Source organism: Thamnophis elegans, chromosome 6 (genome assembly GCF_009769535.1).
Source record: "Thamnophis elegans isolate rThaEle1 chromosome 6, rThaEle1.pri, whole genome shotgun sequence".
NCBI lineage: Eukaryota > Metazoa > Chordata > Lepidosauria > Squamata > Colubridae > Thamnophis > Thamnophis elegans.
Genome location: NC_045546.1, coordinates 11,063,545 through 11,167,208, shown reverse-complemented (window position 1 = coordinate 11,167,208; position 103,664 = coordinate 11,063,545). Strand labels below are relative to the sequence as shown.

Sequence of the window (103,664 nt, the reverse complement as noted above, 5' to 3'; positions counted from 1 at the left end):
ACCTGCCTTTACTCGCATATGAACTTACTGTAAGTGACATCCCATTCCTAATCCATAGGGTTCAATATGACGTCGGTCCACCCTTTGCAGCTATAACAGCTTCAACTCTTCTGGGAAGGCTGTCCACAAGGTTCAGGAGTGTGTTTATGGGAATCTTTGACCATTCTTCCAGAAGCGCATTTATGAAGTCACACACTGATGTTGGACGAGTTTACGTGGCCTACCACTTCGTGGCTGAGTTGCTGTCATTCCCAAACACTTCCACGTTCTTATAATGCAGCTGACAGTCGACTGGAATATTTAGGGGCGAGGAAATTTCATGACTGGATTTGTTGCACAGGTGGCATCCTATCACAGTTCCACGCTGGGATTCACTGAGCTTCTGAGAGCGACCCATTCTTTCACAAATGTTTGTAAAAACAGTCTGCATGCCTAGGTACTTGATTTTATACACCTGTGGCCATGGAAGTGATTAGAACACCTGATCCTGATTATTTAAATGGGTGAGCGAATACTTTTGGCAATATAGTGTATGTTTGTTCTAGTAAAATTATAGGAATTTCGGACAGCATTAATGTTGATTTTTAAGTGTCTACACTTTTTAAAAAAGTCCTGAGTCCAGCATACTAAAACAACGGCTTACCACATGATGAAACACAAATACCGGAGCTATTAAATAGAGCCAAGGTGGCGCAGTGGTGAGAGCGCAGTACTGCAGGCTACTTCTGCTGACTGCCGCGTGCCTCCAATTTGGCATTTCGAATCTCACAAGGCTCAAGGTTGATTCATCCCTCCATCCTTCCAAGGTGGGTAAAATGAGGACCCCGATGGTTTGGGGGCAATATGCTGACTCTGTAAACTGCTTAGAGAGGGCTGTAAAGCACTGTGAAGTAGTATATAAGTGCTATTGATATTGATATTGTTATTTTTAATATAATTGACCAGAGGTCCCCAAACCCCAGGCTGTGGACTAGCACTGGGCTGCAGCATGCCAAAAACCAGGCCGCGCAAACAAGCGAAGCCCCATCCAGGGAATGCAGGCAGCAGGCAAAACAACACACCCTTCAGTCCACGGAAAAACCTCTTTCCACAGAAACGGTCCCAGGTGCCCAAAATGTTGGGGAAACTGCTATAATTTACTATATGGTGGGATCCAAATTTTGAGATACACTGCAATAATAAGGGAAGGAAACCCAGCTCTTTCATGTGCCTATAGTCAGAGGATGCCTAAAATAGGGTCTCCGAATCCTTAAAAGTAAATGTTCCCCTTGCACATATGTGCTAGTCATTCCTGACTCTAGGGGGCGGTGCTCATCTTCGTTTCAAAGCCAAAGAGCCAGCGCTGTCCAAAAACGTCTCTGTGGTCATGTGGCCGGCATGACTAAACACTGAAGATCCCTGTTTTTCTACTTGAATGTTTACATGCTTTTGAACTGCTAGGTTGGCAGAAGCTTGGACAAGTAACGGGAGCTCACTCCATTATATGGCACTAGGGATTCGAACCAGTGAACTGCCAACCATTTGATCGACAATCTCAGCGTCTTAGCCACTGAGCCACCACGTCCCAAAGTCAACCCCTAAATTTGGCTTGGCGCATTTTGGTGAAATTATGATATCTTAGCTCCTTGTCTGATGACATTATGAATTTTTTAAAAAGTAAAAGAGCGAAAGTTGAAGCAGAAATAATAATATTTCGCCTTTTCATTTAGACACAAGACCAATAGGAGCATTGAGTTCTTCCCATGATAAACTGTATTTTATTACATAAGCCCTATAGCTTGGTTCACAATGCTGTTAAGTATCCATAAAATTCACGGGCTGGTTGTAAACATCATACTAAGCTTTAATGCGGCATGCGCAATGTAGTATACTGAGCCTTAATGCGATTTTAGCTTCTGGAATTGTGTGACCTGTTTGCCCTTAACAAAAAAGAAAATCACATGAGGGGAATCGCTTTCATTAGTAGTGTTACGATTGATAAGCAATAAATAAACAGCGATAAAATAAATAAACATGAACCAGTTCAGCTGCCAAGCATCCAAATTTTGATCCCAGGACCATGGGGATGCTGCAACAGTCATAAGTGTGAAAACCAGTCATAAGTCACATTTTTCAGTGAGGTTGTAACTTTGGTCATTAGGATAGGATAGGACAGAACAGAATAGAATAAGAAGTGGAGGATAGGATAGGATAGGATAGGATAGAATAGAATAGAATAGAATAGAATAAGGTGGAGGATAGGGTAGAGTAGGACAGGATAGGACAGAACAGAATAGAATAGAATAAGAAGTAGAGAATGGGATAGGACAGAACAGAATAGGATAGAATAGCTAGAAGGGACCTTGGAGGTCTTCTAGTCCAACCCCCTGCTCAGGCAGGAAGCCCTAAACCACTTCAGACAAATGATTGTCCAATCTCTTCTTAAAAACCTCTGAAGCAGCCACAACTTCTGAAGGCAAGCTGTTCTACCAGTTGATTGTTCTCCCTGTTAGGACATTTCTCCTTAGTTCCAGATTGCTGTTCTCCTTGATTCTTTTTCATCCATTGCTCCTTGTTCCTGCCTTCAGGTGATTTGGAGAATAGGTTGACACCACCATGGGAACTATCATGTCTCCTCTAGTTAAAAAGTTGAGGAAAAAAATGAAAAAGAAAGTTCCTAACTTACAAGTCTGTAGACTAGAGATTCTCAGTCATCCAGGTCAGGATTGTCCCAAAGATGCTTTTTTCAGGAGGCAACTGGACTTTCTTGTTTTTTTATTTTGAAGACATTTTGCTTCTCATCCAAGAAGCTTCTTCCTGACTTAGCATTTAACAACATAAAAAAGGCAAAGCATTTCACCAGTAGAATTTTCAAGCCGTTTCTTTCTTAACATGAAGTGATGATAGGAGAAGGGAGTGATTTATTAGAATCATTTTAACAGAAAAATCTCATTGCAGGTTTTTTTTCCCTACCTCATCATACGATCAAGCTACCAAGAGTGGTTATTACCTGATAAAGCCATTTTACATATATTTCTAACCACCTTTTCCCTTTGCAGAAATCCATTTATAGCCAAGGTGTTATGGCTTGCAATGCAATCTTATCACATGAATCCTATCGTGACTCCAAGTATTTAAAAAGGCATTTTTTGGGGGTAATTTTATTATCATTCAGTTCAAGAATCTTAAAAGTGAAGATATGGGGAAATGGGCATTTTAGTTTTACATTCCTGAACATCTCTAAATCCAGGATTTATTTATTTCCTTCCTTTGTATTCATTTGCAACTGTCTAAAGATTCCTATGTATATCACTAAGGTCCCACAGAGTATTTGGCCTCAAAATGTAAACTGTGCCAATGGAGGCGCCCTCCTCAAAGGCATATAAAATATTTGCAAAGACAATGGAGAACAAAAAGTGGAAAAAATGGTGCCTTCTTAAGAATTGGGAATTAATAATACAAGGGTATTGCAACCAGGAACATCCCTACTATTTCTCATCTCACCTAAGTATCAGCATGATTTCTAAAGCTTCTAAAATAAGCTATATGTGTGTTGCAAGAGTTTTTAAAAGGAAGACTGAAATGTAATAATTATAGCAATGGAACAGGTGGTGCTCAACATATAACCGAGCCGAGGTGGCGCAGTGGTTAAATGCAGCACTGCAGGCTACTTCAGCTGACTGCAGTTCAGCAGTTCGGCTGTTCAAATCTCACCGGCTCAGGGTTGACTCAGCCTTCCATCCTTCCGAGGTGGGTAAAATGAGGACCCGGATTGTTGTTGGGGGCAATATGCTGACTCTGTAAACCGCTTAGAGAGGGCTGAAAGCCCAATGAAGCGGTATATAAGTCTAACTGCTATTGCTATTGCTATAACCACAATCGAGCTTAAAATTTCTGTTGCTAAGTGAGAAATTGCGCCCCACTTTACAACTTTTCTTGCTGTGTTTGTTAAGTGAATCACGGCAGCTGTTAATTTACTAACACAATTGTTAAGTGAATTTGGCTTCCACGTGGCCTTTGCTTGTCAGAAGGTCGCAAAAGGGGATCACATGACCCCAGGACACAGCACCTATCCTAAATATGTGGCCACTTGGTGGTCACTCTGCTTAACAACAGAGTTGTCGGTTCCCGTAGTGGTTGTTAAACGAGGACTACCTATACCAGAGGTGTCAAACTCGAATTCATTGAGGGCCTCATCAGGGACAGAGGTAGTATTCAGCCAGCTCTCTCTGGTTCAGGCGAACCGTTACCGGCAGCTGTGGGAGGCTCCGCCCACCCACCCCGATATAATCCACGACCTTCTGCGCATGCACAGAAGCCGGGACGCATGTACAGAAGGTCGCGCTCATATTTGCAAGCCGGTAGGGAAGGCAAGTGAATCCACTGCTGATCAGGGTTGTAGTTAACCTTGGGTGGCCAGTGTGGGCATGACCAACTTGATGTCACTTGGGTCATGGGCGCCCGTGGTGGCCGTCAGCGGAAACGGGTTCACAAGCTTCATTTTTGGCTGCGACAACCTCCTGCAACCTTCTGCCAGTGAAAACAGAGCTCGGGAGGACCACGGTCAACCCTCCCGAGCTCCGTTTTCGCTGGCAGAGGCACCATGGGCTGGTCCTTCACCATTTCCAGGGGGGCTCCACAGGCCAGATCTAAGCACCCCGCAGGTCGGATCCAGTCTTGAGTTTGACGCCCCTGAGCTATACGCTCAGGTAGCATTTCCAATCTGCAGCCCACTCCGTAGTCATTTGTTACTTCAAAGTGTCAGGAAAACATTTATGAAGGAGGGGAATTGAACTATAAAAGGATTCATAAGCAGAGCAGAGAGCCGTGAGACCAGACCTCAGAGAAATCTGCCTTGCTGGAAACCTACATGGAGCAGGATGAGAGGCCTGGGAGAGACGTAGCAGCTGTTTCTTGTTTCACCTTCTTCCCAAGCCATTTCTCAAAAATTAAAAACACAGGCAAACAACATTTGGTGTCAGGAATATACTTAGCTTTTTATGTGGGAGGGGGCGTGAGCTGAGTAGTGGGGGGAGGTGTAAAGAGGAGAGGAGAAAATTTTACTTGAACCTCCATTTGCAGAGGTTGAATTTTCTTTTCACTGTTAATCCCTGATCTATTTCTTAAAGAGTGTTTCATCCCAACTGTATTATTTTTTATAAATAACTCAGGGCAGCCAATATATATATATAACCAACTCCATTGTATTTATTTTGTACAATGACAATAAAGACTATGCTAATATATTGAATACTCCTTTCTCCTATTTTCCCAAGAACAACCATGTGACATGGGTTGAGTTGAGAGGGAGGGACTGGTCCAGTCAACCAGCTGGCTTCTGTGTCTAAGGCAGGACTACAAATTATAGTCTCTTGATGATTGGCCAAAGTCACCCAGCTTTCATGTCTAAGGAGGGACTAGAACTCACAGTCTCCTGGTGATTGGCCCAAAGTTACCCAGCTTTCGTGTCTAAGGAGAAACTAGAACTCACAGTCTCCTGGTGATTGGCCCAAAGTCACCCTGCTTTCATGTCTAAGGAGGGACTAGAACTCACAGTATCCTGGTGATTGGCCCAAAGTCACCCAGCTTTCGTGTCTAAGGAGGGACTACAACTCACAGTATCCTGGTGATTGGCCCAAAGTCACCCTGCTTTCATGTCTAAGGAGGGACTAGAACTCACAGTATCCTGGTGATTGGCCCAAAGTCACCCAGCTTTCGTGTCTAAAGGAGGGACTACAACTCACAGTATCCTGGTGATTGGCCCAAAGTCACCCAGCTTTCGTGTCTAAAGGAGGGACTACAACTCACAGTATCCTGGTGATTGGCCCAAAGTCACCCTGCTTTCATGTCTAAGGAGGGACTAGAACTCACAGTATCCTGGTGATTGGCCCAAAGTCACCCAGCTTTCGTGTCTAAAGGAGGGACTACAACTCACAGTATCCTGGTGATTGGCCCAAAGTCACCCTGCTTTCATGTCTAAGGAGGGACTAGAACTCACAGTATCCTGGTGATTGGCCCAAAGTCACCCTGCTTTCATGTCTAAGGAGGGACTAGAACTCACAGTATCCTGGTGATTGGCCCAAAGTCACCCTGCTTTCATGTCTAAGGAGGGACTAGAACTCACAGTCTCCTGGTGATTGGCCCAAAGTCACCCTGCTTTCATGTCTAAGGAGGGACTAGAACTCACAGTCTCCTGGTGATTGGCCCAAAGTTACCCAGCTTTCGTGTCTAAGGAGAAACTAGAACTCACAGTCTCCTGGTGATTGGCCCAAAGTCACCCTGCTTTCATGTCTAAGGAGGGACTAGAACTCACAGTATCCTGGTGATTGGCCCAAAGTCACCCAGCTTTCGTGTCTAAGGAGGGACTAGAACTCACAGTATCCTGGTGATTGGCCCAAAGTCACCCTGCTTTCATGTCTAAGGAGGGACTACAACTCACAGTATCCTGGTGATTGGCCCAAAGTCACCCTGCTTTCATGTCTAAGGAGGGACTAGAACTCACAGTATCCTGGTGATTGGCCCAAAGTCACCCAGCTTTCGTGTCTAAAGGAGGGACTACAACTCACAGTATCCTGGTGATTGGCCCAAAGTCACCCTGCTTTCATGTCTAAGGAGGGACTAGAACTCACAGTATCCTGGTGATTGGCCCAAAGTCACCCTGCTATCATGTCTAAGGAGGGACTAGAACTCACAGTCTCCTGGTGATTGGCCCAAAGTCACCCTGCTTTCATGTCTAAGGAGGGACTAGAACTCACAGTATCCTGGTGATTGGCCCAAAGTCACCCTGCTTTCATGTCTAAGGAGGGACTAGAACTCACAGTCTCCTGGTGATTGGCCCAAAGTCACCCTGCTTTCATGTCTAAGGAGGGACTAGAACTCACAGTCTCCTGGTGATTGGCCCAAAGTTACCCAGCTTTCGTGTCTAAGGAGAAACTAGAACTCACAGTCTCCTGGTGATTGGCCCAAAGTCACCCTGCTTTCCTGTCTAAGGAGGGACTAGAACTCACAGTATCCTGGTGATTGGCCCAAAGTCACCCTGCTTTCATGTCTAAGGAGGGACTAGAACTCACAGTATCCTGGTGATTGGCCCAAAGTCACCCAGCTTTCGTGTCTAAGGAGGGACTAGAACTCACAGTATCCTGGTGATTGGCCCAAAGTCACCCTGTTTTCATGTCTAAGGAGGGACTAGAACTCACAGTATCCTGGTGATTGGCCCAAAGTCACCCTGCTTTCGTGTCTAAGGAGGGACTACAACTCACAGTATCCTGGTGATTGGCCCAAAGTCACTCTGCTTTCGTGTCTAAGGAGGGACTAGAACTCACAGTATCCTGGTGATTGGCCCAAAGTCACCCTGCTTTCATGTCTAAGGAGGGACTACAACTCACAGTATCCTGGTGATTGGCCCAAAGTCACCCTGCTTTCATGTCTAAGGAGGGACTAGAACTCACAGTATCCTGGTGATTGGCCCAAAGTCACCCAGCTTTCGTGTCTAAAGGAGGGACTACAACTCACAGTATCCTGGTGATTGGCCCAAAGTCACCCTGCTTTCGTGTCTAAAGGAGGGACTAGAACTCACAGTATCCTGGTGATTGGCCCAAAGTCACCCAGCTTTCGTGTCTAAAGGAGGGACTAGAACTCACAGTATCCTGGTGATTGGCCCAAAGTCACCCTGCTTTCATGTCTAAGGCGGGACTAGAACTCACAGTATCCTGGTGATTGGCCCAAAGTCACCCTGCTTTCGTGTCTAAGGAGGGACTAGAACTCACAGTATCCTGGTGATTGGCCCAAAGTCACCCTGCTTTCATGTCTAAGGAGGGACTAGAACTCACAGTATCCTGGTGATTGGCCCAAAGTCACCCAGCTTTCGTGTCTAAAGGAGGGACTACAACTCACAGTATCCTGGTGATTGGCCCAAAGTCACCCTGCTTTCATGTCTAAGGAGGGACTAGAACTCACAGTATCCTGGTGATTGGCCCAAAGTCACTCTGCTTTCATGTCTAAGGAGGGACTAGAACTCATAGTATCCTGGTGATTGGCCCAAAGTCACCCTGCTTTCATGTCTAAAGGAGGGACTAGAACTCACAGTATCCTGGTGATTGGCCCAAAGTCACCCAGCTTTCATGTCTAAGTGGGGGACTAGAACTCACAGTCTCCTGGTTTGTAACCTGGTGCTTTCATCACTAGACCAAATGGGCTCTGTGGAATACACATGAATATGGATTTTATATTTTCTCCCTTCAACAAAGCAGCAGCGTAATCAAGAAAAGCTCTCAAGAGTTTCAAATGTAGTTTCAAAAATACCGGTTGAGCAAAGCCTGATTTCTTGGAAGTGCTTGTCATCAAGTACACCCAGAGTAGGTCTATACTGTCGCTTAGAGCAGTGGTCTCCAACCTTGGCAACTTTAAGACTTGTGGACTTCAACTCCCAGAGCTTTGCTGGCTGAGGAACTCTGGGAGTTGAAGTCCACAGGTCTTAAAATTGCCAAGGTTGGAGACCACTGGCTTAGAGATACTAATTCAGAGATGACTATAGGGGAGAACAGACACAACATGTCAAAATGGCAACTCCAGTTTTTTGTTTTTTTTTACATATGACACACATTAAAAAATGGCAGGGTTTTAATCTACCATTTTGACTTTTTTGACCTCCCTCTGTAGCCCCATGCTTAACAGAAGTTAAGCATGGGGCTGTTGGAAGAAATGTCCATCAGGGTTTAGTTCCAAGTGGGGAGAAAGGCACTGGAAACATGGAAGCTGCTTGGAAAGATGGTTTTTAATGGTAGACAGGACCACGTGGCTTGAGGTCCTGGGAGGAAAAAAGGGAAAGAGATGCTGAGAATGCCCTGGTTTTATGCCCTCTCTGGGCTTTTGAATTTGAGCTTGTATTCTGATTGACTGTCAGACTCCCATGGGGCCATGCAGGGGTAACTTTGCAGGTTGTACTTTTGAGTCCCAGGCTTGGTTGAGCCTTGCTGGGTGATGGTGTAATGAAGGGGCTCTCATGCCTGCAGCCATCTTTTCTTTTGAATATTTGGCCTGCCACACTTTCTATTATTCTACTATTTTCTATTATGGGAAAATGGGAGGGGGAATTGTACGGAGTCACATACTATGTAGCCATAACAATATTCTTTCAAGAAAGCCAAGGTCATCCTTTGTCTCTGCACCTCTGCACCTGACCGGAACTGGATGGGTGGAACTGCCAGCATGGCAGTGGAAGATTTGGACCATGCGATTAACTTGTGGGTGTAGGGACAAGATCTTGAACTTTCAACTGGGTGGGGAAAACCAGAAAGCTTTCAGATTCGGGTTTTCCCAAATGTCCCAACATGGTTCTCTTAATAAATTGGAACTTTGACCAATACTTTGCCTGGGACTCTGATTTAATTTTGGATGCTATGTGGAACCCTGACAGGGGTTTGGGCAATTTCTCCTATGGCTCTGCCTGAAGGAGGTGGATCTTTGTTATGTAGAATACACTGACTCAGGCCTTAATGGTCCATTGACAAAGGTGGGGGGGCTGAGTTTCTGCCTCCCTTTTAGGGGAAATATTCTGCCCTTTTAATATTTTCTCGGATATTTCATTTTTCTAGGAGAGGGGTGGGTGCTGACTTCCTATAGGCCTTATGGTTGCTGGTAGCCCAGGAAACTACATAACCTGTGAATAAATTGTCCTATTTAAGGTGATAGATGGGGGAAATGATGACATTCATGATCAGAGTCTAGTCCAATTACATTTAAATGAAAGGAAATTAAATTATTTTCAGTGCTAAGTCCATCCATTTCTTGTAATGCTCAGAGCCTAGTCTGAGTGCCCAAATGCCTGTTATTGAATAGATTCCTCCTAATTCATTGAAAAATCTCGATTTTTCTCTCTCTGCAACCCAACTTGTTTTTTGATCTGTTTTCACTCTGGCAATCTTTTCCATGCTTCACCTGCAAAATATCTCCTCCTCCAGCAATAAAAAAGCTCGGAGGTTGGGTCACATTTGATTACAAAGAAAATCACATTGATCTGCTATGCAAAATCTTGATGCCAGTCAAAACTTGTTTTCGATGTTTTAAATCACCTTGTCATCCGCCGGCAAAATTAAGCCTACCGGGCAGATTAAAACTATAAAACAAATAAGAAAATTTTGGCAGATAAAATCCAAGTTGATAAAATGACAAAGCAATCAAAGGAAAGAAGTAAAAAGGACAATTGTCCCAGGAAAGATATGCCTAGATTAAAATGGCACTTGGAGCCATGCGTTAATTTCTGTTCCAACCGAAGAAGAAAAATTATATACAGGGAGTCCTCCACTTACCACAATTCACTTACTGACCGTTCAAGGTTACAACGGCACTGGGGAAAGTGACTTATGACCACTTTTTCACACTTATGACCATTGTAGCATCACCGCCCCCGGTGACGTGATTTACATTCGGAGGGTTGACAACTAACTTGCTTTTATGACGGTTGCAGTGTTGTGGGGTGATCCCCTTTTGCAACCTTCTGACAAGTGAAAGCGTTGGGGAAAACAGATTCACTTAACAACCATGTTACTAATTTTAACAACTGCCGTGATTCACTTAACAAATTTGGCAAGAAAAGTCATAAAATGCAGCAAAAGTCACTTAACCAATTTCTCATTTAGCAACATACATTTTGGGCTCAATGGTGGCTGTACCTAAAATTCATAAAAGTTGTAGAATTGCGGAATCGAATAGGATTTCCAAGGATGAATTCTACATGGAATTAATCTTTAGGTGTCATAAACCAGAAGAACAGCTGTGCACATGCATGCGCCAGGAGGCTACCCTTCCAGTTTCCGGTGCATGCATGTGCACTGGTCAGTGACCTGGTCTTCCAGTTTCTGGCACGCATGCGCATGTCAAGACTAGCTGGCCGGCGCACCGGAACCCGGAAATTCAACGGGCACGCAAACCAAGAGATCGTTCTGCATCAGCACGTATGCCATAGGTTTGCCCTCAGGGGTTTATAGTGTCCACCCAAAAGTGATATGGCTATTAGACCTGCCACCACTTAAACCTCTAAATAAAAACAATCCTTGACTCTGATTTTTGAGAAAGGTATCGTTCATTAGAAGTCAAGTGCATTCAGGGGTGGGTTCCTGCCAGTTCTAACCTCTTCTATAGAAGAGGTTCCACAAATCTACAGTGCCATTTAGAACCGGTTCCAGCTCCCGCCCCCCCGCCCACCCGCACATCATCAAGATGAAGAGCGAGAGGAGGAATTCTGGGAGTTGAAGTCCACAAGTCTTAAAGCTGTCAACTTTGAACACCCCTGAGGTTTTTTTCCCCTAAAGGGTTAGGGTTGCAAGGGTCTTGTAACTTGACAGCTTTAAGACTTGCGTGCTTCAAATGCCAGAGTTTCTGAGCCAACATTTTGGTTGCTAAGCAAGAGCGTTGTTAAGTGAGTTTCACCACATTTTACAAGTTGGCCATGCCCACCCAGTCACATGGCTGCCACGCCACTCCCACCCAGTCACATGACCAGCAAGCCACTCCCACCTGGTCACATGGCCGGCAAGCCACTCTCACAAAGCTTGCCACACCTACAGAAGAGGTTCTAAAACATTTTGAAACCCACCACTGAGTGCATTGCAGTAATGCATAGCCAGATTCGAACATCGCAGGCCCAAATCCCTAAATTCAACTTTTCCCTCCCTTAACTACCACCCATTGCCCACCCCCATGTGGCCAGTTAGATTCAGGCAAGATGTTTTCCTAATGGTCTATCCAAGCACAGGATGATATGCAGCTGGTATGTCGGATGACCTTGAAGCAGCATCTCAAAGAAATACAGCCCTTACTTTCGCTTGCCTTCTTTCTTCCTCAGAGTTCATGGCAGAGGTGGGTTCCTACCAGTTAGCACCTACTTGGTAGAACCAGTTGAAATCTACCGAACTGGTTAGAAGAGGTTCCACCAGTGGACCCGGAAAGCAGGCCACACCTACAGAAGAGGTTCCAAAATTTTCTGAAACCCACCACTAGTCCTTGGATATGATTATTCTACACTATCATGCTCATATTTATAAAACTCAGTGCCTCTGTGAAAGGTAAGGATGACTACTGCGTTTGTGGTGCAATCAGAACATTGCGGGTGTTGAAGTTGTTTTAACGCAAACCAAAGATGCCTTTTAAAAAACAAGTTTACCTCATATTCTTATGCATGCCAGGGCTGCGTGTGAGGTAATTTAAGGTGGTTCTGACAAATGTCGGCGGCATCTTCATATCCGGTCACATGGGCGGCAAGCTACTCCCATCTGGTCACATGGGTGGCAAGCCACTCCCACAAAGGAGGCCACACCCACAGAGTAAGTTCGAACAATTTTTGAAACGCACCACTGGTTCATGGCAATCTGTCACCATAATGTAGCGAATGGCAAGCAAGAATAAGGTGGTAGCTGACAATGGGTAAGCCACGATCTGATGTGATGGGCCCTAGATCCTTCCATGCCTCATTTAATGCCAAAATTCAGTAGAGTTATTTGCCACTTACACTGTCAGGCCTCAGAGACGTAACGCTTGGAAAGGGTATCTAGCCATCCAAAAAGGAGAGTGTTATCCCTGGGAGCAAGACGCTTGCCAATGAAGGAAATATTCAGGATTGTGTATTATTCATGACCACTGGATGAATTTCAGATAAAGAAATCAGCAATACTTTGACCTACTTTAATGGCATTTTAAAATTCAAATATCCTTCCTTGATAACAGTAGGTTAACAGAGAGTGAGAAAAAGAGATACTTGGAAGAGTTTATCTTGGATGAAAAGAGAAAAAAAGACAGCTCTCTCAGCTTTTGGGCTTTCTCAGGGGCATCTATAAGTGATGGTGAAGATTCGTTCTCCAAGCTGGTGAATTGGTTTCCGAACATTTCATTACCTAGCCTACAGACCAGTAGTGGGATTCAGCCAGTTCGCACCTATTCGGGAGAACCGGTTGTTAACTTTCTAAGCAGTCCGGAGAACCAGTTGTTGGAAGAAATCTCCTTTTGTTTTCTTCCACTTTACAAGGCTAATCCTGTAAGGAAGACAGGAAGGAAACATTCTGGTGTTGTTTTTAGCCTGATTTTTATTGCTCTGCTTACAGAAACGGCCTCTCCAGTTAACCCTTATTGCATTGTCACAGCTAAGACGAAGTGCCGATCAACCTGAGTGACGTTGAGTTGGCCATACCCACCCAGTCACATGATAACTGAGCCCCGTCTACCCGTCTGGTCATTAGGGCAGAGAACCGGTTGTTAAATTATTTGAATCCCACCACTGCTACAGACAATCTCTCAAACCAGCATCCTGTTGCCCATATAATGATGATGTTATCCATTCAGTCATGTCCGACTCCTGATGATTCTATGGGCAGGTCTCTCCACATCTTCTAATCTTGCACTGCTTCTTTGAGTTACAATAATACAATACAATACAATAGCAGAGTTGGAAGGGACCTTGGAGGTCTTCTAGTCCAACCCCCTGCCTAGGCAGGAAACCCTATACCGTTTCAGACAAATGGTTATTCAACATCTTCTTCAAAATTTCCAGTGTTGGAGCATTCACAACTTCTGGAGGCAAGCTGTTCCACTGATTAATTGTTCTAACTGTCAGGAAATTTCTCCTCAGTTCTAAGTTGCTTCTCTCCTTGATTAGTTTCCACCCATTGCTTCTTGTCCTGCCCTCAGGTGCTTTGTGGAAGTCCCTTAGATATTGGGACACTGCTATCGTGCCATCCCTAGTCCTTCTTTTCATTAGATTAGACATAACTACTTCCTGCAACCGTTCCTCATATGTTTTAGCCTCCAGTCCCCTAATCCTCTTTGTTGCTCTTCTCTGCACTCTTTCTAGAGTCTCCACATCTTTCCTATAGTGTGGCGACCAAAACTGAATGCAGTATTCCAAGTGTGGCCTTTCCAAGGCCTTATAAAGTGGTATTAAGGCATTATATAGACATTATACAAGGCATTACATAGTGGTATTGTTCTATGCCAGGAGTGTCAAATTCAAGGCCTGCAGGCTGTATCCAGCCTGCGGGATGCTTAAATCTGGCCCACCGGACCAGCCTGGAAATAGCAAATGACTGGCCAACGGTGCCTCTGACAGCCAAAACGAAGTGAGGGGTGTGTGTGTGGCCCTCCCGTGCCCCATTTCAGCCTGGATGGCCTCCTGCAGCACCCTGCTGGCCAAAACGGGGAACGGGGCAAAACGGGGGCCCCCTCCATGACCCGTTTTAGGCTTAGATGGCCTCCTGCAGCACTTTGCCAGCCAAAATAGGGTGCAGGGGGCTTGCATGCCCCCCCTGTGCCCTATTGTGATTGGCTGGGTGCTGCAGGAGTCGTCGGTCCCATCTCTCCCCACACCCCACTGGCGACAGAGGAGAACTACAATGCTGATGCGGCCTTGATGAAATTGAGTTTGACACCCCTGCTCTATGATCTGGTTGGTGTTAGCTTTGCTGGTGTCCCACCATCTTTGGCAGGCTTTTTACCACTTTAACGACTAACCCTTCCAAGTATAATTGTCTTTTGCAATAAATTTCCCCACGCAACATTGCCAAAATAGGTGAGTTTTGCTCTCCAGTGACATGTCTGGTGTTATGCTCTCCAGGATGTGCTTGTGGGTCACTGTTTCTGTCCAAGGGAGATGCAGGAGCCTTCTCCAGCACCTCAGCTCAAATTATCTTCTTTCAACGACCCCATAATCCCTTGTGGGGTGGAGTCTGGGCAACTGAATGGCGCTAGCAGAGTGTTTACTAGCCGGGTGCCCTTCCTATCATCAATGCAGAGCACCATAGCTCAAATGAGTCGATTCTCTTCCTGTCTTGCTTTTTTAAGATCCAGCTTTCATATTTCATATCTTTGAACATTTCCCATATCTCGTCAATTAGAATGGACACTCATGTATTAAATTTATTTGTATTTAATTCTGGCTCCAGCCAGAATTCTTCTGAATCTCCACATCTCCTCTTTTCCCTGGACAAACCTCCTTTTGAGTGCAGATCCTGATAAACTCTGCACAAACTTGGATCCTTTCTGGGTACCAAAACCAGTTCACCGACAAAACCGCGAAGCCCTTATCCGTGCCGACATAAGCGCGGAGGGCAAATCCGCGCCGTCCGAAGCGCTAAGGAAAAAGGTGACCCTAGCGTGACGACATAAGCGCGGAGGGCAAATCTGCGCCTTCCGAAGCGCTCAGCACCCTAACCCTAACCCTAACCCTAAACCTAACCCTAACCCCTAAACCTACTCCTAACCCTTACCTTAATTTAAATCTGCTTTCTGTCGCCGCGCTGTTTTAAAGAGCCCTTCTGTCGCTGCGCTGTTGTCACTGCGGTGATGACATCGCAGTGATGACATCGCGGTTTTAGCGACGCGGTTTTGTCGCCGCTATTTTGACGAGCGCAGTTTTGTTGGGCCACGACCAAAACCATGTTTAAATATTTGACTCAAAGTTGTGAGGGTGGGTTGCTTCTGATCCTTTTGTCAGGATTGGATCCCAGCTGGGAAAAATCACCCTCGCGCTCTGAATAAGGGAATGGGTAGCTGAACTCTCTCATAAACCACAAGGCACAGGAACCTTCCCAATCAATTTTTCAGCTCAGCTCAATTGTTTTTAATATATTTATTCTCCCGGAGGCTGTGAATTAATGGCTGTTTTGGGAAACTGTGCACACAATCTTCCTCTTTCCCTCCACTTTATTAACTCAGACAGACAGATGTGCCCTAAGAAGCTGGCCATTACCAGTAGTTAATACCGCAGCAGTGCACATGGTTTTCTTAGGTAACCAAGTTTAAAAAAGAAACTTCTGATAATTACCTGCAAAAGATGCAACAGAGCGAGAGGCCCTGCAAAGCTCTTTCCAGAATCTATATGTATAAAAACAGCTTTGGTGTGTGTATGTTTCCAGCATAACTCTGGAACGCCTTGAGCAATTTCAACCAAACTTGGTACACAGATGACTTACTCTCTGGAAACAAATACTGTGGAGGTAAGACACTCCTAAAACTTCTTGGGGTATTCTGTTAAGACACAGCCTGTTGTGCCTTAAAATGGATTCTATTGTACTGCCGTAAAATGGCTTCTACTGTGCAGTGCAGATTTTCTCACTCCAGGGGAAGGATACAGCAAAATCTCTACTCCCCTGGAGTAGGGAGGGAATGGAGATTTTACAGAATCCTGCCCCTGGAGTAGGGAGGGAATGGAAATTTTACAGTATCCTTCCTCTGGAGCGGGGTGGGAATGGGGATTTTGCAGTATCCTTCCCCTCCCCACTCCAAGGGAAAGATACTGCAAAATTTCCATTCTCATCCCACGCCAGTGGAAGGATACTGCAAAATCTCCATTCCCCTGGAGTAGGGAGGGAATGGAGATTTTGCAGTATCCTTCCCCTGGAGTGGGGAAGGAATGGAGATTTTGCAGTATCCTTCCCCTGGAGTGGAGATTTTGCAGTTTCTTCCCTCTGGAGTGGGGAGGGAATTGGGACTTTGCAGTATCCTTCCCCTGGAGTGGGGTGGGAATGGAGATTTTGAAATATCCTTCCCCTGCCACACCCACCAAGCCACGCTCACAGAACCGGTAGTAAAAAAAAATGAATCACATCACTGATTGGAAGGGATCTTGGAGGTCTTCTAGTCCTACAACCTGTACAAGCAGGAGACCCTAAACCATTTCAGAAAAATGGTTGTCCAATCTCTTCTTAACCCCCCCTCCCCAGTGTTGGAACACCCACAGCTTCTGAAGGCAAGCTGTTCCACTGGTGAATTGTTCTCACTGTTAGGAAATTTCTCCTCGGTTCTAGGTTGCTTCTCTCCTTGATTAATTTCCATCCATTGTTTCTTGTCCTGCCTTCTGGTGCTTTGTAAAACTCGATGAAGGACATTGTATGCACCGGTAGCATTTGCGAGATGGATTTGTTCTTCTCCCCATTCACACAAAGTATCTTCTATAGGGAAGCTGTAAATGCAGCGTACAGATTAGAAATGAAAGTGACATGTTTGCCGGGGGAACAGGTGCTTTATAAATAAGTAAGATTAATAAAATGTGGTCTATAATTAGTACCACCTTGTACTTATCAAAGCCTGCCCCAACGTGTGAGTCAGGAAGTGCTTCAGGCTACAGCTGCTACCTTTCCAATTTCCAAATCCCCTTCTGAATAATACAATATTCAGCCTGTATTTTGGGGAGTTACCTTCAGATGCCTATTGAAGTTAGGTCACATCCTATTTTTGAAGGCCTGTTTCCTGCAGAGACTCATTATTTTTGTTGCTCAGATACTATTTCGGTCAAGTGTACATGTGTCCCACAAACCATTTTCTCGAGAGAGAGAGGCACTAACGGAACAGACGGTGTAAAATCTACCTGGCAGTTCTGGGCTGCATAATTTTTCTCTGCTCCACATAATTTCCGGACTTCGTCGCATCACTAAGGGAAACAATGGAATTCGATGATTTGCCGCAGACAGACGAGAATATGAGATTGCTTGTGTTCTTGTAGACGTTTCATTACCCAAACTAGGTAACGTCATCAGTGCAGTGCAGTGTCCCCAAATGGGAACAACCAAGACCTGGATGAATGAGAATCTCTACAGGCTTTTAGCTATACAGTTTAAGATGAACAGCCTTTGAATGGTGTAGGAGTAGGAATGGATTTCCAGGGGAAAAATGGCAGACTACAGAAACCAGGAACACCAGTGGTAGTATTCAGCCGGTTTGAACTGGTTTGAGCAAACTGTAGTGGCGACTTGCGGGAGGGCCCGCCTTGAGGCCGCCGCCCCCCTCCCCCAGTGCTAGGCACGTTTTCTAAGCCGTGTGTATGCGTGTAAGCCGTGTGTGCAAGCCAAGTAGATGCGTGGAAGGGCGCGTGTATGTGCAGAAGGCGCTTGCTCACATTTTCGGTGCACAGTGAACAGGTAGTAAAATTATGTGAAACCCACCTCTGAGGAGCACCACACACGTGACCCTAAGGACAGAGATAAACTTCCAAGTGCTTTAACGGCCCTCTAAAAAGGATGCCAATGACCAGCTGCTTGCTAGGAATATAAATCCTTCCATTCCCCACTATCCGGTCAGAGCTCCCGAAGCTTCTTGGATGAGAAGTGAACCGTCTTCAAAAGAAAAACCAAGGAAATCTAGTTGCCTCCTGAAGAAGCACCTTTGGGACAACCGTGACCTGGATGACCGAGAATCTCTACAGACATTTTGCTATCCAATTTGGGACGAACACCCTTTCAATGGTGTGGGAGTAGGAATGGATTTCCAGAGGAAAAATGACAGGCTGCAGGAACCAGGAGCATCACTCAGGTGACCCTGAGGACAGAGATAAACTTCCAAGAGCTTTAACGACCCTCTAATAAGGATGCAAATGACCAGCTGTTTGCAAAGAATATAAATCCTTCCATTCCCCACCATCTTGTCAGAGCTGAAGAAGCTTCTTGGATGAGAAGGGAAAGGTCTTCAAAGAAAAACCAAAAAGTCCAGTTGCCTCCTGAAAAAGCACCTTTGGATCATCAGGGCTTGAAAGGAGTGCGGTTTGATGTCAGTTTATATTCCGGTGTCTTGCCTGTCTGTATGGGTGAGAGTGGCCTTAGAGAGTGTCTTCTCCAAAATGTTAAGCGCGTTTCACTTTTTTGTAAATCCACCTTCCCAGCCAAGGTGGATCCGGGATACAGGGTGTAATCCGAAATGTCAAAATGGCAGCCATGATGGTCTGATTGAAGCTTCACACATTTTTTTGGTTTCTTTCATTATTGATAGGACATGTTCCTTGCAATTCTCCAATGAATTGTGTCTTCATGTGAAGATTTCTGGCATCGTATATTTTCTTCCCCTTGAACTTCTTTTCTGTGGCTTATAACGATTTCTGGACTCTCTCTTCGCAAGTTCCTTTGATACTTCCCTGAACCTCACTGGAGGTTTTTAAACAGAAGCTGGAGAATTAACTATTGGAGATGATGAAGGGCGTGGTTGTGTGAAGACCTCTGGAGGCTCCCTAGATCCTTTCAGAGGCCCGCAAAATCAATTTTATTTCACCAGATGTTGAAGATACTTGCAAAAAATTAAAACGATGACACCCTACTCATTATTATTTTTTAGGTGCTAATAATATAGAGGGTATTTTTTTAAGCTGCCCAGTGTTATTTTGATATGAGCTGGGTGGCAGATAAATTTAATAAGCAAATAAATATGTTATTTATGTCAATCTCTTATTAATTTTAATATTTTGGCTTTTACGGGATTCAACAACTCAATATTCTATCAATGCGTCCATTTTAATGTTGAACGCAGTAAATATTGATCAATATAATATCCTGACTTGCTCTCGAGTTGCCATAGGCAAGGGGATGGGAAAACCAAGCCTCACAGCTGCATTGATGAACTTCCATTTCAGTCAAATCAAAGAACATTCCTGTGGCAATGTCAAGGTCATCTCCAGGGGGACCCACAGTGGCCAGAGGGAGTGACTTCTACAACCTGTGAAATTGCTTCATTGGGGAATGTGACTTGTGGGGAAGGGGAAACAGGGTCAGAGCCAAGGCCCGGATTAAGTGAAGTCAGAGTTGGCTTCACTTGGTTGGTGCTGACATGAAGCTCCTAATAAATAACTGGATTTCTTTTGAAGCTTAGCTTGAGGCTTATGATTTAATTAGGGCATCAGTCGGAATCCTGACATAAACCATATAAAAAGGAAACACTATTCTGGCTTCCCACATAAGGTTTAAAAGTGGGACGGGGTTTCAAGAGGAAAGAATTTGAGAAACCTAGGTGTGAGTCCTGCACTGTACGGGTGTGTGTGTGTGTGTGAACTTCATGACCTCTTAGGTTCCTCTAGCTCTATGATTCCATGATGACAGTTCACTTTGTGCAAATCTACACCAATCCAGACAGCCAGTTTGGTCTTGTAGCTAAGGCATGAGGCTAGAAACCAGGGACCATGAGTTCAAGTCTGGCCATAGGCATGAAAACCAGCTGGGCAGGGGTGGGCTTCAAAAATTGGTTCTCTGCCCAGTTGCTGGGTGGGCATGGCCATGGTGGGTGTGGCCTAGTCTGCCTCCTGCACCACTGTGGGGGCGGGCATTTTTGCCCTCCCTGGGCTCCGGAGGCTTTCCTCTAGCCTCCAGGGGGCGAAAACGGCCTTCCCAGGTTCTGGAGGCCCATTTCCGGCCTACTTGAATTTCCGGTAGGCCGTTTTTTGCCCTCCCTGAACCTCCGTGCGCACCCTGCACTTATCTGCATCCAAAATGGGCCGCGTGGGGACTCCTGGGAGGGGAGGGGTGGACGGATCCAGCCAGGAGTGGGATTTGGGGGTTCTCCGAACTGCATAGAACAGTGTTTCTCAACCTTGGTGACTTTATTTCTGGGAGTTGAAGCCCACAGGACTTAAAGTCACCAAGGTTGAGAAACACTGGCATAGAATCTTAGCTAGAGGTTCTTCCAATCTCCCCCCCCCGAACCCCCATATGCCCACCCCTGCAGCTGGGTGACTTTGGGCCAGTCACTCTCTCAGCCCAACCCACCTCACAGGGTTGTTGTTGTGGGGGAAGATAGGATGAGGAAGGTGTGTTCACATATGTTCACCCCCTTGAATTATTTCTAAAAATAATAACTGTATAAATAAATCTCTCTTGGGAACTCTGGACTAATTGGTCAGTCAAAATTACATTGGCTTCATATTCCAAGTTGGCTAAAATTTTAACTTTTAACCGTATTTATCGGCGTATAACACGCAGTTTTAAAACTAAAATTGCAAGCTTAAACCCTGCCTGCGTGTTATACGCCGATACTGCGTGTTATACGCCGGGTCCCAAACTGCCTGCTCCAGCTGATTCACCGGCGCCCATGATACTCATAGAAGTGCAGCATCCATTTCATGGCAGCGTCGGCGGCTCTCCAGCTACCCTGCCTGATATAACCCCTACCTTGCAGCAGTGGCGGCAGCTCTCCAGCCACCTGCTGTTCGCTTTAACCCCATCATTGAACAAGCGGCGGCTGGAGAGCCGCCCGCTGCCTGATTTAACCCCATCCTAGCAGCAGCGGCTCGCAGCGGCCAGAGAGCCGCCCGCTGCCTGTATTTTTTCTCCATCATTGCGGGTGCTTACCTTCCCGCCCGCCTGCTCTCTGGTCCCAAGTGTACGCGCCGGCATTCTCCCAATCAGCTGTGAGTCCGCAGCCGCCCGCGCTGCTGTTTTAAAGGCTGCTCCTCAGGACCCTCCGAGGCCACCGTACTTCTGACGAGTGACGTCCCTGACGTTACGCTGAGGACGTTACTCGTCAGCGCAATTAAAGAGTAACCTGAGTCTGCTAGCGACATAGGCCAGGTACTGTGGTGAAAACAAAAACATATAGAAATAGGGGTTTATGTGGGGGGGGCTTGTTATGTGGCGCAGGGGGAAAGAGTATGTGATATGGGGGGTGGGGTTATATGGTACAGGTGGTATCAGGACTATGTGGTACAGGGGGATTAGGTTGTACAGGTGGATCTGGGGGGGGGATTAGGTGGTACAGGGGGATCAGAGGGGGGAAAATGATGTGACAGAAGAGGGTGGGGAAGTAATTCATGTTCTAATGTTATAAATTTTAATCCAACATTAAGTTCCGAGCTTCCAAGTCATTTATTTTTAATGAAAAAAATTTTTACTCAAATTTTTGTGTTAAAATGGGGGATGCGTGTTATACGCCGGTGCGTGTTATACGCCGATAAATACGGTACTTTTAGCCAACTCGGGTTAAAAATCTCTCTCTTCCCAAGACAGATTTATTTATTTGTATTCTACCGTTGTTATTATTTCTGTCTCTTGCAGTCAAGACACTCCTCATTTTATATATTGGAATGATTTTGGGATATTGAATTTGCAATGATCAGGACAGCAATTATCATCAATGTGATCTGTACTGTGGCTCATCTTAAAAAGATTTGCAGACATGTCCACGTATCAGGTTGACCTTGGTCTCTCTTGCCCAACGGAGCTGGAAGTTGGGCAGCAGCATGTACATTTAATAGATTATTATTTTTTAATTACTGTATTATTATTGACTCTGCCCTTTCTGGAGACTTGCCCTGAACTTTCACGTTTCTCTTCGGCTGAACTTAACAGTTCAGTTAATTTCAGCTCTCCTGCATTTTACTGCGTTGACTTGAAAGAACCAGACACCCTAAAATCGAAGGCAATTTCCCCTCCCCTCTAAAAGATCGCAATAAAGCACCCACAAAAATTCTTGTAGGAGGTGTGGCTTCTTTTTTCTTGCCAAATGCCAGCTCCCATTGAATCCAATCCATAAGAATGTGTCTGTGTGATACATTTAATTGTGGTTGTGTACATATACACACACAAACGCAGATAGAAGCCATACTGCTCCTTCTTTGAAAGGCAGACTAATCATTAACATAACGCTTGATTTATTTTTATCAATTAAGCCCGCTATGTTTATAAAATTAATAGTTCCTCTGTCTGCATTCATACTCACAGATTGTTCTTTAACAACCCTATTTCTCTTATGTACATATATATGTATGTATGTGTGTATGTATGTGTATACACACACACACACACACACACACACACACACGAAAACTTGGCCTCAGCAAATATAAACTTTTGCAATACATAGGCTGAAGTCCAAAACATTATTTAAAAAGGTAAATAAGTAACTAACTTAAGTTGTCATCCTACGTGTTTTTACATTACTTTTTCTTTTGTGATAAATTCTCTTTTCAGTCTATAGATTTACGGTAACTTCTTTGGATTTATCAGAGTCACAATGGCACAGTGGTTAGAGTGCAGTACTGCAGGCTACTTCTGCTGCCTGCTGGCTGCCTGCAATTTGGCAGTTCGAATCTCACCAGGCTCAAGGTTGACTCAGCCTTCCATCCTTCCACGTCAACAACATTTTGTCCTGCCAACATGAGCTCTTCCTCTGTACATAACAGAATAACAGAGTTGGAAGGAACCTTGGAGGTCTTCTAGTCCTACAAGCAGGAGACCCTATGCCATTTCAGACAAATGGTTGTCCAATCTCTTCTTAAAAACCTCCAGTGTTGGAGCATTCCAGAGCTGGAAGAGACATTAGAAGCAGTGGTGGGATTCAAGTAATTTAACAACCGGTTCTCTGCACTAATAATTTCTTATGCGCCTTATACTCTGAAAAATACGGTACTTAAGAAAAAATTTCTCTCTTAGCAATATAAATTTTGGGCTCAATTCTGGTTGTAAATCAAGGATTACCTGTATTAAGTTAGATTTTGCCAGGGAAAATTATCTGAATTAAAGGAAGGCTAAAGTTAACACTACCATATCTGGGTTGCAAAACTGCAGTCAATGGAGATTGTAAGCAACAAAATACCCTAACCCTAACCGTGATCCGTCAAAATCGCGCTCGACTAAGCCGCGCCCGATAAAACCGCGTCGCTGACGTCATCAACAGGGCGACAACAGCCAGCGCGGAGAAAGAAGGGCGCTTTAAATAGCGCTTTGAAAGCAAGCCGATTCAACTTAAGGTAAGGGTTAGGTTTAGGGTTAGCTTTAGGGTTAGGGTTAGGTTTAGGGTTAGGTTAAGGGTTAGGTTTAGGGTTAGGTTAAGGGTTAGGGTTAGGGTTAGGGTTAGGTTAAGAGTTAGGGTTAGGTTTAGGGTTAGGTTAAGGGTTAGGATTAGGTTTAGGGTTAGGGTTAGGTTTAGGGTTAAGTTAAGGGTTAGGTTTAGGGTTAGGTTTAGGGGGGTTAGGGTTAGGGGTTAATTTTAGGTTTAGCGTTTACAGCGTGCTTCTGTCTCCGCGCTGTTGTCGCCCTCTTGATGACGTCAGCTACGCGGTTTAGTCGAGCGCGGTTTAGTCGAACGCGGTTTTGTGGTGGAACCAACCCTAACCCTAACCCTAACCCTAACCTCAAGAGCTGAAATACTTGAAACTGTTTCTTGTTTTGATGAGACCCATAACAGTCACATTAGTGTGAATTTTGTTCCCAGCCTTGCAACCCACCTTGAATCAGTCTCCAAAATAACATTTTGGATGCAGCATTTTGAATATGAAAACAGAATTTTGGATCGCACTAAAAAAATTAAAAAATATATATTCACATTTAATTTCCAGACTTTCTTTTGAGACCTCTTGATACACAATCTTCCAAATTCATGTTGAAATGAACTCCACAGCGAAACGATATAAAAATCTCACATTACCAAAAAAAAATTCTTGGGCTAAAGTTTTTTTTTTTTTTTTAAATGGTAGCTGATGTTTGGTGCAGGGATTTATCTGTACAATTTAAGGTTTTTTGTTTTTTTTTAAAGCTTCATCTGCGGTGGATATGCTTGAGAGTGGCATGGTGCTTCAGGGTATTTGCTGACTGCCTTCGCAGTTCTTCAATGTGAGAGTTTAAAATCTGTTCGAAGTCCTGTGCTCTCCTCTCTTCCTCTTGTCGGAATTTCTCTGCTGCAGCGGCCGGGAACAAACTCTCTCGGGAAGGCTGAATGACACACAAAATTTTTTGACACAATGAACACACGTATAATTAAGGCTGCTTTCCTTATTAGCGCAGGGGCACTGCTGAAAGTATGCTTTAAATGTTTGAGACATGCAATCTTTACAGGTATCTTGCTGGGCCCTACAATCCCACCGGTGATATCCTAGAACAGAATAGAAATAGAACTCCACAAATAGAATAACAGAGTTGGAAGGGACCATGGAGGTCTTCTAGTCCAACCCCCTGCCTAGACAAGAAACCCTATACCGTTTCAGACAAATGGCTATACAGCATCTTCTTAAAGACTTCCAGTGTTGGGGTATTCACAACTTCTGGAGGCAAGTTGTTCCACTGATTAATTGTTCTAACTGTCAGGAAATTTCTCCTCAGTTCTAAGTTGCTTCTCTCCTTGATTAGTTTCCACCCATTGCTTCTTGTTTTACCCTCAGGTGCTTTGGAGAATTGACTTCACTCTTCTTTGTGGCAACCCCTGAGATATTGGAACACTGCTACCATGTCACCCCTGGTCCTTCTTTTCATTAAACTAGACATACCCAGTTCCTGCAACCATTCTTCATATGTTTTAGTCTCCAGTCCCCTAATCCTCTTTGTTGCTCTTCTCTGCACTCTTTCTAGAGTCTCTACATCTTTTCTACATCATGGCGACCAAAACTGAATGCCGTATTCCAAGTGTGGCCTTACCAAGGCATTACAAAATGGTGTTAACACTTCCCATGATCTTGATTCTATCCCTCTGTTTATGCAGCCTAGGCCTCTGTTGGCTTCTTGAGATCTTCTATAGCAGGGAGGTCAAATTGGATTTCATTGAGGGCCGCATCAGGGTTGTGTTGGACCTTGGGGGGCTGGAGTGGGCGTGGCCAGCTCAACATCACTCATGTCAGGAGCGCCTATGGGGGCCTAAGTGAAAACGGAGCTTGGGAGGATTACTCTGGAAACAGTGAAGGACTGGTCCATGGTGCTTCTGCCAGCAAAAATGGATCTCGGGAGGGCCCATGGGCCAGATCTAAGCATCCCCCGGGCCAGATCCTGCCCCCGGGCCTTGAGTTTGACCCCCCTGCTCTACAGGTACTCCTCAATGGACGATTACAATTGAGCCTAAAATTTAGGTTGCCGGGTGAGAAATTTGTTGAGTGAGTTTTGCCCCATTTTACGACTTTTCTTGGCACCGTTGTTAAGCGAATTGCTGCAGTTGTTAAATTAGTAACCCAGTTGTTAAGCTTACCCAATTGACTTAGCTTGCCAGAAGGTCGCAAAAGGGGATCGCGTGACCCTCTGGATGCTATAACCATCATAAATATGAACCAGTTACCAAGCGTCCGAATATAAATCATATGACCCTAAGGATGCTTGGTACCTGGTTCATGTTTATGACGGTCACAAATGTGAAAAATGGTCATATGTCACTTTTTTCAGTGCTGTTGTAACTTCAAACGGCTACTAAGCGAACTGTTGTAAGGGGAAAACTACCTGTACTGTATCTAGGCCATATAATGCAGAGGGCCACCAGATGGCAGCAGTGTGTATAAAATTTTCTCTTGTCTCTCTGCTGCCATCTAGTGGTTGTTAGAACTCTAGCAGCCGTAGTTGATAGTCTACTCCAGGGGTAGTCAACCTTTTTATACCTACCGCTCACTTTTGTATCTCTGTTAGTAGTAAAATTTTCTAACCGCCCACCGGTTCCACAGTAATGGTGATTTATAAAGTAGGGAAGTAACTTTACTTTATAAAATTTATAAAGCAGAGTTACAGCAAACCCCTACCGCCCACTAGTGGGCGGTAGGGACCAGGTTGACTACCACTGGTCTACTCTAACTGTTGAAGAAGGTGCAGAAAACAGTCTGCAAGATGGAAAGGAAAGGGTGTACCTAGAAACAGCCTCTCCTCCATTTTTCTAACTGTATCTTGCTACAATATACATATGTATGTATATATTTATTTTGGTTTGATGAAGTCAACAGTACATTAATCAGAGTGGTATTTTCAGCCAGTTTGGTGCAATGGTTAAGTTGGTTGGTCTAGAAAACAGGAAACTGAATTCTAAGTTTGTCGTAGGCATGAGAACTGGCTGGGTGACTTTGGACCAATCACCAGAACCGATTAATATTTGTCTCTCTTTAGACACGAAAGCCAACTGGGCCAGTAACTCTCACTTTAACCCACCTAATCCACCTATACCAAATATTAGGTATGTTTTGCCACTTCAACTTACAGCAATCCTTGACAACCTTCAGTTGCTTAACAACTATTGGAATTTTCTAAGGTCACAGAACCGGTGTTCTTTATGGTCCATAAAGCAGTACACTGGGTGTTGTAAATGCTAATCTACACACACACACACACACACACACACACACACACACACACACAAACACACACACACACATACACACACGGGATTCAAATAATTTAACAAGCGGTTCTCTGCCCTAATGATTTCTTCCAACAACCAGTTCACCAAACTGCTCAGAAAGTTAACAACTGGTTCTCCCGAAGTGGTGCGAATCCCACCACGGCACACCTACACCCACATCCAATGGGGACACAATAACAACATGTTGTGTGCTTGGCATCTGGTTGTCTTTATAATCACTTATAGCGTGTCACACAACAACAATTCGTGATATTTTTACTAGTTTTTGGCACAAAATGCCATTCAAATGAACGAATTTGCTTAATGACTGCAACGTTTGCTTAACGGCCACAGTGAAAGATTTTAGGAAAGCACTCCTGGCTACGCTGGCTGAGGAATTCTGGGAATTGAAGTCCACATATCTTAAAGTTGCCGGGGTTGAGAAACGCTGATCTATATTCAAGTTAGTTTCTTGCATATCCATTTTCTCCCTTTTTTTAAAATGCAGAATTAAGTGAGCTCATGTGCAGGAATGAGCCATTACAAATTAATCAGTAGATATAATTTTTATATTACTTTGGATATTATCACTAACGTGACATTTTTCGGCAGAGTAAATTTAATGCTTCCTGGAGCATCATCAAAATAGCACTGTGAGATTTCCACAATGCCAAAAGGATGCATAATATCTAAATCTGAAATAAGCGGGGAAGTAAAAGTAGCACATTTAAATACCTCTTTAAAAAAGCAATTTTAAAAAAATTCTACATCAGGCTTTAAATGTAGGGTGATTGCAAATTTAAGTATTTTCTTTTGCCTATCCATTTGACTCTTGATTGCTGGCAATGTGATGTCTCGGAGCATGAATGTGTTTGCAGTCACACACAATTGACTTGGTGAGAACCCTGCTAATCCAGACTATTTTTAACAGATTCACAGAGTTGGAAGGGACCTTGTAGGTCATCTAGTCCAACCACCTGCCCAAGCAGGAGACCCTACACCATTTCTGGCAGATGGCAGTCCAGTCTCTTCTTGAAAGCTTCCAGTGATGAAGCTCCCACAACTTCAGAAGGCAACTTCTGTCCCATTGGTTGATTGTTCTCACTGTCAGAAAATTTCTCCTCATTTCTAGGTTGAATCTCTCCTTGTTTGGTTTCCATCCATTATTCCTTGTCTGGCCTTCAGGTGCTTTGGAAAATAGCTTGACCTTCTCCTCTCTGTGGCAGCTCCTCAAATATTGGAAGACTGCTATCATGTCTCCCCTGGTCCTTCTCTTCACTAGACTAGCCATGCCCAGTTCCTGCAACCGTTCTTCGTATGTTTTAGTCTCCTAGTCATTCTGGTTGCTCTTCTCTGCACTCTTTCTAGAGTCTCAACATCTTTTTTATAGTGTGGTGACCAAAACTGGATGCAGTATTCTAGGTGTGACTTGAAGGTTTTAAATAAATACATGTGCAACCGGCATGTTACACAGTAGATTCCATAGGGCACTTCTTAGATAATAGGAAAGGTGAGCTAAATTCAGGTACTCCTTGAGTTACGACCGTAATAGAGCCTGCCCATCATGGTCTTAAGTCGTGATTGTTGTAAAACAGGTTGTGAGCAATCTGACATATGATCTTTTTTTATGGAAGTTGTTAAGCGAACGCTGTGATTGTTAAGCGAACCAATGGCTTACTGTGGGCCCAGTTTTGCCAAAAATTGAACATAAAGGCCAGTTTGGGAGAAAACTGTCCTAAATCGTGGTCACCTGACCAGAGGACACCGCAAACAGATGTGAATTGTGGCCCAGTACCAAGTGCTCGAATTGTGGTCATGTGACTGTGAGAGGAAGCGGCCCTCAGAACTTCTAATCTGGGTCGTAAGAACTCCTAAGGTCGGGCCAATGGTCCTAGCAAAGGGTCGCTAGGCCACCCCACCGGTCATAAGTTGAGGACTATCTGTATTGAGTTTGAAAGTGTGTGAACCTGCCGAGAAATAAAATTAAAAAGAACTTTTGAAGGTGAAGAACATCTTGGAGAACACGAGAAGGAGGAAACAATGCCATCAAATTAACATGTTGATAAATAGACCTAGTGGGACTGAGGTATCTACCACCACTGTCATTTGTGAATGCACAAGTTCCTGACAGCTGTCAGTTTGTAGGAAGGACCCACCTAAAAAGTTTATGTCGTGCCCACTCGCTGAAAACAGTTTCTCATCCCTCGGCTCGCCGAGAGAATATTGACCCCGCTCTTACGAAGCAAAATAATAAATTACCATCTGTCTTTCTTCCATAATGTAGACCTGGTTCAGCAATACGTCAGATTTATTCCGATGAGGAAAGGAAGTGGAGCAGTATGGTGGGAGCACCTCTAGGGGGGAGGGAGATCTACCATCTGCTACGGGTTCACGCTCTCGGCTCGATATTTCAGGAAGCGAAGGGCCATTGCTTTCAAGAGTAATCCTATCCCGCAGGCCATGCCAGTCAGGAACATGCGTTTGGCAGCATCCCAAATGTTCATATATTGCAGACTGGATTGAATCCTGCACAGGCCTAAAAGAGCAAAAATGTTTATAAGGTTATGACGATCAGTCGGAGCTTCAAAATGTTCCTAAAAAGCAAATTATAGCAATAGCAATAGCAGTTAGACTTATATACCACTTCATAGGGCTTTCAGCCCTCTCTAAGCGGTTTACAGAGTCAGCATATCGCCCCCAACAATCCGGGTCCTCATTTCACCCACCTCGGAAGGATGGAAGGCTGAGTCAACCTTGAGCCGGTGAGATTAGAACCGCTGAACTGCAGATAACAGTCAGCTGAAGTGGCCTGCAATACTGCACCCTAACCACTGCGCCACCTTGGCTCCTTATTCGGTAGGAAACTGTTCATCCAGCGTTCTTTTATGGAACACAACACAATATCCATGTGGCAAAAAAAAAAGGTCTAAGCTCTTAAAATACTGTATTTTTTGGAATATAAGATGCACCGGAGTATAAGATGCACCAAGATTTTGAAGAGGCAAATAAAAAAAAGGTTTTTGCACTCTGCAGACCTTGCAAAAATGGCCCCATTTTTTATCAAAAAAAAAGGGCATGCATAGCCTTTAGGAGGCTTATAGAGTGTTCCTGGGAGCTGGGGAGGTCAAAAAGGAGCAAAACCCGGCCTGTTTTTCGCTCAGTTTTGCCCTCCATGGCCCCCAGGAGCACTCTGGAAGCCTCCTAAAGGGTATGCATGGCCATTTTTGCAAAGGGAGCGAGATTTCGGGAGGCCAAAAATGCAGTATTCAGTGTATAAGACACACCCAGATTTTCACCCTCTTTTTTGAGGGAAAAAGGTGTGTCTTATACTCCGAAAAATACGGTATTAATTTTATGTAAAACATATCAAACCTAGGTAATCCCTGATTTACAACCATTCGTTTAGTGGCATTCAAAGTTGCAATGCTATGGAAAGTGAGTTATGATCAGTTTTTCACACTTATGGCCATCGGAGCATCCTGTGGTGGTATGATAAAAATTCGGGCTCTTGGCAACTGGCATGGATATGTAGTCCTCGGCTTATAACGGTTCATTTAGTCACCGTTTAAATTTACACCCAGAACTGAAAAAAGTGATCTGTGGCTCATGTTCATACTTACAACCTTTGCAGTATCCCCATGATTAGATGCTTGGCAACTGGTTCGTATTTACGACGGTTGCAGTGCCCCAGGGGTCATGCGATCCCCTTTGATGACCTTCTGACAATCAAAGTCAGTGGGGAAGCAAGACTCACTTAACGACTAGGTTACTCACTTAATAACTATAAGTTGTCAATGGAGAGCTACCAATAAAGACCAGCTCCTTCAACTGCACCTAAAAACATATTGACAGTCAGAGTAAATGAGACCTACCTATGATCACCGTTTGTGACCTTCCCAACTGGCTTGTAACAAGCAAAGTCAAGTGGGGGTGGGGGTGGGACGAGACACAATGGCGAGATTCAAATAATTTAACAACCGGTTCTCTGCCCTAATGACCAGCTGGGTAGGTGGGGCTTGGTGGTCATGTGACTGGGTGGGTGTGGCCAACTCAGTGTTACTCACGTCGATGGGCGCTTCACCTTAGCTGTTACCATGTAATAAGGGTTAACCGGAGAGGCAGTTTCTGTAAGCAGGGCAATAAAGATGAGGCTAGAAACAACACCAGAATGTTTCCTTCCTGCCTTCCTTGCAGGATTAGCCCTGAAAAAGTGGGAAAAAACCAAAAGATTTCTTCCAACAACTGGTTCTCCGAACTGCTTAGAGAGGTAACAACAGGTTCTCCCGAATAGATGCGAACTGGCTGAATCCCACCACTGGGGTGGGAGACAGATTCACTTAGTGACCACATACTTCACTTAACAACTGCAATGATTCACTTAATCATGATGGCAAAACATAATAACTCACAACACACTTAACAACTCTTGCTTAGCAATGGAGATTTTGGGGGCCCCTTCCGGTCGTAAGCTAAGGACTAGCTTTACACTTGAATGGAAAGTTGCTCAGAAAGTCCAGCTGAACAGCATCTTTACAAACAAAGACATCCTGGGACTTAACACAGGTAGTTCTCAACTCACAACATTTCATTTACTGACTGTTCAAAGTGACCACGGCGCTGAAAAAAAGTGACTTAGGACCATTTTTCACACTTAACGACCGTTGAATCATCCCTGTGGTCACGTGATCAAAAGATGTTTGGCAACTAGCTCATATTTATGATGGTGGCTGGGCCTGAGGGGGTGTGTGTCACATGATCAGCTTTTGTGATCTTCTGACAAGCAAAGCCAGAAGCAATGAGATGTGGTGGCGCAGTGGTTAGAGTGCAGTACTGCAGGCTCATTCTGCCGATTGCCAGCAGTTCAATTCTCACGAGGCTCAAGGTTGAGTCAGGCTTCCATCCTTCCAAGGTGGATAAAATGAGGAACCAAATTGTTGGGCGCAATAAGCTGGCTCTGTAAACCGCTTAGAGAGGGCTGTAAAGCACTGTATATAAAGCGGTATATAGCAATAGCAGTTAGACTTATATACCGCTTCATAGGGCTTTCAGCCCTCTCTAAGCGGTTTACAGAGTCAGCATATTGCCCCCAACAACAATCCGGGTCCTCATTTTACCCACCTCGGAAGGATGGAAGGCTGAGTCAACCCTGAGCCAGTGAGATTTGAACAGCCGAACTGCAGAACTGCAGTCAGCTGAAGTAGCCTGCAGTGCTGCATTTAACCACTGCGCCACCTCGTCTCTTATATAAACCTAAGTGCTATTAATATTGCTAAAGTCAAGGGGGAAACCAGATTCACTTAATCGCAATGTTATTAGCTTAACAAAGGGCAATGATCCCCTTAACAACTGTGGCAGGGAAGCTCGTAAAATATGGCATCCCTCACTAAACAAATGTTTCACTTAGCAACATAAATTTTGGGCTCAATTGTGGTCATAAATCGAGGACTATCTGTATTGTATTCCAGAAGTGGTCTTCTGTAGCTTTCAGGTCTCAGTTCCTTTTTAAGTTTGGACTCTGTCCAAATATCCAGCATAGCTACGATAAACATCTGAAGCAAATCGTTTCTGTTTATCACAGTGGAGCACTGCTGCATTTTGTCACAGTCTTGGCACTGTGACAACGAACAATGAAACAAGGCACATGTCCTTTGGCGCCTTTGGAGAAGTTGGCTGAAATACGGACGGATTAAATTAATACGTGATGATATGCCCAACGGCATCCGTTTGATGCGACCTCCTCGGGGTCCCTTTTAGGAGTTATGTCGGTGGATTAAAGCTCTGGGAAAGCACAGGGATGTCTGTTGGTGAGACTTTGTTTTGGATAATAATTTTGATGAGACCAGGGGCTCCCATGCAGCCCACCCACCCAGGCACGCAGAGTCCCACATGGTAACCCATCACATCGTCAGATGTCCTGTGGTTGGCCTACCAGAGACTTCACAGCACTAAGAGCTTTATGGACTTCCATGCGTTATTACTCACTACGCTCACTTGGTGGAGAGATAATACAGATATAGATAGGATGTGGTATAGGGCAGTGATGGCTAAGCTTTTTGTGGTTGAATGCTAAAAATGGGAGGGCACCCATAATGCAAAGTGGACCCCACATGAGCATGCATGCGCGCACACACATACGCTCCCCCCCCGCCCGCACACTGCACTACTCGCCTCCAAGCTGAGCTTGGTATTTCCTCCGGTAGGCCAGGGGAAGTGAAAAACAGTCCCAACGGGCCAGTGGTGGGTTTCAAATTTTTTTGAAACCTACTCTGGGTGTGGCCTCCTTTGTGGGAGTGGCTTGCCCGCCATGTGACCTGGTGGGAGTGGCTTGCCGGCCATGTGTTCTCTCTCTCTCTCTCTCTCTCTCTCTCTCTCTCTCTCTCTCTCCCCTTCCTTTTGTCTCTTTGTCCCTTTTTTCTTTTTTCATCTCTCACTCTTTTTCTTTCTTTCTTTTTAAATTTATTTATTTCTTCCTTTCTTTCTCTTTCTCTCTGTGTCAGTCTGTCTGTCTGTCTGTCTCTGTCTCTCTCTCTCTGTGTGTGTGTGTGTGTGTGTGTGTGTGTGTGTGTCAGTGGTGGGTTTCAAAATTTTTTGGAACCTCTTCTGTAGGTGTGGCCTGCTTTCCGGGTCCACTGATAGAACCTCTTCTAACCGGTTCAGTAGATTTGATGAACTGGTTCTACCGAATAGGTGCGAACTGGTAGGAACCCACCTCTGCAACGGGCTTACCAGAAGTTCAAACTTCCGGTTGGCCCGTTGGGCCTGTTTTTTGCCCTCCCCAGGTTCCGGAGACTTTCCTCCGGAAGATCAAAAATCAGGTGGCTGGCGCGCACCTGCGTGCTGGAGCTGACGGCTTGCATGCTGGCAGATATGGCTCCACATGCAACCTGTGGCACGCATGCCATAGATTCGCCATCACAGGTATAGGGTCTCCTGCTTGAGCAAGGGATTAGACTAGAAGACCTCTGAGGTTCCTTCCAATTATTCTATAGAATAATAGGGTTGCAAGGCACCTCAGAGGTCTTCTAGTCCAATCCCCTGCTCAAGCAGGAGACCCGCTACTCGTAATGGCTAACCTTTTTGTCGTTGCCTGCTGAAAGTGCACACACGAAGGATGGACCTTGAGAACTAACTGTATACTGCAGTCATTTTCAGCTCCATGTCCTCCAGATGTTAGAGGACTACATCTGCCCCCAGTTCCTCTGTCAGCTGGGAGTGTTAGATGGACCATTTACAACGTGGGCATGGCTGATATTCTCTCTAAAGCAGGCATGTCAAACTCAATTCCATTGAGGGCTGTATCAGGGTTGTGGTTGACCTTGTGGGGGCTGGTGGGCATAGCCAACTGGTTGGGCGTGGCCAAGTGGGTGGGCATGGCCAGCTTGATACTATTCCCCAAACTGCTGGCATGTTTCCTCTTTGCATTGGGTAGACCGGGCCGAAGCTACGCTGGCCTGATCTTTCCTCTTTGCATTGGGTAGACCGGAAGGAAGTGACACAGGAAGACTGGGCCCAAGTGACGCATGTAGACCGGGCCAAAGCAACAAGAGCCGACCCCTCACATTTTCCAGGACGGCCCCATGGGCCGGATCTGACCACATCGCGGGCCGGAACTGGCCTGCGGGCTTTGAGTTTGACATCCCTGCTCTAAAGCTTCACTATATTGTAAAAGGAATCTGACACATGAAAGTGAAGAATCTCTGCTTCAAATTCTAAATATCTATAATACAGATAAGAGAAGAAAAATTACTTATAACTGTTTGTTTTTGAGTTTTTTCTGTCCGCTGGACAAACATGATCAAGAAGAGTGACTATAAATAGCAGAAACACATTAGCGCGGCATCTGGAAATTGCCAATTATCTACCCCCATCTTCCCCCAAAGCTCAACACATTTTTATATTTGCTATCCCAAACTTACCCACTGCCATTTTTTGCTTGGTATAATTGCCATGGTAACGGAACAGCAAATTAAAATAGAAAAAAGTCGGGCTTTTACATTTATTAAAAAAATAAACGACACCCTGGAGTTAAAATAAGCTATCAATAATAGTTTGGTTCACCTACTTCTGTTTGATAATTTAACAGTAGCTTTTAAAGGGAAAACGATAATGGATTGTTTAAAAAAAAATTAAAAATCAAAAAGTCGAAGCGAAAGCCAGAATCACAGATGCACTTAATTTCCAGGATTTCAAGATTTATCGTTGCCAAATATGAGCTGCAAAATTCTGGATGACCACCAAACAAATGCAAAGAGATATAGAAAACTTTAGCTCATCTGGAGATTTGCAGAGTTGGAAAAAAAAACATTCGGGACTCCATGATTTATACATAACTGTATTTCCAGCCATTTAAATTAAAAAAAAAAAAAAAAAAGGCAAATAGCCTTTTCTTAAGCTACGGCACCAGGATGGGAAAATGGCAACAGCAGCCGTCCCAGTTAGATAAATACCAACTTCACATCTATACATGTCCTTCAAGCCAGCAACAGGAATTTCAGCAAGCTGGCGTGCACAACACAAGTGCTACAATAAATAAACAGGTTAGTTGTGCCATCTAGAAGAATTTAAGAAAGAATCCAGAAAGAAAATAATTCAATTTGCCACTGAGTGGAACTATTTAAGTGCCCTCAGATAGAAGTTAGAAATATACCGGTTTCTTTCTGAACGTAGGAAGACAGATGAAACGGTGGGGCTAATACATACTTTAAATCCTGCATTCCTTCCTTCGAAATGGCAATTTTTTAGTAAAACCATTGTAAAATGCAGTCACGTGACTGTGGAATGTTGCAAAGGGCCATAAATATGGTGCGGTGCTAAGTATTCAAAATGGGGTCACATTAGGGATGAAATTAACTTACCATCGCTATCGGTTTGCAAATGTGAGCGTGTGCAGGGCTTCTGTGCATGCACAGAGCGTCAAAAACAAGATGTGATGATGTCTGGGTGAGCCTCCCACCTCTGCCACTACCGGTTCGCCCGAACCGGGTAGAACCGGCTGAATTTCACCACTGGATTACATGACCCTGAGGGGGGGGGCATCTCCTTTTCAGATAGGTCATAAGTTTGACTAATCACTAAATGATCAATCATAAGTTAAGGCCTACTGATATATAAACAGGGAACAAATCAGTTGTGGGATTCAGCCGGTTCACACCTATCCAGGAGAACCGGTTGTTAACTTTCTAAGCAGTTCAGAGAACCGGTTGTTGGAAGAAATCTCCTTTTGTTTTTTCCCACTTTACAGAGCTAATCCTGCAAGGAAAGCAGGAAGGAAACATTCTGGTGTTGTTTCTAGCATAATCTTTATTGCCCTGCTTACAGAAACTGCCTCTCCGGTAAACCCTTAATACATGGTAACAGCTAAGGCGAAGTGCCCATCGATGTGAGTGACGTTGAGTTGGCCACGACTACAGAGCCACACCTACCCAGCTGGTCATTAGGGCAGAGAACCGGTTGTTAAATTATTTGAATCTCACCACTGGAACAAATCCCACACTCAACTCACCCTGGTGATGTTCCCTAGCTGGGTAACAAAACGTCTGTAAGAAAACAACCAAGCACAGGGAGCGTCAAAGACTCTACTGTTCAAGCCTGAGCTACAGATATCATCGTATTTTGTCCTCTTTTCCCTTCACGTTAAAATTTCATGTACTCTGCCTTCATTTGGTACTGCTTCAAATGACACAACTTTTCATGCTGTACCAGCACCGAAGTACTTTTAATGAAACTTCTCAAAATTGCATCTGGCATGAGAGAAAAAGAGCTGAGATGAAAGACATAATTCAGACTGCTTATTAAAATAATTTCCTACTGAGCCATTTACATCACATACTGGGTTTTTTTTGTTCCCTCCTCTTACCTTTTTATTACTTAGTATTAACACGTCCTATACGGCTTTTAAAATTAATATTGGGAGGAAAACCAGGGTGGCATATTAGGAAGGCTTCACAATATGATATTCCCTCACAAAGGAAATATCTTTCCAAGGTTTAGAAAAGCATAAGAGAGTATGATTTTCATACTTTTAAAAAAAAATCTCTTTAATGGGCCTCTGTTAAGTCAAAGGAAATTTTGAGCTTTGGCAAAATGAAGAAAAAATGTAATGGAGATGGGAAATAGGATGTTGGACATTTTGTGCTCTCCCAAGACTTGAAAAGGAAAACAAAATGAAAGAAAATTGAGAGACTAGCATTAAATTAAATTAAAAAAAAACCCAGCCTGTGACAAACCATGGCATTGGGTACTCAAGCCCAACTAGCTCCTAGCATTTTGCATTTTGTATATTGCCAGAGAAGGACCTCCGGGATTGGGCAGCCTATAAATTCAATAAATTAAATTAAATTAAATTAAGGACATACAACTTACTAAGGTAAAGGTAAAGTTTCCCCTCGCACATATGTGCTAGTCATTCCCGACTCTAGGGGACGGTGCTCATCTCCGTTTCAAAGCCGAAGAGCCAGCGCTGTCCGAAGAAGTCTCTGTGGTCATGTGGCCGGCATGACTAAACACCGAAGGCACACGGAACGCTGTTACCTTCCCACCAAAGGTGGTTCCTATTTTTCTACTTGCATTTTTACATGCTTTCAAACTGCTAGGTTGGCAGAAGCTGGGACAAGTAACGGGAGTTCACCCAGTTACGCGGCGCTAGAGATTCAAACCACTGAATTTTCTGATCGACAAGCTCAGCATCTTAGCCAGTGAGCCACCGCGTTCCCCTACAACTTAGTACGCTAATGGAACTATGTAGGGCACCAGAGGTGGTATTCAGCTGGTTTGGACCGATTAAGATGAACCGATAGTGGAAATTGTGGGTGCCTCCCCCTGACTCTATGCTGTTCTATGTAGGCACATTTTCAAGTCACGCAAGTCGCACACGCTCAAAATGCATGTGTTGAAGGCCAAGTGCATGCGTGGATGGGGTGCGCTCACATTTGTGAACCAGTAGGGGAAAGTAAGTGAATACCACCCCTCAGGGCACCTACTGTAGAAAAAACAATTCAGGAGAAACAATTTCAGCATCTAATTACTGAACGTTTGAACTTGTACCGTTTACAGGTAGCCACAATTCTGCCCAAATGTTCTGTTGTTAAGTGAGACATTTGTTAAGTGAGTTTTGTCCCATTTTAGACCTTTCTTGCCCCAGTAGTTAAGGAAACAACTTGCCTCCAGAAGTTGGGAATACCCTAACACTGGAAGTCTTTAAGAAGATGTTGGATAGCCATTTGTCTGAAACAGTATAGGGTTTCCTGCCTAGGCAAGGGGTTGGACTAGAAGACCTCCAAGTTCCCTTCCAACTCTGCTGTTGTATTATTGAATTGATGCAGTGGATAAGTTAGTAACATGGTTGTTAAGTGAATTTGGGTTGACTTTGCTTGTCAGGTCACTAAAGGTGATCACATGACTCCGGGACACAGCAACTGTTGTAAATAGGAACCAGTTTCTAAGTGTCTGGATTTTGATCATGTGACCATGGGGATGCTGCAAAGGTCGTGACTGTGAAAAACTGTGATGGTAAGTCACTTTTTTCACTGCCGCTGTAACTTTGAACAGTCACTAAACGAACTGTTTTAAGTCGGGGACTTCCTTCCTGTATAACCAATTATTTCCTGGAAGACAAAGAATTAGTCCTTGATTTCTCTGTATACAAACGAAAAAATACTATGTGAAAAAAGTCACCTAGGGGATTTGTGGTGAAACATTTTCAGCATCAAGAATGATGGCTTATGTTGTTGTGACCCACCAGCGGCCAGCAGAACTGGCAGCAGATTCGGACAGTGAGGAGGTTGGGGAGAAACATGGGCATCTGGGGAAGCCTCTGATGAGGGCTTTGTGTCGGAGGCAGATAGGGGGCCAGGGCAGTATGCCAGTTCTTAGGCTGTCTTCGGAGTCAGACATCAGTGAGGCAGACAAACAGCTGGAGCCTGTCCCCAGTGTGCGCATGCCCAGAGTTGCCAGACGAAGGGAACCGTTAAAGAACACTGGTCGACTTGGGAGTAAGGCCACAGGTGGACGATGAATGGCCCCTCCCAGAGGAAATAAAAGAGGAGCAAAAGGGGAGTGGAGTTTGCAGGAGACAATTAGTTCAATTAATTGGCTCGTGACTCTCTGAGACTTGTTGCCAAGTTTTGCAAATATCGGCCTGGCAGCTCTCCAAGCCAGATAAGGTCTGTGGCTGTAAATCCTCCCTTGAATGACTTTGCTGGATGTGAATGAGCAGAATTCACAGTAAATTAATAAAAGGGGTTTTTGTCGGGACCAGGAGTTTGATTCATGCTCTGGGGAAGCCTAGGTCAGAACACATGTGTCGTCTCAAGCCTTAAATCCAATTAACTCTTTAGAAAATTAAAGAGATGAAAATACCTTTCAAATGACTCTGGAAACAGTGGGAGGTTACACTGGTGTCTCTGAATAAAATATGGTGTATCTAGGTAAAATATTAGGCTGTTATTGAGATTTTTCTTATATAGTACAGTATATTCTTATACAAGGAGTCTTTAATTTATAGCCACAATTGGGACAGGAACGTCCATTGCTACGGGAGATAGTTCTTGAATATGTCACCCCTGATTTTACAAGCTTTTTTTGTCCTGGTTGTTAAGCGAATCACCAAGGTTGTTAAGTGAAGCCTGAAGTCATTCAGTGAACCCAGCTTTCCCCACTGATGTTGCTTGTTGAAAGCCAGCTGAGAAAGTACAAATGGCAATCACGTGAGCCCAGGAGGCTGCAACCATCTAAATAAATGCCAGCTGCATTTATTTGCAACGGTTGTAAGGGCGAGGACTGATGACACGTCACTTTTTTCCCAGGGCCTCATAACTTCAAACAGTACCTGTAATCTACCTGTAATCCTAGCTGAATGTCAATGTCAATAGCAAGTGTTTACGGACACAAAAACAGCTTCGTGCAAATAAATGGATGGAAACTAATCGGGGAGAGAAAGCAACCTGGAATTAAGGAGAAACTTCCGAACAGTGAGGACAATGAACCAGTGCAAGAGTCGGCAACCTTAAACACTCAAAGAGCCACTTGGACCCATTTCCCACAGAAAAGAAAACACCGGGAGCCACAAAACCCTTCCAGTGTCTGACTATTTCCTGAGCGGCTAAAAAACTAGCATATATAGTTGAATTAAATGTTGTTTTCTTCTGAAACTTTTCATTTCTTGGACTTATCCATGGTTGGCGTATTGGGGGTTGAAAAGCTCTATCAATCACATGCCAGCGAGTGTTGCACATTGGTGGTTGTGAAGCATATTTTGAGTGACAGGGAGCTGCAGCAGAGAGATGAAAGAGCCACATGCGGCTCCAGAGCCGCAGGTTGCTTCCCCCTGAACCAGTGGAATGGCTTCTGTAGGTGCTTCATCACTTAAGAAAAGACTGGATGGCCACCTGTCTGAAATGGTATAAGGTGTCCTGCTTGAGCAGAAGGTTGGACTAGATCTCCAGGGTCCCTTCCAGCTCTGTTCTGATTGATAGATTAAACATAGGTTCCATTGAGTTTTATCGCAAGGTATCAGTGGAATTTCAGAGCCGGTTTTGTGACTGTCATCTTCTGAAAATCTCATCTATAATTTCATGCCTGGCGTTTCAGAGGTTGTGCATCCTCTCCCATTGTTAACTATTTATATTTTATGCGCTGATGAAGCAGGGAAGGCGATAACAAGGAGGCAGAGACTTCAGGAAACTGTTGTAAAATTCCAAGTTTTTACAACTGTTTGTGCTCTTTCTGCTTTGGATAACACAAAACCTCCCCAAAATCACCCCCATTGCTGGAGACAATGCCTCCCTTTTTTGCCACTTGACAGAACTCCAGTCTTGAAAAAGTCCCATCAAATCTGATTTTTTTTCTTTTGGGGGCTTCAAAGACCATTATGATCACATCGTAATTGTTCTCTGACTATTATGGAATGGCCTGTCCCCTTAGTTAACACATGACAAATGGCAGCACGCACGGCGTCATTGGTTTGCCCTCCGCTATAATTGCTGTAATTGCAATGGCTTTGTCAAGAGAGAACCTCTAATAAACTACAGTGACCTAAAGTGTCATTAGAAAGGAGCAAGCAGGGGCCAGGTTCGTTTTCAAAACTCTGCCAGCAGCCAAACAACAGGGATGAAAAGAGGTTGGGAAGATCAAAGGTGCCCAGTGCTGACTGGAGCCTCTTGTCAATGTGTGCTGTCAAACAGTTGCCATGGATTGAGCCCAATTATGTTGAGGCTGTTTCGCTCTCCTGTCCTCTTAAAAAGCGTTAAAAGCTGGCATAGCCTTCTTCAAATCCAGCAGACAGGCCCTAAAAAGCTTGACCAAAACGCAACTCTAAATCACAACTCATTTTTCACAGCCAAACACAGTATCTATAATTGAGCCCACAACTAGCACTTAAGACTTACATATTGTTTTGCAGTGCTTTATAGCCCCCTCTAAGCAGTTTACAGAGTCAGCATATGCCTCCCAACAATCTGGGTCCTCATTTTATCAGAAGGACGGAAGGCTGAGTCAACCTTGAGCGGGTCAGAATCAAATCCCCGGCAGTGGGCAGAGTCAGCTTGCAATACTGCATTCTAACCACTGCACTACTATGCTGATTTTTACAAAAGTAGGGTATACGGCTTATAATACCTCCCCACTGCCGAATTTCCTAATTCCTTTAAAACTGGAAGAGATCCCAAAATGTTTAAAAATAAAAATAAGTGCGGCTTTCTATGGGCTGTGGGTGGAAAGAGAAATAGACTACCAAATAGATAAAGATAAAGGTAAATAAAGGTAAAGGTTCCCGCTATCCAGTTGTGTCAGACTCTAGGGGGAAATGCTCACCTCTGTTTCTTAACTGAGAGAGCCAACCAGAGGTGGTATTCAGCAGGTTCTGACCAGTTCTGGAGAACCAGTAGCGGAAATTGTGAGTAGTTCGGAGAACCAGTAAATGCCACCTCTGGCTGGCCCCGCCCCCATCTATTCTCTGCCTCCCGAGTCCCAGCTGATTGGGAGGGAATGGGGATTTTGCAGTATCCTTCCCCTGTCACACCCACCAAGCCATGCCATGCCCACCATGCCACACCCACAGAACCGGTAGTAAAAAAAATTGAATCCCACCACTGGAGCCAACGTTGTCCAAGGACATTTCTGTGGCCAATATGACTATACCTTTCCACCAAAGTGGCATCTATTTATCTACTCGCATTTGCATGCTTTTGAACAGTTAAATTGGCAGGAGCTGGGGCAAGGATGGGAGGTCGCTGTCAGCTTTTCAGGTAACAACTCATGTTCTTTAACTTATCTATCATCTATCTATCTATCTGTCTGTCTGTCTGTCTGTCTGTCTATCTATCATCTATCTATCTATCTATCTATCTATCTATCTATCTATCTATCTATCTATCTATCTATCATCTATCTATCTGTCTATCTATCTATCTATCTATCTATCTATCATCTATCTATCTATCTATCATCTATCTATCTATTTTCTCTCTGTCTACTCTCTTGTCTGTCTGTCTGTATGTGTGTATACATATATGCCTAATTAAAATAATCCAAGTAAAATTGTACATTTACTCTGAGGTAAATTATGTTGCCCTTTCCTTTAATCCTCACTACCCTATTCAGTGCTTCAGCAGTTGGTCATAGTTAGTTAATCTTGTTTGGGCTCTAGATGGAGACCATGAGGAAATGAGCCAGACTGGCTGGGAAATTAAGAAAGCTGTCCCAGAGGAGCAGCTACCAATCACTTCTACATGGTTGAGAAGAAAACCAGATGAACATATCCTTGGAGTCAACAACAGAAGTCATCAACTTCAACTTGCGGTTGACTTCCACTTTTTATCCAATCAATTTATTACTGACTCAGGGGACCTGGAAGGCCTGGCTGTGATCTCCAGGCAGACTGGAAGAGGAGAAGAGAAGGAGAGACACATTGGGAGGGTGTCTGCACTAGCCTATTCTTCCCTTTTACTGCTGATATCATTACCGAAGTCCCAAATCTTCACTTCAGCTAGTGCAATTCTCATGTCTTCCAGCTTTCTGTGAAGTATATTTGTCATATCAGTTGCTCCAGGATCCTCAGTGTCAATAAATTCCAGGAAATGCAGCCTAGCAATCACCATCGCAAGGACATTTTTATTAGATTCTCTTGCTACAAAAAAGCCGTTTGTTCTACACGGCTGATCTCAGGGGGCCTGTCCAGAATAGCAAGATACAGTAATGGCCGACTGATTTCTTCCGTTGGACATTTGTCGCCATTAATGTGGTGTGGTCGCATTTTGTTAGCCCTGCAAGGTGGCCTTCACAAGCAGCACAACCAGGAGTACTAGTTCTATTTTTATTGTGAGGTTACGTTAAGCAGAGTCCTGCTTGAGTAGGGAAGGAAACCCCCAAGTCCGTTCCAGTTCTGTTATTCTGAATTCTTACAAAACTGAAAGTATTTCTCTCCTCCTTTCCTTCTCCCCCCCCTCCAGATGTTCTCATTCCATCCCTCCTTCTGTGAGCTGAGACATCTTTCACAAGATGTCATTGTCCCATTTGCAGCTCTCCATTCTGTCTCCCAAGGCTATTCCCAAATACTATTATACATGATAAAAGTTCTCCCCCACCCCCAAGTAGTTGAGTGTATAGATTTCTTGAGCAGTGATTCTTCTTAGATGCTCCTAGAGTAAAGTTATCAAGCTCAGAAATTTTAAGAAACCTTCAATCACTTGTTCTATACATTTAAAACGATTTAAAATACCATTTATGCTAGATTTTGGATTGTAAACGTTTGTTACAATAACCACCAGCCTTTCAGAATGTTTAGCCAGCAAAGAAACCCTGATGCAATCTGGGTTTGGACACCATCTCCTCTCCTCTCCCCTCTTCTCCTTTCCTCTCCCCTCCCCTCCTCTCCTTTCCTCTCCCCTCTCCCCTCTCCTCCCTCCTTCCCTCTCCTTTCCCCTCCTCTCCCTTCCTGTCCTCTCCTTTCCTCTCCTCTCCTCCCCTCTCTCCTTTCTTCTCTTCTCCCCTCCCCTCCTCTCCTTTCCTCTCTGTGATTTTGTTCCCTTCTCATGGCATAGAACAGTGTTGGCGAAGTTTCTTGGCACCAAGTGCCAAAATGGGAGCATGCGGGCAGGGGAGCACCGGAAACCGGAAGAGCAGTTCCCCGGCACCATGGTACATTGGGCTTCCGGATTCCAGTGTGCACATACGGGCCGGTCACCTGGTCTTTCACTTTCTGGCGTACATGCATGTGCAAAGAGCAGCTGGCTGGTGTGCATGCATGTGCCGGAAACCAGAAACTCAACTTCCTGACAGATGCATGCGTGCCAGGGAGCTGCTCTTCCGATTTCCGGTGCTTCTCCATGTGCAAAGACTAGCTGGCCAGTGCGTATGTGCATGCCGGAACCCGGAAGAGCAATGGGTGATGGCTGGTGTCCCTGGAAAGATGGCTCTGCGTGCCACTTCTGGCACGCGTGCCATAGGTGCGCCATCATGGGCATAGAAGATTTGTAGGAAGAATCTCCCTCTTCTTTGTTTCTTGTAGAACCTAATGTAGCTGGAACATAAGGTTGGAAAAATAAGTGAGGGAAGACCCCTCTCCTAGAAGAATGAAATATTTTGAGAAATATTAAAAAGGCAGAATATTATATTTCCCTAAAGGAGGAATGGAGAAACATGCTCCTGAAGGCAGAAAGACACACCCTCCACCTTTCTTAACAGCCCCCACCAGATATTTGGTGCCCATTGAGAAAGACTGGGCCAGCCTATCTACAAAACAAAAGACCTTCATCTCCAGGGTGAAGGGATTAAGATATGACCCTTCTGGACATAGTAGGATTAACTCACTACCATTTAGCAGCAGAGCTCACTGCATTGCACAATCTCCTAAGGGCATTGCATCAAAGTCCAAAGTTCAATCAAACTTGAGAGCTCAACAGCCAATAGAATACATGTTCTTGCACAGGAAACAGGAAGCTCACGTGCAAAGCCCAAGAGAATATATAAATACCCCTCACTCTCAACTCCATGTGGTCAGCTGCCCAGAACCACCCATGTGCTTCTGCTTCATCAATAAATAGATCTCTTTCCAATCAGCCTCCAGCCTCCATTTTGTCTCCATTGCCTTTCTCCCGGCTTGGAACTGAACCTGATGGCTATTTCTCCCAACAATTGTAAATAAATCAGTAGGTAACGTTCTAGATTTTTGAGCTCATAAGCCACGACCACTTCAGTTGTCACCATCTGGACCAGAAGAACCTTGAGGAGCAGGAGGAATAGCCACAAACAAGACACCGGTTAGATAAGGGAAATCTTGAGTCCAAAATAGAAATGCAATTTGAGAAAACTTCTCAGATCTGACATTCTCCAGGTCTCTTGTAAATAAAGGCCGGGATGGAAGAAGCATTCTCAGGTTTGCAAGATCCTGTTACTCTAACCTTAGAGTAACAGTAGCATTCGCATTCATAACTTTGGTTTCCTAGTCTGGTCTACTTCAAAGGCTCTGACACCTTTAGGGATTTCATGCCGTAAAGTATCAGACAGAAACTTCTGTTTTCTTTCTCTTTTGAGAGAATGAAAATTTGTCACTTGTTGTGGTCCAGGCCATGCCAAGAAAGTACTCTGGTGTGTCCACGACCCATCTAGATGTTAGGTACTACAGCAGCTCCTTGTTCTGCCTCCATCACCACTTTTCTTCATTCTTGGCTTTTCCGCAGGAAACGAGCATGGTCACATCCACTTGAGAAGGAGATCTGGATGCTTGCAGTTTAGCCAGGGGTGGGATTCAGCCGGTTCGGAACCGGTTCAGGCGAACTGGTAGTTGTAGTGAGCATTTGGCCCCGCCCACTCCCCGGGCTTTCCTGTCCTATATTTCCCTGGTTTTTAGCTCAGCTGATTCACGTGGCACAAGTGGATTGCGGCGCGTCAGCTGTTTTACTCACAGGCGCTGACATAGAAGGTAAGTTTTGAAGCTTAGAAAGGTTGTTTTTTGAATGCTACACGTAAGGCACATGTGAGCGTGAAGCATGAGCATACAGGCAAAGCGCGCGCTCATCGATTGTTAAACCGGTTGCATCCCACCACTGAGTGTAGCTATAAAGTCACCTGGAAGATCAGTCATCTCACCATCACTCGCACGCTTGCAGGGGCTGGGAACCTGGCGGTGAATATTGTTCCTGTGTTTCTGACAGAAGCTTGTTCCTGGTTCGATAGAAAAGCTTTCTTTTTCTAAACGTTGCACTAAGAGAGATGCTTCCTTCCCCCAGCTCCCCGCCCCACTCATGGCTGCTATACTGTGCCAGCTGGAGTGGCGCTCAAGGCGTACCTGAAGAGGATAAATAAGCAGGTTGGTAGCAGGGCTTGGCTGAAGGAAGATGGGACTTAAGAGGCCTAATTGGTCCACGTTGCTACCTCCTCCCTGTTCTCTTCATGTGAGTCAGAGGAGCATCCAGTAACTATTCCTTGGCCCCTTTCACTGCATTCTTGGCCATGATTTCCTCTTACACACATTATACAGTATTTTTTCCCCCCTTTCATCCTCATTTTGTGCAGCAATCATTCTCTTAAGGCTGGGTTTTTTTTTTCCTCATCTGCATCGTCTTTCACTTCATTGTTCTTCCAAGCATCCTTTTTCATATTTCCCATTAGCATAACTCCACGTTCGGCGGCAACGCAATTCTTTTCATTTTGCTCCGAGCTGCTTCGGCATTCTCCTTCCTCGCGGCCGTTTCCATTCGTTCGGCCGCAAGATTAATCTGCCTCCTAATACTTTTTCTTTTAATACAGGCTCGTATTTTCCATTCTGGCTGTCATTTTACTTTCCCTCTCCTTTCTTTCAGTCCCTCCCAGTCAACACCTCTCACCACCCTTGTGGACTCATTAATTCTCTCGATCTTTCATCAGAAACAAACAAATCAATCAATCCTGCTTTTAGATTAATTCCTTTGCCCATGTGTATGTGTGTGGAGAGGCTAATGCTTAAGGTGCTTATATGAAATAAAGAGGAACTATTAAGCAGATACCCACCAAACCATAATCATGACTATTCACTGCAGGATCCAATCTGGGTCGATTACCGGGACTAGAGATCTAGTCTTCCAAGCTTTTGGATTTTTGCTGCAGCAACAGTGGTGGGTTCTGGATCCTGTTGCAACAGGTACAGTGCAACGGAACCCAGAGTCCATCACATGAACACGCGCAGCGCGCACACATCCTTACCTCCTGCGACGCCTCTGCAACGCCTCCGCGATGCTTCAGCTGCTCAGCAGAGCATCACAGAGGCGCCGTACACTCCATGCGCAGAAGCGCTGAAGACTCAAATACAGGTAAGGAGTACAGGTAAGGGCGGGCAGGCTGGTGGGCCCTCCAGAGAACCAAACCAGAATGGTACCCGGTGCTCCCAGCAGGCACCGGTATACCTGTACCAGGGCATACCGGTCGTAACCCATCACTATGCAGCCGTGGCACGACAAAAACGCGCTCGACTAAAGCGCGCCCGATTAAACCGCGTCGCTGACATCATCAACAGGGCGACAACAGCGAGCGCGGAGAAAGAAGGGCGCTTTAAATAGCGCTTTGAAAGCAAGCCAATTCAAGTTAAGGTAAGGGTTAGGTTTAGGATTAGGTTTAGGGTTAGGTTAAGGGTTAGGGTTAAGATAAGGGTTAGGGTTAGGTTTAGGGTTAGGTTAAGGGTTAGGATTAGGTTTAGGGTTAGGTTAAGGGTTAGGTTTAGGGTTAGGTTTAGGGTTAGGTTAAGGGTTAGGTTTAGGTTTAGGGTTAGGGTTAGGTTTAGGGGGGTTAGGTTTAGGTGTTAATTTTAGGTTTAGCATTTACAGCGTGCTTCTGTCTCCACGCTGTTGTCGCCCTGTGATGACGTCAGCTACGCGGTTTCATCGAGCGCCCTTTAGTCGAACACGGTTTTGTGGTGGAACCCTATGCAGCAACCCATCCTCAGGGAACTTCTCTCTCATCAGAATCAGTGGTGGGTTTTGGGTGGTGCGGCCCAGTACAACCATACCGGTAGTAGCCGGGAGCAGAGACCACCGTACCGGTACGGTGGCTCATTTCGCCCACTTAGCCACATTCCTTACCTGTTTTTGAAGCAACCGGACCAACTGCACATGCGTGTACAGCGTGCGGTGCTTGCGCGACCTCCGCCAAGCAGCTGGGTGTCGCAGGGCAGTGGCGTGCGCATGCGTACGTGCCAGATGAGGACGCCCAGCCTCATGCGCAGCATACCGGTTGCGACAGGAGCCAAAACCCACCACTGATCAGAATCTATGGTGAGAGAGAAGTTCCCTGAGGATGGGCTCCAGCATGAGTCCAAAAACCTGAAAGTCTACATCTCTGGTCCCATTGACCAATCCAGATTTGGTCCTGGGACATTATTCTGGGACATGTACTGTATATGTAGCTTTCATTCATGACTATTCATTCTTGGGCTTCCTAACAGCTCAATTACTTTTTCTGTGGTTCCTGCCAGCCCAGAAATGAACCCTGAGGCTTCAGGGCTGCCAATAGATGGGAGGGGGAGGGAAATAGTTAGCTGGTGTTTTGTAGTCAAAATAAAAAGTGTTCCTGTGGGAACCAAGGTCATTCCAACAGGAGGCTGGGAGAAGAGGAGCAAAGTAACCAAGCAACTTTCCAGCACCTCGATTGAACCATGTGACTGATGACTTGGCGAAAGGGGAAACCATTTTCTTTTAACTAGGTGAAAAACATGGGAACTTTCCGAGTCAGTTTTCATCAGTTGTGCCAATATGATGTATCCAATAAAATTGTTCTTTTGAGGAATCTACCTGCCATGGAGTTCTGCTTTCTATGGGTGCATTACTTGTAAGGCTGACAGATTCATTTTATTCCTGCTGACCCATCTGCAATCATATTCATGTTTCTTATCAGAAACATTCTTCTCCTGGATGGCTTTCATTCAGAACATCCTACAATGTTGCATCAACCTACACATTTTTATTTTAATAAGCACTAATCTAATTTGTAATTGCTGACACCTATTTTAACACTTTCATTTATAGTTAAACCTGTATCTTTATTCATCAACTTCACTCCACGAGACCAGACTACCTTCATTCCAATCTACTACGTCATTCTGGTTTCTCCGAGTTTTACAAATAGACATCTTCTTGCACTACTCTAAACTTTCACACTTTTAGAAAGATAAAGAAAGTATATTTCAAGTTAATAAGCTTTTTATAGTCCCTCGCCTCCCATGCAAAAAAACTCTGCTAAAGGCAAGGACAATGCAGGTAGTGCTCAGGTTGCAACGGCAGTTGGTATACTGGGATTGCCATCTCTGAGAGTGAGTTTCACCCTAAAGTGTGATGTCACTGCTTAATGATAGCAAACCTGTGGAGTCCCAGTTGCTGTGGAAACCCCAAGATGTGCAGGTGGTTAAGTGGGGGGTTCAAATCTCACCAGACACAACGTCGACTCAGCCTTCCATCCCTCCGAGGTGGGTAAAAACGAGGACCCGGATTGTTGAGGGCAATGGGCTGACTCTGTAAAACCACTTAGAGAGGGCTATAAAGCACTGTACAGCGGTATATAAGTCTAAGTATATAAGTCTCTTTCTCTGTAGCTGCCCCGGCCCTGTGGAATGATCTACCCGCAGAGATCCGGACCCTTCCCACTCTCTCGACCTTCCGGAAAGCCATTAAAACCTGGCTGTTCTGGCAGGCCTGGGGCTGTTGACCCCAAAATACGGTCCAGCCCCATTCAGAATGGAGTGCATGATGTATTGTATTTTATATCTATTTTTCTTCTCTGTATTTTATTTTATTTTCTTTTTTGATTATTTTTGTATTGTAAGCCACCCGGAGTCCTACGGGATCGGGTGGCATATAAATGTTATTAAATTTTAAACTTTAAGTGCTATTGCTGTCTGTGCCCACAGGGTCACCTGAATCAGAGGTATGGAATCTCCTTGGAACAGAAATCAAAGGATTTGGATTATATAATGAAAAAGCTGGCGTCAAAAACTGAACTAAGAATGAAGACAACGCAGTTGACCGCACCACCCATCTCTTTCCTTTTCCGACGAGGACGAAAGAAAAAAACCAAAGAAAATAAAAATAAAAAATATATGTTAAAAGCTAAAGTAGAATGATTTGTGCATGGTCATGTACCTACTTCTCTTCCTTTGCCGGCATTTTCAGAGAGGCTGGCTTGGCATGATTCGTTCCAAAGTAGGCGAAGGCATTTGCCAAGGAAGGCATGTCTGGGTCCCTCGGCAATTTAAGAAGTTCTTTGCGTAACCTTCCATTTTTACACTCCAGCATACCAGCAGGATCGAAACAGGTTCTGTGCTCTTTCGTTGATAAATCCATTGTCTGCATAGGTAGAAGGTAGGAGGGGAAAATCGCTTATTTATAATGCTGGTATAATTGAATTGATGCAATTCTACAAAGGAACAGGCACAAGGTAACATACACACAAACACACACACACATACACACACCACTTGTAATCATACAGCGTTTATTGTAAATAATAATAGCAATAGAATTGCCTCTAGAAGCGGCAAGCAAGACAAATCGGTAGAAAAGATAATAGCCTAGAGAACACAAAAACAACATATTATACGTGTTCAATGAACCTTGCATTCAAGGCTGTATCTGGTTTTTTTTTTTAAAAAAAGCACTCCATGTTTTTTTTAAAATCGCTCGCCTTCAAGGCCTTAAAGCAGCACACGAAAAAAAGCTCGAAGGCTGTCGGAGCTGTAAATATTTTCATTAAAATGCTACCTCGAGTTACGCCTTCACCAGAGGCAAACGCAAAATGGTCCTTTCAAAATTTCTATAGGGCTAAATGTTAACAAACAATGAAATAAAGATAAAAATGCAACAGAGTAGTGTTATGGGTCTTTTTGAAAAAAACAAAGTCCTGCCATAGTTCTATAGAAAAAAATAAAAATAAAATCCTGCCATACTACTGATGAAAATGAATGACGAAGTAGCATATTTTAAGAGGCAAAGCGAGGACTTGGGGAAAAAAAAACAATTAGATTTTACCAGTTTCAAAAATAGGGACCAAAGCAACATTTCCTCTCTTGGTTGAAAATCGGTGAGACTTGAAAAGGCTTCATTTTGGCTGGATTATGCATACATTTCTCTGTCCCAGCATTAAAAAAATGCATACAGCTGTGGATAATGTGGTGGAACATCTGGGCCAGATGGTCCCAATCTCTAGACTAAGCTCTCTATGTGTTTTTATGCTCAGTCAATATTTTTATAAATAAACTAGCTGATAATCCGGCGTTGCCCGGGTATTTATTTATCCTAATCCATACATTTGTCCTCAAAAATAATCCCGGACAAAATGTAATTTCTAATGTTGGCTTTTACCCCTTACCAGAGGGACCCCCCTTGTGCAGTACTGTGACGCTGTTACCATGGCAACTCCACTGAGCTGTACAGTAGAAGCCATTTCACGGCAGTATGGTAGAAACCATTTTAAGGCACAACAGGCTGTATCTTAACAGAATACACATCCCGAGAGGTGTTAGGGGTGTCTTACCCCCACAGTATTTGTTTCCAGAGTGTAAATCATCTGTGTACCAAGTTTGGTTGAAATTGCTCAATTCCAGAATTATGCTAGAACACACACACACACACACACACACACACTGTCTGTCTGTCTGTCTGTCTGTCTGTCTGTCTGTCTGTCTGTCTGTCTGTCTGTCTGTCTGTCTATCTATCTATCTATCTATCTATCTATCTATCTATCTATCTATCTATCTATCTATCTATCTATCTATCTGTTCAGAAACTCACTAAACTTCCCCTTATTCTCCATAAACCCAGGAAAAACTTGATGTTCAAAGCTATCTCCCCCTTGCAGAAATGGAGCAATATAACGTATGTTGCCTTGAATTATTTACAAAAATAATAAAGGCAGGGATTAAAACAAACAAAGAAACCAACCAGTTGAATGTTTGGAAGACGATGGAAAAAGTCAGAAAACAGCAAAAGCAAACAGCGGAAAAGCTATTATTATGGTGAGTTGCACAGTCAGCTAGACATTTAAGCTGTTGTTTTTAATATTATAGAGAATAAATAATATATAACATATATAATATATTAATATTATATATTAAGAAGCTGTGGTGCTTCATCACTGGAGGTTTTTAAGAGACTGGGCAGTCAGTTGTCTGACTGGACTAGAAGACCTCAAAGGTCCCTTCCAACTCTATTATTCTGTTTTGTACAGAGAAAGATCTCATACTGGCCGGACAAAATGGTGTGGACATGGCCAGATACTAAAAAAATGTCATTTAATTTTAATCATTATTCTACATACTTTTACACATGCTATATTTCGATGACCTATTTTATACTTAGTTTTTTTAGAAGAGGCTGGACAGTCACTTGTTTGAAATGGTATAGGGCCATGATGGCGAAACTCTGTGCCCCAGCTCAGCTCCACTGCGCATGCGTACGCGCCTCCCACCAGCCAGCTGATTTTCTGGTCTCTGCTGCACATGCCTGGGTGCAAGGAGCATTTGGGACGTGGATGTGCATGCACGGGGGCTGCACGTGCATGTGTGGGAGGGACAGGGGCTGTGCGCGCATACCCGGGGGTTGCATGTGTATGCACGGGGGTGGGGTGTCACACATACATGCACAGGGAGCGGGGTGGAGCATAGGGGGGGTGTTTTTGGTCCCAGGAGGCTGCAGGAAGGCCTACTAGACCCAAAATGGGGCATGGGGGGAGTGGAGGGTAACTCATATGCAAGAGGGGGGAGCGCTGGGAGGGTCATGTTGCATGTGCACTGCATTATGGGTGTGGGTGCACTTTCGGCATGCGACAACAACAAGGTTAGCCATCACTGGTGTAGGGTCTCCTTCTTGAGCTGGGGGCTGGACTAGAAGACCACCAAGGTCCCTTCCAGCTCTATTCTCTATTCTAAGTCCTTCCCAAGGAACTGGGAGACGCCAATGTTTGGCGGCGTTAAAGGGTATTGTTGTAGGATGTAGGCTCTTCCAAATACTGAATGCCACACTTGGAATACGGCATTCAGTTTTGGTCGCCACGATGTAGAAAAGATGTCGAGACTCTAGAAAGAGTGCAGAGAAGAGCAACAAAGAGGATTAGGGGACTGGAGGCTAAAACATATGAGGAACGGTTGCAGGAACTGGGTATGTCTAGTTCAGGGGTAGTCAACCTTTTTATACCTAGCGCCCACTTTTGTATTTCTAGTAGTAGTAAAATTTTCTAACTGCCCACCGGTTCCACAGTAATGGTGATTTATAAAGTAGGGAAGTAACTTTACTTTATAGAATTTATAAAGCAGAGTTACAGCAAACCCCTACCGCCCACCATGAAAGCTGGAACGCCCACTAGTGGGCGGTAGGGACCAGGTTGACTACCACTGGTCTAGTTTAATAGAAAGAAGGACTAGTGGAGACATGATAGCAGTGTTCCAATATCTCGGGGCCTGCCACAAAGAAGGGGGAGTCAAGTTATTCTTCAAAGCATCTGAGGATAGAACAAGAAGCAATGGGTAGAAACTAATCCAGGAGAGAAGCAACCTAGAACTAAGGAGGAATTTCCTGATAGTTAGAACAATTAATCAGTGAAATAATTTGCCTCCAGAAGTTGTGAATGCCCCAACACTGGAAGTCTTTAAGAAGATGTTGGATAGCCATTTGTTTGAAACCGTATAGGGTTTGTGTGTTTGCGTGGCCTGATTTCCAGCATGCTGCAGCCCAGTGCCGGACCACAAACCAGGGGTTAGGGACCCCTGCTTTAAAGCTCTTATTCTGGAATAATATAAAGTCCAGATTTTTATGATCCTGTACGTTTTTGCTCTTGACATCAACGGATCACATATTTTGGTTTCAAAGCAGCAGCTTTTCAGATGCCAATAGGTGTTAATCTCCCCAATGACTAAATGACCTCAGCCATGTTTTATTCCCGCCGCATACCTGTTTTGCTAATATTTTCTCTTTTATCTCTAGCTCTGTTTGTACCTGCTTTTCCAGCACAGCGGCATTTCCCACAATAGTTGCTATAGTAATTTCCTTCTGATGAAGCTCCTCTGTCAAGCTAGAGTTTTCCATCCTCAGTCTCTCCACCTCGGAGCGATGGGCTTGCGCTTCCCGAGAAAGCTGGGCGCTTATCTGCAGCCAACGTGACCCAAAAAGGAACAATGAGAGTTGGCTTTTCATAGGGTATCATTTGTCACCCGCTAGTGACTTTTGGAGCGGTCTATTCTTAAAAAATCAACCGTACAGAGGAAGCGCACAGGAATTTAAAATGACTTGATTCAGAACAGCCAAGTTTTCCTACTCCTTTGAGCATGTTTATGGGTTTTTCTATGTCGCTCCCAAAGTCTACCCCACGGTAAAGAGATATTGAGCATAAAACATGATCTAGAAGGAATTATCTCTTTCTCCCAATAGTCCCAAAGGTGCTTTTTTAGGAGACAACTGGATTTTCTTGGTTTTTCCCCCCCTTTTGAAGACCTTTCCCTTCTCATCCAAAGAAGCTTCTTCAGCTCTGACTGGATGATGGGGAATGGAAGGGTTTATAGTCCTTGCAGGCAGCTGGTCATGGGCATCCTTTTTAGAGGGTCGTTGAAGCACTTGGAGGTTTATCTGTGTCCTCAGGGTCACTTGAGTGGTACAAATGGTTCCTTTAGTCTGTGGTTTTTCTTCCCCTGGAAATCCACTCCTACTCCCACACCATTCAAATGCTGTTCATCCCCAATTGTACAGCTAAAAGTCTGTAGAGATTCACAGTCATCCAGGTCATGGTTGTCCCAAAGGGGCTTGGGATCTTTGCCTCCTGAAAAAGCACCTTTGGGACAACCATGACCTGGATGGCTGAGAATCTCTACAGACTTTTTGCCACCAACAGATTCAGGGTTCCGACCAGAGATGGGTTCCTATCGGTTCGGACTGGTTTGGCTGAACTGGTAATGGTTTGGTGGTCTGGGTCGCTGGAACTGGCAGCAACTCAGGCCTGCCACACGCCTGAACCAGTTCCTGGGCCCGCGAACCGGAGCCCAGAACAATAAAATCTGTCATTACCTCCATTTCCTCCCCATTTACCATATTTTTCGGAGTATAAGACACACCTTTTTCCCCCCTAAAAGAGGGCGAAAATTTGGGTGTGTCTTATACACTGAATGTAGCCCCACCCACCCACCAGCCCCAACTCTTTGGCCTCTGCCTCCCAGCAATTTACCTCTTTGCAGCAAATGGGGGCTTGCGGAGGCTTCAATAAGCTATAGCAATCCCTGCAGCCTGTAACAGCTGATGATCGGGAGAAATTGAAAGTGAAACTAGCTGTTTGCTCTACATGGCAAATTGCTGGGAGGCAGATTTTTTTCCTTGTGCTAATCAGGCTGTTTGCTGCAAGGAGGTAAGTCAACAACTATAAATGCCTATAGAACGTTCAAATTATTAGACTTATTTTTTAAAGAGTGCTTTATTATTATTCTAGACAATTTAACAAAATGATGAAGCTTTTTAAAATAAATGCTTGATCTGAAGAGGCCCCGTGCTATTGTTTTAAAAAGTGCTATTCTTTAACTAGCAGAGAATAACTATACTTCTAGAAAGCACATTGATTTTAACAGCATCTGTGCAAATATAGTCTGAAATATAATACTACAAACAGTATATATTATCTGTACTGTTTGTTGCAAGGAGGCAGATTGATGAGAGGCAAAGGCAGATATTTTTCCCTTGTTTTCCTCCCCAAAATCTAAGTGCGTCTTATACTTTGGAGCGTCTTATACTCTGAAAAATATGGTATTTGCCAGGAATTGAGAAGACCGGATGCCATGATCTTAGTTTTTAAATTAAAAGTCAGTATCAAGGAAACCACCAAATGTGGCTACCATGTTCATTCCAACACTTTCAAGCTAGAATGCTTCTCAGTTTGAGGCAGTTATTTGGCCTTAACTACATCATCCTCTTTTAAGGACCCCATAATCCCTTGTGAGGTGTAGTCTGGGCAACCGAATGGAGCTGAGGGTTTACTGGCCAGATGCCTTTCCTGTCGCCAATGCAGAGTTTTCCCCCCAGCAGATATATTCTCAGTGTGCCCAGAGAAAGAAATATCTGCCTCTACCTAGGATGAAACCTGGCTATAACTACATCATCCCAAATAATACTGATTACAAGACCTTTTGAGGTACATCTTCAAAATAAATAAATAAATAAATAATAAAAAATAATAATAATAATACCTCATTTAGCTCTTTTTGTAGATTGTCCTGCTGCCTTTCCAGAATAAGTATCTGAGTTTTCTTTATTTCCAGATCCTTGATGCATTGTGCATAAGCTGACTGGAGCCTATTAAAATATATATACATTTCAAGCTCCTCGCCCAAAGCATTTGTCTTTACAGAAAAAAAAAATATTTAAATAAAAACCAGAGAAGATATGGAGAATGTCTCTCGGGAATATCTGATTATTTCCAGTGTCTGAGCAAGTCAGAGGATTTCTCCCCCTCCTACAATGAATGTGATTCATCAATTTTCTTCTCAAGGGTTTCCCCCTCCCCATGTATTCATATATCACAGGAATATATTTACAATAAAAATACATTTTTGTAAGTATAAAAGGATACAAGACCTGATGTTACAAAAATGATTGCTAAAAGGCAACATCAATTATATTGTACAAAGTACATTTTCTTCACTTATTTTCCTGTTGTATTTTTTTAGTATACAGAACACATTTTAAGTCTCTGTACAATATTTATAGCTAGGACAGTAATCGTTTAATATTTTCATAAAATCTGGCGATATATCCCTGATGACGCCTATAAGAATTAAAACAGTCACATACTGCCTCCTGATGATCAATGTAACTAAAACCTCAACACAGGATATACATACACACACACACACACACGTGTATATATGGCTCTGTGTGTGTATGTGTGTGTGTGTGTGTATGTGTTCCAGCATAACTCTGGAATGCCTCAAACAATTTCAACCAAACTTAGTTTAATTTAATTTAATTTAATTTAAACCATTCTAGTTTACTTGATTTACCCTCTGGAGAAAAAAACTGTGGGGATAAGACATCCCTAACACCCTCGGTGTGTGTGTTCTGTTAAGATGCAGTCTGTTGTGCCTTAAACTGGCTTCTACTGTACTGCCATAAAATGGCTTCTACTGTGCAGTGGAGTCGCCATGGTATCAGCTTCACAGTACTCCACAAGAGGGCTTCCTCTGGTAAGGGGGGGAAATCCAACATTAGAAATCATGTTTGCTCTGGACATCCCCCCTATAAATAAATACCGGGGCAACACCGGGCTATTGGCTAATATACTATAAAAATAGAGAAATTTGCTCCTCGTTCCAGACTGGTGGTAGATGTGGAAATTACTTAATGCAGTGGTCCCCAATCTTTTGGGGGGATGGGACGGTTGCGCATGCACAAAACCTGATCACCTTTAGGAGCAAATAAAGCTTCACTATAATAAAGAGCTGTGGTGGTGCAGTGCAATAGCAATAGCAATAGCAGTAGACTTATATACCGCTTCATAGGCCTTTCAGGCCTCTCTAAGCGGTTTACAGAGAGTCAGCATATTGCCCCCAACAATCTGGGTCCTCATTTTACCCACCTCGGAAGGATGGAAGGCTGAGTCAACCCTGAGCCGGTGAGATTTGAACCGCTGACCTGCTGATCTAGCAGTAGCCTGCAGTGCTGCATTTAACCACTGCGCCACCTTGGCTCTCCAGTGATTAGAATGTAGTACTGCAGGCTACTTCTGCTAACTGCTAGCTGCCTGCAATTTGGCAGTTCGAATCTCACCAGGCTCAAGGTTCCAAGGTGGGTAAAATGAGAAGCCAGATTGTTGGGGACAATAGGCTGACTCTCTAAACCACTTAGAGAGGGCTGTGAAGCACTGTGAAGCGGTATGTAAGTCTAAGTGTTAATGCTATTGACACGGAACCGGTCCCTGGTCCCGAAAAGGTTGGGGGCCGCTGGTATAAACCATTCTAATTGACACTGAAAAAAATGCAATTTGCTTTTATTTGTATTGGGCACTTCAAATATAGCTTGATCACAACTAGAAACCTCTGCCTCCTTACTTAAAAGTAAGCGCCCTTTAAGCTACTGAGACTTACTTCCCAGCCGGCCTAGAGAAGATCATGCCTCTACTGCCATGTAGAAAGCATGGAACCAGTTTTTGAAGTATAGGGGTACAGTTTCAACACCTACTTCACTTGATTTTCTTCTTTGTTTTTATATTCTTCGATTTTCGCCACTTCCTTTCGCAACTGCTGGCATTCCAGTTCCACCATATTTAGGAGGTCTTCACGAGACTGCAGTTCATTCCTCACTTCCAGGAGCCTGACTTCAGTGTTCTAAATAAATGCAAACACCGCACTCAATTTATTTGTTCGCTGACAACTTGCCGTTACCACTCTGTAACATTCAGAGCACTTTTGCATGGCGTTTAATGCTAATATTCCATGGAACCAAAGACTCTTTTTCATTTGGAAAGTAGGTTTCATTTTTTTTTATCACCCCTATAAAATTTTGAGTTGCCAGGTTCTCTCTGCAGGAAGATCGCTTAGAAATAAAGCAAGCAAGCTGAAAGTGTCAGGCCTGCAGTCATATTCCTTTTAGGATCTTTGTCCTGCCACACTTTCTATTATTTGACTATGCTGTTTCATTAGTGGGGTAATTGGGAGGGGGAATAGTAAGGCGTAGAATTGCAGAAAGTGTTGTGGTCAAAATAAAACATTCCTTTCTAGAAGCCCAAGGTTATTCTTTGTCTCTGCACCTCTGCACCTGACTGGAACTAGATTCGGGTTAATGTCAGCGTTCCAAATATCATCCGGAATTAAACCAGAGTTCAAGGCAGATCTTTCACTGAGCCGAGGTGGCGCAGTGGTTAGGGTGCAGTACTGCAGGCCACTTTAGCTGACTGTTATCTGCAGTTCAGCGGTTCTAATCTCACCAGCTCAAGGTTGACTCAGCCTTCCATCCTTCCGAGGTGGGTGAAATGAGGACCCAGACTGTGGGGGCGATATGCTGACCTCTGTAAACTCTCGCCCCTCCCGAATGTTGAATGAATGTTGTGTTTTTACCGCTAATTATTTTTACTCACATTTTCTTTTTGTGTTTTGTCCTGCACTCCCCTCCCCTATTATTGTAAGCCGTCCTGAGTCCCCTCAGGGAAAAGGGCGGCCTATAAATGTTTAATAAACTAAACTAAACTAAACTAATTAGAGAGGGCTGAAAGCCCTATGAAGCGGTATATAAGTCTAACTGCTATTGCTATTGCTAACTGCTTTCCTCAAAGTTCCAATTTATTAAGAGAGACATGTTGGTACATCTGTGGAAACGCCGAATCTGAAAGCTTCCGGGGTTTTCCACCCAATTGAAAATTCATGATCTTGCCCCCACACCCACAAGTCCATCACATGGTCCAATCTCCCACTGCCATGCTGGCATTTCCACCCAGGTGCACAGGTGCAGAGACAAAGAATGAACTTTCAACTGGGTGGGAACCCCAGGAAGCTTTCAAATTTGGGGTTTCCACAGATGTACCAACATGTCTCTCTTATTAAATTGAAACTTTGAGGAAAGCTCTGCCTTGAACTCTGATTTAATTCTGGATGATATTTGGAACGCTGACAGCAAGCCTTTGTGCATTCGGAAATAAAATGGGCTTTTTTTTTTTTAGATATTTCCTTCTAAGGAAGCTGGCACTGGTTCAGTACACATGAAAAACTCCTGTCCCGGTTACAACAATATGGTTAACATGAAGGATATGCACAGGTATATCAGTCGTAATAGACGATGGGGCTGGATAGTCTGAAAAGCATTGTTGTGGCCCATTAGACTCGGATGAGGAGGAGGGTGAAGAGGAACTTGGGCCAGTGCTGGGGCCTCGGGAAGGTTCTGATGGATGCTCAGCGTTGGATGCAGAGATAGAGTCAGGGCCATCTGGCATTTCCCAGCCACCGGAGAGGCAGCTGCCTTTGGAGGCTGAGATGAGTGAAGAAGAAGAATAGCTTCGGCCTGTTCCACATGCACGTATGCACAGAGCAGTTAGGAGAGGTGAACAACGGAGGACAAGGAGTCGACTCGGGAAGCAAAGGAAATGTGGACACTGAATGCCACCCCCTGCCTGGGGAATAAATAGAAGGAAAGGGGAGTGGTTGTCGTAGGAGACAACAGTTCGTATTTCTGGAGATTTTGCTCATTGTGTTTCATGCCACAAAGACTGCTTGTCAGAACTTAATTTTCAGCCTTTCAGCTAGGAGCTCACTGCCTTGCAATTATCGCAAGGAACTGATAAGGTCTGTACTGCAGTTAATTCCTTGAAGGACTATTGCCTGGACTTTTCGGTGTGTGAATGCAATTTATTCACAAGAGATAGATAAAGAGGGTTTTTTTTCTTGTGACGAGGAGTCTGTTTCTTGTTTCTGCTAAGGCTGAGTCACAACAAGCACTTCAGAATATTACATTCAATAACTCAATCACATATTGATCCACACAACAGACTGCATATATGTTTTCTACCACTTTACTCACATTGCTCCCCTAAAGGTACCTTATGAACTGAGATTTGAAGAGATGCGGAGAATAGTTGGGCAGAGAACTTTATTTTTTCCCCTCACCCAGATATAATCTGCAAGATTTTCTGGTGAGTGGCAATGACTGGTAACAGAGGCAATGAGAACAAATTTGAAAATAGGGATTGCCAATTTCATGATGGAGACATGTTTTTATTGATCCCAGTATATGTGGTGGCATTTTAACTCAGTTAGGAGACATCCCTAGAAGAGGGAAGTCTGTAGAGATTCTCAGTCACCCAGGTCATGGTTTTCCCAACGGGGCTTTTTCAGGAGGCAACTGGACTTCCTTGTTTTTTATTTGAAGATGTTTCACTTCTCATCCAAGATGCTTCTTCAGCTCTGACTGGATGGTGGAGAATGGAAGGATTTATACTCCTTGCAGAAAGCTGGTCATTTGCATTCTTTTTAGAGAGTCTTTGAGCCCACTTGGAGATTTATCTGTGTCCTCGGAGGTCACCTGAGTAGTGCAAATTGGTGTGGAGCAATTTGCGCCATCATTCCCCACCATCCAATCAGAGCTGAAGAAGCTTCTTGGATGAGAAGCGAAACATCTTCAAAGAAAAAACAAGAAAGTCCAGTTGCCTCCTGAAAAAGCACCTTCGGAAGAAGGAAGCCACACATTTGGAACTCCTGTTTATTACCTATTCCTATACAATATTAACCTATCATTAAAAACTTATATCAGCTTTATGTGTATTCCCCCCTCTCTCCCACTCTTCCTCTCTCTCCCTCTCCCTTTCTTAATTATCTCTCCTAATATCAAAAACACATTAAAAGCTCATATAAAATTGGGATATCCGGGCTTTGCTACACTCTGTCTTTCTAAAGTATGAAATGAAAAAACGTCAATTCCTGAACTTTCTCTGGATTAAAAGTTGGGTAGAAAGCCTTTGTCTTGTTGGGTTGTGAATGGAGTCCCTCATGCATTCATACAGTGCATTCAGACCCCCTTCACTTCTGTCAATTTTGTAATGCTGCAGCCCAATTCTACAGTTGTACAATCAAGGTGTAGAAACTTGTCAGCAAGAAAAATGGGAGGTATCTGAGCTAAATTTCAAGCGTTGTTTCAAAGGGTCTGAATCTGTGAAATTCAAATATTTTTACTACCGGTTCTGTAGGCATGGCTTGGTGGGCATGGCAGGGGAAGGATACTGTAAAATCTCCATTCCCACCACCCTCTGGGGCCAGCCAGCTATGGCATTTGCCAGTTCTCCGAACTAACTCAAAATTTTTGCTACCGGTTCACCAGAACCTGCCAGAACCTGCTGGATTTCACCCCTAGTCTGAATACTTATGCCAGTTAAATTTGAGGCCTTTTTTGCCTCTTTTTAATAAATTTACAGACATTTCTAAAATCCTGTTTTCATTTTGTCACTGAGCACTGAGTGTCAATTAATGAAGAGGGGGGAATGAATTTCAACAACTGTAGAATCAGGCTGCAGCGTAACAAAATCGAAAACAGTGAAGGGGGTCTCAATACTTTTTGAATGCACTTTAAATCGCAATACTTCAGGTTACTTGCCAGCTGCAGAGAGGTTTGCATTCTCATGAGTAATTGCTTTCTACTGTGTACATAAAGAGATACCCCTTTATTCTGGGGTAGAAAATGTTGGTCCTTTGGAGGAAAAAACCCCCAAAAACCTAAGGGTGAAGTTGTGAACTGAGATCCTGGGAAAAGCATGGATTTAATATCCTTCTAAGCAGCCTCTAATTAAAATGTGGAACTTTCTAAGAATCTGAGAAAAGTCCAGATCATTCAGAGGGAACATCTGTTTTCCATTCAGAGAGAACATCTGTTTTCCAGAGAATTCCTGATTTGTGGAAAGAAAGCGATCTTTCTAAACGTTGAGAGAATATTGGAAAAGTTGTCTTAATTGGGTTATTAGGAAGAGAAGCTTCATCCCTTGAGGCTGGAATAAACTGTTGCAGCAGTCAGGGAGATGCTGTTAGCAGCTTTGCCTCTTGATTAAAAAAAAAGACAATCTCTCCACATTTCCAGTAGTAATCAATAAAGTGAAATGATAATGTGCAAGTTTATGTCCCTAGTAGAGGTTCCTGGAAAAGCAGTAAAGCTACAGTTATTTTTGGCAGAGGCCTTGAGTTGCCTTGATGCCAAATGCCAGCGTGGGCATGAAGAGTGATGATCCCTAGAATAGCTGAGCATCAGACCTGACTGAATGGTTGACTATGACTGTAATATTTTGCACATCTCCTGCTTTCTTCTGTTTCTTAATGGATCGAAATCAGAGGTGGTATTCAGCCGGTTCGCACCGGTTCACCTGAACCAGTGGCAGAAATTTTGCCCAGTTTGGAGAACTGGTAACAATGGCCGCCCCTCCTGTCACCAGTTGCTCACCCCGCCCATCTGGTTGCTGCTTCCTTGCGCTACCTCTTCACATACTGGCTCTCAAAGAAGTCGGCGGTCGGCAGCTGGCCACTGAAAAGTCCTCTGGTCTTGGCATGTGCGCATCCCCTTGCCTTGAAAGTCCACTTAGAGGCAGTGGCTGGGAGGCTTCTTTGCTAGTCAGCCGCTTCCCAAAAGCGGTGGCTGGCTGGGGGGCTGCCGAAAACTCATCAGCTTGCCTTCTGGAGTGGATCAGCCACCGCGGAAGGTAATCAACCAAAGAGGCGGTGGTGGGGGAGAAAGCGGGGAAACGGGGGCTACTAGCGAAGGGAGGGTGGGGGTGGATAGGGGAAAATCCTAAAAATTGTCCTACCTTTTCCTATGGGCGTGGCTAGGTGGGGGAGAATGTGATTGAATGGGTGTGGGCGTGAGTAATGTTATGTTGCCCTCCCCCAACCTAGCCATGCCCACCGAACCGATAGCGAATATTTTTGAATCCCACCACTGATTGAAATGGACAAAAACCCAGGCACTGTTCTTGTAAATTGAACAGGTGCGTGCTGTGATGCTTGATGGGGTTTGTATTTGGGTTGCAGGACAGAGAGGAGAAAAGACTGCTCAAGTCAGAAATATTGCAACAGTAATGAGGGACAAAATGTTGGAGGGGGAAAAAACCCCCACAACACAACTTAGCTATAACTAGAGGCATTCTTCATCTGGCGACAGCTGTAACTCTTCTATTTTCCATCACAGGAAAATATATACATGAGGGGTATTTTTTTATTAAAAAAATTACATTATAAACATTCCTGGCTCCAAAGGAGTAATCTGTAGGATTTAAATAGACCAGCTTCCTGGTTCCACCTGCTCACAGATTCTTCTTTTGAATTCTGAATACGCTTTACTGTTTTCCCAATTCTTTCTTATTTCATAGTTAAGACTTTGGGAAGGGGAAAATTGTTGCGTACAAGAGGTGACATCCATCCATGCATGCATGCATGCATCCATCCATCCATCCATTGAAAGCTTGATTATTATTTTTTTCCACAATTTTTTTTCATTTTCATTTTCATATACTCACATGTATACTGTACATAGCCAACGCCATACAGCATTAAACAATAATTGCATCAATTCCTCTTGTCAACAATGCCCCAGAAAATAGAAACCCAATATAACTCTTCCGCTCTCCATACACCTCTTTCTTCCACCATCCTCCAACTTTCTATCTTCCCTCCATCATCCCCCTCTACCCTACTTCCCCTCCCCCTCTACCACTCCTCTCTCCACATCCACTCCCCCCTTCCTTCTCACCTTTCCCTCCCACCCTCTCTCCCATCCCTCTCTGCCCATCTTTCTTCTTTCCCACTCCTCCTCTCCTTGGTGTATTTCCGCTACATGTCAATATACTTGGCCTATCCTATTTTTAAAGAAAAGTTTTTTAAAAAAGAGCAGTATACATGTGGAATCACATTACATTGAAATCTAACAGATCTTATCTAAGCTTGATTATTGACAACTTACATCGATCTACCTATGCAATCCAAAAGATTCTAAACTCCTTTTCTTTGGGGAAAGCTGGTTACATCCTTAGTACATAGCTGTGACCATTTATATGTCCTATCAGCATTCATGGGCTCACAACTCTTTCTAGATTGGTAGCAGCACCCAATATCATTTGCATAAAATATTAGAAAGCTACTGTTTAGAAACAATATACGAGCAAATAGCTTGGTCTTTACCTGGCATTTCCTTTGGTACATTTTTACTTCCTTTTGGAGCTTTAAGTTTTCCTCTTGTAGTTTGTTTCTGCTCACCGCGATTTCACTCACGGTTGATTCAAGTTTTTCCATAAAGAATTTGTTCCTATCAGCGGGCTCGGTAAAAGCACCGTTCTGGAGCCCAAGCTGCTCGTTTCTGTACTGGCTGCAAGGACCCCCATCATTTTGCTTCAGCTTTTGACAGTGTATTTGGATTTTACAATTTTGAGCTTGTTGCTGAAGGAAAAAGAAAAAAAACAACCAAGAAAAGAGTTGCATGAAATTCATTGCTTTGGGAAGAACGATATTTCTCTTCTACACTGAAATTTATGCCACTATAGAAAGCTGGCACTTGAGAACTGTAAGTCTATTTATTTAAAGCAAATTTCAGTTCGGAGATTTATAGGAGATGTCCTTGTAGTACCAATCATTTCTCAGTCCTGGACTAGCCTAAACTTCTAACAGAGCAAATGTATCCATGTGTGTCCAATGACCTCCAGAAATGAGACCACATGGGGATGGGGGTGGGAACCTTTGGTTATGATGAATACACCAACAACTAATTTTTCACCAAATGAGGAAGAAATGCAGATTTAATGCAGAGTGTAATGCTGCCATCTTTGACTTATGACTTAGAAGCAACACCTGGTTTGTTGGAAGCCACTGGTTGAGGATGGTTGTACTGCTTCATTAGTGTGCTTGTAGCCCCGGTTCTAAAAAAAGGGAAGAAGAGAATGTAGAAACATCCCCCCATCTCCATTATTTGTATGAGTTATAGGGACATTCCTTAGTGGAAAAAGCATTTGAAGGGATTCTGGCTATTAAAAATGTAATTTGTCTGCTTGTATATATATAAATTTCCGTAGCACCACAAAACCGCGCTCGTCAAAATAGCGGTGACAAAACTGCATCGCTAAAGCCGCAACGTCATCACTGCGCGTCATCACCGCCGCGACAACAGCGCGGCGACAGAAGGGCACTTTAAAACAGCGCAGCAGCAGAAAGCCAATTTAAATTAAGGTAAGGGTTAGGATTAGGTTTACGGGTTTGCTTTAGGGTTAGGTTTAGGGTTAGGGTTAGGGTTAGGTTTAGGGTGCTGAGTGCTTCGGAAGGCGCGGATTTGCCCTCCGCGGTTATGTCATTGTGGTAGGGTCGAGTTTTTCTTAGCGCTTCGGACAGCGCGGATTTGCCTCCGCACTTATGTCGGCGCGGATAAGGGCTTCGCGGTTTTGTGGTGGAACCATAAACTTCTTCCCTTTTCCAGAACCTTAAAGCAACAGGACATGAAATTGATTTTGAAGGAATCAAATTACTCTCCAAAACTGAACACTTCAACAAGAGAATAATTATGGAAGCCATCGAAATAGAGAAACAACCCCACAACATGAATAAACGTGATGATACCCCCCGCCTACCAGACATCTGGAAACCAGCCCTAATCAACAAATGAGTCCCAGCCACGAAAACTGACACCAGACCCAGAACAACACAGGACGCCACCACCAATCATCCTCACCAAATATCAATTCCATCAACCAATCAAAATGCAACAACACAGCCAACCAATCCGTTTAAAGCAACAAAGCCAACATTCCACACACACCACCTATATTTATGGAAAGACGGCAGCTCCGATCACGCTTTGCTCGCACAAGCACGAAGCCAAAGGCACCAGCCTGTAGTTGACGAGTGTGACCTCGTTGAAACGTCATCAAGATACTGGCAATCTTACACGGGAAAAGACCTGAATATGCCAAGACCTGCATATATCTGTCTGTCTGTCTGTGGTGGGATTCAAATAATTTAACAACTGGTTCTCTGTCCTAATGATTTCTTCCAACAACCAGTTCACCAAACTGCTCAGAAAGTTAACAACCGGTTCTCCCAAAGTGGTGCAAACTGGCTGAATACCACCACTGATACACACACACACGCACGCGCACACACACACCCTGTTTCCCCCAAAATAAGATCTTCCCAGATAATAACCCAATCAGGCTTTTGAGCGCATGTGCTAAAATAAGCCCTCCCCGAAAATATTTAAAGCAGCCGGTTCCTGCCATTTCATCTGGTTGCTTGCTGCACAAACAACATAAGGTGAGGAGGCAAGGCCAGAGGAGGGGGAAGAGAGGGGGGAACATGCCGCATGCACCCCTCATGCCCTTACCTAACGGCCGCTTCCACAGCCCTACCCACCATGCCCCTTCTGTCACACTAATGGCCACCACAAAAAGAAGCGTAGGCCCAGTGACATGCAACACAGCAGCAGCAATGAGGTGACCACACTTGCCGCCTCCTGCACCTCAAAAATAATAAGATCTCCCCCAAAATAAGGCCAAGTGCTTATTTCGGGTGTCAAAAGAAAATATGATCCTGTCTTATATTCGGGGAAACACGGTATATAAAAAAATTCCTACAGCATCACATTCCTGGAATGCTTAAAAGTGACGAACCTCATTTGCAAAGGTATCTCTACATATTCATTTTTACGGCTTAGATGTGGGTGAGTATATATATTCTGGTAAGTATTTATCTAGACTTCATGGTTCATTTAATTCCAATTCCTCTTAGAGAAGAAGCAAAGAATGGTACCTGGAACAGATTGCATTTCTCAGACAATAATTTTCGCTGAGCATCTAAAGAAACCAAATGATTTTGATACAGCGTTTCCTGCTTATCCCACTCTCTTGATTTTGCTCTAAATTCCTGAAAGAGAAAAGTGGCACAAAAAATAAATAAATTACAAAAATAATAATCAGATGATTGAATATCTCCTTTTCTCTTTATATTTCTCGAAAACAAACAACCGGTGCAACCTTCAATATCAAGGGCCTTTTGCACTGAACGGTTCTTGTATAATACATTATTATTACCAACTAGCTGATAACCCGGCGTTGCCTGGGTATTTATTTATCCCATTCCTGTATGAGGCAGGAAAAGCTCTGATTTTTGTTGAAAATCTCCGGACCAAACGTAATTTCTAATGTTGGATTTTCTCTCTTACCAGAGGGAGCCCCCTTGTGGAATAATGTGAAGCCAATACCATGGCAATTGCACTGCGCTGTACAGTAGAAGCCATTTTACGGCAGTACGGTTGAAGCCAATTTAAGGCACAACAGGCTGTATCTTAACAGAACACACACCCCGAGGGCTGTTAGGGGTGTTTCCAGAGAGTAAGTCATCTGTGTACCAAGTTTGGTTGAGATTGCTCGAGGCATACAAGAGCTATGCTGGAATACACACACACACACACACACACACACACACACACATTTAGATAGATAGATAGATAGATAGATAGGTAGGTAGGTAGGTAGGTAGGTAGGTAGGTAGGTAGGTAGGTAGGCAGGCAGGCAGGCAGGCAGGCAGGCAGGCAGGCAGGCAGGCACGCAGGCAGACAGACAGACAGACAGACAGACAGACAGACAGACAGACAGACAGACAGACCGACTTTGGCTAGGTGCAAAACACATTTTTCGCCATTCACTACACTTAGCACTTAAGTGTTCAAAATACTTGGTCTGCAAAGAGGAATTTTCACAGAGTCATGGTTCCTTCTCCACCAGCCCTTCAAATAACAAAAGGCTTGCCCTAGTTCGTGTACATCAGCCCAAAGCAATGAAGCTGGGGTCCAATTCCTCTAGTTGTGATTCATTTGTTGGACCCCACAGAGAAGCAGAGTTTGATTGTGATGCCAATATAAAGGCACTCTTGCATGTGTTCAAAAATATTGTCATATCGGACTTATGGGTCCCCCGCTTGGAAAGCTATTCAGAGCATTAGGCTAAGATAGGCAATCAATCCCCAAGTGGCAGTAGGTGGGATGGGGCTCGCTTCAGGTCGACAGCGGGGCTTTTCATTGGAATTATCCATGCCGGCATTGAAGTCAGAGGGGGCATGAACAATTTTGTTCCTGAAGGGGGCTTGCTGACCTGTCACAGCAGGGCTTTGATGATTTCATCACATCCCTGCTAGGCTTCCGCTTCATAATCTATTTGCCACCAGGAATAACTCTGTTGGATGAATACTTGAGGATGCCCTGTCCCAACTGGACATGATAATGTGTTTCCACTTGTGTTGGCTCATATACAATATGAGATTTGGGCCATTCGTTACTCACCTGTTGGTTTGTCTGTCTTACAGCCTTGACATCCTTACCGAATAAGGATCTGCAAACAATTGCATTGATAGATCCTCCATTTTATCACACGAATGTGAGTGTGTTGGACTACAATAGAATAGAATAGAACGAGCTGGAAGGGACCTTGGAGGTCTTCTAATCCAGCCCCTTGCTCAAGCAGGAGAAGCTATACTATTTCAGATAAGTAACTGTCTAGTCTCTTTTTAAAAATATCCAGTGATGGAGCACCCATCATTTCTGAAGGCAAGCTATTCCTCTGTTAATTGTTCTCACTGTTAGGAAGTTTCTCTTTAATTCCAGGTTGCCTCTCTCTTTGATTAGTTTCCAACCATTGGTTTTTGTCCTGCCCTCTGGTGCTTTGGAGAATAATTTGACCGCCTCTTCTTTGTGGCAGCCCGTCAAATACTGGAATACTGCTATCATGTCCTCCCTCTTCTCTTTAGACTAGCCAGGCCCAAATCCTGCAGCTGTTCTTCATATGTTTTAATCTCCAGACTTTTCATCGTCTTAGTTGTTCTTCTCTGAACTATCAATCAATCATTACATATGAACATCCACAGTTCTTCTCACACAAGGACACCTTCTTAAATTTATCATCCTAATGAAGGAGACACTAATCTAAATTTCAGAAAGAAAAAGAAGATTGGTTGTGTCAGTAGAATCAGGAAAAAGTCCGTAATTGGATCCAGAATTTCCTTTGCTAAGAAAGGAACTTGCTTCTCTTACTAGTTGTTAAGCGAGTCCAGAGGTGGGTTCTTACCAGTTCGCACCTATTCGGTAGAACCAGTTCGTCAAATCTACCAAACCGGTTAGAAGAGGTTCCACCAGTGGACCCAGAAAGCAGGCCACACCTACAGAAGAGGTTCCAAAATTTTTTGAAACCCACCACTGGCCCTTGGATATGATTATTCTACACTATCATGCTCATATTTATAAAACTCAGTGCCTCTGTGTAAGGTAAGGATGACTACTCCGTTTGTGGTGCAATCAGAACATTGCGTGTGTTGAAGTTGTTTTAACGCAAACCAAAGATGCCTTTTAAAAAACAAGGTTACATCATATTCTTATGCATGCCAGTGCTGTGTGTGAAGTAATTTAAGGTGGTTCTGACAAGTGTCGTCGGCATCTTCATATCCGGTCACATGGGCGGCAAGCCACTCCCATCCAGTCACATGGGTGGCAAACCACTCCCACAAAGGAGGCCACACCCACAGAGGTTCGAACAATTTTTGAAACCCACCACTGAGCGAGTCACACCCCATTTTACAACCTGTTTTGCCAGGATCATTAAACGAAACACTGCACGGTGGCTCAGTGGTTAGAGTGCAATACTGCAGGCTACTTTTGCTGACTGCCAGCTGCCTGCAATTTGGCAGTTCAAGTCTCACCGGTACAAGGTTGACTCAGCTTTCCATCTTCCCGAGGTGGGTAAAATGAGGAGCCAGATTGTTGGGGGCAATAGGCTGACTCTGTAAATTGCTTAAAGAGGGCTGTAAAACACTGTGAAACAGTGTATAAGTCTAAGTGCTATTGCTATCAGTGTGTTGAGACAATGACACAGAGAGCCACGGTGGTTGACATACCCGTCAAATGGAGTTCAAAAGGCATCTCCAATGTGTTCCAACCTAGGCTTCCTGATACTGTAAAAAGCACACGCTTAGTCCCCCAAACCCTCCTTTTATTTCAAAGACTGTGAATTATATTCATTCACAGCCCGCAATGAGTCACAAATAGTTTGTAAAGAGTCCGACAGTAGTCTGTCACAGTCCTTCGGGATAAGACTGATAAGTACCCCCTTTATCTTCCTTGAAATGCTGCCAAAGATCTAACTGGCAATTAGCTTGCAAGGCCACACAGAGCAAAGAGTCAAAATGGAGCTTCAGAATTTAAACTGACTAGAACCAACAAAGTTGCTTTCTGCAAAGGCTCACATGCCTTTGCTCCTCCTTTAGGTCTTATGGGAGGGGCTACTCCTCCAACCCTTACTCCCGAGTCGTTCCTATTGTCTTAACTGTTCTTGCCTTTGGCAGCTCTGCGCATGTGCGCGCTGGGAACAGGCTCCCCCTATCCCTCCGCCTTGCTGATGTCCGACTCTGGAGACTCCAGAGGCAGCACCTAACTCCCAGATGGCCTTGGCCCCATCTTTGCCTCTGATGCAGAGTCCTCATCCGAGCCTTCCCCAGACTCCAGGACTGGCCCATGTTCCTCCCCCACTTCCTCACTGTCCGACTCTGCTGCCAGCTCTGCAGGCCGCCGGCGGGCCACAACACAATGACCAATTCTCACAATACATTTGTTTTGAGATTTTGAACATCATTCCAGAAACTACCACACCCACATCCAGCAGGGATAATGATGGGCAGGGGAAGGATGATGATGATGATGATGATGTTATCCATCCAGTCGTCTCTGATTTTTGGCAATTCTCTGGGTCAGGCGTCTCCACATCTTCCAATCTTGTGCTACTTCTTTGAGTTGTTCTATGCTCTGGCTGATGTCAGCCTTGATGGTGTCCAGCCACCGTGTTCTTTGGCAGCCTGGTTTTCATTTACCGCTAACTCTCCCAAACATAGTTGCTTTCTCCAATGAATTCCCACGCATGACATGGCCAAAATAAGTGAGACACAGTTTTGTGGATTTTTTCTTTTCTTCCAGTGACATGTGACATGCCTGGTGTTATGTGCTCCAGTACTTGCTTTCTGGTCACCTCTGCTGTCCAAGGAATACCCAGAAGCCTCCTCTGGTATCACAGCTCAAATAAGTTTGATGAATCTATAATGGAATCATTTATTCTCTCTAGCGTAAGACAAGTACACTCAAACCGCACCCTTGAATGGGTTTTTCTATCGTTCTTTTCTGCAGTAAAGTTCTGCCACTTTGCACTTTTCTCTGGCTTCCTCAGAAGCCTTGTAAACAGCTCTTCCCCACTTGGCTTTCAAGCTAGGAACAAATGCAAAAGCTATTCTTTCATCCCTCTCGGAATAAAAGACAAGGCTGCCTTTGAAAAGGGCATTTCCTTCAGCTCTTTCTGCCACGGAGAAGAGAAATACATGCGCTGCCTTCTGAAGCCATTGTCTTTTGAAGCAGCTCTGGGGAAATGTGTACATTTTTGCATTGGCAAAATGCAGATTCTCTGACACAAGGACGGCTCCAGCAGTCGACCCAGCAGCAAATTAGCAATTAAACACTCCTGGATGAAGAAGTTCGGTGAGCAACACTCATCAATGTCTCCCTGGGCTTAGAATCTGTTGATAGAATCTCTCCCTCCAAACTACAGATACCCAGATAATGTATCAAGCAATCTTTTATATACTCGGGATATATAAATTTGAAGGGGTCCCTGGTGCTCTTTGAGCATAGTTGCTTTCTTGCAGATGTTTCATTATCCAAACTAGATAGCCTCATCAGTGCTGGTAAGGCTTTTCTAGTAAGAAGCGGGAGTACACCCCACTCCTTACTGGCACTGATGATGTAACCTAGTTTGGGTAATGAAACGTCTGCAAGAAAACGAGCAGGTTCAGAGAGCACCAAGAGACCCCTCGTGTCAACCCTGAATTCTGATTTATTGGTAGTCTATAAATCTGTTGTTCCCAACTTAAACTGGCAGCTGAGAGGTCTCCTTCCCCTTTCCCAAAAATAGCTATGTCTAAGTCCCTGTCCGTGTCGTATCTTTGTGTGCTTTTAAGTTATCAGACAGGACCACCGGTGTCTGACAGATGCTACAATAATGTGCTTCATGAGATCATTGTCCAAATGATACAGATTAAGAGTTGGAAGGGACCTTGTAGGTCATCTAGTCCAATCAACTGCCCAAGCAGGAGACCCTACACCATTTCTGACAAATGGCAATCCAGTCTCTTCTTGAAAGTCTCCATTGATGAAGCTCCCACAACTTCTGAAAGCAAGTTCCATGGGTTGATTGTTCTCACTGTCAGAAAAGTTCTCCTTGTTTCTAGGTTGAAACTCTCCTTGCTCCGTTTCCATCCATTATTCCTTGTCTGACCTTCAGGTGCTTCGGAAAATATCTTGACCCCCTCCTCTCTGTGGCAGCCCCTCAAATATTGGAAGACTGTGATCATGTCTCCCCTGGTCCTTCTCTTCACTAGACTAGCCATGCCCAGATCCTGTAACTGTTCTTCATATGTTTTAGTCTCCTGTCCCCTAATCGTATTGGTTGCTCTTCTCTGCACTCTTTCTAGAGTCTCCACATCTTTTTTTATAGTGTGGTGACCAAATGTCACGGTATGATGTCATGGTACATCTAATGTCATGTGTCTCCCTTGTTCTACTCCATCCTGTGGCTTGCCCATGAAAGGGGCAATCAGAGCAGGTGGGAGAAGCAGACCTTCCTACGTAATTTCCTGTGACACAAATCAGTTGCTTATCCTTCTGATTTGGAAAGCCAAATCTGGCTCTAGGTTCTGCCTCAGTTTACCCTCCCAATAAGCAACTGAGTTGGAAGATCATTTAAAAGCATTTTATTAAGGTACCCTGATAAAGTGGGGTCTCTCTGTGTAAAAGGAAAAGATAACCTCGAGCTCCGTGTTCCTCTCCTTTTCATAGTTAACACAACAAAGAAAATGCGAGAGAAAAGTTGATTGGACAGAATAAAAGTAACTTCTCCTTTTCATAGGAAATCAGTTACATGTAATCCAACATGTTACATATTTGCCTCTCATCATATCACACATGCTCATTAAAATGAGGTCTGCCGTCAGAAGGGGTGTAATTGTAAGGAAAAAGGATATTTATAGCATTCAGGAAAGAGATAAGCCAGATCCCAGGTTGTACTAACAAACTTTTCTTATCTGGAGCTAGTCTGCAGCTTGCTTATCAGTTTAGGAATGTTAAATGCTAATAAATCTGGCCATCATTTTTAAAGAGAGAAAATATGTCAAATTAAAATGCAAAATAACTATGTTAGATAACAAATGACAAAAACCCATGTCATTCGCCCCTCAGTTTGCCATCAAAAGTTGCCGTAGTTTTGTGAGTAAAAGATCCTTCCCCCTCCAAATGTGAAAATTTGGGGGCGTCTTATACACCGAATGTAGCCCGACCCACCCCCACCAGAGGCCGAAAAGGCAAGGCATGGACGCAGTGAAGGTCTGTGGCAATCCCTGCAGCCTGGAACAGCTGATTGGGGGTATTCCGGCAGTCCGATCCACCTGCCAATCAGCTGTGCCGAATCAGGCTGCAATAAGTGCTGAAGCTGACCTGGCTGGTCAGAGTTTGGAGCAGCAATCACATTCAGAAAGCACAGTAACTGATTCAGCAGGATTCAAAATAATAATAATATACAATTCATTACCAAAAGCAGGATTTCCAAGGTAGCAGTAAATACAAGCAAAACACAAGGAGTTTCACTTTCAGTTCTGGGCTAAGCCAGGCTCCTTCCTGTCTCCTTGTTGCTCACACAGCAAATTTCAGAGTCTTAATAGCCCTCATTGGCTGACTTAGTTGCTATGCCTATTCATTGGCTGACTTTGTTACCATGTGTCAGCTGAAGATCATGGATGCAGAAGCCGATTTTTTTCTTATTTTCCTCCCCAAAACCTAAGGCACATCTTATACTCCGGAGCGTCTTATACTCCCAAAAATATGGTATATGAAATTTCCCCCGACTTTCTGAACCTACAAACCAAACAAAATAAACAAAAGCTAGAATCAATTTTTCTCATGGCATATCCGAAGAATGCCCCACCTGATTAAAGGTGAAAGGAGACTGACTCGTCCAAAGGCAAATAATAATATTTTCCCTTCCTGTCCCCTCTCTTGATCTTGGAGTGCAACAAGGTTCGTGAAAGAAGCACTACTTCAAATAGAGATCCTTACCTCCAACTTCTGGTTTAAGCTGTTCATCGGGAATGGGGCTTCTTGGTTTTCCGTGCATTTCTCCACGCTGTGAGTTTTGTTTTGTTTTAATTGGTGCAACTGTAACTTTTCATAGCTTTGTGTCAGCTTAGCAAACTGAAAATAAATGAATGGCAAGAATATATTATTTCTTTCTTAAAAACTGACGACAGGATGGGCTAAGGCAGTTAAGATTGAATATTATAATTAGCCAGACTTCTTCTTTTTTTTAAATTGTACCAGCTATTACAACTAAGCAGTTAAGACTGAACACGGGTGAACTTTCACACAGTTTGTGGTATCGATTAACTGCATGACTAAACAATGTTTATTCGGTTTATTGTACCCTCTGTGTAAAAGCATTTCTATCTAGCATTTGTAGGAACTGTTTTGCATTAATTTAGCGCCATCTTCTGCAGGCAGGCTTAATCTTTCTTCAAAATCAAAGAGTTAATTAGCATAAACTAATCTTTAAGAGAGTTAATAATGAATAGATCAGTGTTGGTGAAACTTTGTGACACTAAGTGCTGAAATGGGAGCGTGTGCACGTGGGCGGGGGAGCACCAGAAACCGGTAGAGCAGTTCTCCGGCACACATGCCCCCTCCGGGAAGCTGAGCTTCCGGTTTCTGGAGGGCACATGTGCGCCGGTCACCTGGTCATCTGGTTTCTGACACGCATGCATGCACAAAGACCAGAAACCGGAAGCTCAGCTTCCCGGTGTGCGCATGCGCGCTAGGGAGCTGCTCTTCCAGTTTCTGGTGCTCCCTCGTGCATGAAGACCAGCTGACGTGCCGGAACCAGGAAGAGCAATGGGCAATGGCTGGCGTACCCAAAGAGATGGCTCTGCGTGCCACTTCCAGCACACGTGACATAGGTTCACCATCATGGCCCTAGGTCAGGGATCAGCAACCTGCGGCTCTGGAGCCGCATGTGGCTCTTTCATCCCTCTGCTGTGGCTCCCTGTTGCCAGTCGGCTCCACAATGAATAGGGCTTCTGGTTAGGACAAGTAGAGGAAAAAGGACGCCATGCTAGGAGGAGACTCTATGGTGAGGGAACCAGACTTCCTGATGGCTTCAGAATTGAATGGGGGGCTTCTGGTTAGGATCTTTGTGGCTCTTTGAGTGTTTAAGGTTGCCGACCCCTGCCCTAAGTGATAAAGCATAGCATTGGGGGGGGGACTTTTTTTAAGAATCTAGATCACAAATAATGATTCTCAAAGAGAATCATTCATGCCCTTACCTGAATACTCTGCTCCCAATTCTAAACTTGCCGCTAAGCAACTCGGACCAATAAAAAAGTCATATGTATTAAGTGAGGTTCTTGTGCAAAATATATCATTTGGTCTTGCCATATATGGGTCTCAGAATACGATAATTAAATATGGCATTCTGGGTCAAAGAAAATGAGTCCAAGCACTGGCAGGTTACACTCAAAAGGGCACAGAAAATACATTGTTCAGATGGCCAGTGATCATTCCGGGAAAGCGAAAGAATTGCATACAAGTGGAGAGAGAGAAATACAATCAGGTAGTCCTTGACTTACGACCACAATTGAGTCGAAAATTTCCATGGCTAAGTGAGAAAGTTAAGTGAGTTTTCCCCCTTTTGATGACCTTTCTTGCCACAGTTGGTAAGCGAATTATTGCAGTTGTTTTGCTTGTTAGAAGGTCGCCAAAGGTGATCACATGACCCCAGGGACTCTGCAACTGTCATAAATACAAGTCAGTTGCCAAGTGTTTGAATTTTGATCAGGTGACCGTGAGGAGGCTGCAACAGTAATAAGTCATTTTTTTCAATGTCGTCGTAATTTCGAATAGTCACTAAGCAAATGGTTGTAAGTCAAGGACTACCAGTGCAGCACTTCCTACTCCCAGATACCCTATCAAAAGAACATCGTCTCTATTCCTTACACTCCAAGTGTTGAATGGGAATGGCTGGATTTCAATGGACAAAATTAGATGCTGCCTTTCAAGGGTTGTTATGTCAGCCACCAAAATGTGCAGGCAAATGGAGGAACATGGTGGACGTATATAATAGTTTCCTAAAGCACAATCCAAATATGGATTGTAGGTGGATTGCTTTCCAGAGCAAACCCTGCCTTCACACAATCTCATTCCACACTTCCTCTATTTGAGCACTTGAGCTTCAAGAATGAAGTGACTGGCTTCAGACTGTGGTTTGATTGGTTTTATCTGAACAGGCTGGGGTGAATCCCAGCTGTGGTCCATAATTAACAATTAATCCAGAGGTTCTCAACCTTTTCTATACCCTGAACCCCTAGACCACTTGATATATTCTCGCACCTCTTAAAAATAATTATATGCATATAATTATACATATAACACTATAATTTTGAAACTTCTAAACCTACGTTTTCGCAGCCCCTGGAATATCGTCTCGCGCCCCTGGTTGGGAACCCCTGAATTAATCAAACCAAGTCTCCATAGATAAAAACAGTTCAGTCCAATTTTGGAGGGAGGGGGGAAAGAATAAATTTAGCCGACATTTTGGTGAGTAGAAAATTATTAACCCAAATGCTGATGAGGATTCCATCATGACCTCTTTCATTCCACGAATAAAAATCCCCCAGGACGGGTAAAATTAGGTAATAATTTTTCCAAATCACTAAACTAACCTTGGAATATTTCAAGCACTGTAAAATAGGAATCTGACTTTTTCCTTACTTGGATTTTCAAGGCTTGGAGCTGGGCATCGTAATTTTGAGCCATCTCATATTTCGACTTTTGTAAGCTGTCCAGCTTCTGTCTGAGTAAGCCCACCTGTATTTGAAAGGGACATTATTCTGAGCCTTGAAACAAATCCAATATCGAAATTATCCCTACACTGGGCTACGTGAGAATAATTTTCTTCCATTCAGTTATGTCTGATTCTTGGAGGCTACCTGGACAAACCCCTGCAGTTTTCTCGGCAAAGTTTTCTAGAAGGGATTTGCCATTGTCTCCTTCCTAGGGCAAAGAAAAAGTGATAGGCCCAAGATCATCCAGCTAGCTTAGTGTCTGGAATAAACTCACAGTCTCTTTGTTTCTAGTCTGAAGCCTAAACCATTACACCAAACTGGTTAAAATTCTGTGGGATTTCCAAATACAACCTGATAAAATCTTGACTTATAACACTGTGGTTAAAAGAAGAAAGTGAGGGGTTGCAGGCAATGGTAGGATCCTACTGGTTTAACAACTGGTTCGGTGATCGCATGCTTTGCACACACTCGTGTGCAGTTTTAACAAAACTTACCTTCCACGTTACTTCTGGGGAGTAACACAGTTGTGGCACGGCAATCTGCTCTGCCGCGCGAGAGGATATAGGTAAGTAAATCGCAGGGGTGGGTGGGTGGGCCCAATTAACTGTCAGAAAGAATAGATTCGCTCCCTAACTGGTCATTGGAGCTATTGGTTCGCCCAAACTGGCCCGAACCGTCTGAATCCCATGCCTGGTTCAAGCTCCCAGTGGGGAAAAATGGATGTTTAACTGGAGATGGTATCACAGATTGCTTTGCCCTACAGTTACTAAGAGGGGGAGGGGGAGTATTGGATTTATTTTTTCCTCCAGATTTAAGAAGGAAACTTTAAATCAGCCCATCTGTCCTCCAGACTGTTGATCCTCGGGAGAGTCATGGAAATGGTGGTTACTTTGGCTAGTGAGTTGAGTGACAGGGTGGCAGGCTCTTCCATCAAGTTAATTTTTCACCCTTCCAGAGCCTCCGCGTGGGCCCTGTATTTACCTGGCATGATGAACAGGCCACGTGGAGACTCCTGGGAGGGCAGGGCAGGGTGAGCGGGGTCAGCCGGTCCTTGTAACTACCAGTTCGGCGAACCAGATTAAAATTGATATCTGGTTCTCCCGAACTGGTCTGAACCGGCTGAATCCCACCCCTGGTTGTTTCTCAAACTTAGCAACTTTAAGATATGCGGACTTCAACTCCCAGAATTCTCCAGCCTGCATTGAAAATTTCAGATATGTTGAAATCCATGTATCTTAAAATTGTCAAGATTGGAAAACACAATTTCGGATTATAATTTCGTCTTCAGTTAAAAAAAAAGTCTTTCTTCAGATATAGGTACCGTATTTTTTGGAGTATAAGATGCACCGGAGTATAAGATGCACCAAGATTCTGAAGAGGCAAATTAAAAAAAAAGTTTTTACACTCTGCAGACCTCCCCAAAATGGGCCGTTTTTTGTCAAAAAAAGGGCACGCATAGCCTTTAGGAGGCTTATAGAGTGCTCCTGGGGGCTGGGTGGGAAAAGGCGAGCAAAAAATGGCCCATTTTTTGCTCATTTTTGCCCTCCCCGGGAGTACTTTGCAGGCCTCTCAAATCCTCTGTGCGTCCATTTTTGCAAAGGGTGCGGGGTTTCGGGAGGCAAAAAATGCTGTGTTCAGTGTATAAGACCCACCCAGATTTTCACCCTCTTTTTTGCAGGAAAAAGGTGTGTCTTATACTCTGAAAAATACGGTTAAGTGTTTCTCTTTGGTGGTGTTTGTTATTTAGAAATGTCTGAGAATTTTACTGACTTTTGCTTGTCTTGCAGAAAATGGAAAGATTAAAAATATTTAAATGGAAAGAAATAACATTTCTTTTTTGAAAAGGTCAATAGAAAGAACCACTTGGTGGAAAAGCTGTCTTATTATCAGCTGTAAAACAAAACCCTGAAGTCTTATTATCAAAGCACAAGATGCCTACTTTAAAGAAAATATCTGATTTATGGGCCTGTGAAGGGCTTGAATTTTTTAACACTTTGCTAGAACTAGGAGTTACTAATGAAGATGAACAAATCCCTCTTGAGACAATAAGAGATGGACACATTGAATTTACAAATGCAATTGGGTGGAAACAGACGTTGTGGGTTACTCTTTCAAATTGTAATATAAGAGATTTATTGGAACTACTTCACAGAAACTATAAGTGAACTTGGAAGCTGACAACAGTGAGAGGAAAGAAAAAGATGCTACAAGAAAACAGGAGTCATAATTTTATTTACAGGGTTTAGGGATGGTTGGGAAGAAAGAAAAAAATAGATTTAGAATTCAAACTGATTTGTACATTTCTGGTGCACAAAAATTTTATTGAGGAATTACAAATATCTGGCCATCTCTAACTTGATCCAGATCTTGGTACATACAAATCCTAATTATTATCAGAAGGGAGCAAGCTGAGACAGATATCTTTGCAGGCAAAAGAAGTCATTAGGAGGCTTCCACTTTTCATTTTTTAAATGCTGATGCAGCCCCATCCACTCTGCACAAAACACTGTTGAGCAGAACGCCACAACGCCTTTCCTTCCTTCCAACCTGCTCTGTTAGAAAACCTAATTATTTTGTAGAGTCTATCTTTTTGAAAAGAGGATAAATAATGCAAAATATCAGTTATATTTATTCTATTGCCTGGTTCACACATTTTTGCTACATTATGTTCCTCTCGGGCTTCAGCTCAGCATGATGCATGAACCCATTACGGCTTCGCATTCTATGCCTCCACAGCTTGTGCAACAAAAGCATTATTTTAAAATGGTTTATCCGTTAGGTATGAATGCAATCCATGTACAAAGGTTAGGTAGGAGGCCCTGGATATACTATTTTTGTTCTGGAACATTTTATACATGGTCTATTAAAGTTCAAAAAACAAAAACAGAAAAAAAATTCCAGAAAGATCAAGGAAATATTGCTAAGAGAAGGCCAATATTTATGCTTGTATCAGGGGTGGGTTCACCCAAGTTTGGGAGAATCCGTAGCTAACGTTATGGCCGGTTCGAGAACCTCCAAATCCCACCCCTGGCTGGCCCCACCCACCCCACCCTGCCCCTCCCAGGAATCTCCATGTCACCTGTTTTGGATGCAAGTTAAGTGCAGGGTCCGTACAGAGGCTCGGGGAGGGGGAAATACGAGCCTCTGGGGTAGGCAGTTTTCGCCCTCCCAGAGACTCGAGGAAAGCCTCCAGAGCCTGGGAAAGGCGAAAATGATCTCCCTGCAGTGGTGCAGGAGGCTGACTAGGCCACACCCACCATGGCCATGCCGACCCAGCAACTTGGCAGAGAACCTGTTGCTGAAATTTTGAAGCCCACCCCTGGTTTGTATGCTTGTATGTCTGTCTCTCTCACTCTCTGCGCCAGCTGGATAGTGTAGTGGTTAGAGAGCCACTTTTCACATAGGATACCAGGGTATGAATCCTGGCTTACCAATAGCTGTCCTTGGGCAAAGACTTCCTAATACTTCACCTGATTGCCTGAGACCCAAGAGTGACATGAACTAGAAGAATCATGCCATCTCAGACATCATCGGATTAACAACATCTGTATCAGATGTGGGGGACAGAAAACAATCGGATGATAAGTGGGCTAGCTTAATGAAACCATACTAACAGGGTTCCAAATAGCATCCAAAAGTAAATCAGAATCCAAGGCAAAGTATTGCTCTAAGTTCCAATGTATTAAGAGAGCCATGTTGGCACATCTGGGAAAACCCGAATCTGAAAGCTTCCTGGTTTTCCCCACCCAGTTGAAAGTTCAAGATCTTGCCCCCACACCAGGGGTGGGTTTCTCGCCCCGTTCCAACCGGTTCGATTGGAACGGGGCCGGCGGCGTCCTCGTGCATGCGCGCGGCGCATGCATGCATACTAGCGTCTGTGCGATGCTCCAGCTGCTCCTGGAGGATCGTGCAGGCGCTGTATGCGTCCTGCGCATGCGTGGAAGCGCAGAACTCGTCAAAACCGGGTGAGGAGCGCGGGCGGGCGGCTGGGCCCTTCGCCGTTCTCGGAAGTTATTTACTTCCGGGTTCGCCGACCAACCGGTTCGCAGGGACCGCCGCGAACCGGTTGAAACCCACCCCTGCCCCACACCCACAAGCCCATCACATGGTCCAATCTTCCACTGCCATGTTGGCAGCTTCCACCCAACCAATTCCAGTCAGGTGCAGAGGTGCAGAGACAAAGGATGACATTGGCTTTCTAGAAAAATTTTTGTTGCAGCTACATAGTATGTGACTCCTTACAATCCCCCCTCCCATTTTCCCACAATAGAAAATGCATCGCAGAATAATAGCAATTGTGCCAGGCCAAAGACCCAAAAGAAAAGATGGCAGCGGGCCTGACACCTACATGGTCTAGCTTAAAGAAAAGAAGAACTAGGGGTGACATGATAGCAGTATCTAAGGAGCTGCTACAGAGAAGAAGGGGTCGAGCTATTCTCCAAAGCACCTGGAGGCAGGACAAGAAACAAGGGATGCTAACGAATGAAGGAGAGAAGCAACCCAGAACTAAGGAGAAATTTCCTGACAGTGAGAACAATTAATCAGTGGAACGACTTGCTCCCAGAAGTTGTGGGTGCTTCAATACTGGAAGTGACCTCTAGACTGGACTACTGCAACGTGCTGTACATGGGGCAGCCCTTGAAGAGCATTCGGAGACTTCAGCTTGTCCAGAATGCAGCCGCCCGAGCGATCGTGGGTGCACCTTGGTTCACCCACGTAACACCTATCCTCCGCGAGCTGCACTGGCTGCCTATTGGTCTTCGGATACACTTCAAGGCGCTAGTCGTCACTTATAAAGCCCTTCATGGTATTGGACCTGGGTACTTGAGAGACCTCCTGCTGCCAATTACCTCCAATAGACTGATCAGATCCCACAGATTAGGCCTCCTCCGAATTCCATCCGCCGGCCAATGTCGACTGGCGACCACCCGGAGGAGGGCCTTCTCTGTGGCTGCTCCGACCCTCTGGAACGAGCTCCCCGTGGAGATTCGAACCCTCACCACCCTCCAGGCCTTCCGCAAAGCCCTTAAAACCTGGCTGTTCCGACAGGCCTGGGGCTAAAGAGCTTTTGCCCCCCTCCTCGAATGGCATGGTTGTTGTGTGTTTTAAATTGTGTATTGTTATGTTCGTTTTTTTATCCCCTGTCTGTACCCCCTTCCCTGACTGAATTGTGAACCGCCCTGAGTCTCCTTCGGGGAAAAGGGCGGCATATAAATATAATAAATCCAATCCAATCCAAGTTTTTAAGAAGAGATGGGACAACCACTTGTCTGAAATGGTATATGGTTTCCTGCCTGAACCAAGCTAGGTAAGATCATCAGTGCTGGTCTAGTCTGCCAGTGCTAGTCATCAGCGGAAAAGCACTAGCATGGGGTAATGAAACATCTGCAAGAGAACAAACAAGCTGATTCCAACCTTGAGCTACAAACCTTCTCCTTTAAAGGTCATAGTTCCCCACCCCTACTAAACACTCCCGAGGTTATGGAGTATATTATTATTTATTTATTATTATTAATTTAGTTTGTCAAACATGTATGAGATAACAGGTATAAGTATAAACATGGACATGAGCACATGAAATGGATACAAATAGAAGGGAACAGGACAGTGGTGGGTTACGACCGGTACGCCCTGGTATGGGTGTACCGGGGCCTGCCGGGAGCACCGAGTACCATTCCGGTACGGTGCTCTGGAGGGCCCACCCACCCGCTCTCTTTACTTGTATTTGAACTCTTTGGGGCTTCGATGCACGCATACGGAGCGTACAGCGCCTGCACGACGCTCCACCGAGCAGCTGAAGCGTTGCAAAGGCGTCACAGAGCATTGCAGGTGGTACGTACGCATGCGCATGCTACGTGTGTGTGCGTGCATGCTGCACGTATTTATGTGGTGGACGCCGGCCCCCGTTGCACTGTACTGGTTGTACCGGGATCTGGAATCCACCATTGGAACAGGAGGACAGAGAGGGTAAGCACACTGGTGTGCTTATGCACGCCCCCTAACAGGCCTCTTAGGAATGGGGCGAGGTCCATGGTAGAAAGTTTGAGGTTGAAGCTGTGGGGGTTTGAGGAAGTAACAACGGAGTCAGGTAGAACATTCCAGGCATTGACCACTCTGTTGCTGAAGTCGTCTTTTCTGCATAACAAGGCTAAGATGTAGATTTCAGCACAGATAAAATTACTGGGCATAAGATAGCGACGGGGGTGAAGTATCAAAAAGAGAACGTCCCTCATGAATTAAGATCTTCTTCTATGTACTATGTATTGTCTATGTCACGAGTGTCAAACCTGTCGTGTTATGTAGCTGTGACATATCCCATGACGCCTTTCCCTTCATGGAGCTGGGGTGGGCATGGCCTGTGCATGACACATCTGACCCGCGGGCCGCCAATTTGACACTCCTGGTCCATGTTGTTTCCTTGACAACAACAAGGCAAAATGGCTACCCAATCTACTTCTTCTACAAGCCTGGGACTTGCTCTGGACTTCTATCCTGCAACTAATCAGGCTGGCCTCTGTTCATCTTGTATGAAAACATCTAAGGCAAATGATTGCAGACCAGGGGTGGGTTTCTCGCCCCGTTCCAACCGGTTCGGTTGGAACGGGGCTGGCGGCGTCGTGCACGCGCGCAGCGCACGCACTCATGCGTACTAGCGTCTGTGCGATGCTCCAGCTGCTCCTGGAGGATCGCGCAGGCGCTGTATGCGTCCTGCGCATGCGTGGAAGCGCAGAACTCATCAAAACCGGGTAAGGAACGCGGGCGGGCGGGTGGGCCCTTCGCCGTTCCCGGAAGTTACTTACTTCCGGGTTCGCCGACCAACCCACCCCTGATGCAGACCCACCCATTCAATGCAATAGTCACAAAATAAACGATGCAACATTACCTCTTGGCCTTTCTGATCTAATTTGCTCTGGGCACTTGCTAACTCTTCATTCCGGATAGTCATTCTTGCTTCCAATCCCTGCATTTTCTTTTCCCATTCCAGTTTCTTCTTGTTTACCATTATGTCGATCTGGTGCATGAGTTGTTGAAGTTCAGCATCACAAGGGATAGATCTAAAAACAACCATTTAGTTTCATTCTTTAAGCAAATGAAAAAGTGTACAAAACCCATATTTTATCCGGAAAATGGCAACTCTCCCTCTCCGTTATTCTGTCTTTTTCTTTTTTCTTTTTTTGCACTTTGGAAAAGCTCTGCAAGGGAAGAACACAGGGAGTCCTCGACTTAACAACAATTCATTTAGTGATCAAAGTTATAAGAGCACTGGAAAAAGGGACCTAGGATCATTTTTCACAGTTGCAACTTTTGCAGCCACCCCATGGTCATGTGATCAAAATCCAGAGGCTTGGCAATTGGTTCATATTTACGACGGTTGCTGTGTCCCAGGGTCATGTGATCCCCTTTTGCGACCTTCTGACAAGCAAACTCTATGGGGAAACCAGATTCACTTAACAACCGTGTTATTAACTTAACAACTGCCATGTTTCACTTAATAATTATGGCAAGAAATGTTGAAAGATGGGGCAAAGCTCACTTAACAACAATTTGGGCTCAATTGCTGTCATAGGTTGAGGACTACCTGTATTTAGACACTGCTCATTTCTACGCTTAGATCCCCTGATGATGTTTTCAGATCAAGCTTTAGGGTGCCATTAAGTCAAACAAAAGTAAATATTGTAATTTGTTCCCCAAGGGATTATCCACACAGCTGCATCATCTGGCTGTGAGATTTCCCCCCCTTACCTTTTGCCACCTCCCCCCAATGGATCCTCCACTTTGTAAGTTACTTGACCGTTGCAATGGGAAATGCCAAGATACTATTTCTACAAACTCATTTGCAAATAACCTTGATTTGGGGCATTTTTCCCAACATACATGAGAGAAAGTCATGCACAGATCAGCTAAACTAAACTACTTCTGAAATGCATAGAATTGGACTAAGCACCAAGAAACTTTGCAGGTAAAATTTCAATCAAATTAAATCTCTATAGGTAATCCTTGACTTATGACCAGTGGCTTAACAACTATTTGAAATTACGACATATTTTTTTAAAAAATGTTACTTATGACCCAGCCTCAAAGTTACAACTGCCACACCCAGAGGTGGTATTTAGTAGGTTCTGACCAGTTCTGGAGAACTGGTAGTGGAAATTTTGAGTAGTTTGGAGAATCGGTAAATACCACCTCTGGCTGGCCCCGCCCCCATCTATTCTCTGCCTCCTGAGTCCCAGCTGATTGGGAAGAAATGAAGATTTTACAGTATCCTTCCCCTGCCACGCCCACCAAGCCATGCCCACAGAACTTTTAGTAAAAAAAAAATGAATCCCATCACTGGCCATACTACTTTCATGATCATGTGACCAGATTTCGGGCACTTGGCAATCAGCTCGCATTTATAAAGGGATGCAACATCCCACACTCACATGGCAAAAACTACCCATTGGGTAAGCTGAATTCGGACTTATGTCCATGCGATTTGCTTACCAACCACAGGGCTCACTTAATGACGATCATCAAAATAGTTGTAAAATCAAGTCTGGTCAAATAGGGACCCAGCTTATGACCGCAAAGACTTATGACCAAAATCCTGGTCTCAATTGTGGATGTAAGTGGAGGGCTTTCTGTAATAGGTCAAGGTTGTCTCTTTGACAGGAAAATAAATAAATAATCCCAAACTTCACGGAATCTCATCTTGATGATGTGCTATCCCACCATTTACATGAAAGCGTTGGAAGTGGCCCAATTAGATAACAATTAAAAATGTTTTTCAACAAGATTCCTTTGATGGGGGCGGAGGGGAACGGGGGTAAATGATCAAACTGCAAACCTTTTCCTAATTAGCAAGTTTATGCGTGCCAGAGAGTTAAAAAAAAGAAAAGAAAAGAAAACTCCCCTTCTTTGACCAGGTTTGGAAAGTAATTTCAGCGGCTAATGAGGGTCAATTAAGAAAACCCCCTCCTAATGAAAAGCAGTTAGCCCCATCGTGGCTCCGTAGCCTAATAAATGAAATCTTAAATTCTTCAGTGTCAAGCGTTAGGGTGCTAATTAACAGGCTGATTGGCTTTTGCGTCTGTAATAGTGACACAATATGATTTGCGTATTTGTGGTTTTCTGTATAAATCTCTAGAAGACTTTCACAATCTCAGCAACGTGAAGCTGTGTGGACTTCAATTATTCTGGGTTGCGATGTGTTGCAAGTCAACCAAGGGGATTAAATATGTTTTTATGGAAGAAAAATACTGGGAGTTGAAATCCATGCATCTTAAAGTTGCTGAGATTGAGAGACACTGCTCTAGGACCTCCTTAGATTCTCAAGTATATGTTCTGACCCAGCTCCCCAAACTCGACAAACCCCCTAAAGTGAACTCAAAATATTTGTTTAATTAGGAATGCCGGCAGCCCCGGCAAAAGGTTTCTCTCTCAATGCAGGCTAACAAATCTGGCCAGCTAGAAGATGAATACTTGTCTGCCACATCTATTCATCGCTGCCCCCTGCCTTTTATCCCCCAGAGCTAGGGTGGGGCTTCATTAGCAGCAGTGCCTCTTCTGTCCCCAGGATTAGCCCATATATTTCCACTGCTCTCCTCTCCTCTGCCTTCTGCGCATCAGCATGTCAGGCACTGGACTCAGCTGTTCATCCTCTTCCTCATTAGCCACCTCCAGACCTGGAGATTGTTGACTCTCCATCTGATGGATGGCCCAGGCTCCGCCTCTGTCTCTCTCTCTCTGCCAGCTCCACTCCCTCTTCCCCAGTGGTGGGTTCCGGATCCCAGTGCAATCAGTACGGTGTAACAGGGCTGGGTGCCCACCACATGAACGCGTGCATGCGTACTTACCGCCCATGATGCTCTGTGATGCTCCAGTTGCTCGGTAGAGCATTGCGCAGGCGTCGTGCGCTCTGTGCGCCTGCACGGAAGTCCCGAAAACTTCAAATACTGGTAAGGAGTGAGGGCGGGCGGGTGGGCCCTCCAGAGCACTGTACCAGAACCATACCTGGTGCTCCCGGCAGGCACCGGTACACCTGTACACCGGTACACACTGGTCATAACCCACCACTGCTCTTCCCCTTTGGAGCTCTCAGGTTGCCTTGATGCCGACCTGTCTCCCATGCCTCCTCCTCTGATTCGGCTGCGGCCGAGAGGCCACAGCAGTGCACTCAAAATCTAAAGAAGTTTTGAAATCTCATCTCATCCTCAACTTGCCGCTATTCATTTGGTGAACATTCGAAGTTACATGGACACTTTAAAAAATGCCTAATGACTATTTTCCACACTTACAACTGTTGTAGCATCCTCATGGTCGCATGATCAAAATTCAGATGCTGGGCAACAAGTTCATATATATTTATGATGGTTACAGTGTCATTAAATTCTACTCAATGTCTACATGCTTTTTTTTCTTAGAAGAATATGGGAGGTTTTTTTTTTTCCAACTTATTGTGGTATTGTATATCCAGGTACTAATCTGATCTGCTCTTCTTATGTTTCCAAATTCTGTCCTTATCTGCTAGATTCTGCCAATTTGTAAGGCTATTTAGAAATAAGCCTCACTAAAAAGTAATGGGCTATTTCAAATCTAATGGGTCTTCCTTGCTAAACTGTTGCTCAGCTAGCCATGAAGAAGCAGTGGAAACATGTCATCCATCTATCACACGTCCCTTTACACGCCAGCTTCAAACCTCTCATTTAAACCAGAATTTCCCATTACTCTTCTAATAGGGAGCTCTGGGATAATACTGGTTTACAGACTGGAATCCTGCAAATATATTCTGCTAAACCCTGGTTGGAATAGCAATTGGCTGGGAACACAGATAGAACATGCAATACTGAAAAGTAAAGCAATTACATTATGGCTTGGAGTCGTGTTTCCCAACTTTGGCAAGTGTAAGACATGTGGACCAACTCTCAGAATCCCCCAGCCAGCATTTATTCTGGAAAATAAACCAGTTTTTCTGGTTCATCCAAATGAGCCATCATCTGTAAATTTTATTTATATTCATTAATCCCAACTACACAAAGGTGTGTAAACATGTTAAGTCATTCAATGTTAGGAATATAATCTAACGGTTGGGTTGGCAATATATAAATCATGTTGTACCTGTTTCTTTAAATCATGCTGTAAAATGTGATTGGTTGCTGTTTTTCCTCAATCGGCCATAAGAGGGAGCCAGAACAACTGTTAGCTCTCTGTTCGTTAGATGCTGGGCTGATCTGATCTGAGTGCCGTGAGCTATTGTAAGTTTTGCAACTGCTAGCAAACTTTACTTTTTGAACTGATTATACGATACTGGATTATGTTATTTGGATTATCCCTTAACTGAAAGTCATTGATGACTGACTGTCTTATCTGTGTATGACTTGGACTGTTTGATGGACTCTGATACCTCTATTTCCAGAAAGTAAAAGCCTATTTAAACTGCAGTGTCTCTGTATGCTGGTTTATGTGTTCTCCAACACAGCTCTCACAATGCTTCGCTGAACGTACTCGCTTTCCCAACGTGGAGCTTACCTAACAGTTTTTCCCCCCAGAGAGGTATTTTTTGTAGGCCCAGAGCAGGTTTTATCAATGAGTAATAAATTCCTGAGAGAGGTATTTGTATTGTATGTATCGTTGTGGAGTTGACTATCAAGAGCCATAGTGATGCAGTGCAAAGAAGGGTTCCTAGCGGTTTGGCCCGGTTTTTTAGTATTTAGTATTTTATTAAGATTTATAGGCCGCCCTTTTCCCTGAGGGGACTCAGGGCGGCTTACAATCATTAGGGAGGGGGTGCAATTCAAAATAAACAATATGTGAACAAAATAAAGTAATAAAAACACAACTTGCATTCAACATTCAACACTCGGGTGGGGCAAATTAAAGACTTATCCCCAGGCCTGTTGGGAGAGCCAGGTCTTGAGGGCTGCGCGGAAGGCCTGGACGGTGGTGAGGGTGCGTATCTCGATGGGGAGATCGTTCCACAGGGTCGGAGCTGCAACAGAAAAGGCTCTCCTCCGTGTAGTCGCCAGTCGACATTGACTGGCGGATGGGATTCGGAGGAGGCCCAGTCTGTGCGATCTTATCGGTCGGAGGGAGGTAATCGGCAGAAGGCGGTCTCTCAAGTACTCAGATCCACTACCATGAAGGGCTTTAAAGATGGTCAACAGCACCCTGAAGCGCACCAGGAGATCAACAGGTAGCCAGTGCAGCTCGCGGAAGATGGGTGTTATGTGGGCGAACCGTGGTGCGCCCACTATCACTCGTGCAGCCGCATTCTGAACTAACTGCAGTCGCCGGATGCACTTCAAGGGCAGCCCCATGTAGAGCACATTGAAGTATTCCAGCCTAGAGATCACAAGGGCTCGAGTGACTGTTGTGAGAGCCTCCCGATTCAGGTAGGGTCGTAACTGGCGGACCAGGCGAACCTGGGCAAATGCCCCCCTGGTCACAGCCGACAGATGGTTTGGCCGAGTCGATAGTAACTCAGCCTGCCATGCCCCGAACCAGTGCTATTGTCGGCACCGGCATCTTGATTTTTGTTTCTGAACAATCTTCTTTGCAAAAAATGTATTTTTCCCCTGTTCTAACATTGTGCGCATGCGCAAACCTTTTTAGGTGCAAACGTGCACGTGCGCAGAGCCTGCGTTCGGCATGCACACTACTGAAGCAAGCGTGCACAAGAAATTTAGCGCGCCGAACTGGCAGTAATGCTGGAAGCAACGCACTCCTGGTGCAGTGGTTAGAATGTAGTACTGCAGGCTACTACTGCTGATTGCCAGCTGCCGGCAGATCAAATCTCACCAGACTCAAGGTTGACTCAGCCTTCCATCCTTCTGAGGGGGGTAAAATGAGGACCCAGATTGTTGGGGGCAAGAGGCTGATTCTGTAAACCGCTTAGAGGGGGCTATAAAAGCACTGTAAAGCGGTATATAAGTTTAAGAATGATTGCTATTGCTATCTGTCCCTGCAACATTCACCTTTCAACTTCATGTTCACTACTGAGGACAATCCATTTTGTTAGCCACCAGCAGAGCAGCAAGACTCATGCCCACTTGTGCCGTTGTAACTTTGAATAGTCACGAAATGAATGTTTGTAAGTCGAGGACAGTGGTGGGTTTCAAATCCCGTTCCAACCGGTATGGTTGGAACGGGCCCAGTGGCGTCCTCATGGACGGGCACAGTGCGCGAATGTGTCTCAGTGCCTCCGTGATGCTCCATGACGCTCCAGCTACTCCGCAGAGCGTCCGCAGGCGCTGTACACTCCCTGCGCATGCACAGAAGCCTTAAAACACAGGTAAGGAGCTCGGGCGGGCGGGTGGGTCCTCTGGAGCACTGGAACAGAACGGTATCCAGTGCTTCGGGCTGGCTCCGGTACGTCCATACTGGGGCACACCGCCTGCAAACCACCACTGATCGAGGAATACGTGTACATTGACATAACAAAGCTAGGATTTATGGTAAAGATCCCGAAAGAGGAAAGTTTGCAACAACTGTTGACACTTAATGCTGATAGAATATTGAGCAGTTGATGCAAAGGAAAAAGAACTATTAGCATAACAATGTTATGCCTATACAGATAAGACTTTTTTATTTATTTGTATTTAGTTAATTATTTGTCAAGCATGAATTAGATAACAGATGTAAGTAAAAACATGATTGTGAATACATGAAATGAATACGGATACAAGGGAATATTAGGACAGGGACAGTAGGCACATTGGTGCGCTTATGCACGCCCCCTTACAGACCCCTTAGGAATGGGGCGAGGTCAACAGTAGACAGTCTAAGGTAAAAGTTTGGGGGTTTGGAGGAAGAAACCACAGAATCAGGTAATACATTCCAGGCATTGACCCCTCTGTTGCTGAAGTCGTATTTTCTGCAATCGAGTTTGTATCTATTGTGTGCTGGTGTATTGTTGTGGTTGAAACTGAAGTAGCCATTGACAAGTAGGACATTGTAGCAGATAATTTTATGTACTACGCTTAGGTCAGACTGAAGGTGGCGTAGTTCTAAGTCATCTAAGTCCAAAACCTCAAGCCTGATGGCATAAGACAGTGATGGCTAACCTTTTTCTCATCATGTGCCAAAAGCGGGGGGAGCGCAGGGAGGGGCATGCGCTGGCGTGCCCACACCCATAATGCTATGCGTGTGATTCCCCTGTGCGCATGTGCGTGCGATCCCCGCCCTCCCCTCTCTTTTGGCTGGTGATGTCATTGTCAATTTTAAAAATTGACAAATGTCATTGTCAATTTTAATTGGGTTTGAGATATTCTATTTAATATTTTTTTTAACTTTTGTATTATGTGTTTCTTTTAATGTTGTACGCCGCCCTGAGTCCTTGGGAGAAGGGCGGCATATAAATCTAATAAACCTAAACCTAAACCTGGTGATGGACCAGTTTTTTGCCCTCGCCAGGTTCCAGAGGATTTCTAGGAGCCTGGGGAGGGTGAAAACAGCCTCCCCCTCCACTGTCCGAGGCCCTCAGGGAAGCCTCCGGAGCACCAAAAACTGGCCCTATGTGCAAACCGGAAGTTCGAGAACAGACTTCTGGTTTGGCCATAGGGCCGTTTTTTGCCCTCTGGACGCTTAAAAGAAGGCCGAAGTCAGCTGGCCAGCGTGCGTGTGCACACTGGAGCTGACAGGACAACACCTCGCGTGCCCTAACAAATGGCTCCGTATGTCACCTGTGGCACGCATGCCATAGGCTCGCCATCACGGGCCTAAGGTATTCTGTTGCGAGCAGAAGAATGGAGGATTCTTCTCATGAAATATCTCTAATATCTTTAAATGAGAGGTGGTAAATTTGGGATATTCCATGGAGGGTCACAGATTTCTCCATTCCTACCTTAGACCAAAGATAGCAAATCAGGGCCAGGAGAGATGGAAAAAAAACCAATCTGGTTCATCCAGTCATTTTTATCTACCTTATGGTGCATTTTTAACCAGCATGTGGTCAATTCTTCCTCTTTATCTGCTCTGCCAAAAAAGTCACTTTCAACAACTTTGTGAAAGAACTATGGTTCTTTCTTTCCTTTGGCTGAACCACAAGATCACGGCTAGAAAAAATGCAGGGAACCAAAAGGATACCTTATATATCTCTTATAAAACTGTATTAATAAAAAAGGGATAATGTTTGTAAGATGCTTTTAAGAGCTCAGAGTACTTTATGTGCATTAACCTGTTCTAATCTTTGCATCACCTTTTTAAAGGAAGAAAAGATGTACAGTAGCAACAGGACCAGACGTGGAGAAAGAAATTTGCGGGAATAGCAGTTAGACTTATATACCGCTTCATAGGGCTTTCAGCCCTCTCTAAGCGGTTTACAGAGTCAGCATATTGCCCCCAACAACAATCCGGGTCCTCATTTTACCCACCTCGGAAGGATGGAAGGCTGAGTCAACCCTGAGCCAGTGAGATTTGAACAGCTGAACTGCAGATCTGCAGTCAGCTGAAGTAGCCTGCAGTGCTGCATTTAACCACTGCGCCACCTCGGCTCTTGCTAAGGCATCTTAGGGACAAGATTTAACCGGTAATGCCTGCCTTATGTAACTCGTTTTAAGATTAATTATACTACTGCATTGGAGTGTTTTTACACCATATAAGACCCCAGTCAATTCCTTTCTGATATTTTAGGAAGCAGTTATTTCTAGCACGAGCGCTTAAACTTATATACCACTTCACAGTGCTTTTACAGCCCTCTCTAAGTGGTTTTACAGAGTCAGCCTATTGCCCCCAACAATCTGGACCTTCATTTTACCGACCTCAGAAGGATGGGAGGCTGAGTCAACCTTGAGCCTGGTGAGATTTGAACTGCCAAATTGCAGGCAGCCGGCAATCAGCAGAAGTAGCCTGTAGTACTCCACTCTAACCACTGCGCCACCAAGGCGCAAAAGTAGCCGTAACAAATGATTCTTCCAATTGGCCTTCAGTTGCCAGGATACCCCAGCAGACTGAGCCCATTGGGAAATTATAATCGTTGAAATTCACACTATATGGTTGAGCATTACTTTGAGGAGCTGATTAGTTTAGATACTAGTTTATATAACCCAATCTCTACCGATTAGAATCTAGTTCCTCCATGTTATTACATATTTCACACAATCTGACTGCTTTCGAGGAAACCACCAGAAGACCTAGTGACCCCACGAATCCCTTATAAACAGAAGAACACAGACACTGACATCCCCTAAATTCTTGAAGATGTTACCTGGTAATAAAACATTTGGAAACCAACCCACAAGCTCGGAGAACAAACCTCCACCCTATGTATGCTAACTAAATTGCCAGACCAATTCTCGAATATAGCTCGCCTGCCTGAGATCCACACTGTATATCGGACATTAACCCAATTGAGCGATTCCAGAGGTATTTCACAAGAAGAGTCCTCCACTCCTCTGCTCACAATAGAATTCCCTATGCCACCAGCATTGAAAGTTTGGGCTTGGGGAACCTAGAACCGGGATGGTGAACCTGTGCGTGCTGGCCAGCTGAGTTCACCCTTTTTTAAAAGCCATTTTTCGCCCTCCCCAGGCTCCAGAGGCTTTATAGGAGCCTGGGGAGGGTGAAAAAAGCCCCCCCCCGCCCCCCGGAGGCCCTCTGGAGGCTTCATGAGCTTCCCTGAAGCCTCCAGAGCACAAAAAAACGGCCCTATGGGCAAACCGGAAGTTTGGGAACGGATTTCCAGTTTGCTTGGAGGGTCGTTTTAAGTGCTCTGGAGGCTCCTGAAGGTTCCTGAAGCCTCCAGAGGGCCTCTGGGGGGGGGGGAAGGCTTTTTTTACCCTCCCCAGGCTCCTATAAAGCTTCTGGAGCCTGGGGAGGGCAAAAAAAGGATGCAAAAAATGGGGGGTTGCACTTGTAGTGTGCATGCGCACGGGTGTGTGTGTCACGCATTGCATTATGGGTGTGGCACGCCCGTGCACAACCTCCCTGCGCTCCCCCACTTATGGCACGCAAGCCAAAAAAGGTTCACCATCGCTGACCTAGAACTACGCCAACTAAGGTCTCACCTAAGTGTAGTACACAAAATTGTCTGCTACAATGTCCTTTACCTGTCAATGACTACTTCAAATTCAACCACAATAATACAAGGGGAAATAATCGATACAAACTCAAGGTAAACTGCTCCAAACTCGATTGCAGAAAATACGACTTCAGCAACAGAGGGGTCAATGCCTGGAATGCTCTACCTGACTCTGTTGTTAAATCCTCTAACCCTCACAGCTTCAACCTTAAACTGTCTACCGTGGGCCTCACCCCATTCCTAAGAGGTCTGTAAGGGGGCGTGCATAAGCACACCAGTGTGCCTACCCTCCAGGGGTGGGTTTCTCGCCCCGTTCCAACCAGTTCGGTTGGAATGGGGCCGGCGTCCTCCTCGTGCACGCGCGCAGCACGTGCATGCGTACTAGCATCTGTGCGATGCTCCAGCTGCTCCTGGAGGATCGCGCAGCCGCTGTATGCGTCCTGCGCATGCGTGGAAGCGCAGAACTCGTCAAAACCGGGTAAGGAACACGGGTGGGTGGGTCGGCCCTTCGCCGTTCCCGGAAGTTACTTACTTCCGGGTTCGCCGACCAACCGGTTCGCGGGGACCGTCGCGAACCGGTTGAAACCCACCCCTACTACCCTCCCTGTACTACTGTCCCCATTTATTCGTACCCATTTCCTGTGTTCATGTCCATGTTTATACTTATGCCTTTTATCTCGTACGTGTTTGACAAACTAAATAAATAAAAGAATAAATAAAATCAATTCATTAATTAATCATCCTCTAAAGTGTAGCAGCCATCAAATGCCCTTATTCTCACACTGTCTGAATAGGCTACAGATAAAATCCACCACCTGAATATTTTGTATACTGCAAAATGATTTTTTTTAAAATAATAATAATGTACATACAATGTTTAATCATTTATGTATCTGTGGTAGCCTTATTTTGTTTATATATTTTTTCCTTTCTTTTCAGTTGGCTTTTTCTTGATTTTGTTGTTTTAAATATACCCTTTTTTTAAAAAAAAAAAGAATGCTTTTCGCAGCCTCTGACTGGCTACAGGTAAAATCGGCTACAAAGAAATGCAGCGTAACTTCTGAATACGCTGTCCAGCATTATCGATGATCTGAAGTTCCCTGTTTTCCATTCGACTCTCTAAAAAGATCAGAGGAGTTTGAAAAGATAAGCACCAGCTCTGCCCTTTTAAAGAAGGGTTTCCTACATGCTATTGATCTATTCCAGTGGTCTCCAATCTTGGCAACTTTAAGACTTGTGGACTTCAATTCCCAGAGTTCCTCAGCCAGCTTTGCTGGCTGAGGAACTCTGGGAGTTGAAGTCCACAAGTCTTAAAGTTGCCAAGATTGGAGATCACTGATCTATTCCATTGTTCAATGAATGTGTGCTAATCCTTATTAATTCAGGGTTCAAGGAGGGAATTAAAATAAGCCCCCTGTGCTCCAAAGGCTCCAAAATTGCTCCCTGTCTTGTATAGGTCTCCTGCATGAGCAGGGGGTTGGACTAGATGATCTCTAAAATCCCTTCCAACTCTGTAACTTTTTTTTAAAGGGTCAAATCGTGGTCTGTCCTTCGAACCTTACCTAGCCATCATTTGTTCTTGTAGCCCCTCTATGGTCTTCTCCATCCTGGTCTTGATCCGATCTGTTTAAAAACGGGAAAACAGAGGGGTGGGAGGAAGTTTAGTTCGCCTTTTTTTTGCAGAGGAGAACAGCAAGCTTTCTTTCCCTTTCCAGAGACTTTCGGTGGAGCAAAAAAAAAAACTCGGGTTCGAGTCTGACAGGTGCCATTTCCGAATCTGGAAAGAGGTCCTCTGAGCATACGCAGAGCGCGCGCCTCAAAAATGCCCTCGGCGCCCTCTTTCCGGGAGGGGGGGTCCAAGAGCTCACCTGGAGGGGCTTCTCAGGACTCTCCCATCCACCTGCGGATCCCCGCGGCTCTAGTCACGCAGGCGGGGAAGACGCCTCGCATCTCGGATGCCCTCCCGCCGCGGCTGCCGCCTTTCGTGGCCACGCCCCCTTCGGCCCGGGCGGCAGTTGCAGGCGGGGCCGGCAGGCTTCTCCCGTTGCTAAGGCGACGGGGCAAGCCGGGGGGAACCCCCGAGGGGGCGGAGCCAAAACAGACGCCGCTCACGTCGGGGCCGCTGGATTCATAGAATCTCCATGGGTAGAAAAGTCGCCTAATATCGCTGCACCATCCGTTGCGAGTCCCCGTCGCCTCTTTCCTGCCCCCCCCGTCCTCTTTGAGAGTCCGAGAGTGGGAGGGGCTACTACAAGTAGTCCTCGACTTACGACCGCAACGGAGCCCAACATTTCCGTGGCTAAGCGAAGCCTTTCTTGAGTTTTGCTCCGCTTTGCGACCTTCCTTGCCTCAGTTGTTAAGGGAATCGCTGCGCCGGTTGTGAAGTCAGCCTCGCTTCCCCATTGACTTTGCTTGTCAGAAGGCCGCAAAAAGGGGGAGGGTGGGTGTCGCGTAACCTGGGGACGCAGCAACGGTCATAAATAGGAACCCATGGCCAAGCCTCTGAATTTGGATCCCACGATCAATGGGGATGCTGCGAAGGCCATAACTGTGAAAAACGGCCATAAGTCACTTTTTTCAGTGCCGTTGTAACTTTGAACGGTCACTGAATGAATTATTGTAAGTCGAGGACTACCTGGACCGTCACTGGAGGAAGCGCAAAACAACTCTGGATTTACAAGAGTCCTCAACTTACAGCAATTCATTTAGTGACCGTTTGAACTGACTTATGATCATGTTGCACACTTTGGATCCTTGCAGCATCTCTAAGGTCATGTGATTTACATCGGATGCATGACAACTTATTTACGTTTATGACGGTTGCAGTGTCCCGGACTTACGTGATCCCCTTTTGCGACCTTCTGACAAGCAAAATCAGTGGGGAAAACCAGATTCACTAAAACAAAAGTGTTACTAATTTAAGAACTGCTGTGATTCACTTAACAAATGGGGTGGGAAAAGTCGTTAAATGGGCTAAAATTCACTGAACAATTTTCTTACTTAGCAACATACATATTGGGCTAAATTCGGAAAGGATACAAAGGATATAAGAACAACAACAGTAACAACATCTAAAGCAGGGGTCTTCAAACTTGGCAACTTTAAGGCTTGTGGACTTCAACTCCCAGAATTCTCCAGCCAGCTTTAGATGTTGTTACTGTTGTTGTTGTTTGAAGACCCCTGATCTAAAGCAATAGATAAAAATATTAATGTCAGGAATGATTGCAGAAATAATAGCATTGCTCATCTCAGCTCAGTTATCTTTATTTATGAAACAAATTTATATCGCCATCCATCGTAGCAGAAGGGAGTCTGGAAAGCAAATGAGAGTCAAAACTACAATATAATTTCGAAGAAGTCAACATTTAAAATAGCATGGAGGGCTGCTTAAAACTTGCCTTCAGAAATTGGGGGTGCTTCCACAGTCCTCACTATTAGGAAGTTTCTCCTTACTTCCAGGTTGCTTCTCTCCTTGATTAGTTTCCATCCATTGCTTCTTGTCCTGCCCGCAGGTGCTTTGGAAAATAAGTTGAACCCCCCCCCCCTTTTTTTTATGGCCACCCCTCAAATACTGGACTCTCTGCCATGAACTCAGTAACTGTTCACAGTCACAACAGACTCAAAAGGGGTTGTTTATGGTCTGTGGCGGGAGACTTATGTTGCTTTCTCACTCTCACAAACAAAATTATTAATTTTAAATTGCTAATTTTAATTTAATCTTAAATTTGATTTAAATTGTCCATTGAAGATTATTGGATTTCCTATTTAATCTTTTAAAACTTTTGTCACATGTGTTTTTATGTTGTACGCCACCCTGAGTCCTTTGGAAGAAGGGTGGCGTATAAGTCCAATAAAACCAAACCAACCCAAACTCTTCCCTGCCTGGAGACCTAGGCTCTCTCCCAGGTGCTCCACTTAATGACTGCAACTGGGAGAATCAGGATTGCTGTCCATGAGCAAAGCAGTCATGTGACACCTTGCTTAATAACCCCCTGGCTCAATGATCAAGATTCCTAGGTCAATTGTGGTCATCAGTGGATGATTACCTGTATAAACTGACTTGTTTGCAAAAGACTAGATCAGTTGCTGGCTGGGGAATTCTGAGAACTGAAGTCTATTCATCTCAAAGTTGCCAAGGTTGAAAAACACTGGGCTAAATCTCCACGAGTTTTGCAAACATAGTCAACTTTAAGCAAACTTGGCCAACTCCGTTTTAGTTTTCCTGTTGTGACCAACCCATCTGACCTGTGAAAATGTAATAGCAATATCATTTAGACTTCCCAGTGCTTTACGGCACTTTCTAATCGGTATATGGTCAGCATCTTGCCTCCAACAATCTGGAGCCTCATTTTACTGACTTTGGAAGGATGGAAGGATGAGTCAACCTTGAGCTGGCGGGAACGAAACTGCCGAACTGATGGCAGCCGGCAGTCAGCAGAATTAGCCTGCAATACTGCATTCTAACCACTGCGCCAGCACAGCTTTTGACATCATAAGAAAGAAAGGAAATGGTAATTCTCTGTGGATTGAGAATTAGCTTCTGATTTTGTGGCTGACAAAATAAAAGGATATTTATTTATTTATATCAGATTTGCATGGCCTCTCACCTCACAAATTGTAGTGTACAGCAATCAAACAACAACAAAAATAAAATAATTACACAATAATTAAATGAAATGATTACACAATAATTAAAAGCGTTCCAGACCGCCACAATTCCAAGGTACCAAAATTGTTGAGCAATGGAGACTATTTTTGCTTTCTTGCATTGAGATCAGTGGTGAAATTCAATTTTTACTACTGGTTCTGTCCGCGTGGCTTGGTGGGCTTGGCAGGGGAAGGTTGCTGCAAAATCCTCATTCCCTCCCCACTCCTGGGGGGAAGGATATTGCAAAATCTCCATTCCCACCCCACTCCGGGGCCAGACAGAGGTGGTATTTGCCGGTTCTCTGAACTACTCCAAATTCCAGTTTTCCAGAACCTGTCAGAACCTGCCGAATTTCACCCCTGATTGAGATCCGTAATCAAGAACGCTGATTATAGCAATAAAGAGAGATGGATGTAAGGTTTGGGATTCGGTTGGGTGGAGGCATTGTGCTGTTTTCTTGACAGTTGCCATTGCATTGAAATTGCTCATCTCTTAATAAACACCAGTTTCAGATCTGCAAAGGAGAAGGGAATATATTTGACAGATATAAATGCTATTTTATTTCATTTTATACAAAGTCAGCACAATCGACTTCAAAGCAGCTGGGCGGATCTGCCAGGGAGGCAGGCAGTGAAGGGTAGCAAAGGTTGACACATGGACAAGAATGCAATCGCACAAATACTGCACTGGAGTCAGATTTTCCATGCAAGCGTATAGAGCAGGAACAGTCCTGTCAAATGCAAGAAGTCAGGGGCTAGGATAGAGTTCAAAAGTACAAGGAGTCCTTGACTTACAACCATTTGCTTAGTGGCTGTTTGAAGTTAGAACGGCACTGAAAAAAAGTGACTTATGACTGCTTTTCACACTTATGACCATTGCAGCATCCCTGTGGTCGAGTGATTTGATTTGGATTAAAGTTCAAATACTTGGCAATGCTGGGTTCATATTTTTCATGTTTTGTCTGAAATGGTATAGGATTTCCTGCCTGAGCAGGGGGTTGGACTAGAAGACCTCCAAGGTCCCTTCCAACACTGTTATTCTATTCTATTCCTTTTCTACTCTACTCTACTCTACTCTACTCTACTCTACCCTACCCTACCCTACCCTACCCTACCCTACCCTACCCTACTCTACATCATAAATATGAACCAAACATTGGCAACTATTTTAAGAGCCGAGGTGGCGCAGTGGTTAGGGTGCAGTACTGCAGGCCACTTCAGCTGACTGTTATCTGCAGTTCAGCGGTTCTAATCTCACCGGCTCAAGGTTGACTCAGCCTTCCATCCTTCCGAGGTGGGTGAAATGAGGACCCAGACTGTGGGGGCGATATGCTGACTCTGTAAACCACTTAGAGAGGGCTGAAAGCCCTATGAAACGGTATATAAGTCTAACTGCTATTGCTATTGCTATTAATTTTGAGCAGGTGCTCATGGAGATGCTGCAATTGTTGTAAATGTGAAAAATGGTCATAAGTCACTTTTTTTTAGTCCCATTGTAACTTTGGTACCTAAATGAAGGATTGTACATCAAGGACAACCTCTTTATAACCTTAATACTGAAGTTTCAATGTCATTGTTAATACCACTTTATAATGCTTTGGTAAGGCCACACTTGGAATACTGCATTCAGTTTTTGTTGCCATGATGTAGAAAAGATGCGGAGACTTTAGAAAGAGTGCAGAGAAGAGCAACAAAGATGATGGGGGGGGGGGGACTGGAGGCTAAAACATATAAAGAAAAGTTGCTGGAATTGAGTATGTCTAGTTTAATGAAAAGAAGGACTAGGGGAGACATGATAGCAGTCTTCCAATATCTCAGGGGTTGCCACAAAGAAGAGGGAGCGAAGCTATTCTCCAAAGCACCTGAGGGCAGAACAAGAAGCAATGGATGGAAACTAATCAAGGAGAGAAGCACTTAGAACTGAGGAGAAATTTCCTGACAGTTAGAACAATTAATCAGTGGAACAACTTGCCTCCAGAAGTTTTGAATGCTCCAGCACTGGAAGTTTTTAAGAAGATGTTGGATAACCATTTTTCTGAAGTGATGTAGGGTTTCCTGCCTAAGCAGAGGGTTAGACTAGAAGACCTTCAAGCGCCCTTCCAACTCTCTTTATTCTAACAAGAATATCATGAATGAAGTGTAACTGTTATTATATCCCCATGCAGTACTTAGTTGCATCTCTCATTACTTCCAAAATAATTACGCCCACGTAACCTAGATTTTACCTGTGGTTATTCCTTTTGTTTCTCATCAAGTGGAGCGTTTTCTCCAATCTGCATTTCTGTATTTTAAAAGACCTGTGTTTTAAATTCTATTCTGTTATTCAGACGGCAAAGAGGCAATTTAGTTCTGCGTTTCTGAATGGCAGCCGAAACCATTACAGATCGAAGCTTGCAATTAAGTGTCAAAGAAGATACTTCTAAAGAAAATATGCAACCATGGACAACTCCAATGGCACACCATGGCAACAAGGGACTGTTTTTTTCCCCCCCATGAAAAGGAAGTTTGATAACTAGCAGGGGTAAGAAGCCACAAGATGAATACATAATCAAGGAGAGAACTGGCGATTTACAAGTACTTTTTTTTTGGAGCACTAAGATTCAAAGGGAATTTAATGATATCTTAGATCGGATGAACTGAGTGCACAATTTAAAACAAAGTTATTGCTAGATCAATCTTTAACTTGCAAATGTTTTTAGAAGGGCCTTAAAACCTGGTCTGGCAGTTGGCTTGGGGTCCCAGAGCAGGCCGTCCTTTGCTGAAGATGATTGATGGCGGTTCTGTGGGTGTGGCTTGGTGGGCGTGGTATGGCTTGATGGGCGTTGCTTGATGGGCGTGGCAGGGGAAGGTTACTGCAAAATCTCCATCCCCTCCCGATCAGCTGGGACTCAGGAGATAGAGAATAGATAGAGGGTAGGGCCAGTAAGAGGTGGTATTTACCGGTTCTCCGAACTACTCAAAATTTCTGCTACAGGTTCTCCAGAACCTATATCACCTACCGCCTTGGCTTTTAGTTTGCATTTAAATGTCCTTAGTATTAACTGTTTTCATACTTATTTTGTTATCATTTTGCAAGCCGCCTAAAATTATTTTAACAGTGAGATGGGAGCCTATAAAGTTGAGAAGTGAAAGGAGCAGAAGTGGAGAGCCAGTTTGGGGTAGTAGATAGGGTGCCAGGATAGAAGCCAGGAGACGGTGAATGTTCTGCCTTAGGCACAGCTGGGTGACCTTGGGCCAGTCATTCTCTCTTAGCCCTAGAGAAGGCAGCAATGGCAAACTACTTTCTAATTTTTTACAGAGAAAACTGCAGGGAGGGAGGGAAGGAAGGAAGGAAGGAGAAAAGGGAATGAATAGAATAGAACAGAACAGAATAGAATAGAGCTAGAAGGGACCTTGGAGGTCTTCTAGTTCAGCCCCTTGCTCAAGGAGGAGAAACTATACTATTTCAGATAAGGGGCTTTCTAGTTTCTTCTTAAAAAGCCTCCTTCCAAAACAAACCTTCCAAAACAAATATTTCTCAGTGGCTTAATTAATTCTTTTAATATAATCTTTTTGTACCAATAATGCTGGATGCATGGGAAAAGATATGGGTAAGAAATGTAAAATTTACGCAAGCCCAAAATCTGAGGGAGAATTTCTACAAGATGGCATTTTATAGATGGCATTTAGATCCCAAAAAATTGGCTTGTATGTATCCGAACCTACAACCTAAATTCTGGCGATGTGATTGTGCTGATGCTACGTATTATCATATATGGTGGACTTGCAAAAAGGTCAAAGCATTTTGGATAAAAATATGGTGGATTGTGCAAAATATCTTTAAAAAGAGGATAAAGTTTACCCCTCAGTTATTCTTGTTAGGTATAACTACTGATTGTACTGTTATAGAGACTAATTTGATTCTGAACCTAACAACGGCAGCAAGACTGTTGGTGGCGCAATACTGGAAGAAGGAAGATTTGCCTACTATTCAAGAATGGACATTAAAAGTAACAAACTTAGCAGAGATGGCTAAAATATCAGCATATTTCAAGGATCACTCAGACGAGAAATATAAGCTGGAGTGGAGAAGATGGATTGATTATATTCAAAATAAATATGGGACTAAGACACTCCAGATAGCTTATGATTGAAGAAGCAAGGAATGATATAATTTGTTTAGAGTTAGCTCAACAAAAGGGGAGTTAAAGTACAAGTGAAGGATGATGCTAAAGTCTGTTAGTTTACTTTAGAATATGATTGTTAAAGATTTATACCCTGTATTTGCTCTGGGAGGTTTGGGGTGGTGGTTGGGGGGAGAGGTGGGTTTGGGTGGGGGAGGGGAGGTAAATATTTGTAAAGTTTTTAAATTTTTAATAAAAATATATAATCTTTTTGTTTGAGTTATAAGATAAAATAAGATACAACATACGAAAGTAAATAGGAAAGCAGTTGGGAGGAAGAGGAGGAGAAGTGAGGAAGGATTAGGAAAAAGAGAAAGGAGCATTGACTTTGGACTCTCTCTGTTGCAGTAAAATAAGGCATTAACATCAAATCATAGCTTTTTGTTTTTTCATAGTCATATAAACTAGCCATTTCTATGAGGGTCTATCATCTATCAATCTAATTGGTAAAGCCCAAAATCAAAGTTTCATTTTTTTCCACTTCAACACAAAGGCCAGAGGTGGTCTCCAGGTGGAAACAAAAGTACTTAATATACCTTTCTTTAATCAAAATAGTAAATTTTGCTTAATGTAATTATGAATCCCACCCAAAGTGATTGGTGGGCTGAGATTTAAACCAGTGATGAAAGAAATGTCCTTCTGGGTTAGGTTCCAAGTGGGGAAAAAGACACTGGAG

At 44.3% G+C, this 103,664-nt stretch overlaps 1 protein-coding gene across 4 annotated transcripts; it reads right to left on the bottom strand.

Annotated features, from left to right (window-relative positions):
* Window positions 1-24,017: 24,017 nt before the first annotated feature.
* DEUP1 (deuterosome assembly protein 1) lies at window positions 24,018-96,379 on the bottom strand. 4 transcript variants are annotated; one of them, XM_032220323.1, is made up of 13 exons: window positions 96,047-96,262; window positions 95,741-95,801; window positions 84,066-84,237; window positions 77,109-77,204; window positions 74,406-74,540; window positions 67,022-67,135; window positions 64,412-64,666; window positions 57,954-58,099; window positions 55,964-56,069; window positions 53,736-53,885; window positions 49,894-50,093; window positions 29,050-29,326; window positions 24,018-24,422 (listed from the first exon to the last, which is right to left on the bottom strand). In XM_032220323.1, exons 2-13 carry the CDS (start codon window positions 95,782-95,784, stop codon window positions 24,249-24,251), a joined length of 1,869 nt encoding a protein of 622 aa, XP_032076214.1. In that variant the 5' UTR covers window positions 95,785-95,801; window positions 96,047-96,262; the 3' UTR covers window positions 24,018-24,248. The 4 variants fall into 4 exon arrangements, with proteins under 4 accessions (XP_032076214.1, XP_032076217.1, XP_032076216.1 ...); XM_032220326.1 differs by lacking the exon at window positions 67,022-67,135 and having other exon boundaries at window positions 96,047-96,379; XM_032220325.1 differs by lacking the exon at window positions 77,109-77,204 and having other exon boundaries at window positions 96,047-96,261.
* Between the last annotated feature and the right edge of the window lie 7,285 nt (window positions 96,380-103,664).

Bases quoted from the DNA above. Each gene is read 5' to 3' on its own strand.
- DEUP1 (XM_032220323.1), bottom strand. From the start codon at position 95,784: ATGGAGAAGACCATAGAGGGGCTACAAGAACAAATGATGGCTAG. The intron at 74,541-77,108 runs GTAAGGAAAAAG...ATTTATTTTCAG, and splicing joins TCCAAGCCTTGAAAATCCAA to TTTGCTAAGCTGACACAAAG. The intron at 64,667-67,021 runs GTACCATTCTTT...TTTTTCCTTCAG, and splicing joins AGAAATGCAATCTGTTCCAG to CAACAAGCTCAAAATTGTAA.